Genomic DNA, 103,584 nt, shown 5'->3' with positions numbered 1-103,584 from the left:
ATCATGTCCCTCTTGTTTCTGAACCGTTATTTACAACATTTATATTTATAGCTCCTGACTTCAGAATTGAGTGGATTTTTGAGACTTTTACAGCTTATCTTTTTTCTAATGCATGTTCTTTCTACTTTGTTTCCTTCGACTTGGAATAATGTTAAGGGGGGGGGGGGGGGGTTAAGGTCTAACGGGTATAAAAAATCAACATCATTTTCACGATCATCGTTCAAACAAATGTATTCAAATTTTTTGCATTATACAAAGCATTGTTAAAAGAACATTTAGTAATTTTTTCGTAGAAAAATATTGAAAAATGAGCCGGTGACGGAGCACTTTCGAGGATGCCTTTTAGAAAACAGGATTTGCGGTGGACACTGTATCTCAGCACAGAATCATCTGAAGTCAAAAAATCAGAGCAAAATATTTTTAATAGATGTTTTTCTGGACCCCAACGTTTTTATTTAAATTTAAAACAAATTTATGAAATTTTTGTGGCTGTTTGAAGTAAAAACTACGATTTTTCACGAAAAAATCCGCCATATTTCACCTGTAAAATCTCCCCAAAGTAAAAAAAAAACAAAAAAGAAAAACGTTGGGGTCTGGTATTTTATATGTAGAAAATATGTTCCAAATTTGAAAAAATCGGATAAGTAGTTTTCAAATGACGATGTCCACGGACTTTAAAAATGTGCTTTCGAGAAAAACGCGTTTGAAGTTTCTGCTCTTGCTTTCTTACAGTATTAGGTAGGAGGAGATGAAGGCCTATAATTTTTACAGTTTTGCTTCAATTGACTTGAAAATTTGACACAACATTCTTGAAATGTTTTACAATAAGAAAATAAAAAAAAATCGATTTTTTGAAAGTGTTAGACCCAACCCCCCCCCCCCCCCCCCCCCCCTTAAGATGAATTATTGAAGAAACATAATTAAGCTAAGGTATCCAGAACTATAAATTTTTGAGAACTTCTGGCCCGTTATCCAATTGACTCTCCTAGAAATTGAAATAATTTGGGACTGATGTTCTTCCAATTATTTGAACTGATTTTAAGATCATGTTTTTTGCGAAAATTTTTCAAAAATTTTAATGTTTTTTCTTATGTGTTTCATTGAAATTCATAAGCTTCATTGTGCCCCTTCAACTACAGAGATTGTATCTGTAAAAATACGTGAGTTCATTTTCACAAAAGCGATTGATAAATCCAGATTATCGAACAATGTTTCGGAGAAAATTTAATTGTCGATATTGATTACATACTTATAAAGGGTCAGCTCTTCGCTGTTGCTATACAATAGAGTGATGGTGGAACATTGCGTGGGATTTGCTTTTCCATTTCCAATTAGACACAACTAATTAAGATCTTGGAACTTGTCATTCTATAAATACCAAAATCATCTATGTTTTCTAACATTGATGTATTTTTTGAAAATTGTCACATTACGCCTCAACCTTACCAAAATAATTCTCTCTAAAGCTGAAATTCGGTCACGTTCATGGGAACTTCAGTGGACCTTGTCAATCACCGAGATAAGTAATCCAGGCCGAAAAAACGCGATTTTTCTGTATCGTATGTTGCAATTACCAAACCGGAACATAATCGAACAAGAGACAGACGAACGGACCAGACGGCAAAGGAAGAAATCCGCCGATCGAGTCGTACAACGTGTTACCGTTTAGCAATAACGAACCTGTGCACTATTTTTATCTGCAGACGTCAAACTTCACTGGGGTACATAGCATCGGCTGACTGGGCCTGTTCGATGTCCGAAATGCACTCGACGGTGAAATTGCCGACAGCTGCAATGCCTCCCTCCAAGAGTAGTCTTCTGTTAAAGGTATGGTTTTGTGCTGTCTGCCACTTTGTTCCACCCACAAACATGGCAACAAAAAGCCCTAGAACGCGCAAACGGCGAGGAGGAAGTAAATATGCACTCTTTTTGCTATGCAAAATGCATACATAAAAGTGCAGTGACATGCAAAGTGTTCACTTTGGAAATCTTTTATTCTCGCAGCACTGACATCCGACTCACAACTGTCATTCTGCTGCCATGTAGTCAAGCCAGTTCAACTGCTGGCTGATGGCAGTGGTGCTTCACGGACAATAAAGTATGTGCCTTCTATTCGAAAAGTTTTCTGAACCTCTTTGATTCCAGCTGATGGACGAGTGTCATCTCGGTCCAGGAACAAAGGCAGAAACATTTCAAAGCTAATAGAAAAAAAATCTGTCCCTTCCCTAGTTTGTCACATCACGTACATCCTCGTCCAAGAAGGTTTTTTTATTACTACCACTTAGGATCTTACATATTCAAAATTGCTCACGTGATTCCTAATTTCGCTATTTTAAGCTCGGCGTGCCAAAATGTTCCTCTCGCTATTGGATGATCATCGCACATCGCATCAAAGAGGATTTTCTGTACATCAATCAGTCGGTGTCACGTAACCGCGAAAATATAGAGCATACTGATGCTGAAAAATGGATTTAGTACCACGCACGGTAACAGTAAGAAAATAAACAATGATAAAAAAACCTGTCAACAACAGCATGGTCGGCACCGTTCATGGTCATATAATGTTCCGAAATAGATTATGTGTTTAGGTACGGTTGCGTGCGGGTGATTTCGGGATAGTAACAAGATGAAGATTCAAACGCATGCCAACCGCTGTCGTTGGGTAGAAGCTCATTGAACTTTGTGTTTACGGGAAAAGGAAACATCATAGCGATTTATCTTAGTATGGATCGTTTGTTTTGATTTTTTTTGTATTCACAAAAAAAGACAGTTAATTGATAAAATTGAAACAACTTAGACTCCATACTTCCAGCGTCTTATATTGCAGACAACTGCGTGACTTCTTATATGAGGTATTTTCATACCACATAATAGCTTGTTGCTTCAATTAGTTTTACACCCTGAGGCATGATTTAGCTTGCCAGATTTAAAATATATTAAAATTTTTGATTTTTGCGTCAAAAAACTTAATTTTTTTAGCAAGTTTTATCAACAATGTAATGTCTTAAAAACCAAAAAACTGTTTCATGTGTGTTTTTTTCTTGATTTTTGTTGAATCATTCCTTGGTTTAGGTCAAGTTTGTTTGGATATTGCCCGGATTTAGAGTTGTTACGAATTCGAATTTCGAATTCAAATGTCCGGATTTTGCCATGTTTTTAGATAAATGATCCTGGTTTTGCCCGGCCGGATAAGTTCGAGAAAAATCTGGCAACCTTAGGTATGATCCTAAATAACACTGAATACGCATAGTGCGAAGTAGGGAAGATAAAGGCACAATGACCACCTCAAGGGGGACGCTTGTTTAAACATAGAAACAGCTATAATATGTGAGTTTCGTTACTGTTTCGTGTTCAGACACTAAAGGAGTCTACTTTCTATTTGGCTGAAACTTGAAGAAGTAGATCAAAAACATTAAATCGGCATTTTTAATTTTTTTGTCGAAAGCTGAAAATCGATCACTGGGGCAGTAAAAGCAAAATTAATTGGCTCGACCAGGAATCGAACTCGAGTCCTCTGATTAACTCACGGTCATCACTAGGCCAAATCGTGAGATGAAATTTGTCAAGCTGTTACCCAAGCAACCAAAAGTCTTGTTAAAAAGGTCAAACACAGCTTAATCAGCAGAATTCATGTGCTGAAGTTCGTTTTATTCAGCCCAAAATTGAAGTTCTTATTGAAACTTTGAAGTTCCATTACAGATTTGAACGGCCTTCTGTTCAGCCCACAAGGATTTGTTTAATTAGCAAAAACAATAAAAAATCATGTTAATCATTACTCAGAAACATTACGAAACGGCATATAAATAAAAAAAACCGTTAAAATAATATCGATTTAAAAAAAAATTGGAATTCCATGTTTATAATTGTTAAGCATAAATTATACAAATTCTTGAGCTAATCTTGATATTAAAGTAAAAAATCCTATTTTCAAAAACAATCCTTTGCAGTTAGCTTCAAGTTGTTCTTTATATAAATTAAACATTTCAACAATTTCCAAGCTTCAAAATGATTTATTCATTATATGCCTTTTTGTGATGTTCATTCACATTTCATATTCATGAAATGGCGGATAGGTTTCAAAGAAGGCTATTTGAGGAACTTTTTGAAACTTCGAGTCCATAGAAGCTATTAGAGACCTAATTTGTATCTTTAATACTGAATAGATGCTATCGACATGTCACAAAAAGGTTATTTAAGGAACTTCTTGGAACTTCAATCCATAGAAGGCTATTTGAGACCCAATTTGTAACTTTTATACAGGATGGATGCAATTGACATGTCACGAAAAAGGCTATTTGAGGAACTTTCATGCTCACATTCGAGAAAATTCGGTACCAATTCTCTTTGAAACCTTTGTTCAGCGAAATTCGAACTTTGGGGGCACGAGTTCAAGTAGATATGGGACTTTTGGTTGCAGGCCCGTGCGAAGGACCCGTCCATGGGGGGGGTTTTCGAAATTCAAATTTAGGCAAAAATGATAACAATTCCAAAAACACGCAGTAAATAAGGAAATTGATTTCTTAACCATTTTCGTACATATTATTATTAGACAAACAAACCTTAAAATAATGAATTTTTGGGATAAAATAAATAAAAGTTTTCAAAACAACTCAAAATTAATGTTTCAAATCAATGCTATTTCCAGTAAGTCATTAATAAATTATTCAAAATGATGTTCCTTATCCTGAACTAGAAATTTGCTTGAAGATTAATTCCAAGCAGTCTAGTTTTCAAATTGAAAATCAAAGCTTCAGACATAAATGAGTTCTTATGAATTAAAATGAAATAGACCCAGCAAACATTTATGAAGGTATAACGCAGGAACAACAGAATTATTCAAACAAATATACCAGAGGAAAAGATTGTATTAAACTTACCAAAATAGCATATAGCTACAAAAGTGGAGGCGATATATCTACAATGACAAGATTCCAACGATTCGATTTTCCCACAAAAAGCAATATAAAAGAAAAAAAAATTCCCGACCGAGACTTGAACTCCAGTTCGCTGCCCAATATCCTACCATGATGCCAACTCATCAGTTGGTATGATACACGCTATAGCTCTATAGGTGAGATTTTCTTTTTACGAACCGGTCAAAGGAAGAGACAGGAGAGAGTGTCAATTGAAGAACCGCCATTTATCGTAAATCAGTTTACTCAAATCGTTAATGTCGGATTAGCATATTCTCAACTTTTTGGAGACATATTTACGAATTGACTAAACTGCTATCCGATTCAATTATTTTTGAGCAAAGCATGTCGTAAATGAATGATGGAAATTCACTCAATACCAACTTGTTTACGACGGTTATCGAAAATGTGTTACTAATCGATTTGGATTATCATTTCTATTACGATTTCATGTTAGCTGGGGAATACAAAAAAATATTATCAAATTTAAAAAAAATAACTGAACTCACAAAAAAATGTCAGATTAGGTTAAAAATTTACCACGATTAAAAATTGTTAGAAAAATTATAATGATTGTTATTATTTATCATCTAATATTACATTTCTTTTCTTAGTTTCCAATTGGAAAATTGATTTAAAAACTGTAATATCTTGAATTTAAAATTTAAAATTAGGATTAGGAAAAAAGGTTATTTTGAAGTTAGAAGAATTTATTCAATAGTTGATGATTGAATTTTATTTGATAATAAGAAGAAAATATTCAATTATATTTCAAGATTTCAAGTGATCAAAGTCACAGATAAAACCTTTTTCTATATTTAAATTCTTCAAGTTATTAATATAAAAGGCTAAAAAAGTAAGGAAGTTCAAAATAATAACTTTATGTAGTAATAATACATCATGTTCAATTACACTGCCAAATTACAAATTGATAAGTGACCAATGAGAAACTAAAATAAAAAGCAAAAAATCCAAGTTTTGTTGTAAAAATCTAAAGCACTAAGATAATAAAAATTAAGTTAACATTGCGCATTAAATTTTAACTTTTGAGTTACTACTTTGAATCATTTTTCGAACTTTCTAAAGATGAATTAAAAATAATGATCGATCAAAATACATGATTTTATACGATGAAAATAAATAAAACGTTTATAAATTTTCAATCGAAGGTTTAAAAGTAAAAAATTTAAAGCACTGAACATTTTTCACTTTCAATTGAATTATTTGGTCCTTTAAAAGAGAGAAGGTGGAAACTAAGGTAAAAATTTAGATTTAAAGGCTTCAAAGAAGATTATGTTTTCAGAACAAAAAAATCAGAGTAAAAAAACAAATTTATGAAAATATATGTTGATAAATTTTAAAAGTTTGATTTTAAAATTCGATAAATTTATTTAAAAATTAAAACAAAATACGAAGATGAAAAAGATAAGTTTTAAAACTTTTTAGAAGGATTTCAATAAACTTGTCTAACCAGTTTAGAATCTTATTAATAGAATTTATGATAACTCAAGGAAGCTGCAAATTGGGGCCTAGGATTGAATTATTGATGTGATAGAATTAAGCGTCCTGAGCTCGAACAAATTTTGACTATCACCTTGCGTTTGGTGTTTATTAGCTTTATTATGTATCAGTTTTAAGTGACATCAATCATTGATAACTGATGAAATAACAAATCTACGTTTAAGAAAAAAATGATTTTGATCTTATTTATTGTACCTATATAATTCAATTAAGAAATAATATTTCAAAAATGATAATGCATGATTTAAAAAGGTTAAATTCCACAGTTTTTTTTAAATATAAAAAGGATATTATCAAAAGTATTTTAGGTGCAACAGAATAAAGTTTAAACAAATTTAATTCATTCAACAAAATTTTTCAAACTTGCAATACGAATCTATTTTTGCCTAAAAACAGCAAAAATGTAACTTGGTTTATAATATCATTAAAACTAGGGAAAAGTTAACAAATAGAAAACTTCTATAACTTTTTTCTCAGAACTCAAAATAGCTTGAAGTCTTGATTTAATGCCTTTATTTTAAAATTTTTGTTTTGTTTAAAAGTTTAATTTTAAAGTTTTGTCAAAAAAAATGCAGAAATTTTCAAAAGTTTATTGAAAAACAAAAACTGATTGAAAAGTTTCATACTTAGATCAAGGGCACCTAAATTAATCAAAACCAGCTTTTAATTTTTTTGCACCTCGAAGTATTTGAATTTTGTGGCCATGTACAATTTATCAAAACGTTTTTGAGTGTGATGTTGAGCATTTAGAAGAACAAGAAAAACATAATAATATTAAGACTGGAATTGATTTCATGAAGAATATTTCAGATTAGCACGATTTTTTGTAAATCAAAATTTTAGTAATAAAGTAGAGGATACTAGGTTTAAGATTTTGTTTTGCTAATTCTGATGACCATCGTGGGTCATATAATACATGGCTTCCAACTTGTTGATGTAAAAATTGGTCTCAAATTCTGAATCTGTTTGTTTACACTTCTTAATAAAAACTCATCCAAAGACGAGGTAGAGTTTTTGTATGTCAAGATTTGAATTTCAAAACAAAAGATTGATTGAAAGGCAAAAATTTGTTCCAATTTGTGAACGGCATATACCTTTGTATGTAGTGTAATGAAATAGAATGTCTCAAGCCTAGAGTGTTTGAAGACTAATTTCCGCCGGAGGCGAGAAAAAATTTCTGACTTTTTTTTAACACTTATTGAACACCTTTTAAGATCAAGTAAATTCCTTTACTACGTTGAAAAATTTACTTGGAAAAAATCTCCATGGGGGGGGTTAAACCCCTAAACCCCCCCCCCCCCCCCCCCCCGTTCGCACGGCCTTGTTTGGTTGCTTGGGTGACTTCATCAAGTTGAATTCGCTGCTAGATTCTACGGCAGATAATGCTCATCGTGCCCCGAACAATGGTGCTCTGTTCGCCCGAGTCAACAAGTTAAAGTAAAAAACGCATTTTTAAATTAATTTAATTGAAAATTCAAAAATATGATAACGTTGAAACTTGAGGAACAATGTGTACATCATGTACCAGGCGTACATTATAAAAGATTAAGATGCCCTTATCTTCCCTATATTTATTGTTGACTTTGATACTTGTGATTTTTTTTTTCAAACTTCTTATCGCTGAAATCTGTCTGAAAAAAAATTCGTAAAAATGATGATTGCATGATGTTTTACCTTACTTTTTAAAACTTTATGATAGCAAGCAAATTTTTGAAATTTTTACTAGATATTTTATTGTGAAAATTTGGGCTTTTTTAATTGTCTCTGAAATATCAAACTTAATTTTAGACAAAGATAAAGAGCCTTATCTCTCTTGATCTTAATAGTTTCATATATGTAGTAAAATCTGCAAAAGTTTATGATTTCTAATCGCTTTTGGTTTTCCAAATGACGTATTATAATAACGGGAAAAGTGGATTGGCATTGGATTTCGAATTTTTGTATGTATGTATGTATGTATGTATGTAAGGATCCCCCATCGGTAGCAAGGTCCTGCCTATGGCTGTGTGGCTTGGCCTTCGAATTTCTTCTAGGGCTTCCACGGTCCGATGGTTCGTTGAAGGAAGGCATCCAACCCTCAGAAACATTGGATTTCGAATTTTTCAACACAAAATCCAGACAAATCTAAGGAGAATCCAAAAAACATCAAGAATAAACTGAGGAAAAAAACATCAAATTTTAATTTAACATCGTTCAAATCGTTCCAACAATTCCAATAAATAAAAAACAATTTTGATAAAGCGTGCTCAAAAAAATGCGCGCAATTTAAATATTTAACATAACATAATACTTCGCTTTCTCTTAACTATTTAATAAAGAATATATTTTGCGTTTTAAAAAAACCGTAATTATCAGTTTTTGAAATAAGATTTGCAGTAGGTACCTACAGAATAGGAGGCAGAATAAAGGAAAATATCCCTCATTTTCAATGTTCAGATAAAAGTCGTGAATTGGGAAGAAAGTTAAAAAAACATAGAAAGACATATGAATTTCATGGTTTCTAGAACGTTACTGGGATTAATTCCCAGTAACGGCAATCTAGAATTCTCACTTTAAAAGCATAAGTGTGAGTATCAATTGTGCAAAATCAATATTAACTTTTCAATTATTGTTGAAATTTACTTTGGTTCATATCCATTTCCGAAAATCAATTTGGAAAAATAAAAAAAAACTGTATTTGCCTAAATTTGATCAATCAGAAATACTGCATTTCTCTATTAAATTTCCATTCTAGTCTTTCATTTTGAATTCGAATTTGAACTTTTCCAACTGATTCAACCAAAGTTTTATACTAATCATTCTAAGATAGGTACTCTTTTTTAAATCAACTTCTACTGAAGTAAATATCTTATATAATTTTCCAATTATATTCTTAAAAACATTCTCATTGTTGGATTGCGAATTTCATTGAATGGCTCTCTAAAAATATATGATTCTAGTTTGTTGATTTTGAGAGGATTTTAACCAACATTGTCATTCTTCCTCTTCAGAATGAATTATTCTAGTTTCCAGATTTAACAAATTTATCTTCTAGATTTTACAATAGAGATTCAACTCATTGAGCTTTTCAAGTCTTGTATTGGTTTATCAGTTTCCTTGTTTTGCTTTGTAATTTGGAGAACTCGAGATTTTTGTTCAAGGTGCTAAAATTATTTAGATTCCTAATCTGAATCTTTTTGAATGAATACTTCGACAAAAGTTTCTATTTTTAATATTTGATCAGATGGTAATCCTATTCCTCATTTAAAATTGGAACTCGTATTGCATTTCTAACATTTTTACATTTTTACACATTATGTGAAAACGATTTTCTGTGTTAAGATATGAAATTGAAATAAACATTTGGATTATGAATTATAAATTAAGCAAATCCGGCTTTTGATCTGATAGTAATTTTGATTCCCAATCTAGTATTTGAATTTCATTTGTATTTTGTTTTTCAAACCTTGATTTGAAATTATGATTTTAATTCGAGACACTGATTCGTGTTTCAGGTGAATTCTGATTTTTGATTTTCAATTTTATATGTTTTGTTTTACATTTACTCCTCTAATTTTCGATTCTCAGTCTTAAATCTTAGTGTTACAATCGTCATGAGGGAAATATTTATTCTGCTTTCGAAGATGCACTTACCGATCAATGATTATTTCAAAAACATTTAAGATTTAATATTTTATCTATTTGAATTTTCGAAACAGAGAATTTAAGTTAATGATTTATGAAATAAATTGCGAATTGAATTTTTCATTTAACAGCTCTTATCAGAATTTTAATTTTTTGATTAGTTGATTAACTCTTCCGCAATGTTATATTAACAAATATTTTTTTAAAGTAAGCAGACATAATGGTTATTTCAAGGCAATATACTGATCTCATTTCCTTTAAATACTCATATGTATAAAATTTATGAGTTCTCTAGGATGAAATATAAAAAATTACCCCAGGCCCCCCGTTAGCTTAATCCGGCCCTGATTAAAGCTTAGTGTTCAATGATAAAAAGGCAATTTGAGGCATTTGAAAACGGTCGCTTATTTAAATAACTTAAACCTTTCCGAAAAGCTTGAATTTGTTCATTTTTTTTTATTTTCAACTGAATTGGAAAAAACCACAAATATTTTAGTTTGGAGAGTCTGTACGCATGATTTTTAAAGTTCTATATGTTACAACAATATGTTGTTTAAATTTTTTATTTTTGTTTTAAAAGCTTTTCCGCGATAGGAACACTTTCCACTACACATAAATTAAATTTTAAATCTGCGTTTCAATTTCAGAATATTACTGATGAAGTCAGATTCAGAAGTCTTATTTACAATTGTAAAACAGAAATTTGAATTTTAATCATACTTCAATCAAATGGAGAAATCAACATCATGGTTCACCGCTTTTTAATTTACTCACTTTACTCTATCATAGTAAAGTAGTGGAAGTTGTCGCTTGAAATTATGTTTGAGAAGAATACGAGCACCAAATAAAATCAGTCCTCGTGCTCTCAAGACAAATTCCGTGTCTTATTGGGGTATATTTAAAAAAAATATCTTCAAATTAATTAAATTTCGAAAACTCAACAAACCAAACACAGCTTTTCAATAGTTTGTTTCTTTCCTGAGATTGGCATGATCGCACATTCTTGAAACTCGGCTTGAAATATTAAATTTGAAATCTTTGTTTACTATTTTAGAATTTTGAAGATCTAGGTAATCAAACGTAATACAAAACAAGGTGCACGGCTTAGCTATCTTCAACGCTGTGGCCTATACGTCTGTTCTTTTTCTATTCCGCTAAGCAATGCCTAATTCAAGGAAATCAAAATGTCAGACTTAGCAAAGCACACCTGTGCTTCGCTATTCTCTAAATAGCTAGCTGACAGTAACAACCTGTCCCAATTATTGCAAACAACATTTTTTCTATGAATGAATTCGAACCGAATTCATCACCAATTAATGTTTTTTCCTCCCCTCGAATATAAATTTGAAAACTTGTCGAAATTTCGTTCGTTTTTGTTTGTTGACGCAAACATTTTGTGATTTCTCTAAAAAAAAAAATAGTTTTTTGCATTTTGCGTTTAACGCGTATATTACTCCTAATTTAAAAGCAGACCTTTAATCCTTCTCCAATGTTTGACCTGTTTGCGGCAATATGTGAATTTTTAATTCCTTCGCGTATTGACTGCATGTGCAGGTCAACATAATCCCCACCCGTTGGGTAACTGAGGATTTAAGTTCACGCAGCAACGGGTGATTCTCGAACCTACCCTACATGCATTCATTCACCTGTGACCTGCTAGCTGTGCATAGTGCACACCGACACGAATACCCACGGCAAATCTCATCGGGCATCAGGGGGCGGTCTAGGACAGCTTACCTGCTACTGCACTCATTCATTCATTACTGGGTGCTGCCCCCGGTTCGGTCATGTGTCAACCCCCGCCCCCTTCCGGTTTCTCTAACGACGAGGGTTGTCCCTTGAGAGAGCCGTGCCACACCGGGGAGTGCGAAGGGCTTAACTTGTGACCCCGACCGACTGCTGACAGATACCTTGTCGCTGTCGAAGGTGGATTTGTTTGCTATAATCGATCAATATAATGTTGTATGAATGTTGTGCGAATGGAAGGGTGCGGTCGTAATGCGAAATGAATGACAAACTCATGTACATAGACGCCGATGTTTATGAAGGCAGGTGAAGCTCTTTCTTTGACGCTAATAAGTACATCAAATAGGATCTGTTAAAATTTTGCAATCACTCATTGTTCGATTTTATAAGGCGTAGAAGCGTCAAACGATGACCCAACGTTTGTTGATTGACGAGTGTTTGAGGTGATTTTCCTATGTTGGTTTTGCACCGTTTGCCTGCAAAATTGATTCTTTTTTTATAATATTGAAGAAAAATAACATTTTGGACAAAACTTTTTTCTATAAAAAAATTTAAACAGTAACCAGAAAACGAAAAACATGGTAATTATTTTACCGAATTCTCATTATGCGAAACTTATTAGTACCAAACATAAAAAAAATCAGAACTATGAAAACGATGCAGATGAAAAAATCGACTCAAACTTACCAAAATACCATAAGTAGAGTCGATATCTATTACCGTCAATTGGGACACCAATCAACACTTTTCAACTTCAATGGCTTCTAAAAACTTAATGTCCACTACACTGGATTCTTTTTTCAAACTATCTTTTGAAAGCGGTTTGGACGATTTTTTTTAACAATTTCCTCGAAATAAGACAGTACGAAAGATCAGGAACAACCGTTGAAGATAAATTTACAGTCTAAATTGGCTATGTATTGTTTTTGTTTCATTTCAACGTTCGGTAGAATATGGAAGTTGAAATTTAAAATCTTAAGAAAATGGCTTCTAATTTGGTCAGAAATAGTTTCATATATGTATTGATTTTTTTTTGGAAATTTTAATTTATTAAAGCGTTGTTTCTCTGAAACTAGAACAACTAACCAACTCTAAATTAAGAATTGGACTAAGAACAACAGATGGCTATAAAAAACTTGTAATTTTTTGTTTAGGTTTGCTGGCTAACCAGTTTTACTCAATGATAAATTTTATATTTTCCAAATGTCATATCGCCAAAACAAGAGGTGAAATATAAAATCCAACAAAAAAAATATTTATTGGAATTTTCTGAAGTTTAGTTAATTTAGAAATGGGACACTTTGTTTCTAGTGACTTCCAAACCTTGACAGCGTTGAATTTCCTGTAAAAAGTACTATTCTACCTTTTTCAAAAGACAAACGCATTTCCTAGATATTTGAGATGTAAGAGAAGAAGACAAAAATAATTGTGCACAATTTCCTTCAAAATTCAACTGTTCAAAGTGTTGTTTATACTGATAATTCTTACGCGTAAGTGGTGCAAAAATGTTAGAACACTGTCCACAAACTTTGAATGGCATTTTCTATTTTAGAAACGACTGGACAAAATTCTTCAAATTTAGTATATTTGTGTTTTCGAAAGTTTGTCCACAATTATGTTGAATGAAGTTTCTTTATAATTTTTTGCTATTTCTAGAGCTCGTAAGTTGTGAAGCCAATGCAACCGATGAGTTTGGATGGACGACAAGACTTATGAAAAATAACAATTTGTACAAACTACGGCGGTTGAATCCTGCAACATCTCGGCTTGTTTCAAGGTCATTAAAAGAATCACTTTATATTTGCTGATTGTTTTGCGAAAAATATCAAGATTAGACAGGGCTCTGCTCCTGTGGATAAAAGAACAAAATTTTCGGATGGAAACTTTGGTTTTCGATATTTTCAAAAGCTTTGAAGCGTTGTCTTGTTGTCTTGAAAACTTCGTAACCTACGATCTTATCTATAAACTGTTCCAGAAATTATAAGCACACTTTAAAAATAATTAAAAAAAAATGTTTTATTGATTGTTATTTATTTTATTTAGCACACTGTATCTGTATCATTATTTGTGTTCTACGTAACACTTCACTTTTATTTGATGAAAATCTTTAATCATAAGCCAGACTTCGCACTTTTCTTCGGCAAACAATTCCGAAAGTGAAAAAAGCTTTATTCCAATATCATTTCGTTCAGTTGAATAGTGACAAAGCACGGAAGAATTTACTGGCAAGACTTGAGGAAATTTAATGATAGCTGCTGACGAGGGAGCGTGAGGTGCCAGTGAGGGGGACAAAACTATGACAAACTACGACAACATAATAGGTGGTATGAATAAGAAAAAAAGCAATTACTTCGATAGCTTTTACTTAGCTCGAACTTTAGAATGGCTAAATTTGAAAGCATTTTCTTGACTAGATATGAAAAAGCAGAGAAAAACATTTACTTTCAACCTGCTCCGGATTAAAAATATGCATGCCATTCGAAGTATTTGACTCACAAAACTGCTCGAAAATAGCAAAAGCAATTACTAGAGCTTTATTCATATCAGCGAATGTCTCAAAAACGACAAAAAAATGGCAATAAAATGACATAACATGACAAATATGACAAAAATTGTACAATAAAAAGAGAAAAAAAAAATCGTGACTACTATGTCAAAAGTATGACAAATATGATAAAAATATATTTTTTTTAATATATCAAATCTGACAAAATTATGACAAAAATATGACAAATGTGGTAAAAAAATGACAAAAGCATGAGAAATATAACAAAAATATCACATAACTATGATAAAATACTGGCAATTAAATGACAAAAATATGACAATAAAATGACGAAACAGACAAACAAACAAACAATAAAATAACAAAACATGAAAAAATAGGACATTTGGAAAAATATGACAGAACTATGACAAAAATCTGACAAATATGATAAAATTTTATGAAATTATTTCATCGGCTATATCGGTGAAATTTTATATTCTTTAAGAAAGAATCTTTAAGAATTGAAAGATTATAGACGGATAGAAGATTAGAATAAGGTGAAAGATGTTGAAAATGAGCGGAAGGGTAATTTTAATTAGAAAAACTTTTCATCACATTTCATCTTTCTGTTCTAATTCTTTCTAATCTTCTATCTATCTATATCAATTCTTAAATATTATTTCCCAAAGAATATAAAATTTCACCAATAAAGTCGATAAAATAATTTCATAAAGTATATTTAGGGTGATTAACTCTTCATTTCTATGATACATTTTTTTTAAATAAAATAATGAAAATCATCATTTTTAAAATTCTGAGTGTTTAACTCAATGAAATGAAAACACGGAAAACAGTAATAAAGAATGATGAGGAGGTTTTGCGCTCACTGGAGAAGGACTTGAAATAAAGTACACTCTCGCGGGCTTTTCCCTGCTCATAAAAAAAAAAAAAAAAAAAAATAACAAAAATCCGTTTATGTATAAATATGATAGAATGATAAAAATTTGACCAATGTGCTATCTGTCCAATTGTTGTCATACTTTTACCGCATTTGTTATAATTTTGTCATTTTATTGTCAATTTTTTGTAATCATTTGGTCATATTTGCCAGATTTATGTTATAATTTTTTCTTATATTTATCATATTTGTCATATTTTTGGCAAATGGTTATCGGATTATTGTTATTTTTTTTGGTTAAATTGATGTCATATTTTTGTCATAGTTATGACATTTTTAGCATATTTGTCAGATTCTTGTCATAATTTTGTGTCAAATTTGTCAGATTGTTGTCAATTTATAGTCATATTTGTCAGATTTTTGACATACTATTGCCATATTTTTTCATGTTTTCATCACATTTATTATATTTTTGTCCTAATTTTGTCATGTTTTTTTTATCACATTTGTCATATTTATGACATGGTTTTGTCAGATTTTTGTCAAATTGTTGTAATATTTTTACCACATTTGATCCTTCTCCGAAAGTTTTTCGATGAAAAGAATAGTTCTCAAGATACTCGCCTATATAATTATCATGTTTTTTTATGAACGAAGAATGGGAATACTCATAAAACATAAAACGTTCATTCATATTTCAAAGGAGGATCTTTATTTGAAGTTTCTCGAAGTGAGGTAGAGCCTCATTTCGAAATTTAATTAATATCATTGAAACATTACGCAAATAACTTTCATAGTAGGTAGTCTTTGTCAATCTAGCAGCAGCTTATCTAGAACACCACACTGCACGATACTATCAATATTGTTGTTTACAGTTTTTGCACCTGAAAATTTACTACCCTGCTCCCGTTCATCGAGAAGCAAGTAGTGAATTGCGCCTTCGCCGAGAGAGGGAGGAAAAAAAACAACGCTCCAATCCAATCCAACCAACCAACGAAACAATGGAGATTTGTGGGAAAAAGTAACTGACCATGTTTTACCAATACCGCTACTGATACACTGCTCCAGTGAATGTAATAATGCCACAAATTCCTAGAATTTCAGTGCAAACTTAGCTTCGTCGGCACCAATCAGCAGCAAACCGTACGATTTAGTAGAAAAGTGACCGAAGAGTTGGAGTTTGCATTGTTGTTTTTCAGCTGCTAACTGTGCGCAAAATACCTTTCCTACTCCGAGCGCGTGATGGAATTGTACCAAACCAGATGATGGGGAGCTTCCATTGTTGTTGTTATTGTAAAACACCTGTTTGTGTCATGTTACGCCAGATCAAAACGGCAAAACAGACTTCTATGTACCTACATTCATAGCCAGTGAATGTTACGTTCTAAATTAGACAAAGCACAATTAGAAACAGATGCTTGTAAAATGACATTTGTGAGAAAAACTAAAATTTTAATATTTTTTTAACGACTTTTTTTTAGAAAATTTTGAAGAACGCTAACAATAGAACTTTCGATCGGAAGACTCAAAAAAACATTGGCCTGTTTGCTGAGTGGAAACCAAACAAGCTCATTAGATTAATCAAAATTGCAATACCTCAATGGGGCCTACGCCCAGTCCATTAGTCCATGGAGCAAACCACCTCACAACTGGGCTAGGTGCTGGCTGTCAGTTCAATTCAGTTGTTTACCACCCTCCGGCAGCAGTTCGAATGAATCGAGTAAACAAGTTCAACGACCTCTTCTCGGCTAAGCAATCGGGCGGGCTGCACTGACTGGGCCACCATACGGCAAGGTAGATATCTGCTTATGTACCTCGCGTAATGGGCCAAGATGGCTGAAATCGTGTTTTTCGGTGCCCCTTGGCCATCACATGACGACCAGCAGCAGCAGCAGCGGTCACTCTATGGCAGCTGCCGAGGTATTGGTTCGGTTTGGGCTAAACCTGATGGTTGTTTGCATTTCGATCTATTTTGTTAAGTATTTTCTCTTTCGAAGCGAACCTTAACGAACCTTGAGCCATAGACGTGCGGATGAGCTGTCATTAGACAACTTTGTTTTTCAAATTCCCGTCTAAGATTCTTGACAAAAAAAAAAACATTTCATTCCAATATGTGGGGTTACTCCATAGAAATTCCGTATTTTTTTTTATAGTTTCAGCAATGAAACATTCTTGACAAAACTCTTGCAAGAAGTCACAACCCCTTTGTCTGTGGGTCAATGTGTTGTGATGTCTTTCAACATCTCGCTGGAATTATCGACACACAACAGCACAGCACACAGCGATGTCCAGTTGAGCACAAGGTAAACAATTCATTTCTTCTGTTTACCTTTTTACCAGTAGTGGGTGAATGGTGTGGTGTGATGATTACGGTGCTGCTGGCTCGATGATGTGGATGCTGCTGTCGCTGCTTATTATCCGTCGTGAAGCTGGAGAAGCAGTTTGTCTCGTTTTTTTTTCCACTTCATCTCTTTCCAACACCTGTAGCTGAGATTATTATTTAACTCAGCTCAGGCAGGGGGAAACAGTTTGAGCACACACTGTAATTACAATACTTGTGTGATGCATGAATATCTTTCCACTATTTAGCGACGACAAACATAGACATGATTGAGATATTTTTCTAAGTAGGTACCGTAAACTGGTGGAACTTTGATCACTTTTTTCAAAGTTGCACTAGTTGACCCGGTGTACTTCGCTACACCTTTCAAAAATAAATGTAATTTATAAAAAATTTATTTAAATTTAGATTTTTTAGGAATTATATTATTTTATATGATTACTTAAATTATGTCGAAATTTATGTTTAACTCGTATAGATTCCCCACCCTTTTTCCCAAAGTGGGATGGTTACGAACTTCCATAAGAACATTATTCATATTTATTTCCTGAATTTTCGAGTTATTCCATATATTCGTACGCAAAAAATCTGAAGCATAAAGATTCTCATATTGGAATTTATTGCATGTTGTACTTAATGGAGAAAATTTTTTGAAAACCAGCCAATAACGTGAATCGGGACAGTTTTTTTTTAATATTTGTCCTAATGTTTAATAATTTCCTTATGAGCACTTTTTAATAACCATTTTTAACTTTGAAGCAGTTTGAGTTAATATGCTTTTTTTCACCAAAATCGTGTTTCGCCATATGCCAAACTTGTAGACATGAGCTATTACTATTTGAAGTGTTCCCAAACAGGATCTATTTTTTTAATTTTCTGGAAAAGAGAAAATTTGAACGTTCGAACTTGCTCTAGTGTACCTCAAATGAAAATTCTTTCGAAAAATGAATACCCTCACCATTTAACATTAAAAGCAGTTTATTAAACTGATACTTTTCATTTATGCACACGTCAGTCCTATCTATTTTAAATGAAAGGCTCTTGCTCAATTCATGTATCAGTTCATTTTAATCGGGTTTTTGTGCTTCTTAAAATTTATTTTTTTTATTTTATTTTCATTTTTCCCTTTCTATCTTCTTTTTTCATCTAAAAAAGTGCTAAGCTAAGAAAACGATTGTCAAAACAAAAAAAACGAGTTTGGTGCCTTGAAACTTAATTGTATGAGTCGTTTCAAATAAAAAATTATAAAAAAAAAATTGAATCAAAACTAACCTTCCAGGCGGAATGGATTGAAAAGTTCAATACTAGGTGGATTGTTTAGAACGTCAAACCTATTATCACTTCTCCACAAGTTAATATTTTACACTATATCGCATGGAGTTAGTCTATATATATAAAAATGAATGTTTGTCTGTCTGTCTGTTCCCTATAGACTCGGAAACTGCTGAACCAATCATTATGAAAATTGGTATATAAGGGTTCATGGGTAAGGTTGCCAGAGTTTTCCCAGTACATATGCGGGCCGGACAAACCGGGCCATTTTATATTAAAACCTGGCCAAATCCGGGCATTTAATTTCAAAAGTGACGATCATAAATCCGGGCAATATCTGGGCAAATTTTCTCAAAACCCAGGAATTACTCAACAAAAATTTAAAAAAAAATATTGAAAAAAAAATTGCTTGATCAAAACTCATTGACAGATTTTGATTTGCATTTAAGGCTTCCAAAAAACCTTTCATGATTATTTTTATGAAACTTGCTAAAAAATTCCGTTTTGGAGCCGTTCGTTGTTTTTTTTTTTTTGTTAGATTTGCCAAATAAAGTGAATAAATTCGGGCAAAATCCGGGCATTTTTCAATTAAATCCGGGCAGCCGGGCCAGGTCGGACTGTTCCCAAATTTTGTATTAAATCACAGGGCAAACCCAGTTAAAATCGGGGGATCTGGCAACCTTATTCATGGTCCGGAGATGGTTCCTAAAATGCTTTCAAACGGCTCCGATTTAAAGGAAGGGAGGCTCCCATACAAAATTAATAAAAATATGACATAATTCTAACAACTTTTAGAAACAACTGAAACGATCAACGTGAAACTTGGAGTGCAGCCGTTTTCAAAACTCGGATTGGTTTTCAAAATACTTTCAAACCCCTCCGAATCCCCTCCGAAAAAAAAAATTACATAACATTGACACAATTCGAACAATTTTCATAAACTACTGAACCGATCAACGTGGAATTGGATGTGTAGCCATTTTCCGGACCGGGAATGGTTTCTATAATGCTTTCAAACCCCTCCAAATCCAAAATTGGGGGTTCCCATACAAAATTAAAAAAAAAATTGACACAACTCGAGCAATTTTCGTAAACTAATAACCCAATCAACGTGAAATTTGATGTGTAGCCATTTTCCGGACCGGGAATGATTTCTTTAATACTTTAAACCCCCTTCAATTCCAAAGAAGGGAGGCTCCCTTACAAAATTAACAATAATTTGACACAATTCGAGCAATTATCGGAAACTACTGAACCGATCAACGTGAAATTTGGAGTGTAGCCTTTTTCGAGACCGGGAATGGTCATTTTCAAACCCCTCCTAATCCTCAAAATAGGAGCTCCCATACAAAATTACCAGAAATTTTACGCAATTCGAACAATTTTCGGAAACTTCTGAATCGATTAATGTGTAATTTTGTGTGTAGCCGTTTTTAGACCGAAAATGGTTTTTATTAAAGGTAGGTAGGAGGGGGCTCTCATAGAAAATTAAATAAAAAAAATTGACAAAATTTTACAATCCTCGAAGGATTATTGTTAAAAATTGATAAACGTAAGCGTTTTGACTTAATGAGACGATCTATTGAATTAACAAGCAAGTTTAAACCAAATTGGATGATATATTGTATTGATAGACGCTTCCCATTTTAATGAAAGAAGACCCTCATATTCAATAATTGCAACAAACATATTATTAACAAAAACAATTTCTTAGTGTTTTAGTGTTTAGTGTTATTGTATTGTACATCCCTCCTATCGATTCTGAAGAGTGTCTTTAAACCATCAAACTATAAAGTTATGTTTAGACTCAAAACAATCTAGAAGCTCAGATGCCATGAAAAGTAGTTCGCCTTAAATAATGTTGGAATTTAATTTAAAAGGAAGTATATTCAAATTATAATAATTTAAACGCACCTATTTTTTTCCATGGAAGGGGTACAAGAGCACACCGGGCCATCTAGTAATTTGTAAATTCCAAATGTGTTGCAAATTCGATACTGTAAAAATTAATTTTCTGTTCAGCTGTTTATATGGATTGGCAGAACTTTGATCTTAATGTAAAAAGTATTTTATTGAAAACGGCAAATGCATAAGCAACATTCGTTGTTACTGATTATTAACTATTGTATTTTTAAACAAAATCAACAAAAACATTTTGAAATATTTTGAAAAGGTTCCCTTTGGGCCCGAGGTAGACAAACCCCTGTTCCAGTTAGAGATGTGTTGGCTGCGATGGACCTTGGCTATATGTTCGAAATTTATCATTTTCTAAAAGCTATCGATCTTCGTCTGTAAAAACTTTTCTTTTCTATTCTCTTTTTTCCTACCATCAATGTTAAATAGATTAATCATTGTATGTACAAAACCCCGATCAAACTTGAAGGTCTAAGCCTTTTCAAAGAAAGAAATTACAAAAAAAATTCCGAGATATCAACAAAAGTAAAATTAGGGCTACGTCATACTTGTTGCTTGGAATGATTGGAGTTTTAAGATTTGCACCTGAAATATGGCAACTACCTTGGAACCTCAAGGAGACATCAACCTCAAGTTGACTGTGGTCCAATGTTTTTCAACAAGAAATATCTCTGCACATTAAGAGGACCTACGCCTTTGAGCGCTTTCTGGACGTAGTTCGCTGCATACTACTTCAAGACATTTTTCTGTTATGATAAGATATCGAACAATCCCTTAATGTTAGTAATCACTTTCTATATAGAAGTATTTTCCAAGTAGGATATAGGTTGCCAAATTCGGCAAACATAGAACGGCATAATTGTGTTTTACGGAGGAAGTATTGTAATTGTAAAAACAATTATTTCATAGTTGACGGTTCTCATTTCGACATAATTATCGCTCTTCTAGCCATAAGGATCGCAAGACCTAAGATATTGATTTATGAACATTCACTCCAAATAAAACTTTAGGTCTACAACTATAGGGTATCCCATTATATCTAAGCACGATTTAAAATGAACAATATAAACGCAATTTATCAGCAAACTTTTTTTCAGTTTTAAGTTCTCTTCAGTTTTCTTTTGTAGTGCATCAATAAACAATGTTATTTCAGTCAATCGTAGGCCAGTAATCCAATTTTTGATCAAAGACTGCTTATTAGCTTCAGCACAGACTGATTTGCGCTGATTTTGGCAACTTTTTTCCTGTATTTTGAGAAGTTTCCGATGAAGTCAGCAGGTTTCAGGTCTACTTCTTTTTTTCATCAACTGATTTTGCGAAATGTTGGGAATAGTACACCATTTGTGCACAATTTTTTGCGCTTTTCCGGGGAAATGCTTCTCATTTTCACCAAAAATTATTAAAAGTGAAGCTCATGATAACCTTTTTGTTTAATAATATACGAAGTAACGGTATTCGATAAAATTGTTCAGCAAAAAAATCCTTTTGAAAATTTATAAATTAACACAAGAACCATAGCAGCATCGGCTCACAGAAGAAACAAAAATAATATTGATTTTTTAGAATAAAATATTCAGTTTTCCAATACAAACCTAAAAGTTCAAATTTACTCATGTAAACGTTACTTAAAAATTCTGCAAAAAATTATGAATCAGTTTTGAACCAAAACAAAACCTTTTAGACCCCAGGGTTTGAAAAATTCATAAATGACCCCAAATTGGCTGAGTCTAATGGGACACTTTATACAGCTGCAGGTACGATTTGCAAAAAAAAACATGGGGAAAATTGTGCAAAACTGAAACTTCGGCTAAACTTCTCTGGTTTCGAGGACCTCATTACGTTCAATTGAAATCATATCCCTGCTTTGTTAACTAGCCCTCTTGACTTATAAGGGTATGATTGTTTGCAAATGATAGATTTTATTTTATTGACATAAACGTAAAAATTAGGTAAAGCTAAAATGTGCCATTAGCAATAATTTTAAACGATTGCAAACTTGCAATATTTTTTTAAATCTATTGAGTTCCCGCAGCTATGTTCATCCAAACATAGCGTCTCATTATTCAAAGATCTCAATCAAACGATTCGCTGGCCAGATCTTATCGGATGGGGACAAGACATGAAAGAAACGCTTTTGCGAAGCGCCTTTTTTTTCATTCATTGCTGAGCTGGTGCTTCTCCACTGCCTTGAACCGAAACGCCGCCCGCCTGGAAGACCACCATCACACACATCACACATATCCGATAAGGCACCTACAACAGCCAGCTGAACGAGCTGTAAAATGAAAGAAATAATTCAATTGAAGTCGGTATGGAAATTCCGGCTTCATCATCATCATACTCTTTTCCACTAAACGCGGTGCCGCGCAGACAACAAGAGTTGAATCGGCTGAACAACAGTAATCTCGCAATGTACAGTAGCCAAGTTTGAAACAACGAGGCGAAAAAAAACGTCTTCTCCGTTAGCCTGAATCGGCTTACGAACAACGGTGATGTGCGCTTTACGATTGCTGCTGCTGCTGCTTCGTTTGTTTTCGACTCAATACACAACAGCTGTTTGCGTGTGTATGCGATTATGTTGGTTTAAGCGAGAAAAAAAAACTCGAAAACAGCAACTCTCAGGTGATAAACATAGGCCTTTGCAGCAGCTACAATACTTGGTTCCTACCTAGTAAAGCCATAGAGAGAAAATAGAAAATATGGGTGGTGAGTAACTGTGTCTCGATTAAATAGTGCTATAAGGTGCCGCTTCACAGCGGAGTTACTCATTGTACGTACCTAGTTTAGCAGTACGCGCGGTTCTATTGTTTCGCATTCGCGGGGAGAGCCTCTTGTCTTGGTCTCTTCCCCATGCCCTCGTGGTCTCAAAACAACGCGTTTCGTCCCAGAAATACACATTCACCGCTAGGTAGCTATAGCTAGCTATCCGAGCTGCTGCTGCTGATTGTTCCAGAGACACACAATCCAGCGAACACCCAGTAAAGATCGCGATTATTGTTGTTTTTTTTTTTTTGTTTCAGCGATACTAGAAAGAGGTGGTTCATTGTTTGATAATATGTAGGGGCTTTGTTTAGTGGCGGCGAGCTTTCATTCATAACTTGGGCACGCGTTTGTCGAAAAATTCAATTAGTCATACGTGGCCCCCCTGTCGGTCATTTTTCGGCACCCGGGATTGTGGTTTTGGTTACTATGCGGATGGTTTAGTAGATAAGAGCAATTATGTTTCCAGGAGTTAAATGTGGTCAACATAGGAAATATGTAGTAGGTTAGAACATGCAGAGCTAGTTAAATCTTTATATTACGTCATTACTTAAAAAAAAATCTCGAAATGCTGTAATATTGTAATTTAAATGTATATCTCTATTTATCAAAATACTGGTTAAAACTATTAAATTTGTTTTGCTAGGAACGCATAACATTAAAATTAGATTTGGCATCTTGCCATTATGGGAAAAAGGCCATGGCGTGGTATGCTGCTACAAGGTAACCAGCAAATCGGAAAACCGGGATAACCGGGAACAAACGGGAATTCAAAATAGCACCGAGAAAACCGGGAAATATTCGGAAAACTGAAATCAAAATTTTGTAAAACTGTCAACCAAACAAATTTTTTTCTTTCTCAATATGCTTACATAGTAAATAGGAAAGTTCATTTTTTTAAGCTTTAAGTAGGTAGGTACAAATTTGTCAATTTTATTCTGTTATTATTAAACAAGAGATCGAGTTTCAAGCTTTCGTGCCCCAATTGAGCTTTTCCTTCAAATGTTAGGAATAAGAGTCCGAATTTAGAAATCGTGTTTCAAATAATTTATTTCTCGCGTGAGCTTTCATAACGTCGTATGGAACAAAATGTAAACCAGTTTTAATACGAAAAAATGCAAAAACTAACATAAACTAGTCGCAACTTCTTTCCATTTAAAATATTGGTAGTCTGGACAGCATATACTATATGTGGAACACAAATTTTAAGATGTTTCATACGACGTAATGCAGCTCACACGAGATTTAAAAACAGATTAAAAGATTCAAAAATAATATTCATATGTGATTTGTCGACTTTTAATGGATTTAGTGAGATACTTTTTCGGATAGTAGTCTAACAAAAGAAAACTTTTTATTCATGATTCTAAAGATCAGTCAAGGACCGAAACGATGTAATCATAAATAAAAAATCGGTTTTGCTCTTTAATAGATTGTTTGCCGAAAAAAGTATCACACGGAATTAATATTCAAAATTTAGATAAGAATTTCAGAATCTGAATTTATTTTCGATATGAATTTAAAATGCAGGTAGATAATTCAAATTAAGAGATCCTATTTTTTGGGATTTTAAACCGTTTGGTTTATTCATCCACATTACCTTAAGAGATCGCATTAAAATTTGAATTATTTATAAAGAAGTCGAACTCAAAATGCAGATGAAGAATTTATATTCAAAATTCAGGTTTAAGAGTAAGATTTATTATTCAGAAATCCAACTGAAATTTATAAATTATTGTTAATTTATTGATTAAGATTGAAATGCAATTTTCGAACAAATATACAGCTTCTAAATCAGTAACTGTTATTAGAATTTCTGTAGAAATGATAAACTTTTGGAAAACAAATCAATTTGTGCAAATAAAATTATCCTAAATTTTTAAGTAGGAAACTTAGAATAGAAATCAAAAATTTAATTACTATTTTCAAATTGCACAGGTGAACAGCACTTTAGAATCTTATATTTATAATGCTTATTTTTTAAACTTTTAGGTCCTGAATTCAAAATTTCTCAATAACTTCTATTTTAAGTAATATGTCGTTTGAAAGCTCTAAACCTCATCAGTTCTGAGTAAAATCAACATTGATAATTGATGAGCTAATATGAGGCCCCCAGGGCCAAAGAGGTATAAGTGCAAAAATGATCGATTTGGAGTTCATAACCGCCAATATCTTCTTCATATTTTAAACTATATTTTGTGATTTTTTTAGATTTTAACAATTTTATTTACATATTTTAACGTTCTAAAGAAAAGTACTTTTTTTTAATGAACGGAAAATACCCAACACCACAACTTAAAAGCAAAATTAGCTTTTATCAGGGTGAACAGCAAACCGAGAAAACTAGTAAAAAACGGGAATTGAAAATGGCACCGGGAAAATCAGAAAACATCTTGAATTTCGAATCAAAACCGAGATTTTTCTCTATTTTTCTAATGGAAGAACTTATTGAGTCCTGAAGTTCATTCATTTCATCATGATGAATTTTTTTTCAGAATTTTTTAACATAGTCGTTTCTTTCAGGATGGAAAACAATTCGAGAATCGCGAGAGAAAATTGGAATTTTAATTTCATAAGTATAATGCGGGAACAAGTTGTGAATTTCTTAAAAATCGAGATTTTTTAGCTCAGCGCATACACTTCAGGGCTCTGAGCTGTTCCAGTTCCTGTTCAAAAATATTTTAAATTTATGTGTTTTAAATTAACGAAACGTCGTAGAAAAATGTCTCAAGCATAAACTATTTTTAAGCTCAAGGATGTTGTTCAATATTTAAAAAATCATTAACTTTTGATTACTGCGAAGCTTGGATAGGTACGTTAGGTTTTGGTAAATAATTTTATGGAGGTGATTGATAGAATATTTTTGATGGATATTTTGTACCATAGTAAACTTTCCCCACTAATCTCTGGACAAAACCTTACATATAGATGAAGAAATATGCCTTTTTTTTATTTTGTTTTATTTCATAAGTTGAAATTAGAAATTTTTTTGACTTAATTCACATTTCGAAAACTTTGATGTTCGAAACTTCATCAGGAGCTCTTTTTTTTTTAAAAAAAAAGAAGCTTGTACTGAATCGAAACTTGCAAAAATGTGCAGCCTACATATTAAAAATCATAATGGGAAGACAATTTCGAAGAGTCCGACCAAAAAATAGAATAAATTCGTTTGAATAAATAAAGATGAATTGTTGTTAATAGAACGAAAAAAGATTGATATGAATTTGGTATTCAGTCAGTCCTTACTCACCTGTAAATGAACCAATTTTCTTTACAAGTATAATGTTCCGAAGATCTTATTATCAAATGTTATTTTTAAATAATTTTAAACATGAGAATTTTATAACGTTACTCTACTTGTTTTTGAATGTTTTTAATTGCGTTCACCGTACCTTCATAAAAAATCGCAGTATTCAGTAGGTACACGATTTGACTATAACCATAAGCAAATATAAAAAATGCGGGAAATAAAAAATTAAAATAGACTTGTCGCCATGTTATTTGGTTAATTGTAAGATATGGTTAAAGAAGATATCAAGTTTTAAAATTATTATCCAGTATCCATTCTACGTTTTTACTAATTACCACATTCCTTATAAGATAAAAAATGTTGAACACCGCACATCATAAGTGATTGAATAACGGAATCGTTTTTTAAATTTCGGAGTTTTATAGATTAAAAATTTATCCCCCAAATCTGAATTTAAAACGCAAATTGCACCTAAGAATAATTTCAAAAATTTGGATAAAGATTTCATATGATAAATTTAAATAGAAATATACATTTTTAAGGTCGCACTGAAAATTTATTCTCAGAATTTAGCTAAACAGCCAAATTCAAAATCCCGCACTGAACAGCAAGGTTGCAAAATAATCCTGTGTTTTTGAAAAAAAAAATCTGACTTTCTTTGATTTTATCCAAAAATTGTCTGAAGGTTTTCAGTGATGCTATTTTCTATAAATTTATTGGAAATTCATGATAAATTGGGTCTTTTTTACATTTTAGTTGCCAATTAACATTATCAATCTTATATTATACTAGCTGATCCCATACGAACTCCGTTTCGCTTTCAAAGTCAATTGGCAAGCATTTTCCAGATGCACTTCTGAATTCATTGTCAAGTAATAATTGCAAAAATATTGGACGATCACTTCGACTATCGTCTGCTACTAAATTTGAAATCAGAAATCAATTGACCGTGCCAAAAAACCACGTGTATAAATTTCGAATAAATCATTGCATAACAACGCAATTATTGCCAAAAATTTAAACCCCTTTTGGTGGCTTCTTTTACAATCTTTGATATCTGAAATCGATTGCCTTTCCCTAAAAACTCCCGTGTGCAAATTTTCAAAGCAATCCATTCTATAATAACGTCAATATTTCTAAAAACAATGAAAAATTATTTTATATGGACGACCCCTTTCGTCGACCCCTGGCAAAACATTTGACATCTGAAATCGATTGCCCATCCCTGAAAATTATCGTGTGCAAATTTTTATCCCAATACGATGTATAATAACGACGGTATGAAAAATTATTGAATGGTTTATATGGACGATCCCCTTTGCCGGCCCCTTACACTGAATTTAAAACCTGAAATCCATTGCTCATCTCTTATAACTCTCGTGTTCCAAATTTCGTCTGAATCCGATGCATAATAACGACAATATCGCATCAACAGTGAATAGTTAACATGGACGACCCCTTTGGCCGACCCCTGATTTTAGTTTAGATAAGTGAAATCAGTTGTTTGTCCTTAATAACTCCTATGTGCAAATTTTCATCCCAATCCGATGTATAAAAACGTCGATATCACTAAGATACTGAAAATTTAATATGGACGACCCCTTTTGCCGATCCCTTACACTAAATTTGAAACCTCAAATCGATTGCACGTCACTCAAAACTACCGTATACCAATTTTCATCTGAATGCGATGCATAATAACGACAATATCGCAAAAATAGCGAACAGTTAATATAGACGACCCCTTTGGCTGACCCCTTACACAAAATTTGACACCTGAAATCGATTGCTTGTCTTTAAAAACACTCATGTGGAAATTTTCATCACAATCTGACGAAAAGTAACGTCAAAATCGCGAAAACAATATTTGTCTTCTATGGACGACCCCCTTTAGAAGGGGTCATCCGAAAATCTAAAAACATTTTTCATCCTTCCTGGTCCTAATGAGCATCCATGCCAAATTTCAGCTCTCTAACTCTTAAGACGGCTGAGTCTATAGAGGACAAACAAACAAACAAACAAACAAACATACAGAAATTGCTTTTTATATATACATATAGATTGGAAAAAAAAAATTATAATTTTGAAAATCCATTCAAATTTCTAAAATTCTATGAAATCTGTGGATATTTGAAAATTCTGTGACACAGATTTTGTGATGAAAATTCTCTCAAGCAACCTTGACACTCAGGTTCTTGAACCGTATTTATTTATAGAATAAGATTCAGCGGAATTTGAAGCAAGAGCTCAATATTAAAATTCATAATGAGAGATATAAAAGTATCACACGGCATCATATCCAAACCATGTTAACTATAAAGATTTCTCCTTATAAAAAGCGAAGTTGGTGTGAAAGACTGAAAAGAAGGAAACAATTTTTTACGAGATTTCACAGGATAAAGTTAAGGATAAAGTGTGATAACTAGAATTATTTGCTTATCCTTTTTTATTTCATTCTGCAAATACTGCAAGTTTTTGTAGAAATCCCAACGAATATCATTGTTATCTGAACTTTTTTTTTCAACTTTAAAATTCAATTATGGCGAGGTGGGCCACACTGGTCCGAGTCGAAAAAAGAAAACAAGAAAAAATCAATTACTGAAAATTTACGTTCAACTTTTATAAAAATGGCTGCTTTTTTGGTCATAAAACATGATAAAAAAATTAATGTATTTTAATACTGGAAAAATCATTAAATCTTAATCGGGAAAATCGGGGAGAAAAACAGGAATTTAAAAATGGAAACCTGCTGGCCACCCTGTAAATGGCAAAGCTATCTCTTGAAGACATTTCTTCTTGTCAACGTGACCATACATGGTTGCTCCAGCAATGAAAACTTTTGTTTTCTTTCAACAGCCACATTTACTGTTGTAAAATATATAACTTGGCTTGCCAAACCATCAAATTGTGAGCAAATTTATCCGCGAAAAGAAATTTGAACCTATCTGGACCATTCTTTTTAAGGTTAGCAAGGTAAAATTTCTGCCCCGGAATTTGTCGATCTCGGGAGTTTGAAAGCCTTGGCGATCATTCCTCCTGACCGCATAGGATTTGCAACGTGGTTGTGCAGAATTATTTTTTCTCTTTCGCGTTTCATCTTGGATAACTTTTCAATGGGTTTACCAATCCTGCCTCAAATTTCACCACTAGATAAACAAACCTTACAGATCATTAGTTTCTCTTGTAGTCGTACTGTCATTAGTAGTCTAGCACGTAATTCTAGCGCTGCAGTAAATAAAATAAAACGACCCGATACTAAGTGGTACAAGCCTTAAACTGACCTTTAACTTGAGCTTATTCAGAAAACTAGCTATCACATAAAACCTTAATAGGTATTTTGACACCATTTGTTCAAGCTTAACTGCGAAATCCACTTTTTTAACTCTTTAATCTCTTAAGATTATCACAGATGCATCCCTCTGAAATATAAAGTTATTTTTTATATTTTTAGTATTATATGGAGGAAACACATCTTACCTGACAGCAAACTTGTGGGATTCGAACTCAAAAGTTTTTCTTGCCGTTACCGGGAATCGAACCCAGTGCGTCTTGGTTACCAGACTCGCGCCAAACCTATCAGTTAGACCACCTCTGGCGCTACTTTTCTGCTCTTAAGGCTATAATCATTTAGTATCCGGGCACTTTATTTCGGTGATATCTACGTTAATAGAGCTCTGATATGCAAAACTTTAGTAGCGTTGTGTTGGTTATGAAAATGACTATCTTGCCTATTTTTGATCGATTTTTAAGCTTACGTGTGTTTGAGATATTTACGACGCAAAAAGACATGATAAAAATAATTTTGGACAAATTTGCTCCTTTTACGCATTTTGCGCCTCGAAAATTCTTCATTGTTGACTTGAAAGCTCATGAACTGTTGATTTTTTCTGATTTTTTTTCGGATCAAATGGTTAATGAGTATAAGGAGCCACTCTAGCATGCTCACGAAGTTCAAACCAAGCATCTTAGTGGAACCCTTGATCTTAAATATGGTAAAAAGTCTATGGTTATTGGGGATAACTGAATGCAGACTCCTTAAATAATGCAAAAAATCCATTTCCGGCAGGCAAAAATTGTTGCCTGACTAGTAGACACCAGAGTAAATAACTAATAATGATCAGTTCCAAAGATTGTAATCTGTGCATCCGGTTTTACGCAATATGACAAATGTGTTCTGATGGTCAACAAAATTTATGTTAAAACCGGATTTAAGAGATCAAATTTATCGAGATGCCTACTCATGAAAAGGTTCCAACACGATTCCAATTGCTTTTTCCAGGTGAGTTTGTGTAAAATAGCATGATTTTGCAAAGGTTTTGCTTCTGTGGTAAAAAAAAATAAATCAATACATGACTAAAAAAAGTGTGCAAAGATGAAAAAGAGATTTTATGTAAAAGTTAGAGTATTTTTTAAAATCATCGATAAATATATATTTTTTATATTTTTACATTAAATGTCATATTAACATCTTCATTTCCTCCATAGAAAGTTTTTCGATCAAATGAATAGTTTTTAAAATAAACACGTTTGTATCTGCCCGGATACTAAATGATCATAGCTTTACTTTTATGTACATAAATCAATTTCTCTACTTGGGTATTATAATCTAGACTTGTTTTCAAACGTTTTCTTTGAATACCATAAAGCGATACGAGTTACAATAAAAACAAGTTTAAGGGTAGAAGAGAGGTATGTCCAATAAATGATGTAAAATTTCCTACTATCAATGAGGAATCCATTTTGAAATATTATCATAAAACAAAAGCAAAAGTTATGTAACATCGATAAGCTCAACATTGTCACCAATCGAAAAAGATTGATCTATTACGTGAGTATCGTAAGTGCTCACAGGTGTCACATTTAGAACGAAAGTCGTTCAGATGTAACAAACCGCGCGAGTGCGATAAAGCCGCAGCCGCTTATCTTGCACTTTATGCGGCGTATTTATGAAGATATCTACTAGCTGAAACACGAAACGTAGAATCGCACAAGCCGCATTTCTCCTCTATTGGCGCTGACGATGATGGTGTTGCTGCAGTAACGAAGTGCTTCGAATATATGTAGTAGGTAACACATGGGATTAATATGGGGTCTTATCAGCGGTCCTCCTCGTAGTAGCAGCAGCACTAGTAGCAAAATAAATTACGTTCCTAGAAGAGCCCATCCTAGCCACTTGCTGCAAAGCAATGCAATGCTATGCCAATGCAATGTAAAGTGTGGAGTAGTAGACTAGTCGTAAAAAACTGTGACAGACGGACAGATAGCAGGACGCGTTGTTTTACGATGCGCAATATTTAAAATAGTTTCACGTGCCGTCAAGTGCCGGTACAGTGGGGCATCGAATATCGGTCACCGAATGAAACATGATTCTTTCGTTTTGCAGATGGTTGCGATCTGACACGACACTATCAGAAGAGCGAAGGATTTTTGTTTAAATTTCCAATTAATCTGTATTACATAAACACGACTTACATCAAAACCAATCATTAATGTTTTCTTTCTTTTTTCTATTTGCAGGTAATTTGATTGTACCTTGATCGTCGTAAGTACATGCATTCTACTTCCCTCTGTTGTACAAACATCGGAAAATTAATTTCTAATAATTTATCAACCCTGTGGAATATGGATTGTTTCCTGTCATACTCATCTTACCGCATTTGAATTACCTTTTTTTTATTCGTTTATTTATATCCGGTTAATTGTTAGGTTTCGGGGAATGATTCGCATTTGTACAAAGTGATTGCTCTATGCCCATATTCGCCAGCATACAACCTACATTGTACAAAAAAACTTGTCACGGTGTTGTGTCGACTACAAAATACATATTACGCAGTACTAAGCCAAAGTGAGGTGTTTGTGTGTGAGTGTGCTACCAAAAAAGGCATAAATAATCGTATGTGTGTCTGTACAGAGTAAAAACACTAAATATAGGACGATTCAAACCTCCCCCCTGCAAACGGTTAGAGGACTCTGGAGTGCCAGGAAGACAATGTCCTACACCATAAAAAAACACGAAGCATGAGGTGCGTCTTTACACAACATTTTTCTCACCTGGTAACGCTTACTTTCCTTTCTTTAGCAATCGATTGACTATCTTTCTTCATCATAAACTTATCTTATGGGTTTTTTTAATCGTTTGGTTCAATCAACGAATCTTTTGTAGGGGTTTCACTAATATTGGGTTCTTTTCCATGTTTTCTTCCTTTGACTAATCTTTTTAAAATTAGTTCTTGTCATTCGAGAAGTTTAAATTATGTTTAGCTTGACTAAAATTAAAATCTCATTCGAACTTACCATATTTTGAGCTTTCTCCTATCTATCACCTAGTATTATAAAGAAATATCTGACTTAAAATTAAGTTATACGAGAATGGTATAGGTAGAATCGTTTATTTTATACAATCAATCATTTCTAAAAAAATTATGAAAATTTCATACATAAAATCAAGAAAACTAATAAGTAAAATTACAAACGAAGAACTAAGTACTGAAAAATGTTAAGCGCTTCAGGTTCCAAAACCAATGATTTAACATAAGGTTGCCAGATTTTTTTTCAGCACGTATCCGGGCCGGACAAAATCGGGCTGTTTTATCTCACAAAGTCCGAGCATGATTTCATAATTGACAATCACTAAAAATATAAAACTAGCATTTCTGAATTTTTGACAAAGTTCTATCGATGGGATAAAAAGTTGAACCGAAACCGAATCCGATTTTATAATATTTTGGAAACATTCTTGAAAACAATATCTTTTTCATCCTGAAATCAGTCAAATAATCACAATAATGTTTTGAATTTTTGAATAAATAGATATACTGGATAAAATATGATTTTCATATGGACACATTCGTCCAAAATCCTTAATCTCCTGTTATTCCTGTGAAAACAAAGGATTGATGTATTAGAACAATTTGTAAACGAATAAATTACCCACAATTTGATACACGTCGCTTCCTCCTGATTGAACAACAACAAAGAAAGTTATGCCTCTTTGAAGTTGGGACGTGAATTCACTCAGTTTAAACAAAACAAAGTCGTGAACGGAATTCACGTCACGAAACCTCTACAATGAACCTAAAATCACACTTTAAAACACTAGAAAATTCACTTAAAAGTGACTACTCAGTGAATTTCCTCATTTCAAGTACATTTGTACTTGCCTCTCACTAAAGTTTTAAGTGATCGAATCTATGCTCACTTAATCATCATTTGAGTTTTAAGTGACCGGTACTAAATGTCTTCGAAGCTCACTTGATGTTTACTTTACCGGTCACTTAAGCCAATATTCACTTGCCCGTCACTTGAAATTCCAGTGAATTTTTACATAGCGAATGTCAAAAATGTCGGGATCGATTGTTTTATTGTTGTTTGGGAAAAAAATAATAGAAATTTGTTTGAGTTTGTAGGTAAAGAATTAGAGTAATTTATCTATCTGTTTAAAAACAATTTTTTCCATAGGTCGACAAAAACATCGTGTGAATCGGATAACACGTCGTAGCGATCTATTGTCTCGTTAAAGTGAGGAATTGAATATTTTTTTCAAGCAGAAACTTCTAAAGTTGATTCATGTTTGATAATCCGAAATTTCACCTAAAAACCACTAAAACTGAAAGATATTAACGACCTGAGCAAACATTTGAAATTAACTTTGTCACTCAATTGAAATTCACTTGATCGGTCACTTGAGTGATTTTGACTTGACGGTCACTTAAATTTCATATGGGTTTACATATGGGCGAAATTCACTCCAGATGTCACTTACCTTTTAAGTGAAAATTGTTTTCATTGTAGGTTTTCTGAATCATTCTTTACAGTAAGGTTGCCGAATTGCCCGGTTTTATCTGGGTTTACTCGGATATTTTGAAATATCCGGAAAGATATTGAAAAAAAATTGGAAAATTCCGATCCGGCCCGGTTGCTCGAATTTGATTGAAAAAAGACCGGATTTTGCCCGGATTTATTCACTTTATTTTTCCAATGAAATTAATTTTTTTTTTATTTATGCGTCAAAAATGAATTTTTATGAGCAAGTTTAATAAAAATAATCATTAAAGGTTTTTTTGAAAGCCTAAAAAACGTTTAAAAATCTGCTGTAGAGTTAATTTTTTCAAGTTTTGTTTTTCTTGATTTTAGTTGAGTTATTTCTGGGTTTTGACCAAATTTGCCTGGATATTACCCGGATCTTTGATTGTCAATTTTGAAATCAAATGCTGGGAGTTTGCCAGGTTTTGAGCCATATTGAGGAATCAAACGTTAAAATTACTACTGTTTCTCACAATCTACACGCAGAAAAAAAAAATTAGTTTCAAAGCAAAGTGCCGTAAAACAAAGAATTTTTTTCCTTGGACTTTGGGACAAATTGAAATTAACTAGATTCAAATAAATTTTTCTTTGCTTCGAAGAAATGTTTTCCTTTGAATCAAAAATGTTTTTTTTCAAAATCTAAAATTCTTTGATTCAAAATCTCAAATCCCTTGAATCTATAGCAATTTCGTTTGATGCCATAAAATTTTAAACTATTTTTCTTCGATCTAATTATTTTCTTTCGTTTCTACAAAAATCTAGTCCCACCAATAGTTTCTTTCGAAAAAGAATAATACATTTATTTTTCGAAAATTTTTTATAAATCTTTTGCCAGTGCTTTTTCTTCCTGGTCCAGATTTTGGGAAGTCTGTCTGGGAGAGTAAGATAGCAAAACTTTAAGTAAACAAGAAATTCCGCAGCTTCCAACTTGATACCTTTCTTGGTACCAATCGTCGTCGGCTGAATCGTTGACCTAAAAAAAAATTTAAACTTTTTTAATTCAGATCAGATAAATTCAAAACAAACTCACCAAAAATCCTCCGCGCTATTGAGCCGGCACAATGTTATCTATTATGGGATGTATTAAAGAAGATTTAATCAAAATCAAAGAATTTGTTCATTGATTTTGGTACAAATAACTGTCTTTTGATTTTAGGTATAGATTTTTTTTACATTAACTTGAAATATTTTTTTTCGTTTCGATATAAAAATGTTTGAATCGAAGAAATAAGATTTAGATTCAAAGAACGTTGGCACCTTGATTCAAAAATGTATTTCTTTTGATTCAATGCACTAGTTTTCTCTGCTTTTGAAATTGTTTTTACCATTAATTTAGATTTTTTAAACTATGATTCTTAAAAAAAATCACCCAAATTATGTTGGATTGGTAAAAAATCGACCGTCTGGAACCAAAACAGCTTTCAGCTCATATATCCGTTAAACATTTTTACAAAACATAATTTTTTTTTTATATGAATTCACTCATTCGCGCTGTTATAACTCAGCTGGATCTCTACCGATTTTTTTATAAAATTTAATGTTTCAGAATCGTCTGATCATCTTCAAAGAAAATCTTCAATCTTTTTGTTAAAATATGTGTAAATAACAAAAATCTTTTCTTTTCAACACAATGAAGCAGCAGTTTTTATCGGCTTCAAAACGTTTTATGTAAACTGCGAATTATCAATCCATGTATGTGTAATAAATTATTTGGTAAAAGTTGTCAAAAATTTAATATTCAAAAATATATAAAATATGCTTATTTTTTTTTCTTTTTTTTCCTGGGTTTTTAGCGATTTGAATCATTGAAATTATTGGTTTTTTTTTGTTTCGATTAAAGTCGTTTTACCATCTTTATGGCATTCGCGACTTTATCAACGTTGCAGTTGGCGGATCGTTATTGAAAAACTTATCCGGTACAACTGTGTTCGATGTTTTCTCTTGGGCTCGAACTCGCGGACATCTGCTCAGGAGACAACAGACTTGCCAACTGAGCTATATCACAAGCTCTGAATTATTGGTATTGATCATATTTCATTTGAGAACGGATAAAAACCACTTTTAGGTTCTTTGGAGCCAACTCTTTTTCTTTGGTTACCCTTTTTTTCTAGAAGATAGAAATGGAAACATGAAAATGAAAAATTATGGACGAAGATCAATAAATGTTTGAAACGTGTAGATTTCGAACATATAGGCCAAGTCTATCTTAGCTAGCTACAAGGTTGGCAGAATTTTTTCAGCACCTATCCGGGCCGGACATATCCGGACAATTTTATATGAATACCTGTTGTATTTGATTTCAAAATTGACGACCATAACCTCGGGCCAGAAAGGGATTTTTTTCTAAGTTTTTATTTTTTTGGCTCAATTCTGATGAGTTTTTCGAAAACTTTGTGTCAACTTTTGGCAGAAATAATTTAGTTTTAAACGTTTTGCTGTTATTAGCGTTCAATAAATAAAACAATGTTAACTTGTTGTAAACCACCTATTATATGACACATTACTTATGGGAAAATGATTCAAAAATTGATTTTTTGTCTACCGAGTTTGGGTTGGATGATGCCCATCTAAAGACGATGTCCAACTTCAACAACAGACAAAGTTACTTGCTGTATAACTTGTTGGTTTCAAAGGTTTATGACACCTGTCAATTTTTGTAATTCTTCAAATGAACTACTTTTCGGACCATCTCTACCTATTAACGTTAAACACCCCAGGTTGTACCGCAGTACCGTGTACTGAAATTTGATTGATTTCTATCACCTCATGATGGAGCTGGGCTTGCAAATTCAAGTAACGTCCGTACCCCAACAACATTTAAAACTTAGCCCCTGCAGCTGCGGAGTGTGGCAATCAATGACACACGAAACATCATCCTCCTCTAACCGAAGTCCGTTAAAGTCAAAGTGTTGTTGCTGGCGATTGTAGATTAACTAACCTATCCCAACAACAGTATCTATTAAAGGGGGTACGGTTCAGGAATATAAAAAAGTGCTGCAATATCCTACCCCCTGCTGCTTGTGTTGTTCGAGCACGAACAACAGAACACCACAGCGTCAGCGTCATTATTCACTACGGAATGGCACTGTGAAAATCAACAACAACGGCGAAATAAAATAAAACTACCATGAGAACATTTCTGCTGCTGCTGCTGCTTAAAATGAGGATCAGCTGCTGGTGCTGCAGGTTTGCAGCGGGAAACTTTTTTACGGGGTCATCTACGATGACTACTAGCAGTCAATAAAAGTATAGCAAAGCATCATCACGTTTAACTCACTCGAGATCGTTTTCCCAGCGCAAAAGTTCTTAAAGGTTCTCCCCTTGACTGCATAACTGGGGGACCTGCAATCTACATTTAGCGATGTATAAGAGCCACCACCGATCGCTTCGCCATCCCACGGATTGATTTTGTGGCGTCGTCCGTCGTCTCGAGCAAGCATATCTCAGACATCATGAATTCTACAGGCTGCCACTTTTGGATCACAACACCTAAACCTGCCGCGGCCGACAATCCCATTTCACAACATCCCTCCAAGGCCAACAAGGCTGTCGATTTTTTTTTCAACAAACCGATCGATCCGGTTCGTCCACACGTTTCGTATCTATAGTCACAGTCGTGAGTTAACTAGCTTTTTTGTTACCTTACTCCTTTTCTCCAATTTCTGACGACCGACGAGTAGAACTTGTTTGTTCACCTCCTCGCCACACCGTAGCACATTCATACAACAACAAACAAGTGGGTAGTGGAATAGTGGAAGAGATGCATTAAGCATGTCACTGCTGCTGTTATTGGACGGAATCGTGTAGCGAAACCCCCTAACGAGTTCTACCTGCCTACGATGTCAATTTTTACTATATTCTGGTGCATACTTCGGTGTGCTTAGAGCAGCAGCTTCTAGCGCTCCCAAGAAGCATATATGCACTAGTTTAATTAATAAAATTATATAGGTACACAATTACGTGGCAACAAGAATGACCTGTTAGCGGTGGAATCCATGGTTTGTGCCAAACGTGGAGCAGGTTTATAAAAATAAACCTACCGTTACCTTAGCGCACCACCACCATTCGGATTGATGAGTGCCTGTCAAAAGATCGAACCGCGACAGAAGCCGGGACTGATTTATAGGCAAACATGTTGTTCAGTGTCGTTCCTTTGATGCCCAAAGAAGGAACGTAGAATTCGATCATTTGACAGCAACAGCAGTTGAGCGGTTTTGTGGTTCATTTCTAACCTAAAATGATCACCGATTATAGATTTAATTAAACAGAAGGTCTTTGAAAGTGTTACGGTACACTAAAGAGCTTTAGAGCAAATTTTACGGTGGATCGGGTTTTCGTTAAAGTTATTTATGTATGTAAAGTACCGTTCATAATTGTATGGGAGAGTGGGGAATCATGGGCCACTTTTTTTCGTTGTTCCATAACTTCTTTATTTTAAAAGATAAAATTAAAATTAAAAATGGTATGGTTTTCTACATTTTCAAGGTATCATTAGGTATTTTTTTTAAATTTTTTAATAAGTTATTTTCCCCAAATTCTGACTGTTTGAAAAAAAGCAATAATTTTTGGATTTTGAAAAATGGTGGGGAATCGTGGGCCACCAAATCCAAATTGGCCAAATAACATGCAAAGTTTATGAGTTGACCCAAAACTGTGATTTCCTAATTCATTTCGTTATTTTAAAGCAATTTCAGATGATGAAATAAAAAGAGAGCTGTGTTGGATCGCATTGATTCCAAAACCTGGCTCGCGAACGTTTCTTATATAGGATGGACAAAATATTTTTCATAACTCGTCATTTGGCATAAGAAAACTTTGCAGATAGGTAAAACGTATTTTAAGTTCTGAATGTGTATAAAAACATAAAAATATATGTGATTCAAGATGTGTGGCTCACGATTCCCCACAAGCTATGATTTGCAAATTGGTAGCGTTTGTGTGACTTATTGATGTTTCATCAAAAATTCCTTTTCCACGTGAAAGATCATGACAAAACTAAGATCATAAGCGTATGAGCATATTTTTGTTATGCACTTTAGGTTCACCATCGATGAAATTAGCGGGTGTTATTTTAATCATTAAAGTCAATTTTTCTAACTTTTTTTAGCTTGATAAATAAAAGAAGCATATGATGCGTATTTCAGTCAACAACATGTAGGAATATATGCTCACGCAAAACGACGTCGATGACAGTTGGTTTGAGATTTTTATCTCACCACACATCTGAGATATTAAAAGTGGCCCACGTTTCCCCATGGCCCACGATACCACTCTCCCCTATAGAAATTGAAAACTCGCGCTCTGTCATTTTGACTTTGAACTTCCATAACTTTTTTCTCTGATGATATTTTTTGATCAAATTTCCTGTGTAAGATAAATCAACTATCACACTATCATATCACGAAATTTGAGCCATCTAATGATTGTGTGGTCAGAGATAGAGTAATTCTTCAAAAATCGGACTTTTTGGACTTTTACTATTCAAACTGTAATATCTCAGAAACTACGCAACGTTTTTCATTGAAATTTTGCAGAGTGATTGTTGCAACATAAAGTTAGCATTTCTGAAGTTTTTGAAAAGTTCTCTCCGTGGGATCGAAAGTTACGCAAGATGTAATATTTCAGACATGAATCTGAAAATGGATTTCTATAGAATTTTGGACGCATGTTTGCATAGAAAAAAATCATATTTTATGTTCAACAACCAGTTAATCTATTTAAATTAAAATCTTAAATCAATAACGTGAGATTCTGATTTCAAAACACAACTGGATCATTTATTCCATTTTTTCTTTATTTTATGCTGTTGTCAGACATTTTTCGACTGATTTGTGGATGAAAAGATTCTCATGATTCGTTCAAAGTTCTATAGTAATCGCATTTTAGGTTCATGCCAAATATTGTACCTCGCGTAACTTTTGATTACATCGATAGAACTTTCCAAAACTTCAGACATGCTAACTGTATGTTTAAGCAAAATTTCAATAAATAGTTGCAGTTGCAGTTTGAATGATAGAAGTCCAAACGGTCCGATTCTCGTAGAATTACTGTATCTCAGGCCTCACAAATTTTTGAAAGCTGTGATATAATAGTTTGATAGTTGATCTATCTTTCGCAAAAAAATTGATCAAAAAATATCATCAAAAAAGTTATGGAAGTCCAAAGTCGAAGTGACAGTTCGCGTGCTTCCAATTTCTATACAATTATGAACGGTACTGTATATCATTAAATTTTTCAATTTCACCTAAAGTATACTTAACAACATTAGAGCAGCTGTAAAGACAATTCCGAAACAGTATTATTGATGAAAATTGATCCAGTAGTTTAGCAGATTGAGCCAAAACTGTAAATTGATTATTTCGCAACGGTGTTTTTGATCCAGAGATTTGTTCAAAAAATTCTTAAACACGCAGTTTAGAGATTCCACTTAAAAGTGTACTCACACACTTGGGTCCTCATCACTAATAAAATAACGACTCGGATGTCAAATCTTCTGTTGATTCTCAAAACTGCGTAGTAACATTTATTCGTAAAACTCACAGTTGCAGCACGACTACAAATCAAGGTTGCCAAAATCACAGAAAAATCTTTTATTTCACATAATTTTGAGCAAATCTCCATCTCAGATTCTATGTTACAGAATACAAAATTTTGGGAATATTCACAGATTTTACAGTTTTTTTTAAATTTTGTACGTGTTTCCAAATATTATAATTTTTATTGCAACATAAATTTTGGATTTTTACTTTGTTTTGGAAAAACACGATAAGATTGGTAATGTTCATTGATTTTTCTCAAGTCAAATGTAATGTTACTGCTATTTCCATCACAGAAAATCATCACAAAATTTTTAAGGTAAAATCACAGGAAGTCAGAATTTTTTTTCGCGAAACACATAATTTTTCGGCAACCTTGCTACAAGTTGTTTTAGACTGTCCCGCTGATAAAGTTGAATATTTGTTTCTGAAATTTGCGAAAAATAAATTTGTGTCGTTGCTTCTTGAGTGACTCTATTTTTTATATTCAAAAAGAAAAACAGAAAAAAAACTTCATTGTAAACAATACACTTTCAGCTATCTCTACGCAAATTTTTAAGCGAAAATACGAAATGAGAAGTTTTTCACAGCGTCTGCGAAGTGATGCAATTTGATGTGGAACACCTTTCAGCTCTGTTAAAGTGATTAACAGCCACAATGATTCTAGAGTAACAATCTCGACTCAGATCTGAAACCGAAACCTCGAAATCTTACCCTAGGCCTAAATCCCTTTGCACTTTTTTCTTTTATTTTCTCGCTTGTTGAAATTCAGGCCCAAATATCGAATTTCGATAACATTAGAATGAGCTTGGCAGATTGCCCAGATTTTGCCCTATTTTTCCACTTTTTTGCAAAGTCAAACAAAAATTTGCAAAATTTGCAACCTGACTTTAATTTTTTTTTATATATTTTAGATATGCCTTGAAGAAGGTCTAGACCTTCTTTTGACTAGAAAGTTAATTTAATTTTATAAAAATGAGATTTTAGAATTATGTATTCTGCGCTCAAATTTGTTGTGAAAATTTCATCAATATTAAATTGAACGTTTTTTTTTTCTGGGAATTCTGATGTGTTTTGATAAAAAATATTTCAATTGTTTTTCTTGAAAATTTTAATCGAATAACTAGGGTTTTAGTGGATATCGAAGGAAAAAGCCCGAATTTGCACGGCTCAGATACTTGCGGGAAAAAATCTGGAAAGCTTAGGTCACACCCATTCCGCAATTTGTAGTTCCAAATTTTACTTAAACTTTAAAATGCAATGTCTGTGATCAGATTTATTCTGTATCCAATTTATTGTTCTTGATTTTAATTTGGATCACCATTCCCCCAAATCCTGATTCAAATCTTGGTTTTGATTTTCAAACCTTAACTTATTGCATATTCCATATTCCAAACTCATAATTCAAGAATATGAATAGGTAGTACATACTTAAAATTCCAAACCATTTTCAAGATTTTGATTTACATTTTTCTTTTGATTCTTATGCAGAATCGGAACATTATAAAGTTCCATAGCCCGTAATTTAAATTAAAATTTACAAGCCGAATTTTGAATGATTCTCTGAATAACAAATTCATATTGAAAGCCAAATAGTATACAGAATTCAAATAAGAGATGGTTTAGGGTTCTGAAACAAATTTCGCTTTTTGGTTTATATCAATAGGAATTCTTATCTGAAACTTTGATTAAAAAATCAATTTCATATTCGAAATTCAAATTTTAAACTGAGGTTTAATGGCAGGATTTAGATTCGGAATTATAATTAAAAATTTAGATTCAGATCCAGCTCGAAGTTAAGTTCTTTAATCAAGATTAAAATATCGATGTTAGAAGTTCATAAAGAGTTCAAATTGCTGGAGATGGTAGTTTCAAAATTTTGATTTGAAATTAAAAATTAGAATTTAATATTCAATCACAGTCAATTTGGAACAAACCAGAAGAAATCACAAATATGTATAAAAAATTAGATTTATTTTGATAATTTCGTTTTTAGAAAAAAAAAACATATTTTATTTTAAAAAATCAATTAACAGGAATCCAATTATGAATTTAATCATTAGTGATAATTTTGTGTTAGTTAGTTGAAGTTAGTTAGTTGAAGAACTCGTACTTTATCTTCAAGTGAAAATTCAACTGAAAATATGTTTTATTCGTTTGTTGTTTAACCCTTTAATGCATGACTTTTTTTAAATGAGAATTGCAGTTATTGATTCAGTGAAATAATAACATTTTAATTTGAAAAACAAAACCCAACAGGTTTGAAGTCGTTATTTTGAGTATAATAAAAGTTATGGCGCATCAAAGTTGAAAAATATTTTTTGAAATTCTTCATTAATTTCAATACGGTTTTGCTGATTTCATCAAAACCTTGTTAATTGGGTGCAGGAAGGTGTTTGTGATTGATTGAGATTAAAAAATTTGTTAGGTGCTGCAAATTTTAAGAAATTAGAGCGATTTTCCAAAAACTACTTTTTTCAAAAAAATAAATAAATTTGATTTTTGGAATTTTTCCGCATATTTTGTTAGATATCTCACACATACATTAAAAAAACGTGATAAAAATACCATGGGCTAATTTCTTCTAATCTCTAAAATATTTTTTGTGAATACATCATTCAAAAATATCCATGCGTTTTCGAGATATTTGGATTTGGATTAGTGTTGTTTTAAAACAACACTATGCATTAAAGGGTTAACATTATTTATATTGCAAATTCTTCAAAAGTTTCGATTTAAAGTCTTGAATTATAATCAAGTTTACAAGAGAAGAAAATAAGTCTTTTGAACTGCAAACTTAATCTCTCACTTTTATTTGTAAATATTTAATAAATATTCACCAAGGCTTAAAATTGCTATCTTTGTGTTTAAAAATTAAAAAAAATGTGTTAAAAAATTATAAAAATTACTTGCTTTTTTGAGCTCATACAAAAAAAAATTCTTTACAATGAAACCTTCAAGATCTCTTATACATAATTTGATATAAAAATTGGCCTAGAACTCACTTGTTCTCGAAAGTTATCCCCCGCAACCCCCGCAACCCCCCACCCATGAGTCGGGCAAAAACTCCGATATTCGATGAAAATGCGTTGAATCCGTGCACCTAAGGGAAAAAACCATGTATATAACACAAATTTTGTTTTGAATTTATAAAAGCCGCTATTCTTTACCTTAAGCATGCAAAAAAGTTGATTTTGGAAGAATGGCGGTGAATCAGTGCACACATGGTAAGTTTATCTACTCATAGAAAAATTATGCTTTAAAACCTACAATATCAGGTATAATTTATAAGCAATATGTTTAAAAACTTCAGAGCGATGAGTGCTGGAAAATATCTACTTCGACAAAATTGAGGTGAAATTGTGCACCCATGGTCAATGTTTTAATTTTTTGATAATTATTTGAAATATTCATTTTCTGACATAGACGCAATCGTCATCTATGCCAAAATGAGGTGATTCCGTGCACCCATGGTGAAAAATTAATTTCATTTTATAACAAAAATGTTATTGGATAAGTAACAAAATAATTCCAAAAGAAAGAAGTTAAAAATATTATGTCATAAAAATTTCTACCGGTCATTTTGACTGGTCACCGGTCCTTCTAGTGTTAACCAAATTTTGTGTGGTTAATCGTTTAAAGGGTCCTAGAGAATCTAACAGAGAGTTAAAATTTGAATAAAAGTGAAGATGATTGATTCCATGGAGTTGAGGAATGTGAGAGGTTTTATTAAGCGCAATTAAAAAAAATCAATAGCGGATGATGAGATAAATTTTTCTGACGGGTTCGTCGAGCTGATAAGTAAACAGGCCCAACTTCATTCCTGACTTCTTAAAAAGCTGCCCACTGGTAAAATGAACTAAATACGGTGGTCAAATCGTACGCAAAATATTTAAACTGCCAGGGTGAAGTTGTTTTGAAAAAAATCGTAATGGGTTGTAAAACGAACCCTTTAGTGGGCTCTTGGCAGGTTTCCAGCCAAAAACTTTTCATGGACAAGTCTCGCTTGTATTTTCCGGGGATAAACAAGGAGAAAAAATATAAAATTTGATTTCTCGTACATAAAGAGGTTGACGATCTTTGAAAGCTGCAAATCAGTAAGTGTTTCATAACGATTGATGTAATTAATGGCTGAATATACAAAAGAGACTGCTTCCAAATGCGACCTTTTCCCTGCAAATCACTTCAATAGGTTGAACAAAGTTTATATTTATAATCGGCTAAATTTGTGCCCAAAAATCAAAGTCGATGAAGTTTTTTTCGTATACATTCCTTATTTAGGTATCGCAGTCATTAACTGAAGTAAAAATTTTCACTTGTAAGAAAAACCAATGATCAATGGTTTTGAAGAAGTGAGAATAAAGTAACCCTGTTGAACATCTATTTTTCGTTTTTCAAACGACAACTTATGTCTAAATTACTTTTACAATAAGTTCTAAATTAACTTAAATTTAAGGATTTTTTTTAAATACTACTGAAAATACTGTGAATCTTTTCTGTAGAAAAATCGATTTCATTGTAATTTGATTTTCTTGCATTGATATCCCTATAGAATTCAAATCAATGATAAAGCTATCCTCCAAATGTTGAATCAGTACCCCGCCAATCAACAAACTCAATCCTTTTGTGTCCATTAGTAGCAAAAATCAACGACTCCCTTACTCATTGACCGTTCGTTGTAAGCTGTCGTCTGATATTATTCGTTAGCTATTTTTGTCATTTGGTCTTCTCGGTGTGAGGGTATTTCGGGGCCGAACAAAACCCAAGCTAAGCCGCCCCATTATAATGGGGTCTTCGAAAGGGATTTGGTCCGGCACCGGAAATTACAATCAATCGTCCAACCGAACAGCAGAGTCCGAATCTGTGATTGCAAAAGCGAAGCCTCTACAACGATACATAGTAGAGTTACAGTCCAGTAAGTGCCAGAGGAAGAAAGTCCCAACAATATACGCAATCCCATCGTCGTAGTCGTCAACAGAGAGCCTGGCTGGATGCGTATATCGGTGGAGATTCTGCACATCCAAACCAGGACCAAATGGCCTGCAGGCAAGATAACGCGACAATTTAATTTCGTATACCCTGGAAATCGCCAGCCACCCCCTGCATCATTGATTGTGTGTCGAGAGCTGATAGGAGCAAAATATTGTGAAATAGGGCACTGACTGAGATATTGCCATTGCGGGGTTTTCGGGGAAGGGCATTGGGGGTGGCTTGGAAGGGGAAAGCGCGGGTAGGGGGGCTTGAGGTCGGTGCTCCTCCACTTCGTTGGGTGGGTGGTTGGTTGAGTTAATGGTTGGATAATGCATTCCAGGAAAGTACATTCCCCACAGCCGCATTGCGCATGATCGGCGTTCGGAGGTTTCTCCGGGTTCGAATTTCCACCACAACCATAAGTTGCTGTTTTGTAGTGTTTTTGCGTATAACCAACCATGCTGCGAAAGAGTGCATTCGATTTTTTTTTCTGATAACTTCTTATACTTTATGCTAGCAGGCAGAGTTGAGGCAATTTGTGCTGATTCGATGGGATAAAGTTTTCGATGAACTTACAGTCATCTGCAGTACAAAATATATCTAATAGAATTTTAATTTAATTTGCCACAACTTTAGTTGGAAAATTTCTCTAGAACATAAATACATATGCTTATGGTAAAGCAGAATAAAATACTATCAGCAAACTTTTGCAACTTCGGAGCATTCGACTTTATAACACTTTCACATACAGTGTTGTGATAGAATGTTTCAAAAACCAATATTTAAAACAGTATATTTATTCGATATTTGTTTGAAAAAAATGTGAGTAAACACTGAAAATTTACATGAACTTCATTTCACTTACAATTTTGAGTAAACTTTAAAACATCTAATCGTAAAATTATATTGATCCAACTTTTCTAATTGTTAATAAATCGATACAATGAATCGATTTGGTTTCTCTCCGAACTGTAAAGATTGATAGCATCCATATTCTGTACGACCCTTTTTTCGATAATTGAATCAAAATTCAATAAAAATAATAAATTATCCGTCCTGTGAATCTTCCTTGTATTAAATTTAACATTGATCCTTCACATCCACACGTAGACATCGTTTTCAGTTGTAATGGATGAGGACTTCTTTTTGCAAAGAGCGCTATTTTTTCGGAAACAATATCTCAAAAAAAGTGGATACTAGCATGAACAATGCTATTCATCCTGACCACTGATTCCAAATTTGATACCGAAAATACTGCAAATTTTGGATGGTTTGTATGAGAAGACGGTCCCCTTTTCAGGTAGTTTCCCCAAAATTCATAACCGGAGATTTGCCGTCTCATGGAACTTTCCTATGTCAATAAGGTCGATTCGCTGTCAGTTTATAAATGAACTATTTGGTCTAATCAGGTTCGTTTTAATGTTAAAGTCGCAAAAAATGTTGATATTTTTTGGACGACCCTTTTTTCGGCAATTGACCCAAAATTCAATATTAGAAATTCCTTAGTGTCACTTTCACATCTCGTCATCGATCGTCTCGACCATTAAGGTCGACCTCTACCGCAAATCCAGTGGCTGTCACAATTTTAATGGTTTGTAAAGATGACCATTTGTTTGGCTATTGACCCAAATTCTCACTGAAGGTTGGAGGGTCGAAAACCCCTTTAAGCCAATTTTAACCTTGAACTACTACTTTTTTTAAACATACTAGCAAACATTTAAGACCATGGGTGTCCAAACCATGTATGGCCCGCGACTGGCTTTTTGTGACCCACGAAACTTTACTCGAAATTACCATATTCTCAGAATTTAATTTTCAACCATTTGGAAAAAAATGTATCTAAACCTACATATTAAAATCGAAAAAAATGCAGAAGAAATAAGTAAGTAAGATATTTCCTTGCTATCACATAATGTTATTTAAAAAAAAAACAATTGAAATAACAATTTTGAAAATTGTGCAGTTTTAACTTTACCCATTAAAGGTACTTTTCATCACCTAATGCAATGTTTTCTATTTGTCTTTAGCTTTCTTCATACCACGCATTAATATGTAAAAGCGGTTTTTACCGCTATGGAAACGTTGAGAGTTATCTTATGTCTTATTTTCTTTTTGAGAAGTTTGGAAAGCCTCAGGAAGATAATGAGATCATATCATACTATCGACTAAATTTTAAAATCAACGAGTCAAATTCAAAACATAATTGAAATTAATTTTTTACAGAAACTTCAAGAAGTCATAACTTGAATTCTTTTTCTGAATTCTGATAAACTTTTACTATCCAGCAACATTTTCAACTTTGCAAATTATTTATTTTAAAATTAAGAAGCTCTGCTCTGGAAATATTTCAAATTTTATATTATTTTTTGTTTAACTTGAATAGGCAGAAATATAGTGGTTATTTTTGAAACATCAAAATATTCCAGATATAAACTAGAACAAATTACAAATCAATCATAGAACCCGTTCAAGGTGCCCGTCCCCGATTTCCTCAGTTCTTATATTTCATTATCAACAAAAATATTTTACACTTTGATTAAAGTTATTTCTCAGACATCATTTTTTAATAATAACTTATTTTGTTGACTTGTTTATAGAAAATATAAGCTTCGAAATTGCTACTTTTTCAAAACAATAAAACTAGAAAGAAGTGGTTCATTGTGACACCACGACTTCAATCATTTGCGTATCAATCACCATTTCATCAACTGAAAACTTTTACTATCAAATGTAGCCCTCGAAATTCTGTTTACCATTTTATTTGGTATGCAATCAAACGTAAATTATATACACGATTTACTTAAAAAAAAAATCATGACCACTTTGAATGGTTTTTTTTCGTTTTCAACTTGTTTATGGATAGTTTTCCCGACATATCAAATCGAAATATGAAATTTTGAAAAATTTAAAAAAAATTAAAAAATCTGGCTCTCTTGTTGAAAAGTTGGCCACCCATGCATTAAACCATGGGTGGCCAAATCACGCCACGTCAATTAGTGTCCCGCAGAGCTTTGATAAACTTAAATGAAAGGAAAAAAGAATTATACTTATAAACAGAGCAAGGCCATAATATTTGTGAACTTCTTATAAATTGGAAATAAATAGAAAAAACCCGAACGTACATTAAATTTTCACTCTTTAGAATTTGAATCAAATAACTATTTGTAGCTTTGGATGCAGTAAAAAGTCGCTTCGTTGGACTTGAAAATCTGTGCGAACTATTCAATGAATAAATTGATTCAAAAGCTTTGAATAAAAGCCATACATCACCAAAATCCCAAAATACGCTGAATTCGGACTTGATATTGAAATTTGAGAATAGATTTGAAGATATTGAAATGCATCCTATGCATTAAGAACACAATTTCCGATAACGTGAGGTTTCTGCCCGATATTTACGATTGGAACACTGCGAAATGTCCTGTGATTCTTTGGAAAAAAAATATCATCAAGTTGGTCTGAACGGGCTCCATAAAAAAAATTCGGATAAAGTGATGTATCCTGTATTTAATAAACATGGCTGGTTGATGAAAGGTTGCTAGCTAACCGAGAAAACCGGGAATTTCGGGAAAAAAAATTGAATATCATTATTTTGCCAGGATACCGAAAAAACTGGTAATTTCAGTCCGATACTGGAAAAATTATAATTGTTGAAAAATTTCCCAAAAATTAAAAAAAAAATATTTCCAATTAAGAGTGTAAGAAATATTTGGGTTGAACTAAATGTGATACTAAGAAAGCTCTTTCAAAAGCATAGAAATATTGTCCATCGGAATTTTTGAAACTTTACAGAAGCTTAATCGCCGAATTCAGCTTAAAATCATCTCAGGCTTAATTTTTCCTTAAAAATTTCTTGAGAACATTTTCACATATTTCGAGAAAAATTCTTACTCAAAAACTTCTACCCTGAAAAGTTTTTAAGCTTATGATTTTTCATATCGAAAAAGAAAAAAGTTTTGTGAAAGAGTTTTTTTTAAATATCTTTATTCGTCGCTTTTAAATTGCTTCAATTTATGTTATCTGAAAATTTATAATTTTTTAAACCAAGTTTATAAAATATCGTTTTTTAAAGTTTTCCTACATGTCAGTACTTACGAAGGCAAATATTGAAGATAATGTTTATAAAATAATAAAATTGAGGGTGAATTTTTTGTATTGTTAACGTGATTTTTTATTTGAGCTAACTAACGCATATCCCATTCGAATTGAGATGCTAATGGATGTTTTTTTTTTAAATCGTAACATTTTTTTTATCTAACTTCCCTGTTTTGGATCATATTCACTTTATGTAGTTTAAATATAACGATAAGCCAACACGGATTTTGGATAAGTTTTTTCCCTCACGTGATTATTTTTTGATTCTTTTTAGCTGTTATTAGTACTGCTCTGGAAAAATTTTGGAAGTCAATATTTTTACTTTTGTGATTTGACTTGAAAAAATTCTAAAATTATTAAAATTTCGAAATAGGATTGCGATTGCGTTTTTTTTTTTATTTTGATGAGCCATGTTTTCGTAATTAAAATTTATGTAATAAAAACCAGGAAAATCATCATTTCTAACCGAGAAAACCCGGGAAGAACTTGGGGATTTCAGAACGAAAATCGCTAGCAACCCTGGATATATTTTTTTTGTTTCGATTCTAGTCCTTTTACCATCTTTGTGGTATTCGACAGTTTATATCATAGTCGAAGTTGGCGGACAGTTGTTGCAAAACTTATCCTGTACAACTGTGTTCGAACTTACGGACATCGGCTCGGGAAGCAACTGACTTACCAACTGAGCTACATCAGAAGCCACTACCGCTTTTTTAAATGGGTATAGCAATTATTGATTCAGCAAAATGACATCCTTTTTTATGAATAACACAACTGAACGAGTTTGAAACCGATATTTAGAGTGTTATGAAAGTTATGGGTCATGTAAAAAAAAAATAAGGAAAATGTTAACTTATTCCTAAACGATTTTGCTAATTTCTCTCAAACATTGTTCATTTGGAACTGGAAGATGTTTGTTATCCATTGAGATTGAAAAGATTTCCTAATCCGTAGAAATTACAGCAATAAATAAAAAAAATTCCATATCATTTGCATATTTTTTAAATTTGGCCCGCCAGATGAAAATGATCTAAGCATGGTTGGTCAAGATTTTCAACAAAATTTTCTTATTTTGAAATAAGCGGAAAACAGAAACTGAATTTCTTTATAAAAATTTCGCATCATGAAACCATTACCAACGTTGCACATAGGGATATACTTTTTGAAATTTTCTTAAGATTTTAACCACAAAAAAATGTAAAAACGTGGTGTAAAAACCGCACTTTTCAATCAATGAACCGTCGAAATTTTTTAAGTCACACAAGATTAATTCTCAAAACAGCATTGAAAAGTTGACGTAATTTGGCATATTTTTGCATTTTCAGATTGCCAAAAAACGAAACCAGAATTTTTGACGAATTTTAAAAGGTAGCTGTTTTCCGAACCTTCTGTCAATTTGCAATTTCTAAGACTTTGCACTGGTTTTGAGTGTACTAAAGCAGAATTTTCGCAATAAATTTGTATTCATCAGAAAGTAAATTTCTAAGACTTTGCACTGGTTTTGAGTGTACTAAAATGGAATTTTCGCAATAAATTTGTATTCATCAGAAAGTAAATTTCATACCATACTAGTGGTGTAATAACCTAAGCGCTGCGTTACATTTCGACATGTGTGATATTTTGGTGCCTACCGCCTTATTGCGATGAATATTTGTGTTATATCCAACTAATATGTTCTTTTTAAAGTGAACATGATGTTTCTATAAAATAACGGGAAGGATTTTTTTTAAATAAGTCGTCCAGACACCAAAAAGTCAAAAATTTCAGAATGTAATATTTGACAATTATACGTCTTTCGGCGATGCACGTCATAATCAGTTCGAAAACTCTTTGCTTTTCGGAAATTGTAAACTTTGTAGACCTGTGTTATTTCCTAGCAAAAGCTCTCCTAGGGTCAAGATGACTTGGAAAGTCTTCTCCGAAAATTATTCAGCAAAAATGAATGAAAATAACGAATGTGACACAAAGTTTTCCAAAGAGAAACCACTGCACCGAGTTTTCCAGAAAATGAAAATCTGTTCATTGATGAAATATTCAAACATTGTTGTAATCCTTAGGTTCTGATTTGGTCCTTTTTTGTACCTACATACATAGCTAGAAAGTAATAATTTTGTTGCTCTTTGAGTAGATTCAACTGGGTGTAACAAACTGGGTGCCCTTTTTCCTAACGACGTGGTGGGTTGGGGAACCATCTGGAAACATTCCAAGCAACCAACACAGACAGCCAGCTCCAAAGCAACTGCGCCTTTGCTGCAACTACATTCAACATTTGTAGAGATTTGCTCCCAGGATCCAACGAAACGGCAGTGTGTGGGTGTACGCTCTCTTCACAAATTTTAGGATGTGTGCGACAAGAGAGAACAAAAGTGAGTAGGTGTGTGGGTGTGCTGTGTGTCTGTCCGGTGCTTGTCATAGCCAGGCTGCAGCCCTCGAAAGGGCCAAAACACCCAGCCAGGAGCCGCACACACCGGGTTTCCTTTCGAAACGGGAGCTGGGAGCGGATGTGACGCAAGAAAAAGGCGGAAGTAGCCCTGCCAACAGGAACGTGCACCAGATCATTATTTTCGTTTTGCATGGTAGTAGTTTTTCTTCGTGCTGTCCTGTTTTTCTTCCTTTTTTTCCTAGCTGCTCGCTCGGTTCTCCAGGACTTTAGCTGGGTGCTTTCAATTACACGACATCGGAGTGCTGGTTTGGCGCACGTGCAGCGACCCGGTCTGTGACTGTGATGTGTTCCGTGACTCTCTCGTGTGCCCTGGGAGTAGGACATTACCTTTGGCTGGTGCACGGACATCGCAGGAAGAATATAAAACCCGGGTGTGGGGAATTCTCGGGTCTTTTTTTCTCCCGAGTTTTGGCCCAGGGAATCGGGTTTTGGCTCGTTCGATATGAGGATAACAACTGCAGCCAACTTTAAACTTTAAGAAGGTGTGGACGGATATTGAACTTTACTGCATTATGTTTTTTTTTGTTCTACCCTGTGTGCGGAATATAAGCTGGCTGGTTTATGGTGTCGGTCATGCAATGTTGTAAAATTAAATATTCACATCAATGCTGTACTGCGTTATCGTCAGCGTTTAATGAGGATTATAAATATAATCTCATAATGGAAGTATTATGCTAAAGCAATATATTGCAATTTCTGCGCTGCAGTGCGTGCCTAAAGATTCCTTTCAGGGATGTTGGAGATAAAAAAAGAATTAAAAATTATGGAGAATTCTGTTCCATCTCGAACATGCACTGAATGAAATAAGTTTTATCAAAAGTTGGAAATTTTATGAAGAGACTAAGCACCGTAATTTATGTTTGAAACTGAAAAGTGATGTCCTTTTTAGTAAGAACATCTTGAGATTATTAAATTTTATAGACGGATTGAAAGTTATAAGAAATTAAAGATGTTGAAAATGAGCGGATAGAATTGATTAAGTTTGAAGCATTATAATCACATTCTTAATTTTTGTTCACCACAGGCCAACAACTATGAAGTGGTAGTAGTAACATAAACATGGTTGCCTGGTAACTTGTAACCATTTGGCCGCCGCAAAACTATGAGAATTTTTATCAAACCAATATCAAACAGACATCGACAGCTGAGAAATCCTGGATTGTTGAATCAACCTTAGATATTGATGCTGCTGAAAACATGTGAGGCCCTTGAAGCCAAAGGGGTATAAGTGACAAAATGGAAAAAATCGAGATAACCATCTAGAACGAATCCTTGACTGTCAATCATCATATGCTATTTTAATCATAATTTTATTTCACTATTTTGTTATGTTTAGATCTCGCTGAAAAAATCGTGCTTACTGAAATTTCCTTTTTGTTTGGAGCCAAAGGGGTATAAGTGCTGCACTTATACCCCTTTGCCTCCAAAGCCCATTAAACTGATGTATTTATACCCCTTTGCCACCAACCCTAACTTGATTTCATGAAAGTAATGTTTTTCATCGGAACCAAAAATTTTTAAAATTAATGTACTTTACTTTTCTTTTGAATAGCTGATGATGTTTAAAAATTTACCATCAACTATGATTCATCTGATTGCATTTAGTGATAATTCAAGTAGAAAAAAAAATTAATATATTTAATTATTTTTTCTATTTCAATAACAAATTAGCGGATCACAAATTCCTGATTTCTGGATTAATGAAGTGTGTCACGGATTAAAGGCTTATAAAGTACAAAAAAATGTATTTGTACGAGATAATTGGGTTAATATTGAAGCGCCTATCGTTAATTTACTGTAAAAAACCAACTCAGAGTGACCGCGAGTCCCATTTCAATACCCAATTGATTAGGCAAAGAGGTACAAAACGCGTGGTGATTGGAATTTAGTGGAAAATACCTTTCACGAATTATTATAAATTAATCTTGATGAAAAAACGTTGTTTGGAGAGATTTAGTAGAAGTTGCCAAGACCAGGTCGATCTTCAGCCTTAAAATCTCTTAACATTCTGTACCAGAGTATATTTCTCATCAAAACAACAAAAAATATATTTATACGAAAACTTATCGACTCTTGTAGCAATGAATATTTATGATTTCTTACCGATATCAATAAGATCGAAAAACCTGGATGTGAAAATTTGTTGGTGGCAAAGGGGTATAAGTGAATTTATTTGGTGGCAAAGGGGTATAAGTGTATGTGTTTGGAGCCAAAGGGGTATAAGTACCAAATTTAAAAAATATGTATCGCCTCAATAAACGTCAAATAAACGTTGTTTTTTGGGAAAATGTTGTAAAATGCTTTGTTTTTATTTAGAAAAATCATTCACATGAAAAAAATTCATAAAAAATATCTATGGAATTTGTTTGAGTGTAAACTCACCGTGCGCTCAATAGTAGTGGTAGGGGAAGATATTGACATCTTTTGACGGGAATTTAGACCAACCCGAAATCAATCTAAAAGAGCTTATGCTCTGTTCAGTACAGGGAGAAATATGCACACAGAGTAAAAATTATGCTCATTTCTCATTTTATATTTACAGGGTGGCTAGCGAACCGGGAAAACCGGGAAAACCGGGAAAAACTTTGGAATTTCAATGCGTCACCGGAAAACCGGGAAAAAACCGGGAATTTCACCATCTCACCGGGAAAATGGTCATGTTCGAAAATTTTTCATGGATTTTCAAAATTATTTTTAAATTAATTTCGAAATGTAGGATTATTTTTTGACAGTCTCGACATTGATTTACCTCATAAACGCTTATTTTAGTGTGTGAGTAAACAAACGGAGTTTAAATCGCTTTTTTTAACTAATTGCGGTGCAAATATGAGATATATGTTTTTTTCGCTCTCCGCAAGTGTGCTACACTTACAAGCATAACTCAAATGTTACAAATTTGATAATGAAACTATAATCGCCAAAACTATACAACTTTAGTAATTCAATGATATCAATTTTGTACAATTTAGTTTGGTTTCTGTAAGATATATAAAGTGTCGAATTTCTGTATTTCTCGTCACTGATTTTTTCGCGGTCTTTAATGTGTTATCTACCTACTTTATAACCTTTTATTTATGTTATCTAGTTTCCGACTACCAGTTTTAGTTTCCGACGCCATATACATGTTTTATACACTTATTATCATCAGAAAAATATATATTGTTTTTAATGTTGTTGTTTTTGTGTGTTTCGTTGGAATTGGCCTGAGAAACGAAGCCTTATATCGCAAGGGTTTTGTTTTTCATTTTCCTACGATAAACTTTTGCTCAAAGTTTCCTACGCTGGAATATATGTACGTCTCATTTAAAAATTGTGTCGGAAACAAGCTCCCATCAAAATTTAAGGTCTTTACCCTGAAACAAAATAATATCTTAAGGATACGGTACACCTCAGGTGAAAATGAAAAAGAAAAATCTTATTTCGACAATTACTCAAAAAATCGACATAAGATGACTGTAACATGGTGGAATCGATGGGGAATAGTTGAAAGATGAATTCAGAACTGGTTTCAGTGTTCAAAACCTCTTCAAAATGTTTTAATTTCGATTTCCCGGTTTTCACCGCGGAAATTTCCTCATATTGTGGGAATCGAAATTAGAACATTTCTAATAAGTTTCAAACTCTGAGGTGGTTCAATATTTAGGTTTCAACTATTCCCCATTGATTCCATCATGTTACAAAGCCAGTATGTGTCGATTTTTTTTAAGTTGTTCATAAAATAAGATTTTACATTACCATTTTCACTTAGGATGTACCTTAACCTTAACATTTAAACGATTAAAATTTAGCCCTATCTTATTCACGATTTTATATATTTTTACGAATCTTTAGTTCAAATGACTAGGGCACTACTAAAGTTATTCATGTTTTGTACAATAAAAACCATTTTTCTTAAACATGTGTTTAGATTTTTCCAAAAAGATATAACTGCACTTTTAAAATAACCATTTTTTTTCTGCTAACTGGTGATTTCAAGTTTTGTAAGATAAATCCCTATTCAAGTTGATCAGCTGATTTTATATTATTTTTTTACAACTCTATACAAATTTAAAAGAACAACATTACAATTTCAAGATCAAGTTAACCGGACTTAATTTTCCAAAATTGTTGAAATTGTAACCCATTTCGTTGGATTCGTTCCAAAAATTTATAAAACCTGTCAATTTACACGAAAAGACCACGAATTAAAAGACATCGAAGTAAATGTCATGATTTCTTGCCGATTAACAAGTTTAGGGAAACAATTTTTAAAAATTGTTTTTTTTTCACTATAATTTTATATTTAAAAACGAGTATAATAAATACCGGGAAAATCATCTTTTTCAACCGGGGAAAAACCTGGAAAAAACCGGGAAAAACTTTGGAATTTCAAAATGAAAAAACGCTAGCAACCCTGTATTTAACACGTTCACAAAATGTAGATGTGTGAAATCTTATTGATTTGTATTCTGTTCCACCATTCGCCACTTTTGGTACAACACAACTGTAGACAGTCCAAACCAATCATCCGTCGTGTACACTACTCGCCCAATAAAAATTCCCCGAATCAAACCGAAATAAAGTTGGTGTTTTTTAAGTTCAAAAGTTAAATCGCCGCGTTCTGAAATAAGTTCCGAAAGTGTTCCGGTGCCTAAACAGAATTTACTGGAACACAACGAAGTTCAAGTGCTTTTTTCTCGAAATCAGGTTTTATGCACTTATACCCCTTTGGCTCTAAGGGCCTCATGTGAGGTTTTATAGGCAAACAAATTATAGTTTTGGATTTCATACACCCAAAGAAGAGGTTGCAAAATTTCAATGCCGATCGAAGTTAACTATGTGCCGAAAATGCGCTGAAATGTGCATTCCGCCCAAAAAGCTTTCGAACAAAATGATGCAGGACCACTACATACAAACATTCAAGCCAAACAAGAAATCATTTCATGAGTTTTTCATCCTTTTGGATAACTCATTTCAGAAATAAGAAATAAAAAATATTCTGTCGGTGAGAATCGAGAATTCACAACAATTTTCTACCACCTTCATCTTGCTCATTCGACAACTTAACCAGTTTACCACCTGAGGCAGTTGGAGGACGAGGGTTAATTGTCACAGTCTTTCTGCACGGCTCATCACCAAAAAACGCACAGTGTCTGGCGTTTGGCAGGGGCACAGTGGTCCAAATATCCTACTGATTTGAATCAAATCATAAAACCTATTTGCTGGTCAAAATTCATGAAGACTAATAATAGAAACATTAAAAATAATTAGATAACTATAAATGTAATATAGTAATGAAATAAATTAGTAAAATATCAATACAAATCTATATAGTGTTGTTCCTATAAAATTGACATGAGCACTTGATAAAAACAACTATTTATAGAAGAAATTACTATTTTTGATAATAAAACTCCTTAATACCTTTATTCAAAATTTAGATAAATATTTTAGAATTCGTTTAAAAAACTCTAATCAAATATGAAATATTTATGTTGACTGGTAAAAAAGAATACAGTTATTGAAAATTTGAAAAAGTGTTCAGTACCACAAAATATCTTGAATTCATGTCAATCTGATTTTTATTATTTTCATTTGTGTTGAATTCGAGTTGATTTCAGTTTCTATGAATCTTTCTAGGATATGACAAATAGTGTAGGAAGCTGTTAGAAAATTTTACCTCTGAGAACTACTAACTGGGCTATGAAAAATTTCAAATTCATTCGGTGATTTTTTTTGAGTAAATATGAAAATAATAAGTTATTTTCAATTTTATGATTATTGAACAATTTATTTAGTTTAAGAGCAAAAAATTTTGAAAACGTACGTTTTGACAAGTGATTTGCCAGCATTGCCATAATAATAATTTGATTTGTCTGATGAGAAAGGATTGGAAACGAGAAATCTATACCAGAATCTGTACCAACTTATTACAAAATTTCTTGATTTTTATTACTCCAGTGTTTGTAATTGATACAATTTCAAATATTTTTACCAATTATAGTCTCTTGAACCAATATCTTTAAAAAACTTTAAATATTTCATTAAATCAGAATCCTTTACATAGCTGCAGTCTTTCGAATCACACCAAATGCCAAAAATCTATATAAATCTGTACCAAATTTTAAAAATCTGTCATCTTCACGTACAAAATCTTTACCAAAAATGAGTCCGAAAATCTGTACCTTTATTGAGAAATTTGTACATGTGGCAACCATGGGTTGATTCCATCCTGATATTTACGGATTTTGTTCTTACTTTTCTTTGCCCTAATTTTTCTCTAAAATTTTCCATCATTAAGGAAATTTGATATTTACTGATTTATCTCATACGTGTAATAAATTTGAAAAAAAAAAAAAAATCAAAAACATTTTAATACTGCTGAGCTATTGACAGGCTGTTTTTTTTTTCGTCGTAACTAATCACAAACCTTTTTCTGCACTTAATAAACAATGTTTGGTAGAAATTTGCAAAAAGGTATTGAAATAAATTAAATTTTTGTTAAATTCGTTAAATTCATTATTTAAAAAATTCTTTACCCAATCAACGATTCTTGATTTTCAGTTCTCATCGTTATTTGAAGTTAGGAATAAATAGCTGTTTTGAGATCCTAATTCAAATTTAGTTTTGAATTTCATTCCAAACTTGTTCCATGATTTTCTTAACTCATATGCATTTTCAAGATTAAGATAATAATTTTTCAAACATGAAAAAAATAATTCAGAATTGAAACCTCAGTATCAGACTCATCTTTCGAAACTCATATTTAAATTAACAAAAATATCAGAATTTAAATTATAGATAAGATTCATGAAATAACATGAAAAATTCATGAAATAACATAATATTTAAAATTCTGATTTGGAATGGCAAAAATCGTATTGAAATCCGGAAACAAATTCAAAATTCAAATTTTGACTTCTCTTTCAAAGTTTAGATTCATAAATCATTTAAAAAAAATTGAACATACAATTCAGCTGAATATCCCAAATATAAAGAAGAATTTGTTTTTAATTTTTTTGAAATCATCTAAAACATTTTAATTATGGAATTGATTTTTAATGCAAAATATTTGCCAATAAAGAAAAACGGAAGGAAATTCCATATCTTCATGGTGTATTCTTTTACCATTTTTTCAAAAGCCTGAAATTTGGATCAAATTTGTTAGGACCAGTGCCGCAAAATTTTAATTTGTTACTTTTACTTTTGTATATTTGATTTATTTCCACCGTTTGTTAAAATCTTTGAATTTGCTCAAGAGTTTAGTCGATTTCGTTTATTTGATTTAAGCATAGAATTGAAGGCTTTTTTTTAAAAATCCTTTGTGCATTCAAATCACGTCCATTGAATGAGCCAGATAAAATATTTTACCATCAATGATAGTAATCTACATTTCAGTACAAAGGCTTCCTGAAAATGAACTGTCAAAAAGAATTGAAAATATTTAATAACGTGTTTCTTAATTCATGCTTTGTTTGAGAAAAAAATATCATAGAAAATTTCAGGCATAAAAACCCCCTATGAGTATGTCTTATGTAAAAATTGTGTTGAAAACAAGCTCTTGTAGAAATTCAAGGTTTCTACCCTGATGCAAAATAATATCTTACATTTAATCGATTAAAGTTCAGCCTCGTCTTATTCAATACTTTCTATATTTTCATGATTCTAAGGTCAAATGACTAGGGCACTACTAAAGTTATTTATTGTTTAGTATAAACAAAAACATTTTTTTCTAAAACATGTCTTTAGATTTGTACAAACCGCACCGCAGCTTAATATATTCCTGCAATCTGATAATTTTGAGCTTTGTGAGACAAATTCTTATTCAAATTTACAAGCTGATTGGACATTATATTTCGATGTATTTGGCTACATATTTTTAAACAATCTAGATATATTTTAACTCTAGAAAAAACAAAATTTTCACAGTGGCACAAAAGAACCACAAAACAGGACTTTTATTTGCAAAATTGTTGAAATTTTGAAGCAAAAAAATGAATAAATGCCAATTTCGTTGGATTCGTTCAAAAATTTATGAAAACCTATCAATTTGATGATTTGATTGATCAATGATAGTTTTGAGAAACATTGTTAGAAATTTTAGGGTTATACATACATTTTTTTTTATTCTCCATGATCTTACATTCAAAAACAAGTATAATAAATATTGGGAAAATCATCATTCATAACCGTGGAAAAACCTGGAGAAAACCGGGAAAAATTTTGGAATTTCAAATTGAAAAATCGCCAACAACCCTGAATAATGCTTTTAAATCTACTGCATCTGCAATTGCTGTATAAATTTTTGAAAAGTTACTAGTTGAAGGTTTATGAGTTTGACTGAACTTTCTCAGCTAGAAATTTGTCAGTAAAATACTGTATAATACTATGAGGATTTGTAATATGTTTTATTTGAAATTTTACTGTGTAACTATCATACGTACAAGTACAACACCCCTAGATGGTCTTGAATGTATTCATAGTAGAGATGTCGTTTTGCCGAATGTCGCCAAAAAACCGTTAAGTCGAATATTCGGCACACCGAATACTTGAGTTAACTATTCGGCCGAATAGGCCGAATATTTATCATTTAAATGTATACAATAACATACTTGTGAAATGTTTCAAATGATTTTGGATAATTTATGAAATATCCTGAAGAAATGTTAAGAGAGCTACACAATCATCAAAAATGTATGGTTTAGCAAAACATCTTAGGGATATCTGTATACCTTTCACTGTAGATTGTACAGGAGAATGCTGACGAATATCGCTTTATACTTTGATACGTTTATTCCAGATTTTCTTGATATAACCAAGCTTGCCCATAAATCCAATAAGGAATTCGAGATAAGTTCAATCTGGCCGAAATGCCATATATTTTTCAAACGTTTCCGGATTTTGCCCGGGTTTATTAAGATTACTTGCTAAATTCAATAAAAAACTATAATTTCTCTTTGAAAACTTTAAGATTTTGTATTCATAATTGATTTTGAGTTAATTTTAAAAACGGACATAAATGTTTGTTTAATCCTTCGATACGATTTTTACACTGCTTCTGTGATTCAATGAGAACTTTAAATTTAAATTAATTTTCTTTCTTTTTCCTCTTGTATGTTTAAGAATTAATACTAAATTTCATTCAGATTTGCCCTTAATTATTTTTTTCTAAATGGTCCTTCATTTCCTGGCTATGTGGATACGTTGTTTAAAACAACTGTTTTGAAAATATCTTACTCATGTTTGATCTTCATCTAATTCGTTGTCAAATATGCAATTTCAAATTGCTTGGCACCTTTTTCGACATATTTTGTCCCAGATTTCACAGGAACCTAATCTCTTTGTTGATAAACGCCCTGATGTCCTTCCTGGTTGAAAATAATCGACTCAAAACACGAGGGGCATTAAAATGAAATAAATCGAAGGAAATTGAAATAATCGCTTTTGTTTTTTCATTGAAAACTCAATAGAATATTCGACCGAATATTCGGCCGAATATTCGTTTTGCCGAATAGTTTAAAAGGTCAATATTCGGTATTCGGCCGTTCGCCGAATATTACTATTCGGTATATCTCTAATTAATAGCTTTTCTAGAATTTTCTATATTTTGCAACTGAACGAGTACATTAATGTGACAATGGATGACATTCAATAGATTAGCCCCAAAACCTGGTCTTTGAGAAATTTCAGCTCATTCGGACTTTATTTAGGGATGTCTCAAAGAGCTAAAATTGCCGATATTTTAACCCTCAAAAATCACCTAAGAGGGAACCAAAGAAATCGAAAAAACCAAATTTTTTAAATTTTGGCCCACTTGCCGTTTTCCGCAGAAACCGGTGAAGCTCTAGAACGGCCCAAAAAGTCGATTTTTTGCCAAACATTTTAAATCCAGTTCTCCAAACAGATCATTTTTTTTTTCATTTTACATAGAACCTTTAAAATCAATCCATTCAAATTTTTTATCATTAAAGGCAATGAAAAAAAAGATAGAAACTGTTCAACGGTCTTAGAGTTGTAGAGCTGATGTGAGCATTATCTAGCTGGCATAATCCATTTTCCAACATTTTTTTTCGTTATGATCCAGCTGGCAATGGGATTTACCGAGTCATTTAAAGGCAAACTTTCCGCAGTAAACACAAGCCTTTCTTCGTGGGCTTTAGCAGACTTTATATTTCATCTCACACATCCGGCCCCAAAGTATTACCCAAGTGCCATTCGGTGCGAGCAGAGAATAATTCATCCCAACCTTTTCCTCCATCCATCCATCTGCATCCGCATCCGTCTGTTCGTTGCAAGCCATGTTTCCTTCCGTGTCGTCGCTGAAGAATGAAAAACTTTCCCGGACAGCATCCTGGATGATGATATTATTTGCGCACAGTTTTCATCCCTCCATCTGTGTTGTGGAGAAAAGTTAAAACCCTAGAACTCAGGAGATAATGTACCGTTCCTTCCCTGGCCCTCTGCTATACTTCTGTGCCTTACTTCGTGAAATTTTCCCATGTGCTGCGACATTGTTCTAGTGAAAGCTACTTTTCCCGGGATGGAAATAAAACCGTATCCTGATCTGATAGAAGGGACTTTGCGATGTGCCATGTGGAGAAAGGGAAATGCATTTTCGTTCACGGTGCATGTGTGTGTATATGTTTTGAATATTTCAACCCTTTTAAACGGGGGGCGAAATTGGGGGGGGCAGAAACTTCTGGATGCTGGAAATATCTATCCCGTTAGTGTACGTGACAGCAGGATCTAAGGATGTGTTGTTTCCTTTTCTCTTATGACAGCAAAATTGTGTCGGTTGGATGCTATTCTGTACTATTTACTGTATATTTTCGGAACGTTTACTTGACAACAAATTACAAACTAATGACGTTATTGCTTTAAATTTGCAATTTTAGAGAATTTAATTTGAGCCTGTTTTTGAACAATTTCCTAAACAATTGATCCAAGCGTGTGCACAGATTCAAAGTAAAAAGTATTATCAACTCTCAATCAATAGTGTAGATATATTTGATTGTCTCACAACATTTTGCCCATCTTCACATAGGCTTACCTCAAGGTTCTCATCTTAGTCTTTTTTTTACATAGGGTTTGTAGATGTCATTTTGCCATTCTTTAATCTAACTATAAATGTAAAATTCAATCCGTTGGCTTGAAGGAATAATAATTGTTTAGATGTTTCATAGGCACATCCAGATAAACATTTCAGATTACTCAGCTATTTCTGTTATTCATTTCTTATTTAAAGTCGCTGTCTAAGATGTCAGATTATCATACACTTAAAAGCGCCTGCTCACCTCTAGTAGCACTTGATCTTCAACGGTGTTTATGCATTAGAACCTATCGGCTTAATCGAGCTTGGCTTAGAATGTGAGCAAGTTTCAAGCTTCAATGTTATTGTGATATATAGCGATGCTGTTTTTCTAGAGCATAGGTAAACAACCTCATCGAAGGTGATGGGGCCCACCATTTTCTGACCATTATATTTGCGGTGTGTCTATTTTGAATTGGTAGAGGTACCATACGATGCTCCCCCCCACCAATGAATGTGTCCATTGAGTCGCGAAAACAACCAGCTACAGTGAAACCATCCACGATTTTGTCTTTTCTAACTAGGCACATAGCCTTACGAACCAAATCACGATGGCCAAGCCCCGCCGCCGCCGCCGATAGACGATGAACCTTTTCGAAATTGTTCGGTTTTTGTTTAGAGAGACCCCTGCTCGCTGCCATTCCGCCATTTGGCACGAGACGTCTCTTGGACTATGTTGCTGGCTAGGCGGCCTTACCCTGGCTGGCCATTATACGACGACACGACGGATTGTGACTCAACGCCATTTATGGGAACCACACGTTCCAAAACAGCGCGCTATGAATGATGGGGGTAGTCAGTCGCTTTCCAATTTTTTGGCTGGCTTTTGCAACCGGGCAGTAGTAAGACTGTAAATCGTAGCAGCGCGAAACGATTGTTGTTCAGGTCATCTTTGACCATCGGACGACAACCAAAATGAAATTAAAAGCAGAAAAAAACTTTGGTAGATTATAAATGGAACCTCTTGTTGCGAAACGACAAAATAAGGCTTGCCCGTCTCAAGGTTGGTTTTGGTGGCTCGAAGTCGAAGGTGATACAATTTTGATGATTCTTGAAACTTTTCAATTTGGTTACGACTCCTGACAGCCTGTGTTGTTTGCGAATTTGTTAAACTTCCGTACGCTTGACAACGCTTTCTTAAATTATTTTAATGTTAAATTGAATATTCGTTCATTCGCGCAGTTTTTTGAAGTACAGTTCATTCCATATTTCAAATCGAACAAAACTATCTCCAAAACTAAAAAAAGTATACGATGCTACTTCAAACACTGACCCATTCATAGAATGCAGACCCATTCAGTTTTATAGAAACTATTCCCGGTCTTGAAAACGGCTACACACAAAATTTCACGTTGATCGGTTCAGATGTTTCCGAAAATCGTTTGAATTGTGTCATATTTTTGTTGATTCTGTATGAGAGCCCCCCTTTTTGGATTCGGAGGGTTAAAAAGTATTATAGAAACCATTCTCGGTCTTAAAAACTTCTATACACCAAATTTTCTAGTAGTTTCTAAAAATTGTTTAAATTGTGTCATTTTTTTTCAATTAATTTAGTATGGGAGCCCCCCTTCATTAAGTCAAAACGATTTGACAGTTTTTTAAAAACCATATGCGACGCCAAAAATTCTTACCTAGCAAAATTCACATTGATCGGTTCTGAATTTTTCGAGTCTATAGGGAACAGACTGACAGACAAACATTAATTTTTATATATAAAGATTGTCACTTAAGGACCTCATGCATTATACAAACATTTTACGCAGAATAGAGAAGAAATCACAAAAAGAGAGGAAATGATAGAAAAAAGAGAAAAAAGTTTTACTAACTTGAATTTGTAGAAAAAATTTTATTTTTAAGAAGTGTATTCGAAAAAAATGCAACACAAAATTCAAAGATCACAAATTAAAAAAATTAGAATTTCATCAAGGTCACTAAAAGTGAATTTCTTGGACCGGTAATCAGAATAATTTTGTACTTTCCGATGGAGCTTGATGGATCAGACGAGTAGCAGTATTATTGGTATGATTTGAAATTGAATCGGAAGTTAAGATGAGCAGGAATTTTAGCGGTGGTATATTCTTGTGCTGGTGTATTTTTTTGCAAATCCGGAAAAGCTTTCTGCAGCGTGAACTCCAACAGAACTGTGTTGGAAAACTACCTCCAAATGATGAACATGGGCCTAAATAAACCTTAAAAATACATATTGTTGTACCTGGGCTTGATTTAGTTTGAACTGGAAGCTAGTGCTGCCATCTATGACTTGAAACTGGAAAAAGTGAGGTTTACTGAAAAAAATCTAAGTTTTTGAATTCCAACTTATTTTTTTCTGATTCAAAATAAACCCAGAATATTTGTTTTATCATTTCATGTCATTTCAATGAAGAAAGTATGTAGTTTGGTAAAGAATTACGGCTCAAATATCAAATTTCTTAGTTCCAGAAGAGCATCTCTCAAAACCCCCTTTAAAACCTTTGAAAACCTTTGGAATTCTAGAAAATTCCTTAAAATGCAGTTATCTATTCAAATAATTCGTAAAAGCATTATTATTCACTTTTACACAGTAAATTTCTAGAAATAATCTTGTTTTTGTTGAAAAACACATGTGGTACTATTCTTATTTCGTTCCCCTTTTTTTATTTTCATAATTTTGGTCCTCAACGCCAATTGCAACGTCAAAAAAAAATAAACTTATGCTTAATTTATTCGTTCCACAATTCAAAACAAATTGTAGAAGAAAATTTATGTGGTTTTCAATCATTCATACTTCAATAAGTAAAACACATAGTGGTACTATTCTTATTTCGCTCACTGTAGTAATGTTATGTAAACATGTGTTTTTTTTACTTTCTGTCAAGTTGTCTTTGAGATAGCGTTCGTCGACATTTAATTTTTGGAGTCACGTGCGCCACTGAATGTATACTATGAACCACCCTTTTTCCAAATCAAGACTATTTTTTTGAATACGTTTTCTGTTTCCCGAAGCTTGACTTTCCAAACAACTCAAAACTTGTAATTTGATCGAAGTTAAGACAATGTTTGCAGATTGTCCTCCTTCGGCACAAACACAACATATTTGACTTTGAATATCTTCACCTCTGTTTTCGGGTAACTGTACCATTCCAGATCTACCCAAAACAGAGTATCAACTTTGTAGGATCTGTTTAAATGTTAAGGGAAAAGAGTTGCATTTGAAGGCAACCTTTTTTGTTTATTTAGCCATTCATTATGTCAATAGTTATGCCACACTGACTGATCTGCAGCTTCCACAGATCGTCTGCCACCTCAAGTGCTTCCCATCAAATTTTTCATTTTTTACTCCTTGTTTATCTCCGGAACATCCAGGCTAAACTTGTCAACGAGAAGTTTCTGGCTGAAAACCTGCCAGGTGCCCATAAAACAGGGGTCGGGGAACTTTTTGAATCATTATCTACCCCAAAACATTTTTTTAAGTTGATATTACCCCATGACGAAGAGCAAAAAAAGTATCCGTAAAAACCGAGCGAGCTCTCAAAGCGTGTTATTTGAATGACTCGGGGAGAAATATTCACTTCTGCATATGCATATTCACTGTTACCCCCAAGAATATTACTTTTACCCCATATGGGGTAATTTACCCCGGTTCCCCGACCGCTGCCATAAAGATTTCGTTTTGTTATCCCTTACGTAATTTTTCAAAATATCCCCCTTCAGCGGTTCCAATATTTTGCGCACGATTTGACCACCGTATTTTGTTTATTTTTACGGCGAGCAGCTTTTTTTACCTTGCACAAGTGAAGTCAAGCCTGTTTATTAATAAGCTAGATGAACTAGTCAAAAAATAAATTTTAACTTCCCCAATCGAAATTATTTAATTGCGCTTGATATAACCTCTAATATACCCTACCTTCAAGGAATCAATCATCTTCACTTCATTAATAGTGAAAACATAAATGAATTAGTTCCCTATTAGATCCTCTAGAGCTCTTTAAACGATTCAACATATGAAGTTAGGTCGAATAGTTGATTTCCAGCTGTTTTTCAGTCTCCTACTGGGACTTTCCTGAATTTTTCGCGATCCTACCCAACAAATTTATTCAATGACCTTCTATATTCGACGATATTTCAAAACCCCACTTGACAGAACGACACAAAAATTTACACATGTAATCATTCCACTAGTAGGTAGCTTCACTGAAAATTTCATCAATTTTCAATTTTCAAAGTGTTGCATTTTTTCGGAAACACTCCTTAAGAGGGTTCCAAAATCAGTAACCACTCTTTCCTTGCATGCCACGAAGATTGAATTAACTTACTCTTGGATAAAATAGATATTTTCATTTGTTGGCGATTCCGGACATTTTTTAAACCACATGTCTACCCTTATTTTCGAACTCAGTCACTAATAAAATCAATCAACCTTATTAGAAAGCCACGAACTATCAATGGATTAGATGAGTGATAAATTTTGTTTACGTTTTTTTTTGAGTAATTAATTATTTTTCTTCCAGTTTGCTATTAATTTTCTTTTCTTTTCATATCCTCTGTCAATCAACTATATATATATAAAATAACTAAATCACTAATTCCATGTCCAAATCCAACTTCAGCGCTTCATTTTCCATGCTAATTTTAAATCAGTGTGCTCATATTTTATTCAGTTTATTTTTATTTATTTCTAGGAATATGAACTAAAACACCATTGACATTTTTATATTTAAGGGATGTTTCAACAGATCGATTATGACTATGATGATGATACAATTTGGGTTAGTTTAAGTTTTGGATTTATGAAGGATTATGCTTTATAACTTGGGTGGCCAACATTTTCAACAGGCGGGCAAAATTTTGGATACGAAACACGAAATTTTTATTTAATATTCAAGAAAAAAACAGAATACGCTAATTACATTTAAAAATTACTGCATATGCCTGCTTCAAGTACAGATTCATCTTGGTAAGAAACTTTTGTTCCATGCATTTTTTCCGAATTTTTTCAAGCGATTTAAAACTTTCATTATTTATTCCGTAGATGACAAATCGCCGCCCAGTTTACTGGGTTCCCTGAAAAATTTTGTGAGTGTTTCGAATTGAAATAAAAAACATAACATGGAATGGAATTGTTGAAAAATTGTACCGTTCATAAGCTTTCGACATTTAAAAGATAATTTACTTAAAGTACTTATAAGCATGAAATTTTTTTAAGTTGAATTTCAAAATTTATCCGTTTTTTGCACACAGACAAAAAAATCAGTGGAATTTTATCATTTTACCAATACTAAGCTTTCAAATGTGGTTTAATTTTCATTTCATTGTTATCGAATGTTGTAAAATTTTGATGAATATTGGATTTTGATGGATAATTTTTTAAATTTAATTTTGATTGTGATGTGAATGTGGTTTGGAGAATTTTTAAAGTTTGAACGAAACTCCTCTTAATTAAAGGTAGAGACCTGTTCAATCTGATCCCTTTGAACCTGAAATCATCGAAAAAGTGGAAAATGTGCAACGCTGAAATCATTTGTATTTTGGGAAGATAGAAGGTTTGAGTTAGAAAGCCTTCTAAAATTGGAAGTGTTGATATAATCAGTTCTAAAATATGATAAAACTTCAGATATAGCTTAAAAAGTGACCGCTCCTATTACATCTTTAAGAGTTATGTATTTTTGTTCAGCTATACTTTGTGAAAAGTGATTTGTAATTTCCTTATTGAGCTCTATGAGCAGCTTATAGTGGTAAAAAAAAGTTTTTCAGTTGACTCCCACCGTCTATCCATATACTAAGATAAATGTATGAAGTATTATGAAGTTGAATTATCTCGTAGGTTTATTGCAATTTACTCAGTGCAGATTCAATGCCAGACATGCCAGGATTCGGAAAACGTTAAAGATCCGTCATTAAAAAGTAATTTAATAATGACGAACATGTCCATGTCCATTTTTATGAACCCAAAAAACGACCTGTGTGAAATTTCCGCTCAATCAGAGCTTTAAAACGCTCAACCTTTGTTTTTTTACCCTCTAAAACAAAAATGATTTTTTTGAGCTACACGTTGGCATTTTGAGTTCAGATTGTAAAGGTGAAAAAAGTTTGTAATAAGTTCAAGAAAGTTTGGATGAAAAAGTGTTTCCTAAACATGCCAAGGTGAAGTTTTGGATAAAAATAACAATAACTTTGAAAACAAAGTTGAGAACAAAGTTCAATAACATCTCCCAGTTTTCATTGTATACTCTAGTCTTTAAATTGAGAAATGATAACTTATAATCAAAATCATAAACATAAACCCTGTTTTCAATTAATATTCTTGTTTATTTTTATACCCCACTAGCTGCAAAATTGTAGAAGAAATAGTTTATGAGAAATTTTTTTTTAAATCCCATTGATAAATTGAGGTTTTACTCATAAAAATCAAATGAAAAAAGCTTACCAAAACCGTAAACATATTTGCAATTTAATGCAACCCCATGATTTGTTTTGCGAACTAATCGCGAAACTACCCCCGAATGGCTGCCGGCGATTCTAGCCAGTTTGAATGCACCGGTGAAGACAGCTTCTCTAAGCACATGAGCGAGCGCGCAAGTGCGGAAACCTTGACTGCCTTAGAGCGCGATGAACCCACTACACTAGGGAGATAGACACACGCTGCATCATGTATGAAGCTTTCTGAAAAGAGCAGCCAACCCCCCTTCGACGGCTCAGCTGAAATATTAAAAATTTGCTATTGAATCGGGCCGGTCGGAGAAGGGGTGATGGGTGTATTGAAAGTTTAGTTTGATCGTTAGGCTCGTCCGAGTTTACTTAGGGAACGTTTTATTAAAAAAAAACCTATAATGTTTTATACTCAATATGGCAACTGTCATGGATTGTGACTCCGAATTTAGCAAAAATTTGATGTACAAGCTTCCAAAAAGAAGAACAGATGACTTATCTTATTCATTTTGGCCCTACCGAGAATCGAACTCCAGCCATCAGAGTCCGCTCGCCAACTTTTTACCAAGAGGCTAACTCATCAGCTTGAACAGGAGACATATTTTATTAATCTATCAAATTTTAAAATTTTATCTACTCACTAGTATTTTGTTATGGGGGAATATGTTTGAATCAGCTTACTTTATCATGTCAATAAATTCAGTTTGGTTTCTTGTACTACAATATGAACATTTCATTTCAATGTATTCGAATTTGATTTTATTTTTCTATGCTGGGGTACTTCTGTCCACAAACTGGTTGCACCATTGCGTCTTTTTTATTTGAATAGGATTTCTCTTTTCTACATGAACAAATTTAAGTGCACTGAATTATCAAACAAACTTCTGAACCACCCTTTTGTAGTTTTAAGCCGTAGTCGGCCAAACAGGCGTAAAGAACCTACACTTTTTTCTCGCTCTTCGAATGGCCATATCGGTTATGCATGCAAGTTCATTTATGTGCGAAGCTCTTGCCCCTCGTTTAGTCAGCCCGTCTTGGGGGACAGACCCCTAGGGAGTGGATCGGCATCGGTTATCTTCGATCAAAGTCTGGCGAATAAGGTTACCTGTGCTAGTCAGCCAGCCTACCTGGTGCTGAATTGAATTTCAATTCTTCTCTTTGAATTGCGCATATCGGATTGGCTATTGATTGATGGTTGCAGTGCCTATGCCTCATGTCGATGTACCTACTCAATGCAGCTGTAAGGCATGTGTTGAATTTTACATTGTCTTAAGGAAATTGGATTAAATTTGCTCCCATTTCATCGCCGGTATTGACTGGGGAACCTATGATTTTTAATGGATAGGTTCTCTGGTGCGATTGTACAAAGTTCTGTTTTTCGTGACTAACCTTAATCACAAAAGATCTATCAATTCCTACAATACCAAAAAAAACCTCAAATTCATAGCTTTTTTTAAATATGCAAAATGACCAACATTTAAATGAAAATCATTTATCAGTCACTTCTTAACTCGAAAGCTAGCATGTTAATCAATACAAACCTCTAAACGTCAATTCAGAAAAAAGTCAGGTGGCGGCGTTCTTGTTGCTTTGGATTTTATTTTTTATACTAAATAAGATTCTATCTTTGTTAAAGCATCATTGGCAAAGAAAGTGCACATTTTTGCTTTCGTGTACGTTCCACCTAGATATGATTTTTCCAAATTCCTGAAAATAGCAAAATTGCACATTTATGGCGATTTCAATCAACGCAACGCTGACTTTCTACTTGCAGTCGTAGGCGAGAACGAAACGTTACAAATTAATTGTAACTTACAATTAATCTTCGGAAAAGCTTCTATTTTAAGCTTAAATCAAGTGAGTCGTGTTAAGAATAGTAACAATAACGAACTTTACAGAAGACTTTGCGTAAATGAATCGTTTGATCGACCATGGAAAAATGAAGCATTTCACACAGCGATCGAATACTCGTTCTTTATTCATAAGGAAATGCCAGACAATCAAAATTCGAACTTCAGACTTTTGATACTAGAGCCCTTTAATATGGAGTGTTCAATAGACTGAGTCGATTTGGGGTCATTTTTGAATTTCCCAAACCCTGGGGCCTTAAAAGCTTCGTCGTGGTCCAAAACTCATCCATGATTTTTTGCAGAATTTTAAAGTAACGTTTACATGAGTAAATTTGAACTTTTAGGTTTGTATGGGAAAATTGAATATTTTGTACTGAAAAATTAACATCGTTTTTGTTTCTTCTGTGGAACCGAGCCAGCTAATGGTTTTTGTGCCAATTTATAAAACTCTTAAGGGAAATTTTTCGGTTAACCACTTTGTCCAAGACCGTAACTTCGTATCTTATAAGACAAAAAAGTTATTAGCAGTTTAATAGGGGTATGTCTTTTCGCATTGATAAACCATAAATTCAATTGACATCACTGCAGGGCGCCTAACGAGGTATTGCATGACTACTTTTCATGCAATACTTCGCGAGGCTCCAGCAGTGATGTCAATTGAATTGATGGTTTATCAATGCGAAAAGACATACCCCTATTAAACTGCTAATAACTTTTTTGTCTTATAAGATACGAAGTTACGGTCTTCGACAAAGTTGTTAACCGGAAAATTTCCCTAAAAAATTTTATAAATTGGCACAAAAACCATTAGCTGGCTCGGTTCCACAGAAGAAACAAAAACGATGTTAATTTTTCAGTACAAAATATTCAATTTTCCCATACAAACCTAAAAGTTCAAATTTACTCATGTGAACGTTACTTTAAAATTCTGCAAAAAATCATGGATGAGTTTTGGACCACGACAAAGCTTTTTAGACCCCAGGGTTTGAGAAATTCAAAAATGACCCCAAATCGACTCAGTCTAGTGTTTAAGTGTATGGAAGAATGAGAGAAATGTTGATACAACAGTAGAAACCTTTTATAACATAATGAATAATGATTAAACTGGTAAACATTTATGTACCTTCAAAATTTAAAAGACGATCCTACAGCTCTAAACACCATGTCTGGTATAACAAAGGTTTAAAAAATTTACAAAATAGGAAGCAAAAAGCTTATAAATTCTACAGAAGTGATAGAAGTCCCACAAATCATCAAAATTATATAAATTTATGCAACCAGCTCAATTCCTGTATAAAAAGTTCTTTTGAAAAATACAATCAGAAAGTTGAAAAAGATATTGAAAAAAAAAACCCCCCGTTCTTTGGCTGTACTAAAACACAGATGAAAAATTCAAACTTTTCTACCCAGTTTACACTAAAATAGGGTTACCATACGCGTACTCTTTTAAGAGTACATGTACTCTTTTTCGATCAAGAAATAAGTGTACTCTTCTTTTTGTGAAATCTTGCGCTTTGTATTTTTTTTTGTTGAAAGACATTTTATCGGAGAAACGAACTTATTTCTTCCAGTTCTTAAGTTTGTGTTCCTACATGTAGAAGAAGTCCGAAAGAAATGCAACACTTTATGCAGTAATGGCACGGTATTTCAGGTTTCTCTACTTTGTTGAGTTTTCCAAACGATTAATTTAAATGGAAATCATCGTTACAAACAAGTTTTCTATTTCATCAGCAGTTCTTTTCAATCAGTAAAATTCAACGAATTCGATAGTTTTGAAACCACTTTTAAGAAAAGCTTCTCCAGGCGTCGAAATAAACTGTGCAGGCAATCAGCGCCTTTGAATATGCAATTAACAGGGTGGCTAGCGAACCGGGAAAACCGGGAAAACCGGGAAAAACTTTGGAATTTCATCACGTCACCGGGAAACCGGGAAAATACCGGGAATTTCGGCACCTCACCGGGAAAATTGACAAATTTGAAATTTTTTCAACGAGTTTCAAAAATATTTTTAAAATTATTTCAAAATTTGGGAGTATTTTTTTAAGAGTCTCGATATAGATTTATCTCATAATCGCTTATTTTCGTTCATTAGTAAACAAACGAAGTTTGAATCGCTTTTTTAACAAAATGCGGAGAAATATGAGTTATCTCATTTTTTCGCTCTCCGCAAGTGTGCTACACTTACAAGCATAACTCAAATGTTATAAATTTAATAATGAAACTATTATAGACAAAACTAAACACAAAACTAACTACAGTCGAACCTGGATAAGTTAGAGTCCAAAGGACAGATTTTTTTTCTCGCTTAAAGAGGTTTCTAACATAACCAGGTTCTATTTTAAAGAGGGTCAGCAACATACAAATGAGTGATCTAGAAATGCAACTATTCAATGTGTATTTGATAAAAATGCACCTGACACCAGTTGATGCATCAGTTCGAAGGTTTCTGAGTAAGTTTCAATATGGTACAAAAGTGTTATTTTCTCTAATTTCCTTGGTCTAGTCTAGTCTAGTCATTTGAAGAGGTTTTTTGTTTTGCAAAGCTTGAGACTTGATCTTTTCTCTCACTATAGAGGTTTCTCGCACATCCAGATTCGGTTGTACTATGTTTTAGTTTTGACGTCAAATTATTCAGTTTTCGATATACATATTTCATAAAATTATTTTATGCAAAAGGCAAATAATTAGGCAGCGTGAGACGTTTTTGAGCAGAGTTATACCTCTTTTTCACCAGAAAAAGTTATTCGTTTTCCAATGTTGTTGTGTATTTCTTTTGAATTGGCCTGAGGAACGAAGTATTACATCGCAAGTGTTAAGTTTTTAATTCATTCTACGTTTAGCTGTTGCTTAAAGTTTCAGAAATCTAAGGTCTTAACCCTGATAAAAAATAGTATCCTACACTCAAACAATTGAAACTCAGTCCTGTCGTATACACGATTTCTCGCGTGATCTTTCATTACGTCGTATGAAAAAAATGTAAACAAAGAGTTTTATTACGAAAAAAATACAAAACGTCACATAAACTAGTCGCAACTTCTTTCCATTTAGAATTTTTGTAGCCTGGACAACATATTCTATATGTAAAATATAAATTTTAAAGTTGTTTTGATAACTTTTCCAGCAGTTTTCTGTGAATTCTTAAGATGTTTAACACGACGTAATGAAAGCTCAGGTGAGATTTCTATATTTTCACGAACCTTTAGTTCAAATGACTACAATTAAAGTTATTCATTGTTTTGTTAAAAAAACATTTTTTTCAAAAACATGTCGTCAAATTTGTACAAGCAAATATAACTGCATTTAGAAAATAATGATTTTAGAGTATGTTTCGATGTATTGTTAACACATTTCTATAAAAATTATACTTTTTTTTTCTAGAACTTTAGAAAAATTCTTGAAAAATAATATTGGCGTTAAGAACTACATTATAGTTTCAAGATCAATTAATCGGACTTATTTTTGCAAAATTGTTGAAATTGCGGAGCAAAACAACGAATAGATGCCCCGTTCGTTAAAAAAATTCATGAAAACCTGTCAATTGATACGAAAAGACTATCCCCCTTATTCTGCGCCGCGCGTGAGGTGACGATAGTCGAGTCGAGTCGGAGTCGTGTGAGTCTTGTCACCTTATTCCCGAAACCGATGTGACAGAGCATACGATTTTTCACTCACGGAGACTACTAGATTAGGATAATAACTTAAAAATTTAATTCTAAAAGACGTTTCTCACCTAAAGCGACTACTGGAATCGAGTGACTCGACTATCGTCACCTCACGCGCGGCGCAGAATAAGGGGGTATATGTTAGAAGACGCCGAAGTGTTTGCCATGATTTCTAAGCGGTTTACAAGTTTTGGGATACATTTATTAGAAATTTGAAGCCCTTTTATATGAAAAACAAGTATAATAAATATCGAGAAGATCATCATTTATAACCGGGAAAAAACCTGGGAAAAACCGGGAAAAACTTTGGAATTTCTAAACGAAAAATCGCTAGCAACCCTGAATTAAACAACTTTGTCGAAGACATCAAAGCTCTAATTTGAAAAACAAAAAAGTTAGCATTTTCATCTCGCTATCGGTGGACCCCTCGGCAAAAATTTTGATGCTAGAATATGCTCCTTGTAAAACTGAGCAATGTTGCTGAAGACATCAAAGGTCTATCTATTCATCCCTGGGCGCTATTAATTTCGTACAGCTAGATTGATGTTCTGCACCACTGTGCATTGATATGAAGTACGTTCTATGCAGCTCGAAATTTAAGTTCTTATTGATACTTTCAAGTTCCAAGTCTAATTACCTTCTATTCAGCTTCCAGAGGCCTTTAAATTCAGCTTCCAAAAAATCGCAAAATGAACAAAAAATCTCTCTCTATCTCAACTGCACCCTTGGTTTCGGTTCATTTACTACATTTACTACGTACTGTACATGATACCACACATCGGATTCCAAACTCGTCAAATTGCTCAATTGCTTCTTTCCTACATTTCCTACACATATCTCATTCTGATGAGTCACTCAATTATCAAATTACTTATTGAAAAAAAAAAACTTTCCCGGGTTGGGGATCGAACCCCGACCTTCGTGGTGAGAATCGAACACGCTTCCACAAGACCACGCTTAGATGTTGTTCTTGTCATTGAAACTAAAACTCGATGTTGTGATTTGATTTTGAAAGCACATCAATGCACTTTTTGTGACTTACCAAATCCCGTGTTGACCACTTTTGTGCCCTTTATGTGACTTAAGTCCCATATACCGTACGTATAAATAACTTTTGCAACTTTCGAGTTCGTTAATGAGTACATATAGATCACTCATGAGAATTGTGCAAAAAAAGTCATATACAACGTACATATTGATCACTTCTGTGACTTTCAAGTTCATTAATGAGTACATAATGGGAATTGAGCAGTTGATTCTCTTTGTCAGCCAATATGTAACTTTCAATGCCTTCATTCATGTAAATATGTGACTTTTGGTTGCTTGGGTATTTATAAAACTTTAGCAAAGCCTTTGATCCCATTGACATACCCCTTTTAATCTTCAAATTAAACAAAACTGGCTTGCATTCAAATCTCTTCTTCTGGTTACAATCATACTTAACCGATCGAACACAAATCTTGTTTTATGCGCTACGTAAAATATATTGGACCACTTTTCCTCTCCCATCATATGAATCTCGTTGTAAGTTTATTGAGTACCTCTCAGTGTACGCAGGGAATTTTGTCAAATTGCATTTGTACATGATGTTGTTACACTAAAAATAGACAGGCCTGAATTACTTTCAAAACTAAATTTTTACGCACCCTGCCGTCCATTAAGAATCGAACATTTATTCTACATTAAACTTTATGACAAGGACTATGCGAAACATCAACTACTGAACTGTTGTTAATTTTGTGTATATTGAAATTTATCAAATTTTCTAATTTAAACATCTTTCTTTGAACTTTGAACTATTGCATTAGACTGAGTCGATTTGAGGACATTTTTGAATTGCTCGAAATTCATCTATAATTTTTTAACAAAATTTTTCAGTAACGTTCACATGAGAAAATTTCACCTTTGAAGTTTATATGGGAAAATTGAAATTGTATACTTAAAAATCAACAACATTTTGGTTTCTTCTGTGGAATCAAGCCTACTTATGGTTTTTGTGCAAATTTATAAATTCTTTAAAGGAAATCTTCAGCTGAACAGCTTTGTTGAAGACCGTAACTTCGTATCTAATTATTCAAAAATGTAATTGAGCTTTGAATGAGGGCATGTCTTTTGGCATTGAAAAACAATAACCTCAATTGACATCACTGCTGGTACCTGGCGAGGTATTTCATGACTACTTTTCATGCATGGAAAATATAATGTATTATATAAAATAATATATATAATATAAAAAAAAATACCGAAAAGCGTAAATTTTACCTTTTTTTCATTCACTCAGCAAAAAGGTAAATTTTACCACCATTCACCAAAAAACCATACCGCATTCACCTAGCGGAACTGTAAATAATACCAATTTTCAATTCACTGATTAAAAGGGTAAATAGTTGTTTTTTGGTTTCTTCAATAAAAAAAACAAAATTCATTCAAAAATTGATATTTATTTGAGATGAATAGGGACATTGGAAGTTCTTTTTTTACCAGGCTTGTAGCGATTCAGCTTCGCGTTTTTCCGAGCCATCATGGCCACTGAATCCTTTTGCATTGCGTACATTTATGCTCTTTTCCGTTCGACTAATTCGGTCAGGTTCGGCTTTTCCGGAATGATATTTGGAAGATGACGTGGAATACACCTCAAAGCTATGTGGGTTGATCTTGAACAAAAGCAAATTATTATGACGAGAACCAGCACAACTAAATTAGGGTTACCATACGTACTCTTTTAAGAGTACATGAACTCTTTTTTGATCGAGAAATGAGTGTACTCTTCTTTTTTGAAATCTTGCGGTTTGTACTCTTTTTTTTATTGAAAGACATTTTATCAGAGAAACGAACTTATTTCTTTCAGTTCTTAAGTTTGTGTTCCTATATGTACAAGAAGTCCAAAAGAAATGCACACTTTCTGCATTCATGGGACGATACTTCAGGTTTCTCTACTTGGTTGAGTTTTCCAAACGATGAATTTAAATAGAAAGCATCACAAATCGATTAAAAAATAAAATTTTCGTTAAAAACAAGTTTTTAACTTCATCAGCAGTACTATTCTATTAGTAAAATACAACAACTTCGAAAGTTTTAAAACCGCTTTTGAGAAAAGTTCTCCCAGGCGTCGAAATAAACTGTGCAGGCAATCAGCGCCTTTGAATATGCAATTAACGCCCAAACAGTTGCCAAAGAGCACAACAGCAATTTGAACACTTTTTGAAATTCATCATTTTCTCATGTTTGCGATGCTCTGATCTTTATCTCTTCGAATAATCCAACAACCCTTTAACTTTTCACTAAAAATCTGCAAGAAAATGAACAAAAACTAAAGACGATAACTTTCAATTTTTAAAAGTATTTTTTGAAAAGTCATTATTGCCAGGTAAGTCACATAGCTAGAAACTAATTGTCACTTTTTGAATGGCCTTAAATTTCCTGGTTTCTCCCGTTTCTCCTTAATATTTTGAAATATGATTTCAACGTACTCTTTTTGGCGTTGAGGGATATGGTAACCCTAAACTAAATGATATTTAAGAAAACACATGCCATTCTGTTCCGATTTTCACATATTGGGCACGTAGCAAAACTTGTTTCTGAATGAAAAAACAGTTTATCCTCAATAAACGGCAAGAGGTAAGTTTTACCTTATTTGGATTTACCTTTTTTTTTGGGTGAATTGTACTTTTTTATTCAGCTCAATTCAGGTGAATTTCACCTCGCTACGAGGTAAGATTTACCTTTTTTGGATTCACCTTTGCCTCGGTAAATTGTACCTTTTTTCAGCTCGATACAGGTTAACTTTGGTGAGTTTCACCCGAAAAGGTAAAGTTACCTTTTCGGCTGCCACGAGCATTCACCTTGGTATCTCGGTAAATTTTACCTTTTCATTATTTTCCGTTTGTGAGGCACCAGCAGTGATGTCAATTGAGTTTATTGTTTTTCAGTGCCCCCATTCAACACCTAATAACTTTTTTGTGTAATAAATCAACAAATCTGTTCAGCGGAAAATTTACTTTAGAGAATTTATAAATTGGCACAAAAACCATAAGAAGGGTCGGTTCCACAGAGGAAACAAAAATGATGTTGATTTTTCAGAACAAAATATTCGATTTTCTCGTACAAACCTCAAAGTTCAAATTTTCTCATATAAACGTTACTTAAAAATTCCACAAGAAATCATAGATGAATTTTGAAGCAACACGAAGCTTTTTAGACCGCAGGGGTTGAGAAATATAAAAATTACCCCAAATCGATTCCGTCTACTATTGCATGGCAGAACGATTCTAAACTCTTCTTGGTGCTTTCTTTGATTAGCTTTTTTTTGCTCTATGTTAAGTATAAAAATCCATTTTTCAATTGGACTTATTGTTATCAACTTTACTTTGCGATTAGCAATACTGAAATACGTGTAGGTTAGCTATTTTAGTTAATTTTTTTTTATTTAGTTATTCACAAAATCTGTTAATTTTTGTGTGTAGCCTTCGAGCATCGTTAAAAATGGCACAAATCGGATGTTTTTTTTTCTACTGGGTATATAAAGGTTTTCGTAAACATCTCTTAAGCAAGCTAACGATCTCGATGTGTAAATAGCAATGATATTTCAATGCTTGTATTTATCCATATTTGACCATATTTAAAACATATACTAACAATTTTAGCTTAAAAGAATAGCAGTTACTTAAGTCTCCTATAAAAAAAAATCTTACTCTGTACAGTTCAGCAAATTGTATAACCGGGATAGAGACCTACAATGTTCTACCGCCATCTTCCATTCCTTCTTTTTCGTTTATGTCCAGTACTATCGTTATCAAATACGTCCTAATGGTGTATTTTTATATTTCTCCCTTCTTTCCACCAACAGATATGGCAGAGTTCAGAGTGTTAGAATTATCACCACACCAGCGTACAATCCCACCTCCTCCGGTTCAGCAGCACTCGGGCACGGAACAGTCGATTCCAAAGAGCACACCGAGAATGGCCCACACCAGTCAATGCTGGGACCTCCCGCTGAAGTTTCCGACGGTCACGGACCATCTGGGACGAGTTCCTCCTCTTCCTCTGTTTGCGCATCTGCGTCTTCTTCGTCATCGTATTCGGCTGCAGGATCAGCAGAACATTCGACCGATTTTAACGTTAGCAGTAGTAATAGTAATTGTAATGTTAGTCATAAAACTGTCCCTAGTTTATCGAATACCAGTAGCAGCAGCAGCAGCGGCAACAGCTTGGTACTCAGCGTGTGCGCTACGATCGCCTTCATGGACATCAAATCTGCGTCGAAGGCGCACACTGCCGAGCACAAGTTTGACGATCGGATATTGACCACCGAATACTATGAACCATCTCTTGCGATGCCTCCGACCGTAGCCCTTTCGACTGTAAGCGGCAACAATGCCAATTGTGGCTCAACGACTCCCGGCGATAGCAGCAGCAGCAACAACAGCAACAGTGCAGCACCTTCTAACGCTCCGATGCAGAAGCATGCCAGCAATAATGGTCACAGTGCAGGAAATCCCCTTGTTCAGTACTCCTCTTCGGCGTCCTCTGCTAGCTATCTTCCTATGTCGGGTTCAGTATCAATGTCTGTCGTCGGTAGTAATAGTTGCTCGAATGGCAGTTCTGTCAAAGCTGCTGATTCCTTGGTTGGGAAGAGTGTTGTAGGACACGGTGATGAACACGGGACGTTCTATGATTGTAGCAACGGCATGAGCACTAGCAGTAGCTGCAGTAGTAGTTCTAGCAAAAACACAAACTTCAACCGTATCCAGCAGAACTGTGGTGGTGCTCTAGGAGGTGATGAGAATCCTCATGTTAATAGTTGTAGTAGCGCTAGCATTGGTAGCACAGGTGGTAACGGTCGCAGAATGTCCGCTTCTAGCTATTCTACTGGGCGGGATCAGATAGACGGGGCCGCCCAGAGCGGTGGTGCTGCTGCTGGTAACAATCGGAGTCGTCAGCGGGATCGACAGCACTACCGTAATGGACCGTACTCGACACTTCCGGATAGGTGAGTTGATCGTTCACTGTTACAGCTTACGTTTTTGCCCCCTTTATTGGTCCATGATACTTTTTTCTGTACTTTTGTTCGTTTTCAGAGGGAAATCGTCCCGCTTATGTTCCGATACAAAGCACTCGAGATATAAAACAAAAATCTTAAATCTAGGAATGGAAGAATTATATAAATTAGAGTACTGTTGTTGTTTTGGTAGTATGTTGAAGTATGTTCTTTAGATTTTTGATAATTTTTTGTCCTTTTTTGTTTTATTCCAGTATATCGTTATTATATTCTTCAAAACAAATCCCCAACTGCTGTGCTTGATCTTACGCCGTATCCACTTTTGATGTAGTAAATCTAGTACATTTTCTCCTCCTACCGTAGATGATGTTTCCGAATAATGAAGTATGTTTCAAACCTTTGCTGTAGTTGTATTGGAATGCTTTTCTCTTGCTGCGAAACTTTTCGTTTATGTTAGTTTGTAAACCGTAAGTAGGTTGATTATAGTTTTAGCTTTTAAGTTTTATATTTTAAATTGTTTTCAGTAAACTCATGACAGAAATAAAATCGTTACTTCCAACGATCCTGTGTTCCGTTTGATCAATCATGCGAAGCATACACGCTTTGCTCAACAAGAAAGCCCTTTAGACTCTCAATCGACGCAAACCTAATAAATGCATGATTTTTTTTTTAATCAACTGGTGATTCTTGACTGCAAAAAATACTAAAAAAAACGAATGATTTATTTAATTGCTAGTGTTTTCCGGTATATATTGAAAATTGAAGCTCTTAATTTTTTCAACAGTAACCATGATGTTAAAAAGGTTATTTTTAATAAATGAAATTTTAAGGTTGATAACCAAACCTTAAATTACATGTTTTTTTTTAATTTAAACTTTTGTTCAAAACTAGCTTTGAGAACAAGGGTAAGTACATGTTCTCAAAGTTTTTTTTAAACAAAAGTTGTAAATATTGCTGCGATGTGCTCCATCGAAAAGCGTTTTTTGAGTTCAGCAATATTTGTGAAAACAAAGGATCTACAAGCGCTTTTCGTTTGGGAATATTCATCTTTAAGGACTCTGATAACTGTTGCTTCATAGTTAAAAAAAAAATTGTTTGAGATCTTTTATAATAAATAGAGCTTCCCAAAAGCGCCTGAAAAATATATCAACAATATTTTATCACAGTTCCGTCATACGAGCATTGCATGTGCTGTTTCTGTTCAAAACTGTTAATCGTAATTGTGATCGCTGTCTGATAACAATATTGCATGTATGGGAGTGTGTCATGATTGAGTTGATTGAGTTAAAAAATAATCGTAATCAGCAATTAATCGATTAGTTTTCGTACAAATATACAGTACAAAAGAAAATTAAGTTCTTTCCAAAAGTATAAGTTTATATGTTACACATTCTTGTTTGAGTCATAATACTTTAAGTTGATATTGTCAGCGCAACATAACAACCTAATGGAGTATGCTTTAATGATCGAAACTAATACGTAAGTTAATAACAATTATAGCATTCTGACAGAAAATGCCACTGCTAACAACACAATATTTAAAAAAGTGTATTCAAAATATTAGATGTATGTTTTTATGTAGTTTTTTCTGTTATCAAAAATTTTGGACCGCATGTATTGCATTAAACAATAATTTATTTGCATTTATTACTATACACTCATCTCACAGGTCTTCCATTCAAAGATTTGTATTTATTAGACAAAGATATATTGTAATTTGTTCCCAAATCGTTCAGTTTATTAAGTTATTATTGTTCTGTCAAATGTACTTGTGTGATCCGACGTCGCGTCGCGTTTTTACGTTGGTTACTGTTAATCAAATCATTATTTTTCATTTACATCATTTTCATCACTGTTCATGCGTAACAATTTGTTCAATCAGCAATCAGCATTGCTGATGTAATGCTCAAGAAATAATGAATGTTTTTTTTTGTTCTTTCCTTTTCTCTACATGGTATTGTAAACAATCGTGGAAAATCGCCAACTACTACACCTACCTGCAACATGCTACACATTTTCAAATACACGTCACCGATAACACTATAATGAATGTTAACGCAACCCAGCAGATCCAATCCAGTCGGTCATCATCGAGTAGCGCCAACCAATTGGTACGGCACAGCAAGCGGTGATACGACACCTAACGCTCAGCAGGCATCCTCCGGGTCGGGTTCGGCACCGCCAACTCCTACGCGTAACGTGTACGCGAACCCGAGTGACACTATTGTCAATCCAGGGTCGTCGACTTCGTCTACTGTTCAGCCGTCTACAGGAGCAAACACTACCAGCACCATTGGTGAGCGTGCTCCAGGCTTCAACGTAAATAACAACAGCTATGAGAGCTATACCGTGAACAAGAAACAACAAAAGTCCTGCTCTTCGGATTCGGAATCACCCAGTGAACAGGGCACGGGGCGGCTCCATCAGCAGGCATCTTACCATCAACATCCGCCGCACCACCAGAGACACACGTCGCCGATCTCAGCAACGTCTCATAACGTTCACTACCATCACCACTATCCCAGCGGACATCATCATAATAACACCGCGACCGGAGGACATTCTAGCACTCAAAGTACGCACAATAGCAGAGCTGATCGATCGAACTCGAGGTCTCGATCGCATTCACCTAGCAGTTCGTGTTCTTCGACGAACAGTACGACAACGAGTCAATCGAACGAAACATCTTCGACTACCAGAAGTCCGGCAAATTCCAGTGGAATTTATGGTAGTCATACCTTTGCTGGTCGCGAAGTTACAACCAAACAAGATCGGATAGACCGCGACTTTACGACAACACGCGGTTGTTTACAATCGGCTGTTGCAGTTGGTGGTGGTAACTGCGTGAACAATAATGGGAATAGCTCCGGTGCGAGCAACAGCAGTGGTTCCGGTGCCAGTCAGTTAAATTGTCATTCGGACGACAACCGTCCTTTGGCCATTTGTGTGCGAAATTTACCAGCTCGATCGTCGGATACTTCACTGAAGGATGGCCTGTTTCACGAGTACAAGAAGCACGGCAAAGTGACGTGGGTGAAGGTCGTTGGCCAAAGCACCGACCGATACGCGCTGGTATGCTTCAAAAAGCCCGAGGATGTTGAAAAGGCATTGGAGGTGTCCCAGGATAAGTTATTTTTCGGCTGTAAGATTGAAGTAGCACCGTACCACGGATACGACGTTGACGATAACGAATTTCGTCCGTATGAGGCGGAGCTGGACGAGTTCCATCCCAAGTCCACCCGAACTCTCTTCATTGGTAACCTCGAGAAGGACATCACGGCCAATGAGCTGCGAAAACATTTCGATTGTTTTGGTGATATAATTGAGATTGACATCAAGAAGCAAGGTGTTAGTGCTTACGCATTTTGCCAATATTCGGACATAATTAGTGTAGTGAAAGCCATGCGTAAAATGGACGGTGAACATTTGGGCACCAATCGAATCAAGTTGGGGTTTGGTAAATCGATGCCCACGAATTGTGTATGGATTGACGGTATTGCCGACAGTGTTGGTGAAGGTTATTTGAAGTCTCAGTTCGATCACTTTGGTGTTGTATCGCAAGTGACGATTGATAGGGAACGAAAATTGGCATTAGTGTTCTTTGAGCAAGTACAGTGTGCTCAAGTGGCTGTGAAAGAAATGCGAGGGGCAACGTTACGGGGGCGTAAACTTCAAGTAGACTTCGCATCGCGGGAATGTCAAGACGCGTTTTTCGATAAACTGGACAAACAAACAAACCCTGCTTTCGGATCACCTCGGTTTGAATCCGGATCTGGGAGTAGGTATAGCAATAGTCGATATGTTGAAAGTTCCGGCCGTAGCAGAGCAGCATCCTTCAGTAGGCCCGGAAATCCGTTAAGTCACAGTGGAGGAGCTGTATCACCACGTCTGGATCCGTCACCGGTTTCGTTGAATCGAGGCCCTAGCACTGCTAACGCTACTTCACGATCTCGAATCGTTCGGTATTTGAGCGATGACTATTACCTGGACAGTGGAAGTTCTCACAGTAGTAGTAATGAGCGAAGGTTTCGGAACTACGACGAGTATAGCCAAGGCTCTGCTGCCAGCTCCCACGAGGATGGATACGAACATGAGAACTACAGAAACAGTGCTCATGACCGGTTACATCCAGCAACCACTACTTCTGACTCTCCCCCGCCGTCCGTTGCATCCAGTGGTCTATCTTCCTCCATACAATCTCGTTTGGGCGAAGTTGATCCAGGGGTGAATAGGAAACGAACCGAGAAAAGTTCAGGTAAGTTTGATTTTTTTTTTTTTTAAAGATTACAATATGAATCTCAAAACTTGAAAAGGGCTCGAATTGATTGGGTTATTTTTTTTATTTTTCGTCTTTCTTACCAATAACGTAACAGGTGATATACGATATTTACAAAAGGAGAGAGTGCATATTTTAGAACAATTAGAAGAATGCCCGTCCAGTGGTGATGAGTTAGTGAGTCCAAAGAAACGTATCAAATACAATTCAGATGCTCACCAGGGCGGTGAACCGTCTGATCATCATCATCCCCATTATTCTTCTTCTACTACTACTGCGTCGACGGTCGATGCGAGTAGCAGTGTGTGTGATCCTTCGATGTCAACTAGCGGCGGAAGCAGTGGACATCATCATTACAATAGTAGTACCAACAACAGCAATAGTAATAACCATTACAACAGTCATCATCATCATCACCACCATAGCAGTAGCGATAGTAATATGCAGTCCGGGTTTTCCTCTTCCTCGGCATCGCACCACCGAAAATGCGTCGAGGCTCGGCGGTTATCCGACTGTAACCTCCAGCAATCAAAACCGTTGGCTAGCCAAACGACGCCTTCATCTATGCATAGTAACAATAATAGCAGAAGACCGTCCACAGACAGCACTTCGATGCATCAGAGACATTGTAGCAGTAGCAGCAGTAGTTCTTCCAGTTTACAACAATCACATCTAGATAGCGGACACATGTATCCCCACTCGCTGAGTAAACGGCGGAAAACGATCCTCAACAGTGACAACAGTATGACGGTTATAGCTAGTGCCGGGAGCTCATCCGGAACGTTGAACGAACACCATCATTCGTCGAGAGGACGTGGTCATCAGCTGCATTCGCTTCATTCACACGAAGCCAGTGGCGGTGAAAGTGCAGATGGTTCGCGCCCTGGCACGCCGCTTTGTGATGAACGGCCCGAAAATTTGCCACCTAGTGAACCACGACGAATGCCAACGAGTCGCTCGTACAATCAAGAACCCATGAGTTTACCTTTGCCACGATTTGCGATACAATTTTTGCAGCAATATCGAATGCAGAATCAAACTCACTCATCTAGTAACGCTTCAGCTGTAAGCGCATCTTCGACATCGTCATCGAATACATTATCAGCTGTATCGTCTCATCAATCTTCTTCGTCGTTGAACTCTACCCTGACGGGATCTACAACGCAACAGCTAAGTGTTCTAAACACGCTATCGTCCGCAGCATCTAGTGGTGCTGTTGGCAGTTTTGCTGCGCTTTCATCTAATTCTAGTCTTTTGGCCAATACGCTATCCAGTCCACCACCTACACATGCATCCAAACTTTCTCTGCTTATACCGCCGCCAGCAGTATCTGGTAGCAACACAGGTTCAGGAAACATCAGTTGCAGCACCACCAACCCTGAGATTGGAAATCAAGCACCAGCCAGTCCATTAAGAGCACCATCGGTTAGTTCCAATTCAAGTGATTCAGAAGCAGGTCCATCAACATCTCCTTCTTTGGAAGAACGAATGCGCCGATTAGATGAGATGTATGAAAAATGGTCGGGTAATAGTTCAACTCGATTGAATAATGCTCCGAGCGAGCCCCATTTCAGTGAACGACCAAACAATTACCCTGTTTTCCATCACAATCACATCGGTGGTGGTAATGTTAGCTCAAACCAATCACCGATTTCGAATGTATCGTCATCGTCTGCTTCTTCCTTTCGACATAAGTTCCTGGAGTTGGACGTGCACGAAGTTCCTCCGTCTGACATTGTCAAATCCGTACTTTCAAGAAAATCAATTTTCGATGAAGATCTCAAACGGCTGGAGAATATCGGTGATAAATATGAACCTGGTACCTATTCAAAACCCGCATCCAACGTTATAATTCCGCTAGTTTCAGCAGGGTCTGCAAGTGCGTCACCAGTGAATACGTTTATGGCGTCCCAATCCCCACTGCACGCCCTCAAAGCGCAAACACCTCCAGCGACAAATGTGCCGCAGCGAATCGGTAGTTGTAGTGCATCCGGATCACCAATGAATAGTCCACAGCCGTACAACAGTCCTAACCCCTCTGTGAAATCCGGTCTACAATATCCGTTCCCAAGTCATCCTCCCTCAATGCCATCCATAGCGGTTACATCTTCGGTTCCTAGCTCAACCTCTACCACAACAACGGTAGCCAGTGTTACGCCTACCGTTAACGCTACTAGCAACACTGGTACAGTGATAACGACTACAGCAGCAGACTACAGTCCGAATTCTGTTCCTTCCACGTCTTGGTCCGTCACTTCCAATGCAAATACGTTGGTAACCTCCGTTTCCAGTACCCACGCAACTTCTTCAAGTTGTTATAGTAGTGGAGCTGCAACTACTGCCACGACCACAGTAACATCAGCAGCTTCTACGTCGTTATGTGGAAGTAGCAGCAGCAGCAGCAGCAGCAACAGCAGTAGTTCGGCTACTCAATCAAGTAAACCAAAGACCAACGTTTTTAATAAAAGTATTAGTCTAACGGAAAAAGCAAGTACAAATATTAGTAATAACAACAATAATAATTTAACAAGTAATAGTAATAATCAAACTAGTACTAGTGGTAGTAGTTACACTAGTGTGATTGATACAACTTCAATAGTAGCCGGTACGGTTACCACTGTAACGACAACGAGCATAACAACACCGAAAGTATCCTCAACGATCTCTTCTTCTTCATCATCATCATCGTCAACGACGACATCGTCGTCATCGTCGGCCACAGATATTCCTGTGACCAGCTATGCAACAGCGTCCTCATTGGATAGTAACCCTACAGCTTCAACGAATACTAACAATGCGTCATCCAGTAGAACCAGTTCTACGGGCAATTCTAAAAGCATTGCAATTACGGCAGCTCCACCTGGTAGTACAAATGCCGGTACCATCAGAACCAATTGTATGCCACCATCATCTAACGCTATTCCGACGGAAGTTGGTTTACTACAGCATTCCTCAAGTTCCAATTCCAACAATCATGGCACCAATACGGCCAATGAAAAAGAGGAGAAAAGTACAAGTGGTAATGCTGGCGGAGGAAGACATCATAAAGACCGACGGAAATTGTCTACTGCCTCTTCCTGTTCAACAAGTTCAACTGGATCAAATACGCCTTTGAGCACGCCCTCTACCTCAACAAATGTTTTGCCATCACTACCGGGCACCAAATCAGATGACGCTGAAGAAGATGATTCATCGTATCAGCAATCGGCAGGTGGAAGCTCTAGTTCAAAGCACGCGGGCAAGTCGCATAAATTAAATCACCATCACCACAGCCAAAGTCACAACCAAGGAGGCCAGAGCTTTAGACATTCCAGTGATAGCGGATCGAGCAGTGCTTCAACTTCTGCTAATACAAAGGGACACTACCAAGACGATATGAATCCGTTCGATCGACTGAAACGCGAAGCACCTTTAAACAACGCGCTGATCAAAGTTGGTTCCTCCAGCAAGAAACATTCGGATCGCGAAGAAAAAGAAAAGAAACACGATGATAGCCGGACTACAAAGGAAAAAGATGAGCCGAAACCAAGTCATGAGCTTAAGGAAAAAGAGTATAACGAGCACAGAAAGAAGGGTAAAAGCGAATCTGACTTTAAAGAACACGAAGATCGTAGCAACAAACAAGAGAAAGAATACGAAAGGAACCATATCCAAAAAGATTGTAACGATTTCCCGAAACAAGAACATGATGGCTCCCATACATCGGAAGAATCCAACAACCGTTTGCAACAATCTACTATTCATGATTCCAACGATCCATTTTCTAATCATATTGATCATCGCGATCGAATCAATTCGATGGAAAGTAATGCATCAGCCAGGAACAATGCAAAACGTCGATTGAGTTCTCAAGATAGCAACGAATCACCCAGTGAAGATGTTAGTATTCTTAAAAAGCACAAGCAAAACAATCATGACCTCAGTCGAAATTTCGAACGCAGAGATTCTGGCAAAGAGGTAAAAAAGGAAAAATTTCACAAAAGCCACTCACGTTCCGAAAAGTCTTCGAAATCTTCTTCTGTGTCATCTAGCTCATCGGAGAAGTTTAACGTGTTCTCCGGAAATATGAAGCTCGACATCCAGGATGAAAATCCTCAGCATTTAGCGGAAGAACGACTAAGAGAAATGGTGTTTTCGGCCGGTGAAGAACAAGTGCATACTAGTCATCATCATAAGAAGAAAGATCGCTATCATGAAAAGCATCACAAATCCAAAAAAGATCGCGATGCTTCAAAGGATAAAGAAAATGCACAAAGTGCAAATTTCTCGTCTGAAAGCTACGTAGATCACCGATCCACAAGTGAGGACGATGAACAGGCTCGTGCGCACCACAAAAAAGAACGGAAAAGTTCCAAAGAATATAGCAGACGTTATCATTCTGGTGAAAGTGGTACTGAGTACAAAAAGTATGAACGAAAACATAGTAGAGCCGAATCTTCTGCTGATGAAGAGGGAAAGAAAAAGAAAAGTCGAATAAACAACAATCGAATGAAGAGTCATAACAGTTCTGATACGGATGATTCCGATGAACCCAAGAAGCATTCTATATTTGACATTCCGGATGATGGCCCCAACATTTCGATGTATGACAAAGTGAAAGCGCGATCATGTAAGAACATGCAAAAACAAGAAGAGGAAAAGAAAATCAAAGCCAAATTTTCGAAGTTGAAGCAAAGTCGTGCAAAACGGGAAGGTAAAAATAGATCCAAGAGCTGGGACGAAGACTCCGACACTGAAGGAATGAACTCGGATACAACTATCAACAGCAGATATAATCATAAAGACCATCACAATAAAAGCGGCACAATTACCACATCGGACGATGAAGATCGTGTTCCTATGACACCTAGAACTAAGAGGCATCCTAAGGAATCCATGGTAACAGACTCAGAGGATGAGAACTCACGAATACGCTCGAACCGCAACCGTCTGAGCAATCTATGCGACGACGAAAGCTCCGAAGGCGATCATATGAAACGATTGCCGCACACTCCTAGACGAGGATCGATTGAGAAGAAAATGTCAAGAATAAACTCACGCTCGACTAGCAGGATCCAATCGGATTCGGAAACAGACGACGGTGTAGTTTGCAGTCGAGGAGAGTCAATTCCACCGAACTGCGAAAAATTGCTCGACAAAATAAAGAATATGTCCAGTGAAAGGAAGGCGACTAATATGGGAGAAACGTTGAATGCTAATATTAAGCAAGAAATAAAACGTGAAGAGGACAACTTTGAAGAAAGTGCTAAGATTAACATCAAAGTGGAAACCAAAGTACAACCTCCATCTGCACTTATTACGAGCGACGTTTCTGATGACGAAGTCGATAAGAAAATTGTGAAAGAAGAAATTGTTCCTGACGCCTTGATTAAAAAGGAACCGCTAGAGGAAGAGTTTGACTATTCCAAGCATAGATTGGGCGATGACTCTAAACAAACTGAGCCAATCACTTCTGCTACCGTAGCCAGTGCAGAAATCGAAAACACGGTTAATTCAGCCGTTGATCAGTTGATGTATGGGCACAGCGAAACTAAGAAAAAGCACAAGAAAAAACCAAAGCGTCATAAAACTGTGGATAGTTCGGAAACAGACATTAAGAGCGAAAGGGATCATTCGTCTCATGAAGATGGTACAGCTGGTACGATGTTCGATGAACTGAAGAAAAATGAAGATCAGATGTACTTGGGATCGAAAAAGAAGCACGGCGGCAAGAAGGATAAGAGACGAGACAGATCTAAAGACGATTATGAAAAATCTGGAAAGTCCCGAAAATCCAAGAGCAAGCACAAGGAAAATAAAATCGATGTTAATGCCAAGCGTGAGGACAAAATGGAAGATATTTTCGGACCTATCTCAGATGAGGAATCACAGCATTCGTCTATTGAAGCGGACGTTTCAATCAAGGTAGAGCTAGTAGAATCTGAACACAATAGTGGTAAACAGATAACACAAGAGACGAAACCATCTGTCGAAGAACCGTGTGAGATGACTGAGAAAGAAAAATCGAAGGAAGAATCCCGCAAACGTAAAGAGCGAAAGCGTCGCGAACGTGAGAGAGTAAGGGCCGCTATGGCTATGAAGGAAGAAGATAACAGTGTTGATCTGGACGAGGCAGGCCGCGCGTTGGAAGCACAGCTGATGAGCGATTCTGATCAGAAAATCGAAGATGCGTCCCCAACATCGACCGTTACTACAAGCGGAAAACGTTCTTCGGTTGATGTCATGGATGTATTTAGATTTACGGACGGCGACGATAGCATGGAAAATTCTTTCAATGAAAAGAAAGAATCGGAACACGGCCGTAAGGAGAAGAAAAAGAAGAAGAAACGCGGTAAAGATGAAAAACACAAACATCATAGTCATCATAGTAACTCTAGCAGTCACACAACTCCACCGATTTCGACTCTAGAAGTACCCAGTAATAAACTTTCCCTGGACATCATGACAGCTCAGCAAGAAGAAACTAAACATAGCATAGGTAAGCCATCTCCAAGTCTACCCTGTTTATTGGATGAAAGTCCACCGTCATCTAATAAAACTGCTACACAAAATCATACAGTTCTGTCACCCGAACAACCTTCACCTCCCACTCCTACAGGTCGTGAACTAGCCTGTTCGACACCGACGAAAGATGTAGAGGAGTCTAACACTTCTGATATTTTAGAAGAAGCTCAGCAGAACAAAACAAACGATACCGCAAATAATCCGACAAAGAAAAAGGCAGATAAACTTATTCCTGGTTTCGGTCTTGAAATAGATGAGCAATTGCACGCCAAAGCTGTACTGTCGATTTCTGGTGAATTTATCACTGAAGCAAGTAGCAAAGAAGAAGGTAAAACAGCGGACGACGACGAAAAACAGAAACTAGACGATCTAAAGTTAGAAGAAAAATCCCGAGCTGTTATCTCACAAGAAGAAACTGAAGACGCGGTCGCTGCTCTTCTGGGAGAAAGTTTTGGTACGTCGAATACACCCGACTTCTCCATCGACTTTTCACTAGATCAGGCTGATGAATCCTCTTCGCAACAAATCTCTGAACCACCACACATTCCTGAAGAGGATGATGAAGAAATGAAGAAAGCTATTCTCAGCCTCAATACAGAAGAGCATATAAAACTAGACATCAAACCGGACACACCTCAATCCGACCATGATTTACAAATCGATACAGATGCTGAAGATCAAGCAGATGATGATCATCCGTCAAGCTTACTTCGATTCGATAACCCTCCAAAGACTCCAGATGTCGACCTCAGTCAAATTGGAAAACCATTAACAACCGAATCGTCGGTCTCCAACTCTGCGCCAAACTCCACCAAGAAAGATGACAAAATGGAAATGCCTGATACACCAGGCAAGAGCGTATCGGTGACAAACAGCAGTACAATCACTACACCGATATCTTCAGCAACTACATCTTTTGAAACATGTTCTCCAAAGACTCCGAATAAATCTACAGACGGACTACCTGGTTCCAGTTTGGCATCATCGGCAAGTACTTCAGTGTTTAAGAATATAGAACCGTCGCCAGTTGCTATTCCAGGACAGAGCATGAAAAATATTACAACCGGGTCACTATCTCAGGCGACACCTATTCCCTCCGTTAGTAAGACGATGGCATCCCCAATACAGGCTCAAACTAATTCTTTGGCATCGAATACACAAAACCAAAACACAGCCAGTACACAAAATTGTCATCCATATACGATGCCACCTACTATCAGTATACCAGACGCTGCATTAGTGTATCAGTCGGTAGAAACTGGGACGTCTCCGAAAATGTCAACGAACGCAGATATGCGGTTGCAATCTCCCAAGGTCAACCTCCAAGTACATTCTCCATATGCAAACACACCTTCGCCTACCACGGCTACTAGTCCGAATTTGCTTCGACCGCATCAAAATATACAGAATAGACAGTCACCACAGCTCAGTCCGGTAACGGGGCCACTCCCTGTAATAATTCATCCATCGAGTTCACAACTGCAAGCGGTAACTTCGAACTCTGTAAGTGCCAAATTGGTACCATCGGTGACGCAGCCTAACTCTCGATTTCCTATCGTCACCCCAACAAAGTCCATACCACCTCCGAATAAAACCAATGAACAAACGCCTATTAAACAAGCTGTTCCTAGTGTTTCAAACAATGCGACTTCGTCGGCAGCTCGGAGTTTACCAAGCGTGGCAAGTACACCTGGATCAATAGGTTTGGGCAACGTTGGATCTACTGTACCTATCTCAACAACCTATGTGATACACAATCCAAACACACCTACTAAGACTATTGTGCATCAGCAACAGGTTTATCCGGGGTATCCTCTGAAGCCATTTGTTCAATCACCGCCACAGTCTAATGAAGTCACCAGTACACAAGACGTTAAACCGGCTATTTCAACTATCACAACCAATCCGAACCATTCAGCAGTTCAGTCGCTTAGCAAACTAGACACTTCAAACACAAGTAAATCAAGTGACACTGAACCGAGTAAAGTAACAGATACCAAGATACCAACAGATATCACTGTCGACAAATCTGGAACAAATGAAATAAGTCAGGCTACTGAATCCACCAACAAGCCGACTGTAGGTTCATTGTTGACAGAAGAAAATGTATCGAAGATCTCAGAGTCGGTAGTTCTTGGTATCGATCAAGAAGATCAAGAAGGTGATTCGAAGGAAGATAGTGATTACTGGTCAGCAAAGGATACAATAATCGATTCGGTAATAAAGAAGGTCGATGCGCTTTGCTCTGAAGATGATGCATCGGATGCAGGCGGATCAGAAGCCAACAAGGATGACTGGAATAAATCGGATACACAAGCAACAGGAGATGTCAAAGAGTCCTCTTCAAGTGTAACGATTCCAAGTAAAGAACCGAAATCAACTCTTGAAAATTCAAAGGCAGAATCTATTCCAATGCAATCTTTATCGAACATTGTACCGTCTACGCAACCTGCTGTAGTTCAAAGGAATATAACAACAGTTGATATTGGCCAAATAGCTCAAACAGAAGAAGAACATCCTGATGAAATCTTCAGCGAAGGTAGCGCAATGCATGGGCCTGCAGGTCGTGGTGGCAAACGAGGAGGACGACGTGGAGGTCGCAAAAATTCGGAAAGCTTAGCTACACCTGTGAAAGCACCAGTTAGTTCGGTAGACAACAAAACACCAGAAGGAGAATCTAGCAAACGGGGAGCTAAGAGTGGAACCAAAAGAGGACGTGGAGGTCGTGGTGGAGGTAGAGGTGGTGCCAATGTGCATCCTGGTCCTGCCACTGGTAGTCGTGGAAAGTTTTCAAATAACGGATCAGACGTTTACGAGTTTCACGATGACTCTGGCGAGGAAGTTGCAGTTGGCGATAAGCAGCAACAGGATGTCAACCGCCCTCGATTAGTGATGACTATCAAAAATCAATTGACCACTTCACCACCAACATCAGCAACGAACACATTCTCTGTGCCTGTGACAAACTTGTCAACTACAGTTACGAATGTTACCTCAAGCGGTGTCCCGATTATGCACGCATTACCCGTGCAAATGCAACCCACGACATCTTGTCCAGTTGCCCAACCCCCAGTTGAAGCACAAAGTTTACCGGCACCTGCAACAGATACTCCGTCCAAAGAAGATTTCGTTCATCCTGCAGGAGGAAACACTCGTAAATCGCGAAGACTTTTGGAGAAAGATGGGCGTACTACGGTTGATGACATTATCGATGCTGTCATTCGAAACGGTCCATCACCTAAAGAAGCGAATGAGTCTCCAGTGCCGTCATTTGTATCGACGCAGCAGCAGCAGCACCAGCAACAACAACCGATGATGGTGCCAGGATTATCATCCCAACCAATGAGCACAATTTCGATCAGTACCGCTGGCGGAGTTGCCAAGCCACCGGTGCAGGGTGGTCAATATTCAACGTCGCCAAGTGATCTGTCCATGCATACAGGAGGCAGGAGAAATACAAGACAAAATCTCATCGTGCCAAATGGTAATATAACGAATTAAATAAGCTATTTCTGTTTACTAACTATTTTTTCTTATTTTCTTAGCGGTTGTTACAGACGCCCGAAAATCTCCTAGATCGGGAAGAAAAGGAAAGGATCGAAAGATATCGGAAACGTCAGTTGACAGCAGTGACGAAAAAAGCGTGGGTATCATTAAACCGAGTCAGTTGGATGTCAAAAACGATGAACAATCTGTTGCTGGTACTTTGTCAGCGACAACACCTATAACACCGAGTTTGCAGGTTACCCGGCCAAATGAGACGGCATCTTTAGCTGACAAGTCCAAGGAAAAGCCGAAGCAGATGACCGATATGAAACAGGAATTCGGGCCTACACAACAAGGTTCTTTGACTTTGATTGATCCTGTCACCGGAGAGTTGACTATGATGCGTACGAGCAAAGAAGGACAATATTTGCCGATACCAAATGCTCCGCAGCCTCTCAAGAAAGTCATTGCAGCAGCAGCTACAGCCGCTCAAAGTGTTGAACAGTTCAAGTCAAACGCGTTATCACCAACTCCACCGATATCAGCATCGCCTTCGCCAATACCTAACAGAACGCCTACTCCTGGAGCGGTGCATCCCCAGGTTGTCACCAGAGTTCCAACTCCGAATACGTCGATAGCTCAACAACATCAACCGCAGCCAATCGAGTCCAATAAAATGAATGCAAATGTTATGGGGAAGCAGACCATTAGTTCGCAGAATTTAATGATGCCTTCCTCGACGATAGTAGTTCCTTCAGGTCAGAACCCTGGAACGGTTGTTATACAACATCAAACTGGTTCACAACATCCAACGGTAGTGCAACAAGTTTCAAGTAAGCCACACACATTGAAAGCACACATGTTGAACGCCCAGCAGGTAATACAACATCAAAATCAAAATCCGACAACACCAACCAAATCTGTTCAACCACCACCAATGGCACAACAACAGCAAATTATCTACAAATCGACGCTTCCAACTCAACAAATTGGAATGCCATCAGGAGCAATACACACAACAACTGGGAAACAAATACATCCTAGTCCAAACATCAAGGTTCCAGGTCAAACGATTTCACAGCCCACTCAACAACAGATCATAATCCAGAATCCGATATCGCAACAGAATGCTCCAGGTAATAAACCAGGACAACCACTACCGCAAGCTCACCATCCCACTGCAGCAATGCATCACCCACCAGGTAGTGGAAACTTGCTAATTAACATACCCCAGAACTTACATCAAATGGGAAATGTGCCAATGTCACCTCGTATGCCTCAACACCATCAAGTTTTGGTCACCAATACCAAAGGACCATCAGGGGCAATACAAGTTCAATCACAACCAAATCCACAGCAAGTAATTCATAGACAACCAGGACCTCCCCAAACGCTGCAAAGTGGACAGTCAAATCAAACCGGATCCCAGCAAATCATCATTCATAGCGGTAAAGCTCCGCCTGGTCACCAAATAACAGCTGGATATACAACAGTCCTCCAAACTGGTGCTAAAATCATCCATCAAGGACCGGTTCAGTTGTCGTCTCAGCAAACTATGGTAGCACAACCTCAGCAACATCCAATTGGAAAGCATACGACACAAACTATTCAGATTTCCAGCAATAGTGGGGTTCCGATACACTATCAGGGACAAGTCCATAAGACAGTCACAACCGTACATGGCGGACAGCAAGTTAAAATACAACAGCATAAAGTCGGACCTGAGGTTATTGGTCACATGCAGCAGCAACAGGTAGGACATCTAGGAAACAAGACAATGGTACAGCATACGACAGCTCTCGTAGGAAGTGGCGGTAAAAACGATCAACCACAAATCATCACTCAAAATCATTCTGTTGGTTTGACCAAGATCAATCACGTGGTGTCTGGTTCAACATCGTCATCTCAACAGATAGTGAGCGGTCAGCAGGGACAGCCCCAGTTGCTCACGATTCAACAGAGCACCAAAGGAGTGTCGCCACATCTGCAACACCAGGCGCCACAAATTCTCACTGGTGCCGTTGCAAGTCCTCCTTTGAAGCAACCGCACATGCAAAGTCAACAGCCAGTCGTAGCGGGTAAGTTATGATGGGAACATTGAAATGTAAGCTATATTAAATTGATCTAACCGTTTTTATTTCTTTACACAGGAGCAAGTAGTTCTCGGGTTGCCGTTCCGCCGATAAGTCCTCAAGGAGCACCTGGTCAGACAGTGCCACCGAATTCGGCTGCGCCACCGCACTTGCGTCATGCTCAACAAGGACTTAACGTTCCACCGCAAGTTGCATACGACGCTAATCCGGTAAGTAAAATTGTCGTCTATCGAATTAAAAATACTTTCAATGAAAGAAGAAATCTTTTGAATAATGACTTTCGAGGCTAGTGTGCTGAGTCAACGAGCTTTTAAGTTAAATTTAAAGAATTTTACTTTCTTTATCTAACAAATAATTTCAACAAAAATCAACACTAGCTTCTGTGATAAAAGCTCATTTGTTTATGCATTTGTTTATCCCTAATGCTTTCACAATTAACCTGGATTCTCGGATTTTTCATAAACCAAAGCATGGTGATATATCTACGTTTATCAGTCGTGGACAAAGTCCACCACCGGCTCACCAACAGCAGACGTCTCCAATAACACCCGTACATGTACGAAAAGTTTCTATAGAATATGTATTTTTCTTCATTTTTAGATTTTGTTCTACATAACTAAAAGTTTAACCAACAATGATACAATATCAATTTGATCTTTTCAGAACGATGCTGTCTTCCGTGGAGGAATGCCACGTGATTACGTCAAGTACGTGTACAACCGTGGCAATATTCAAATACCAAGGTTTGTACCATGAACTTTGATTTCCGAGATCTAATGACTAATGGCCACTTTTCATTCAATAGCAGATCGCCTATGCTTCCTGGTTCGGTTGAACAGCGAGATATCTCTGAAATAGAGGAATCGGTAGCCGCTAGTCCTCCTCTGGAGCTGCGTCGACCATCCAGCGGACCGCGACCTCTGACCGTGCCGCACAGTTTGCAGAGTCCTGGAGACCGTTCTACAGGTAATTGTGTTGATCTCACCCGTGAAAGTTTTGAAATTTCTAATCTGTTTCATTTTCTTCATATATCATTAGATTCTCCACAAGTCTACATGGGAAGCGCCCGAATACCACCACATTCATATTCGGACACATTGAACACTAGATTCTACGATCCTGGGGCAGGAGGACCGAGTGTCCCACCACGAGCCGTTAGCACTGAGCCACCTCCAGCTCATCGACCGCATAATTTGACGACCAGCACCGGTGGCTTCCCACCTGGTTCCTATCCGGGAACGCCGAGTCAGACGCCTCCTCCAGTGTCGCCAGCAAACTTGGCACAACCTCCATCTCAATCCCAACAGCGTGATCGTGTCGCGATGACAGGTACATTTGATCAGTACAGTGATCATTATTCTTATTCCCACCCGGAATATGAACTTGATGATTACTTTAATCCCTCTGTGATAGGTCATGCTGTGGCGAGTACAGTGCCATTGCCGGCACACAGTGGAGGCTTGCCGGTTCCGCTCAACCAACCACCATCGGGACGCAACGTTCAGGTGGCGACTCCTCCTACCAGTACCCCCAGCAGTAACAACCCGAAGATGACACCATCCGGCCTATCGGGATCTGCACCAACACCAAGCGATTCCTTGGATGCGCTCCTTCAGCGCTACCCAGTCATGTGGCAGGGTCTGTTAGCATTGAAGAATGACCAGGCTGCCGTCCAGATGCATTTCGTTCACGGTAATCCGGGCGTTGCAGGAAGCTCCTTGCCCAGTAATGGTGATGGAACCACTCCGCCGCTTAGAATTGCCCAACGTATGCGTTTGGAACCGGCACAGATAGATGGAGTTGCGCGCAAGATGCAAGTAAGTATACCAAATCCAGCTACTTAGATAAAGGCATTGTTTCAAGCCTTCATTCAAAACACGTTTACCTTTAATTCGCAGATGGACCAAGAGCACTGCATGTTACTGGCGCTACCCTGCGGTCGCGACCGGATGGATGTACTACAGCAACAGAACAATCTACAGACCGGCTTCATAACCTATCTGCAGCAAAAACAGGCCGCCGGTATTGTCAACATTGCAGCCCCCGGTAGTTCCCAGGCCGCCTACGTCGTGCATATCTTTCCGTCATGCGAGTTTGCCAATGAGAACCTGGCTCGTATTGCACCGGATCTGATGCGAAGGGTGGCTAACATACAGTATCTGCTAATTGTGATTGCCACGGTCTAGGAGCAATGTGACAACTTTCTGATGCAGGACCTAGGAAAATAGCAACAGCAATAACTATAGCATAATTAACCCGACAGAGACAAAATCTAACAGAAATACAGAGATATGGAAATCAAATCAAACGTGGAAGATGATGATTGTGCAATGATCTCATTTAAAAAAAAGTAATACAAACAAATAAAGATAAAAGCATAGGTAAACTTGTAACCTTTAGGAAGAGAAAGAGGGATAAAGGAATGATGAAATAATGGATGAGTTTGTAACAGCTGAGACCGTTTTAGAGAGCAGTGATAACATAGATTTTTAATCAAAAAAGTAAAGGAAATGGCTGAAAGACAACGTTGATGAATATGATGAGATATAGATTTGACTTTAAAGAACTTTCAAGAATGGAAAGGAAGAGATCGATAAAAATCTAGTGTTGAGTATAAGTTGTTAAATAATATTGTAAGACAAACCTGAGGGAGAGCAGGATATGGTATGTTTAAGAGAAGCTATTATTAAATGGTTGAATAATCTTTAAATAAAAACCGACGTATAACATGCTAAGCTATCAGTAGCCCAGATGATACAAGAAGGCTGTTACAAATTCGCGATCGATGAATGATCAAGTGCAGCATTTTTTTTCTAAGAATAAATATGATTCTTTTTCTAAAAGGATACTGTAAAAACACAACGGGAAGAAGTTTATGTGAAAACTGTGATTTTGATAATATTTTTAAGTATTACAAACTCTTCTTAAAACATATATATGAAGAATACGTTTAACGACATGTTGAATAGTGATTGATTTTCTTTGATTACTATTGTTTTGAAACACTACTACAAAGAACGAAACAAAAATGAGAGATTGTAGATGCTGCTGTACAGAAATGAAAGCATGCTTCTTCCCTTAATTTATTGGTTTTGTTTTTTTTTTTAAATCATTTTGTTGAGACTAGAAAGCGTGAATGGGAGTAGTAGTTTTCCTTTCTTTCTTTCTCCGATTTGTACGAAACTGCGTGAATGGTGGGCAAGTGTGGAGATGTCGTAATAATATTTATAATGTGTAAAAATTAGCACTAACGTAATTGTTGAAGCTCTAGAATAAGAATATGATACAACTAAATAACGAAACACGATGATGATGATGATGATGATGATGATGATGAAAAAGAAGATAACATACTAAGGAGGATCACCTGTATATTTTGATGTAAGAAATTAATGCAAATAAGTTTAGTAGACCTCATAATAAGAAATCAATTTTTGACACGTGCTGATACGTTCATGCAGTGTTCAGTAGAATCAGTAATGCTGCGCATCTGGCGAATGCTGCTGACAAAAAAGTTTCCTAATCTTGAAAAGTTATTGTTTTATTTTTTGAAGAGAGGGAAATACTTTAAGATTTAATGTAGGCACTCACTCTTGTGTAAATATAGTTCTAAAGATAAACAGAAACGTACACGCTAGTAAACGAAGGAAATCACAGCAAGTTATGCTGTTTCCTAAAAAAGATTAAAAATATCCAAGTAAAGATTCATTTAGAGATCAAATCGGTTTACACACAAATTCTGCGTTGGTACCAAATTCTTTTAAAAATCCCACGAATGAGCAAAGTTTGGATAGAACATACAGATATTTTCATTGGTTTCTTCTTTCAATCTCTATACAGTTTTGGTTTTGTTATTGATAATAGAACGGAACTAGGAGAGCCGTTGCTTTTCTTCCGAATTAAGATCTCTGTTTCTCCCAGTCCAGTAAAGATTTGTACCAAGTGTGATTAAGTTCTCCCAACAAAGATCGTTATTTCCAATTGTTTGAGGCAGCTTCATTTATTCGGTTATTTTAGTCTTCTTCCCTATCCCACATAAGTTTTACCAAACATAAACCGTTTTTGGTTGTACTAACGTGTAGAAAAGAATTTTTGCTCACATGTCTTTTTTTTCCTTCTGAAAGAGGATAATTCCCATTGAAAGCGCATTTCCACCGTTGTGAATCAGCAAAAGAAACAAACAAGTATTTCATGAGATACAAATAATTACAAACAATAAACAACTAACATACATTGGATTAGTAGGCAAGCGGCGGATTATTGAGTAAAATTGAGAAATGTTTAGATAGCCAAATTATATGTGTATATTGTATGTGAAAAGCGCAAAAACATTGAAGAAAACTAAACATCTAAATTTAAAAACTATTGAACAATACAGAACAGCTCACGCGAAAGCCGAGATGGCATGATTTGATGAAAAGTATTGAAAACCATTTTCGATATTGAGTTCTGCATATTGCACTTTTTAGCCCACATTTTGTAACTAAAATGCTGTTAGCGAACCAAAAAGCAAGAAAGGTTAATGAACAGGCATGTAACAACTACCATCCTTTTGCAAGTTACTTAACAATGGAAATGAACAAACAAAAAAATCCTCTAAGAACACTTCCCGTATCGACGACGTACAACAAACAAAATCCATTCGCTACACAAAAGCTCTGTAAAAACTATTAACAAAAAATCACAATAAATCACACACAAACAAAAAAAATCATAAAACGCAGCTGCTAAAATAAGATAGCGATATAACAAAAAAATACTGGGAGTAGGACAAACCAAACTAATAATAAACATCATAAAAGTTGAAGAAGATAATCCAAAATTTAAAAAAAAACCATACACACAAATATACCCAGGAGAAAACACTGACACCTAAACACAAAAGAGCAAAAGAAATTAACACGAAGAACAACAAAACGAGAAAAAATAACAAAACAACTTCGAGAGGAGAACCATTTGCAGAATAGAGAAGACGAGAAAAATCATGAAAAAGTGGAATACATCGTAATATTATTATTAACTGATTGTGATCATCATGAATGAATATAATGTACCTTTTTCTGTATATTTTGTAAATATTGATTATAATTAATGATTAAAATTGCAAGAAATAAAATATTTAAAAAAAAAGTCGTTCGGTGTTTTCAGTTAAGAGATTCGAAACATCAATTTTAAGTATTCTCAATTTCGAAGTAAATGCACTCTGTTATTATTTTTTTTTCGTTTGTTATGTTAAAACAATATTTTAAACAATTAATCTTTAATTTCGAGAGCTCTGAATTTCGAATTTTTCATATGAGACACTGAAATCTTCGGCTCAACCCTGTGATGCTATGCCATTTAAATCGTTGTGGAAACATTGGAAAGAATATCTTCGGTGCAGTCTTTCATATTTTTTGTCAAATATGGATTATTTACATAACGATACAAGTTCTTCAATACCAAATCAAGTAACTATGAACGTATTTACATTTGCTATGATTCCATCAAGCAGATACATTTAGCTGACATTCAATTCAAGATTAATGAAATTCATGCTTATGAAATGTCTAAATCGACTTAAAGTAGAAATTTTCACCGCGCTGTTTTCCACCAACTTAAAAAAATGATGACATTCTTAACACGTTGTAATCATTTACTTTGCTCTGATTCAATAGGGAGGGCCGC

General features: G+C 35.2%; 1 protein-coding gene across 1 annotated transcript; it reads left to right on the top strand.

Annotated features, from left to right (window-relative positions):
* The first annotated feature begins 16,790 nt into the window (after positions 1-16,790).
* On the top strand, positions 16,791-101,248 carry LOC129760922 (protein split ends-like). Its single transcript, XM_055758604.1, has 14 exons — positions 16,791-16,857; positions 16,944-17,121; positions 80,407-81,549; positions 83,625-85,813; positions 85,932-92,312; positions 92,433-95,822; positions 95,884-97,902; positions 97,975-98,126; positions 98,387-98,473; positions 98,581-98,660; positions 98,723-98,883; positions 98,956-99,246; positions 99,331-99,734; positions 99,816-101,248. The coding sequence occupies exons 1-14, from the start codon at positions 16,791-16,793 to the stop codon at positions 100,101-100,103; spliced, it is 16,830 nt and encodes a 5,609-aa protein (XP_055614579.1). The 3' UTR covers positions 100,104-101,248.
* The last annotated feature ends 2,336 nt before the right edge of the window (positions 101,249-103,584 follow it).

Source organism: Uranotaenia lowii, unplaced genomic scaffold, assembly GCF_029784155.1.
Source record: "Uranotaenia lowii strain MFRU-FL unplaced genomic scaffold, ASM2978415v1 HiC_scaffold_84, whole genome shotgun sequence".
Taxonomy (NCBI): Eukaryota; Metazoa; Arthropoda; class Insecta; order Diptera; family Culicidae; genus Uranotaenia; species Uranotaenia lowii.
This window is presented reverse-complemented; position numbering and strand designations above follow the sequence as displayed.

Bases quoted from the DNA above. Each gene is read 5' to 3' on its own strand.
- LOC129760922 (XM_055758604.1), top strand. From the start codon at position 16,791: ATGGGGCCTACGCCCAGTCCATTAGTCCATGGAGCAAACCACCTCACA. The intron at 16,858-16,943 runs GTCAGTTCAATT...TTCTCGGCTAAG, and splicing joins AACTGGGCTAGGTGCTGGCT to CAATCGGGCGGGCTGCACTG. The intron at 95,823-95,883 runs GTAATATAACGA...TTATTTTCTTAG, and splicing joins AAATCTCATCGTGCCAAATG to CGGTTGTTACAGACGCCCGA.